The sequence below is a fragment of the Semicossyphus pulcher genome, unplaced genomic scaffold, assembly GCF_022749685.1.
Source record: "Semicossyphus pulcher isolate SPU_LCO1_2020_fin unplaced genomic scaffold, fSemPul1.0.p SCAF_16, whole genome shotgun sequence".
NCBI lineage: Eukaryota > Metazoa > Chordata > Actinopteri > Labriformes > Labridae > Semicossyphus > Semicossyphus pulcher.
This window is the reverse complement of record NW_027211670.1, coordinates 21,658,150-21,768,196: the sequence shown is the minus strand read 5'-3', so window position 1 is coordinate 21,768,196 and position 110,047 is coordinate 21,658,150. Positions and strand designations below refer to the sequence as shown.

Below are 110,047 nucleotides of genomic sequence, written 5' to 3'. Positions count from 1 at the left end.
ATTGTTCTCTGATGGTTTGACTCATTAGTTTTCGAACTCAGTAAATATTGAACCGTGATTCTTTGGTATCATGTGATCTTGGAGTGAGCTGTCGCTGCCAACCATTCAGGATTGTGACCCTTTAAGTGACGCAAAGTCTTCAAATGACCCTTTGACATCATGAATCACAGAGCAGAGCAAAAAAGGAAAGACAGCATTTTGAGCTAAGAAAGATTGTATCTCGAGAAAATATCCAGCAGAGTTCAATAATTTGAAAGGCTGAAGCCTCATATTAGCTTCAGTTAAACTTCTGAACACCTTTCTTTCGCACATAAACAAGGACCTTGTACCATCACTGACCTTGTAGCACATTAGAAAGTAGGGGTAGGAAATAATATCGATATGGCAATATATCATTGGCCTCTTAACAGATTTACTTGCACTTTTGACTCACTCTGTCCCTTCTTCATGACTGGGCACTTCAATGAGGGTAACAAGAAAATAAATTAATTGGTTGGTTGAAAAAGAAGTTGACAGCAGGATAAAAGAAGAAGACACTGGGATAATGTCAAACAGTGGTGAAAAGAAGTGAAAGGTATAATAAGTAGGATTATTTTCTTGCACTTTGTCAACCACACATTCAAACTGGGCCCCTCCTCCTGGGCTCTTCGTCACCAGAAGCTCACGCTCAAGCGAGAACACGCCCACCCCGCCGAGCTAACATCGACAGCATCGCGGTTAGCTTCGCGCTAGCATGCTAACCGCCGGTTAGCTTGTCCTATCGGGTTTGAGGCACCTACCTGTCCAACAGCAAGAAGGTCAACTCTGCATCGCCCTTTCGCCATGTTCGCCGGTCTGAACGGGTTTAGTTGCTAATCTGAACCATTCCCACACTCATCTATACGCTGTGATTGGCTCAGGGAACCACAACAGCGCCCCTCCTGATTAACGTCCCATGCAAAGCAAAACAACAGAATAGATGCAGAGGGAAGGTTCTCACTAACACACATGTATACATGCCCTAAAACGCATCAAATTTCGAATGTACATCAGGTCTGATGGAAAATATATATATTGATATTATAGTGTCCTTGTGCGTGAGTCTTCCAAAATGGCTCCGCCCCCTAGCAATTTTCCAAATACGCCTCCCCATAGAGCAGGGGTCTCAAACTCACTCAGAGAGGGGGCCGCAATAAAAAACGAGGGCCGAACGGAGTCAACATTATTTGGACAACAGACATAAATAAACAACGTGTTTATCAGAGGCATTATGACAAATTAGTCATACAGAAATATGAACTTTGCTGCTCCAAAGACATCTTATAGAATCCAGAAGAAACCAAGGGTATCAAATATGATGACAGGAAAAGGTGCAAAAAGTAAATATATTTTAGTGCACTCTGCTCTTATGACCGTTTGCCAGAGCCAGGTGCTTGGCATCTTTTCTCGGCTGCAGGTTCATTAATGTTTGTGGTTAGGTTCTGAGCTGTGGACACTCAGAGTGTAGTGAAGGTGTGCATACACACATATGTGCTTCCAAACATGCAGCGCATTCGAGCAGCTGTTGGCGGAGTTTGGGGCATCGTTTCGGAGTTATGTCAGCTCCATTTGGATGTTTACAGGTGCTCTTTCCACGCCAACTACAAACGGATTACTGAGCAGTTCAAATTTAAATGTATGAGCTCCAAAGTCGGCAAATAGCCGTGTGAACTCTGCCAGGTCCGCTCAGTTTATCAACAAATTGCGCAGTTGGGAACACAGTGGTGGAGACCCGGTTTGTCATTGTCTGGCAACAGGAAAAGTGACCCAAGCTTCCTTGCTGCACCAGAGTCTCCCACAGGCGCAGCTTGTCTTGGAAAGCTCTCACTGCATCATACATGTCTGTTCACACGGTCCCTACCCTGAAGCTCGAGGTTCCCACAGATGGTGCCCGCATGTCTTGATTAGCACGCCCGCTGTAGCAGTGCATTCTGGGATTTGTAGTATCAGCGGTGTGCGTGCTAGCCAGTTATGCTACACATGTGATATTATCTTGCGGGCCAGATATAATTGTATCGCGGGCCACATGAGTTTGAGACCCCTGCCATAGAGGTTACTTTCACCTAGGTGTATGAAATTTGGTATGCATATAAAACAGGCCAAGACCACAACAAGGGGGAATGTGGCTTTTGATGTTTTTTTATTAGCAATAAATGATGCTGAGAATCATAAACAGAAAATAACAATTTGACAAACTACACACTGATATTATTTAAGCATCACCTGAAGAGTCAAAAAATATATATACTTTCCCACTGCAAATTCAAAACCATAGACTGTGGTAGCAATCGACTTTCTGAATGACGTGTTATCCATCGTTGTCTCACTTCCTGCAAAAACAAACAGGGTGATTCTGTGTTTGTGCAATCATCAGTAAAATCCAATAAAAAGGCTAAATATAGAGCAGGATGAGTGGTCTGTTGTAGGTGGAGCGGGTTTACCTGGGCAGAGTGTCACTGTAAGGATCACTATGAAAACAGGAAAGTCTATTTTAATCATCGATTCAAGTTAATGCTGCTAATTTACGTACGATCTGAGAATAAATGTTGTGAATGAGCAGGGGAGGTGCTTACTGCTGGGCCATGATGAGAGGGATGCTGGGGCTGTCAGACTGCAGGGGTGGAGCTGACTCCCCGGTCCGTGAGTTGAACATGGGCAGTGTGGACAGAGGTAGAGAAGCACCGCGGTTTCCAGCCATGTTCCTCAGCTCGTCGGTGTTCCCGTGGATAGTGTGGTGGTGGTACAGCTGGATACTGAAGCAAAAATAACATCACTTACAGCATGTTGTGTTTCTGTACAGTCTGTCTTTTGTACAAGGTCTATTTAAGCTGCAAGATTTCCAGTCTCTCCCTCTGCTCTATCATTGCCCTGCACCAGTGCTGCGCTCATAATTCCAGCCACAGCATCCACCTGCAGGCTCCGGCTAGATGGGTTTAAGATATTATCTCATCACTCCTCAAATTTCTGCATGAAAAATAAATCTGTGAGGAGTGATGAGGTTGGAGCCGAGACGCCAAACACAAGCTATGCTCTGCTGCTGCAATAAACATTTCAACAAATGCGAGCTGTCAGGCTGAAATTACATTAGTAGATCATCAATGCTGAAGCATGACAGTGCTAGCAGCATGTGACTGTTGTCTCTGCTGGAGGCGGAGCTAGCTTGAACTACTTCATCTACAGTTCGATATACATGGACTTAACATGAATCTGAAGGGTCATGAGAGGATAAATAGAAGAAATAAGAAACAAATTTAAAGATTTTTGACTTTTTCTATAATATGTGATTATTGTTAAGTTATTATAACCATATTCAAAATTAACAAAATCCGTACAAATAGAAAAAGATTTTGCATTTCATTCTGTGGGGTGAGACTGTGGAACAGTGTAGGTGAGGAGATCAAGCAATGTCTAAACATGCAACAGTTTAAAACAAAATATAAAGAAAATGTTTTCACGGGATACAGGGATGAAGTGGGGGTGTGACAGTCACTAGGTGTGCACAGGATACTGTTATTGATTATTTATTTATAGTTTTTTATACTTATTTATGTCATTATTAGTTGGTTCTTTTCTTTTATGTTGTGTTTTGTTATTGTTAGGTCCTTTTGTCTTAGTCCTTTTCTATAAATGTAGATGATATATTGGTGTATATTTAGTATAAATTATGTTCATTATTACTATTATTATTATTATTATGATTGTTATTAATAGTAGTATTTCTAAGGAAGGATAGATTTATAGATTTATAAATCATCGTGCAGGGAGAAGGGGTGGGATTAGATAAGTTTCGACTTCTTCCCACTCCTTTTTGAACAAACTTTTCATCGTCTGTGGTGTTGTTGTTGTTTTCTTTTGTTTTGTTCAAAATAAACTTTCAAAATTCAAATTCAAATTCAAATATGTTTAGACGGAAATAGGATATTTGATCAAATTTGTGTAAAAGTTGAAGCAATTGGCCAAAATTGTAAAGTCGAAAATTGGTTGAATTTGCATGACTTCTCGGGAATGCAACTTCCTGGAGGGATTGTTTATTGTGTAAAATCTTAGTCTTTAAATAAACCAATTATAGCCGTAAAATATGTGTAGTGGAGTAGAAAATACAATAAATTGTACCTACTACCTCACAACTAATTAATGCTAAAATCTGTATAAAAATGCATTAAGTCTGGTTGCAGCATCAAGCAGAAAACAGTGAACAAATCGATTCACTTACTGGTTTGTTCTTGCATCCCTTTTCGCACTGCAAGAGAAAGAAATAATGTGTCGTCTTGTGTCACAGTTTATAAGGATCAATCAAAGCCTAGCAGAGGCTGACTTCTTATCATGTCTGCAGTAAAATTCCCAGAAGGGGTAAACAGGAAAATACTTTGACATTTGACATTGGAGATCGGATTATTATTCAGCAGATTCAAAACAGATTCATACACGCCCTCTCGTCTGCCAAACATGATGTAGGCCAGCAGGAGACACAGCACGATGGCGAGGATCAGGGGCACGATCACTGTCACCATGTAGTCGGGGAAGTAGTCTCTGCTCGGGGGCGACTCGGGAGGGTCGAAGTCGACCCCGATATCCATAATGCCAGAGCCCATGGTGGGAGCAGGTGGAGCCGGCTCCTGCTTTGACAGATCAAACTGCAGGGAGGAAAAGAGACATCAGAGCGACTCTTCCGAGAGACACAGACACAGGAGACAGGAGTCTTAAATGTTTATCACGACACAGACTCTGCATGGCTCATTCAGATATGTATTCTATTATATATTTTCATTCACATGGACATCTCTGTGTCTCCTCAGGCCTCACCAGCTCGATCTTGCACCAGCTGATACAGTTGCTGGGGATGCTGCAGAAGTTGCAGCCTCCGGGGACTTTGACTTTGGCTCCTGCTGTGCACTGCTTCCCGTGCTCGGCTGCGAGCGTCTTCATGAGACAGTCTGAGAAGTACTGCTCCGACCCCACCTTCACATACACACTGGCATGGATCACATTTTTAAATTAACACAACAGTTATTCACACTTTCACTTAAAGCAAGGCCACACTGACTTCTCTGTTTACCCTTCAAAGTGTCCTGCGAGAGGGAGGGGGACTCTGCCGCCGCGGTCGAGGGCGTTGGTAATATTGATCATTTCCAGGGCCTCCGTGTCCCACAGCTTCTGAAGATCCTGTTTTATCTCGCCCTGAACAGCAGAGGGCAGCACCTTCTCAATCTCCCTCAGCTTGATGAAGAACTCGGCTTGAAAGGGCAGCATCTTCTCTGTGAGGGACAGCAGTGATGTACGACATGTTTATTATTAATTAAAAGATCTGTTTTGTGTGATGTAATTCCAGTCAGACGTACCTGCGACGACTTTGATCACAAATATTTGCCTGGTTGTTTCATAGCTCCGCTTGTTGACTGCATAGACCTGTCAGAAAAACAATGACTAACATGTATCACTTTAAAGTAATTGAAATATTCCACGCTCATTTGGTAATTTGCTTTCATTTTTAATGCTAAGTGAATTCAACAAGGTATTTTGCATCTATTTATGTCTACTTTGAATCAACCTGCCTTAATTCTACATAAGTTTACAATTTCCTACATTTCCCACAATGCCTTAAAAACCTACTGAATCTGTCTATACATCTGTCAATACACTGAGCATGTTTTATTTACAGTAATACATTCATATTTATGTCATTTAGCAATCTATTGAGATAACTTGGTGATATTTTATTATTATAAAGTTTATAAATATCTGGCTGTATTATATCAAAGTTTACCTATTTGATTTCAGACATTTCTGTGCTGTTTTTTTGTGTATAAATAGTAAAAATAGATATTTTTATAAACCTAGATTTCATCTTAAGTAATATTGACTGATTATGAATGAAAAATTGTAAATTTTTATTGGTGTTTGAGTCATTTTTCTTTGTAGACTGTATAAAAAGATGGACGACATGACAGCTCCCTAAACGTGAAGCCAAACCCTCTCTATCGCCCCCTGCTGACTGGCTTCAGTATAGCTCATAAAGCCCGCCTCCTCCATGTTAACAGATGGGACCTGAGTCAAACTATAAAATCAAGTGTCCAAGTGTTCATTTTTCTGACAAGTTTACTTAATTAGTTATTTGATGTTATAAAAGGATGATTGACAGCTCTGTTGACAAATACGGCTCCGGCAGCCGATCTGTTCTGGATTAGCAGAGTGGAGGAGGAATGGCGAGAGGAGACGTAACTAAAACAATCACTACAGTCATTGAAGTTTCCACATCTGTGAACATCTGCTTCAGACCAACACAAGAAGCTGTTATGCTGTTAAACACGCCAACATGCAGGGTCTTATGGGTTTTTTGGTCATTTAAGTGTGTTTTGGTTGGCGGAAGTGGCTACGGCTGCTCCACTGGCCAATCTCTACAAGACAACTCTGGCTCCAAATGACGTCACCAACGCAAGATGACAGCGCCTATCACAGGGGCTATTTTGGCATCAATTTTGTACAATGAGAGCAGATGGAGACGCAATGTCAATCTACAGTCATTCTATTTCCTATTTTATTTGTGCAATTTATACTTGATAATTAATAAAATGAGAAGTATGGCTAATAGCTTAGTTTGTGCTCAAAGAAAATTCTGCCATGCACGTAGAAAATCAAAGAAAGTCCAAACAAAAATGATCCCAAACATAAAAAATCGGCTGATGTTTAATGTAAAGAGTGTTTTGAATCAGCTGAAGTCTCTGGTTACATCAAAAATCCAACACTTTTTCCAGCTTCAGTCAGTTTGATCGAGACTTTAAAGCCACTTCAAAACTCTTCTTCTTCAAAGACACGCGTCTCCCTGAATTTTTAATGCTGCTTCAAAATAGCAGCTTTAAAGCAAAACCCAAAGCTTTTGTCTCTGAGGGTTTGACAACAAAACCTGACATTTACCACCGATGTGTCAGACAGCTGATGTGTGTCGTGAATCTATGTGTGTCCTGTTTTCCGCAGGAACAGAAAAGGTAAGAATGTGCACAACTGAAGTGTTTTCAGCTTTGATTTAGTGTGTTTGCTGTCAGTGATGACTTCATACCTCAATTATACTTTTCCCTTGGGACATTGGCGTGCCATACAGGAAGCCATTATCGTAGGGGTGCCTTTGGGTGAAGCGCAGCCACTCTGGGAGGTCTGGGAAATTCTGCTGGTTGCACTTAAAAATCATGGGGTCATCGTACAAACGTCCAGCTTTAAAACAGGGGGATACAAATAAACACACAGAAGAAGAACATCTATATATTGTACCTTTGTTTAATGATGTGAAAAGAGGTGGGTTAATATGTCTCAGGCTCTCACCGTAGAGTTTAGACAAAGGTTCAAAGTCGTTCTGGAAAGTCTCTCTCAGCAGCTCATATGTAAATAACCTCCCCACAGGAATGGTCAATTTGATCTCTGCTTTGGCCCCGAGCAAACTGACAGCAAAAACTGTATCAAAGTTTAAAACACACCAAAAAAAACATCTCAATGGTCAAACACAGAAAACAAAAACTTAAACTTAACAATAAATATTTGACTACAACACCTGGGGTTGTGTGTCATAAAATATGACACACAACCCCTAGTGTTGTAGTCAAACAGTTAGGCCTATAATCCTCAACAGCTGCAACAAGGCCCAAATGTTCACACTTACTAATACAGACCAAAACAGGCTTCAGTGATGTCATACTACATGAAGATGAAGGAATATAAGGACAAAACTTGCCTGTTAAAGAGAAGAGCCAGCTCCCGCAGCCTGCCATCTTGTTTGGGCCTGTGATTGACAGAGCCAAGCGGAGAGGGGCTTGGTCACAGCGAGAGACATGTCAGAGCTATTTTTGCCTCGCTCCCATAAAAACATCCGGCAGGCTGTCTGGGAGAAAATCAAGAGATGTATTATTCCCTCTGGTGATATGAAACAAATACTAGTTAGCTCTAGGCACAAACTATGTACATTTGCTCAAGTACTTAAGTACAATATCATAAGTTCATATCCAGTCCTAAAGAAAATATGTTATAGATACAGGAGCATGATATCAAAAAATATGGAAGCCCATTTCTGCCAGTAAAAACAAAACAAAAAAAGATGACAACTTATCCTTGATAATAAAAATATTATCCCAATTATAAGTCATAATTATTGTTGACAATTAAGAATTAGTAAAAAGGAATGACCTTGTATCTCATCAATACAATTTTTTTATTTCCAATTTTGACTTTTTATCTCATAATTTTGGCTTTCATGTCATAAAATTACTTTAAATGTCAAAAACTTTTCTTTTTTCCTCATAATTTTGAATCGTTAAGTCATGATTTAAGTCCCATTTTTTCCTTGTAAAGTTTTTAAACTAATTCTGAGTTTTTAATCACGTAATTATGACTTTTTATCCCAAAATTTGACTTTCTTACTCATAATTTTGACTTAAAATCTCAATTTTGATGACTTTTAACCATACAATTGATTTTTACCTCATAATTATAACTTATTAGGTTTTGTTTTATTTTTATTAACAAGTCTAGATTTTTTAAAATTTTTTATTGGCAGAAGTGGGCTTCCATAATTAAGGTTTATTTTTAACTCTGTAAACTAGACACCACTACTAGATGGCACTACTACATCACTGAACAGTCCTCTTAATTATGTCCTTCAGACTCGACTTTCAACTAGTGTGAGATAAAGTAGCTATGATGATAAATCGAAAAGGAAGGACAGTTTGAAATGAAAGGCGTGTGTTCCGTCCACTGTGTGTGGACTGAAACAGCTGCATGACTGTGTCGGCCTAGTAGGTTAATCAGCCTCTGTTAAAACGTAGAAAATGAGACAGCGTAGGTTCAAAACCAGTCTTCAAACAAAAAAGAGAAATGCTTTGTCTACCTTCAGTGATCATATTTAATGTATCAGCACAGATGCAGAATGCAGGAAGCAACAATGTGGCCTTTGAATAACCAATGTGTTATTGGCCACAGAGGTTTGACGTGAGTGGAGTTTACTGGGTCCTAATGCTAGTCCTGTTCTCTGACAGCTACAACCATCCTAATTAATATTTCACAGGTTCACAGACTTTTCAGGGTTTTTTGGGGGTATTCTTTTGGTTTGGGAAAAATAATGCTCTATTAGATAAGGAGGGCTTGAAAATGGGGTCCATGGACTATTTTATTATGCTGATATACAGGGTTATTTTTTTATTTTCTTGGTTGGGTGTTGACATCACATTTAAATGTCTACTGTCCTTTAACTGATTTTACTTTTTTTACTGGCAAAAGTGGTCCCTAAACCTTTTTGTCTGTAGGCCTAGCTACTTCAGAACCCTATAATCTTTATTTTATTTAAAGCTAATATTTAGATTAAAGTGGATATTGTAACAATTTTCTCATTTGGTTCAACTGTAAGGTTTGGAGATGTTTGCACACATAGTGCTACCAACTGAAGTTGCAAAAGTGAGTCATGTTAGCCAGTTAACTTAGCTAGCTGACTATTTTAACCATTGCATCACTTCGAACTATTTTTTATCATGTATTCATTATTGTTTAGCCAACTTTATCCAAAAATATTTAGCCACTAGCTATTTTTATTGTCTGTTTGATGATTAAACGATTTCTATAGATAATCCAACATTTTAAGCTAGCCGTTTCCCCACCACTTTAAGCTAACTGTTGTCCATTTCAACTGTTTTATTCCTTTCTGTTAGCGGTCCGTTTTCCTAGTAGAGTTACTTTTAGCCAACAATTTCAGCCATTTATCGGCCACTTTATTCTGTCTCAATCGTATATCAACTAATTTTAGCATTTTTAATATTACCCACTAGTTAGCTGAAGTCTTTTACAACAGTTCCCCAGCTATTGTTTGTCGATTCAACCCTTTATACACAAAATTTAACGTTAGCATTTTCACCACTGATCCATCACTTTGAGGTTTTTCAATAATTTGTGCACTGTTTTTTTTTAGCTTTGGCTTGTTAAATGTAGCTTAAGTTTAACTTAAATGTCCCAACTGTCCACCTATTTAGCCTAGCTTTAGCTAACAAGCTAAAGTTATTTTCACCATTATCTATTAACATTAGCTTGATTGACTTGTGTATCTGCAGTTACTTCCTCCTACATGTTCCCCTTTTTGGAAATCACTGATTTATGTCACCTACACACTTTAGCTTAGAATGATTAATTAGGATTATAAATTGTAAATCACCCACACCACAGTTAGCTCGTAGACTGCACAGCGGAAGGGCACTAGGACCCAGCCGCCTCCTCCTCCATGCAGCAGCACTCTGCCGCTGCGAGAGGAGGACCAGAAATCTGCAGCTCACAGAATGAAGAGATCAAAATGATGCTGCCTGTAAAAAGGGATTAAACGTAAGCAATCTGTCGTCAGCTGCGGTAAATCTGCGGCCCATTACTGCTCTACTTCTCTGTGCAAATATTTTATTTAATGACTAATGAAATTATCTGCGTGTGTTAGGTGTGCATTGTTGGTACTGCAAGCGAGCTAATGACAGATGCATCGTGCTCACTTTCTCTGTTGCATTGGACGCGAATTGCAGCGGATGCAGGCAGGCCTTTAATGCGAGCTGTTGTTTTTGTTTCTCCCCATCTGCCGGTCTAGTCTGGGCGCCACCTCGCGAGGATCGGCTGCTGGTGGATATCACAGATTTGCCACCCGGGGGTTGAGACAGGAGACATGCCGTCGTTGAGCATCCGTTGCGACGCTTGACTGACCATGATGAAGACAGAATCCACATCCAAGAGCACCGGCTCTGGCTCCACGCTCAGAAGCCCATCCCCGCATAGAAACGCGTACGAGGCGGGGATGCAGGCCCTGAAGCCCGTCAAAGACAATGCTGCGAACGGGGACCTGCAGGAGGGCCCCCGAGGGCGCAGGTACGGCTCCAATGTGCACCGCATTAAAAACATGTTCCAGCAGATGCAGACCACATCCCCAGCCGATGCAGAGGGGGAGGACGTCGTCAAGAACGCGGACAAATCTGTGCGTCTCTCCCTCCCCAGAGCCGGGAGCCTGAACGAAAACGTGGATCATAGCGCGCTGCTCAAGCTGGGATCCACCGTGTCCGAGCGCGTGAACAAGTTCGACACCAAACCGGAAAACGGGCACCAGCGGGCCTCGTCACCCAGCTACTCCAAGCTGCAGGAGACACGACGCATCTTCGAGCAGCAGCAGGAGAGGCAGCAGCAGGAAAAGCTTGCCACCACCAGAGTTCTCCTGAAGACAGACAAGGCCTCAGGCTTCCAGGATGGCAGGCTGGACGTGGTGGCTCGTTTCAACGGCAGCACAGAGTCCCTGGACAGCCTGGACACCAGTGATGCGGTGTCCCCTACAGTCAGCCAGCTCAGTGCCGTGTTTGAACGGGCTGCAGAGCTCCGGAACAACCTCCACCGCCTCTCCTCCACCCCACCTCTCCCCTCCAGGGGGGTCAGCGCCAAGGTTGGTGTGTTGAACTCCAAAATAATCACAAAAAGGGCCTGTACCTTTGCAACAAGCTACCAGGATGATGAGATTAGCAATCAGAATGGGCAAGAGGGGCCTCCAAGGGGGCAAAGAGGGAGGATGACACCCCCATCTGAAGGCATTAATGGGGGCCAAAGTGATGAACATTTCAGTGCTGTAGGAGAGCAGAGAGAAAAGACTGTAGCAGATGCAGGTGTTGAGGCGAAAGGTGAGATCACACATGAGGAATACTCTGGTGCAAAGGAGCCTAAAAGCACATCATTGCAAGGTGACATCTCTGTGGAGAATGGGGAAACCGCATCCGAGAAGCAGAGCTCTCCGAAGGGGGGTGAGATGCTCAGGCAGGAGGGGGAGATGGGTAAGGACGCAGAGGATGAGGAAGACAGGATACTCAGAGAGGACCAGTCGGGGCGGGACTCTGTGGATATCAGTACCTACAGCGCGGTGGGGGAAGACTTCGGAGGGAGCCAGGTGGATGAGGATGAAGATGAAGTGGATGATCGCTACGAGCCTGAGTCCAGCTGTGTGGAGATTGTGGGGCTGCCTACGGAGGAGGACCCGCCCCCTTCTAGGAAGATCCGCTTCAGCACAGAGCCCATCAAGGTGAGAATAAACATGAAGAATGAATATTAATAAGGGTTATACGATCCATCAATATGTATGGATGTATCATTGAATGTTTAACAATTCAACACCATCAATACAAACAGAAGAAAATGATCTTTTTTGTCATCTTAAGGATGCTCAAACCGATGTGTATATATACAAATTAAGGATATAATTTCAATGTGTTTTAGTACCAAAATGATACGGCCAAAATAACTCTGTGCATGTGTCATGTTTTAGCAATCAAAACAGTCACAATCCCTACAAACATTATCATTAAGATTTTCATTTAAGTCTCTATCTATCGCTGAATGAGGTAACACAACGGTGATTGAGCCTATGGCCCACTGATGAAAGCATTTGAAGATTGATGGACTGGCTGTCTGTGGCGACATTCGTGTAAAAAAATAACAAGCAGCGCCCAGTTAGTGACGCGTTTTCCATCAGCCAGCAGTGGTTGGTCTTCCAGAGAGGGTAGGCGGAGCTAAGCAAGTGTTGCGAGTAAACAGTAATCTACTATGGCTGAACAAACAAAGAAATGATTGACTACAGATACAACTTCAAAAATAAGTGAAAATCCAAAGAAAAAGAAACAAACTCGACGCTCAGATGAAGCAAACAGTCTGAAAAGGAAAGCGACCGTCAGCGAGGAAAATCAAGAGTTACAACTGTTAGAAAGGGAGTGAAATGTAGACGTCTGGTTAAATTAGGAAGTGGGCTCCCGCAATTTCCGTTTATCGCCAAAGAGAACGAAACTGAAAACTTCGAGAGACATTTTTTTTTAATGAAAATCCATTAGATTGTCATGCCCGACTTTGTGATACCAGTATTACCAGTATTACCCTTAATAACACAACTGTGATAAACAACTGAGACCAAGAGATTTCCCGTCACATTTCTAATTAAAAAGCAGCAGCAGCAGCGCAGTGCAGATAAGTAATCCATCCTAATACATTTAACAAAGTTTGAAGCAACAAAATCACTGCAAATCGGCAAAATTGATTAAAAGTAACTTTATTTACAAGATATAATCTTTGGAGATCTCCTCAGAGCCTTTTTTTAATTTGTGGCATGTTAGTCCGTCAATAGTTTTACTTTCCCTCCCGTGTGTTCGCAGTCTTGTTGAACCTGACCTTAAAGCTTATCCAGCGTGACACAGCCATAGCCAGCACCACTGTCAGCTCTTTTAATGAACTCACTCAGCTTCTGCCCGTGTCAGAATGATGCTGACATTTTGATTTTCCCCTGTTTCAACACGCGGCTCTGCACACCGCTAACAAACCCTCCCTCCACAGTAGCCAGCTGCTAATGCATGGTCCTGCTGCATTCCTGCCGTGCAGCTGACATGGGCCCCCAAAAGAGCTGCGATGTAGATACTTATCTGAAATGCAGTGGAAAGCTGCTGCTGCTGTTGCTGCTTCTGTAAATAATTGCCGGGGGGAGGAGGAACAAAGAGGGCTGGGGTAATTAGTCCGGTTTTTAGAGGGAGAAGTGGATACTCTGCCGTGCAAAATGCAAGGTCAGTGGGCTGTGTATGGGAAGCAAAGCGAGGAACGGACTGTTTTTTTTGTGTGTGTGAGAAAACGAGGGAGGAAGTGAGAAAAGAGACTGCGATCTCCTCTCGGTCCAGTGAGATGAAAGGAGAGTAGAGACGAGGAGGAGGAGTTGATTTAAAGTGTCTCTGTGTGTCTGGGGGTGGTGTAATGATCTGGAGAAGAGCATCAGATCCTCTCCGGCTCAGTCTCGCTGCTCGGCTCTGCCTCGAGGTCTGAGGCGTACAGAGGCTCTGCCAGCTGAAGTGGGCCCTGACACTGCACATAAAACACACATTCCCTCACGCAGAAAGCCATTTCAGTGACTAAGGGCTCCTGTCCCTTATCACGACCAGTCATGTTGAAAGTTGCTCTTGCTCTCTTCTCGTGGCTGCACATTGGCCAGTAGTGCATGCTCACTGGAGCTTGATGTTTCACTACTTGAGAGAAACTAATCAGACTGATATTCTTTAACTTACAGAGCTGGGTGGTGATCTAAATAGGGGATAATGACGATGCTAAACATTTTTACTTGTTAACAAAAGATAAAACCGCCTATCAAGAATTGGAAATTGCAGCTGGAGTACACGCACAATTTCCACTGCTAAGCATTATTTGTGCTGTCATCGGAGATATCAGATGTCTTCTATAAAAGATCACATAAAAAGTGGAGCCAAGGTGTCGGAAAGTGACCTCCCATTTACCCGCAAAGATGAGGAACTTGTTGACCAAAAATGGCAACGTAAAGTCAATTATATTGACATTTTCGGCATCTCGGCTAGCATCCTTCTCATCGGCATCCTGTGTCTGCCAAAGAGCATTGGAAAACACAGATTTTTACCTGAAAGTAGTTTGTTTTTATTGGTTTTTATCATCAGGTCTGTTTGTTTTGAAGAGGAGGAACGTCTGCGGATAATTCGGCTCCTGTAAAACACTCTGATCAATTAAATCCTAACCTGAAACAAGCTAGGCTTCGAGACACAAGCTAAGCTAACGTTAAAGTCATCCCACGTTTCCACATGCTTGTGGAAGTGACATGAGAAATAAATAAGATTTTCCACACATACAGCAGATAAATGACAAATCAGACAGGATTGAAAGGCAGGGTGATCTCCGCGTATCCATGGCAACGATGTGGATACGGGGAGAGTGGGCGGTCCTTAATGTAGCCCAGGACATGGGCGTACACACTACCAGGCGTATGCATAAATGTGTCCCCACCTCCGTATGTGGCCTGAGGAAGGATCTGAATGCATCTTTTATCCGTCCTGGGTGTGTTCACACCTGTTGTTAAGGTTGTCCACTTGTGATCCGATCATGAAAACCACACGTTACTACCAAATGTGAACAGGGTAAGAGATAACAAAAAAAGTGGAACCTAGGTTTAAGACGGTGACGGTTTTTCTCCAAAGATGAGGAAATTATTGACCAAAAATTGCAACATAAAGTCAATTTCATTGACGTTTTTCGCAGCTCGTCTACCAGCCACCTCGCCAGACATCCTGTCTCTGCCAAAGAGCATTAGAAAAATTTCAAAATCATTTTTAATCTGAAACTAGTTTTGTTCCTGTTTTTAGTTGTTTTCATCATCAGGTCTGTTTGTTTTGAAGAGGAGGAGCGTCTGCGGATAATTCGGCTCCTGTAAAAACACTCAATAAACACTGGTTAGGAATCGTAACCTAGAATAAGCTGTGCTTCTAGACACAAGCTAAGCTAACGTTAGAGTCCACCAAGAGATGAAGAAAGTGTGGAAAGTGTAGCTCTGATGTAGCTCTGATTCTCTGCTAGCACTGTAGAGTTGTTGTTTGCTATCAGACCGTAATAAATGACCGAATAGAAGTTATTCTTTCGTTGCTCTAACAGAAGTTGCTTGTGGCAGACATATGAGGTCCCCGGTAGCAGCAACAATCTGAATCTTATCTGTTGTTTGCACGGTGCAACCTGCAGTGTAGGCTAGGCAGCAGAACTGATTTGCAGGGAAACAAGCTGAGTTTATTCAGGGCTGATATTTCAGGGTAATAAAGTCTATGCATGGGCTATTATAATCGCTGATTTTAAGCATTTTGTTATGCCGGTATTCCTTCCCCTGATCAACCCCAGTTGGAGGTGGCAATGCATCCAAAGAACGTAGCAATACACAAGCTGAAGGCAGAGAAAAGATTGTCATGTCTTTATTAATGCAAACATGGAAGTAAACAAAGCAGGAGGAAGATTCATTCAGTGTGTTTGTCTGGCCTCAAGGATACACACCAAGTGTTATTGTCATCGTACGTCCGCAGGATGCTATTAAAAAAATACATTGTGTACAATTCCAGCAAAAGAATACGATCAAATTACTTGTAAATATATTTATGCCTTAAAATCCACCCAGCCTGCACGGAAGCAAATATGTCCCGCACGCTAATAAAATCACATTAATCTCGTATGAATTAAGCCTGAGCTCCGTACGTCCATCATGTAATTGTAATGCAGGATAAAAAAGACAATAACAGACTTATTCTTCTTATTTTATCCTCATGAGATCAAAGACGGTTAGCAGCAGGAAGCATTATGTGCGCTTTGACAAAGAAGTCATAACTCGCAGGCTCTGATAAAAGGACAGATTTTGGTTGTGACCCCGCAGCCGTCGTCGCAGAATAACCTCCTATGGAGTCCTTTCACACTGTATGAGTGCAGGCCTTTGTTATGGAGATTGATGCTGGGGTGGATGAGAGTAAAAGGGTAGGGGGTGTCGAGGTCAAATGGGAGGGGCGTTATTATGCGGCCCAAATGTCATGCGAGTGTATAACCGCCTGCTCTGAAGTCACACAGTGTCGGCCGGGCTCTCTCCTAAACAGGAAGTGCTCGTTTTGAGTGCATATTTCCCCTCTGTGCAACAATTCTGCTTTCGGGTACAATTAGGGCTTGTTGTTGTGATGGCGGTTGGATGTCTGGGTGCATGTCTGGCTTCGTCCCCGTTTTATACACTAAAATCTGTCTGTCTGCCTGTCTGTCTGTCTCTGTCCTCCAAAAACTGTCAAAAATAGCAGCTCTGCTCCGGGTGGAGTTCACACTAGTGCCTTTGTTTGCTCCTCCTGACACTCCTTCCCTCGCTCCTTCTTCTCTCTCCCTTTCGCTCTTTGTCACCAGTCTCCTACTGTTAGTAAAAATAGCAGCATTGTTATCGTCACAGACTCGCCTCGCTTTCCAGGGCCGCCTTGCTCCTTGTCGAACACAGGAAGCTGCCTCTCATGTCTTATTTATTCGTTTAGCTTGTTTGTTTTGGCTCTTTGCTATATCGCTCGGCACCCACGCTGTAGTTTATTATGAAGCCTGCTGGCATGTTGTGATTTTTAATTATTCATCCTGTTGCTAGAGGGGACAATTTCCAAAATAAAATACGATCCTCTCCGTTGGATTTGCACCGTTTCCCTCCAAACTAGAAGTACTAATTATTTTTCACCTTGCACACTTATCACCTAGCTTACTCTTGCACTTTCAATCCCCCTGTCACCACACGCACACACACTTTCTCGTGGGTTTTCTGCTGCCTACGCAACACTGACGGAACAACAGTCCTGCCAGGCTGCTCGAAGAACACCTATGATTTTCTTTCACACTGTATCATTAACACAAACAGAGAATGTTCCTATATTATAATAACCTGAGGGTGTTTGATTTTGAAAAGCCAGATTTTTTAGTTAGCTGCTGCAAACTACAAAATAAGAGCGCGTCAAAAATGCAACCTTTGTTGGTTTGTGTTTACCGCTCAGGTCAGCCAGTGAGGGATTGCCGGAGGAGAGGTAATTCATCACCATATGTCGACGTATCCTCAAACTGTCTATTACTTAGACTCAGCAGGCCTGCAGTATTTCATACATTGCATTACTCACAGCCGGGAGAGGTGGGAGGACCAGACAGATTATCAGCAAGGTCACTCTGCCCCACTTCCCTCCCAGTCCTGCAGTGGTGGTGGGTTCCAAGCATTTAGCGTGGTGTGCCCACTCTCTCGGGTTACTGCGACAAAACCATGTTATGCAATGTCTCCTGTCATGATGTCTGAGTGCTGAGCAAGCTGCTTCACAAACCTACGGACTCTGTCTGTTTGCAGACACCTGTGAGGCTGCACCTGTGCTGTCGGTAGGATTTAGGTGCTTAATGTTACTTACAGCTACTTTAATTGATCCCGGGGCAACACATTAACGCTTACAGGTTTAATGTTTAATAACAAAAAGGTTTAATCCTTTTAAAGTGAGGAGACTAAAGACTTCTATACCTTCAGTTTAAAGTCTTTCTTACTGTAGAAGTAAATCTTACAAGTTTAGTAAACAAATCGTTGCATCATTTTGGGACTACTTTCAGTTGTGAACTAATATTTGGTGCTCAAAATACACTTCAGTATCGTGTTCATTGTAACAAACTCGTGTCAACCAGCGCGACCAACTTATTATTTTATTTTTATTTGTTTTGGGGGCAAAATTTGAGGTTTATGACTCAGAAAAATAAACTCTAAAAGGCTTTGGGTATCAGAAAATACGTCATCACACATCGCCATCCTTTGCTTTTAATATCACAGTCACACAATAAATATTCATAGAGAAAGACAACAAAATGTAATAAAATCTAGTCGGAAATTAAAGGGACAGTTTGGATTTTTTGAAGCTGGGTTGTATGAGGTCGCGTACAGACTGTGGGTAACAGTCAGCACGTCCGCTGTCAGGAGAAGTCGGATGGAGTTCCTACACAGAAGCTAAACTAAGCACCGCTGCAGACGGGGTCAGGAGTACCACGTACTTGAGCCACTTAAAAGAGTCCTACAAATAAACAAACATGTCAGTTTAAGTGTACGCTTTATGTTTTATTTCTGTCACCGCTTCACATTGACGTCGGACAGACCTTTCCCTCGCCCTTTTTACACTGCAGTTCCGCCTCACTGCTGTAATGAAGCTCCGCGGTCATGCAGCCATTGCCATTTTACATTGGACTGAGCAACGCCGGCGTAAAGCCGCCCCAGTGTGTTTTTATGTAGCGCTGTGTAGACAAAAAGCGTGTTCTTCAAATACACACACGGCGCTGTTTCGCTCTGCCGGCTCTACAGTTTACACGGACGCCGTTTCACCTCTGTTGCTACCTCTGATGCCGGGCCACCATTATGCCTCCGTGCGTTTTACGTAGAAGACGTAACGTAACGTAGGCGCAATAATCTCGCCTTGAACTGGCAGTGTGTAAGGGGCTTTTGTCTCACTCTGCACAACTGTACTGTATACCTACACATGCAGCGCACGGTATCACAGCTGTTCAGGTCAGCGGTTTGTAGAAGAGACAACAAATTAAAGAAAATACAATATTGTGGAAACAACAAAATGCCATAAGTTTACAGTTCAGTAGTACTATTACAATAAGGACCTCAACCCCACTTTTAAAAAACAAGAACTATATAACTTTATATGTATACTATTATAAATATGCATAGAGGAATACAAACAAACATCATACAGTTATACAGTTGCTGTATTCTGTATAGTGCTGATCCTGTCACTGACCTTATTCTCATGCTGCATGTCCGTCTGCAGGGTCAGCGCTAAGCCTAAACATGCCGACCAGAGACTGTCCTGCCAAAAACACAGACAAGCTCTTCTGCCATGTAACCGCGACTGTGACAAATCTACCATATTCACATTATTGGCTGCGGGACGCTGCGGCTAGAACCACATCCTCAAATTCTGTTTGCGTGTCGCACATCTGGGATCTGGATTAACCCCCAATTTTAGGAAGGATTTAGATGCAATTACCTGCCACTTGTGGAGGATGTTTGACCTGTGGTGGCTGGGAAAGAAATTAATGTTGGTGTTATTTAACTGTTAAGAGGAAAAGTGCTTCTTTTTTGGTCTGTTTATGCTCAACTTTGACAGCTTGTTTGAACGCATCACGCAACGATTCTGACCCTCAGAATAGTGGATAGTTTACAGGAGCAGATATGCACAGAGAAGTCAAAGAAGGACCAGATTTTGCTTAATTCACATCTTGATTCATGGTGGAAATGGAGAGTAGACGTGTAGCTCGCATTCCCAAAGCAGTCAAAGAACAGTGTGAGGAATCATGTTGGAAAAATAGGATGCTGCAGAGTTTGGAAAGTGGAATAGCGCTATTTCTGTTGTGAAAAACCAGGAGCACCACCTCCACACTTCCTATTGGCCCAATCCAAAATTAGATTGTTTTTGGAGAGTTAAGAGGGAAAGAAACACAGCGGTTGACGTGCTGCTGTGGGCAGTGGATGGAGGGGGAAGGGGGGGCTCTGACATGCTAGTTTTAACCACCACAGGGTAATACCCAATCACAGCGTAGCCTGAGGGCGATCAAGCTCCAACCGCACTGTAGGGCTGCTCCGTCATTTAACCATCTCCCTCTCACGACAACTGCCCTGTTGTCACTCAACTTGCTATTTTTAATACCTTCTACAGTCCCCGGCAGTGTGTGCCTCTTCAGAGACACAAAAACAATCTGTTAGCTGGTTAGCGGCTCTAGCTAGCTGCCCACAGAGCTTTTGTAGGACATCCCAGGCGGCTGGTAGCAGAGGGAGGGAGGGAGGGAGGGAGGAAGGGAGTTTCCTGGCCATCTGTTAGCTCCTCTGACCTACTATCTGCCACAACTGGAGCAGCGTCCGTCTCCAGCCCGGCCCTGCCCACAGCCCCCCCCCATCTCCACCCTGCCTTTAATCCCAATGTTTATCTTCCAAAGATAGCCACCTCACCGTTCGAGGAGTTCATCTTTTACTCTTAGGTTGGGGTTAAAGGTTGCACCGTGCGGGATCCCATTAGCCTGTCTGCTCCGTGCGGGATCATCGCTCATAAGAAGGGAGGAAAATCTCCTCCAGGAAGCGAAAGTGTCAAGTCTCAGTGAGGGTAACATTGCTCCTGAACTTGCCCAAGGCTCGAGGTCACAGCGCACTTCTAATCAAGGCTGTGTTTTTTTTCTCAGTGCGAACGCTTAACGAAGCCTCTGCAGCATGGTGGGCGTGAAATGAGGGCACTACAAGCCACCAGCTGTGGCCTCTTGATCTTTATAACTCAAGGAGGGGAGCGGTGCCACGTGAGAGCAGCGCAGTGGGCACGCAGGCTCGGAGTGCTCTGTTGTTGTTCTATTCTCCGTTACTTAGGATGCAAACAGTGTATTTTGTGTGTCTGTAATCCACGTTCTGCTAATCCCTCTAAATACGAAGGTAACCTAAATCAAAAGCCATTAGACTTCAGTGCTGCTCCCATTCCTGTCTGTCATCTGCAGCAGGGCTAGCTCCATATGAGTCACTCAAACCAGAACTGCAGATCAAATAATATCAGTATTGATGCAACTTTTTATTATTTTAATTAGTTTAAACTCTCTGTTTGATTAATATTTCAATTTATTACATGTCAACAAAGAGGATAAAAGGGTCATAATTTCCCAAATTCCATGCGAAAGCCTTCAGTCTGTTTTTAAAGCGTGTTTTAAAACTAAAACGCACCAGACGAGTGTTTGAGCTCACTTTCAGAACACATTTTTGCACATACTAACACACCTAAATATGCACACAGAATAACTATGCACATGCTGGTGAACACATGCACACAAACAGGCACAGATTCTCTCCATGGATGTGTTAAATAGATCTGCGTGCCATGCTTCTGCTTGCCTCCAATATTGCCTCTTGTGGCCACTTTTGGAATAGCAGCAACAAATACCCCTTCAGTCCAATCCTCCCCATTATAAAAAGGATGTCTATTAAACTGTTGACAGGAAATTTCAAACTGTAAGAAAGGTCAAAGGTGACTTTTTCTATTTTCTAACCTCAACTGAGATTTAACATCCATCCATCAATTTTCCTTCGCTTAATCGGGGGTCCGGTCGCGATGACAGCAGGCTAAGTAAGCTAGCCCAGGCGTCCCTCTCCCTAGCAACATTTTCCAGCTCCTCCTGGGGAAGGCGTTCCTAGGTCAGGTGGGATACATAAACCCCCCAGCCAGCTCTGGGTCTGCCCCGCGCTCTCCTCCCAGTTGGACGAGCGCGGAAAACATCCACAGGGAGGCGCCCAGGAGGCCCGAACCACTTCAACTGGCTCCTTTCGATGTGAAGGGGCAGCGGTTCTACTCCGAGCTCCTTACCCTCTCTCTGAGCCCAGACACCCTCCAGAGGTCGCTTGTATTCACGATCTCATTCTTACCCAAAGCTCATGACCATAGGTGACTGACATTTGTTAAACTTTCCACAAAAGCTCTAAACATCAGTGACCTCTTCATAATGTAAAATCTATAAACCTAATGGGAACTTGAGCCTGTGGACACGATTAACACCACTGCAATTACTCCGCAGACTTCAGACCACAGAAATAAACCCAGGGGCTACAAATGCTCGAGCTAGCATCGTCAACAAGGTCAGCGTCGCCAGAGTAGTGTGGACAAAATGAGTAAAAACACAGAAAAGCTAGCGTCTAAATTAAAAAGGGTATTTGTGTGGAAGTTTTTAACAGTTTTTCTACCGTTTACATGTAAGATACTTAGCTTTAGAGGTGCTGTTGGGCAGGTTATGTTACCTTTGGACAGAGCCAGGTTAGCTGTTTTCCCCCCTTTTCCATTCTTCATGGTAAGCTAAGCTAACTTGGTGCAGTCTATAGCTGTGTCTCAATCCAGGGGCTGCAGCCTTCGACGTATTTGTCCCAATTTGAAGGCTCCTTCGGATGCGGCTGACAAGTGTGTCCTCCTTTTCCCGGGCCACGAAGGATCCGTGGGGTCCATCCTTCACGGCCCAACGTTTCCTGAGATTCATTGCGCACCAATTCACACGAGGTGGTGGATTCTTAAACAGCCGAGCGATACACTTTAAATGTAAAAGTTTTCTTTCGCATAGCATGTTTACAAAAAATGACAGGGCCCTTGAAAAAAATTATCTTTAAAAAAAGTTAAGTGACTAAGTTAGTTATGCTAGCTAGTTAGCCTGCTAGCTGCCTGTTGCTAGGCGACAGGAGCGGCTCTTGGTGACCCAAACAGGAAATCCTCCGTAGATCAGGCTGTCTAGTTTCAGTTCGGCTTCAGCATCTACACAGGCTACGAATGACTCATCCTCCGTGGACCGTGTCCTTCAAAGGATGCAGCCCCTGGACGTCTTCATATGAAGCTTACAGACATGATGGAGGCATCAAACTTCTCATCTTAACAAAGCAAATAAGCTCCCTAAATGCAAACTAGTTCTTTCATATTGTGAAGTAATGAAATTAATTATTTGTTTCACTTGCATTTCAATAATACTTAAACCACAGCCAAGCTTTTAAGCAGCATGTACTTTTTATGCTCCCGCCTCTTGTGTGGACATACATTGAGATTTGGCACAAAGCGATAACATTTCCGACTCCGTTCTGTCCAGTGACGCATGAAGCATCAAAGATACTGAATACATCTGAGAGAGGAGGGGCTGCTTACATTTCAAAGGCGCTGTCAAAACCGACACAGTCTTTATACATGCCGAGGAGACGGGGCCCGCACGACTGACGCTACGTGATGCTACTCTGTCACACAGATGGACGAACTACACAGCAACATAAAAGTGTTAAAGTGTTGCAGCAGAGGGAACAAAAAGGAGTGTGGAGAGAAAAGTTGAGAAATTGAATCAAATAAGTGAAAGAATGTGTGAAAGGAGACGGTCGGGGCGCTTAATTAGTGCGGCTAGCAGAGCATGCAAAGGTGGTGCAGCATGCATAATCACCTCGGAAGACTGAAAGTGAGGCCTTTAAAGAATCAGCTTACTCTGTGTGTGTGTGTGTGTGTGTGTGTGTGTGTGTGAGCAGCTGCAGAGGGCCTCCATTAGCATGCAGGAGGTGCTTATGTAAACTGTCATGCTGCTAGAACAGAGTGAATGTAGGAAGTTGGGCGCTCAAACAGAGGCCTCTGTCTTCATGAGAGCAACTTCAGTGGTTGTGATTGATTCCCCCCCCTGAGTGTTTGATACACATTACTGCTGCGAAGTGATACAGCTCGCAGGACGAGGAAATGCTGCGGCTGTCTCAGCTGAAACGGTCGATCGTTTTGAATTGCATTATGTCTGCATTAACAGTGGCGGTCAGTTATTATAAAACCATGCATCCAGCTTATCTTTGACAGCTGCACGCACCTCCAAAATATCTCATGTGACGAGCCGCAATCGTTTTTGCAAGCTCAAATATTTTGGGCACTTTTAAGCAAACAGAACACCAGCATTCTTTTGTGGTGAGTCTTGAGCTTTTACCCAAACACAGAAATAAAAAGTTTGATTATGTTTAGAGACTTATGACAGCGTTTTAGGGTCCCTTTAGGGTCCCTTTAAGTACAGTTACAAGAAGAGAAACCAACGTTATACTAGATTAAAGTGGTAGACTTCAGAGACAAGTCCTCAACTTATAAAGTGATTCAGCATGCTCTTAACGGTGCACAGGAAGTCATGCGTTTCTGTTTTCAGTTGCTGTTACTATATTTGGAGTATATGCAAGAGGAAATGGTTAATAGCATGAGTAGAGTAAACAGCTAGCTTGGCTCTGTCATGACATAATGCAAAAGAAAAAGGCCTTTAGCGGCTCTGGTTTTGAGAGGCTAGATGTTCCCCCCACTGCCGAGCTAGCCCAGTGCTAGCTTCATATTCAGCAGACTGATATCAGATTGGTGCAAGGTTTCTCTGTCCCAAAATGTGTAAGCGTTACTTTTAAAACTAGCGTCTCACAAATTCCCCACTTCTCTTGGAGGTTTGGGTAGCCATCTTTGATTGGAAAACAGCACCAGGACTTTCAAAAGTAACTAAACAGAGAAATCACATTGTTAATGTCCAATCATTTGGTCCGAAAGAAATGAATGGATGGATTTGTTACAGCCACATACAACGGATTATTTTCCCTTTTTTCCCAGAGCATTTAATTGATTCACTGCTGCCAGGATGTTGCAACAAATCCAACCAAAAAAAAAATGCATCGAAACAAATCGTCAACCCCACCTTTGAGTGAAAAGTCTGATGTGGTGTCCCTGCCTCCTCCTGCAGGTGTTTGCCACCTACCCCAACGAGGACTACGACAGGCGTAATGAAGACGTGGATCCCATGGCGGCGTCCGCAGAGTACGAGCTGGAGAAGAGGGTGGAGAGGCTGGACCTGTTCCCCGTCGAGCTGGAGAAAGGTAATCTTTTCCCAGTGCTTGTCCAAATCCTGCTTGTGTAAAATATAATTTCTCTTATCCTAGTCTTTTTTTAAATCCTTTATTTATTGATTTATTTGCAGCACTTGTTTGGGTGTGAGAGAAACAACATTTGGATCCTCTGTATGTCCTGTAAATACGAAAGAATGGGCAATAAAGTGGGCTTGAACTTGGACTGCTCAAAGCTGCGTTCAAAAGGCCTAAATTTGATCATACAAACACTTCGGAGCTTTTTAAACCCGCCTTAGGAACCAGGAACGAGCACAAGAAAATTTAACATCCCTGCAAAGATGTTTGAAATTGAAGTTTGGTGTGTACGATTAACCTCCCGCTGGACAGTTTGATTCCCCGTTCTGTCTCACTTTGAAGTTAAATGAAAAAATAAACTCCACATTTCTCTTTATTATTATATTTATAAAAGGACTTCTGCTGCATTTCTCCAGCCGTCCTGCTTCCTACAAGGCAAAGAAAGTGCACTGGTGCTGGATTTACCTTCCATCTCTCCCCAGTGAGCCACACTTCCAACATCCCTTCAACATTATGCTGCATTAATATATTTATAGTGGACTATATTTAGAATTGTGTACAGGGCAGGTTATACGGGATACCATATGTGACCATCCTATATGTTCGACATACATGACGTGCTGCTGTGTTTACTGTCTACATTCATTATATCAGGATTAAATCGAGGCTCTGAGAGAGAAACAGTGCTGACGAATGAATGCAACAACTCGGCACATCTCACTTCAAGCAGGAAATCTGGGTGTTATCACAGATTCTCATCGAACTTTCGAGAAGTTCGCTCAAGGAGGGTTTTATTATCTCAAGATGACGTAAAGGTCTTTGTCTTCGAGGAACTAGAAAGCTTGTGCATGCTTGATAAGAGCTATAAATCTATGACGGCAACATGCAGGAGGCCGCTGTCAGTTTTATGCAGAGAGATGAGCTTCTTCTCATCACTTCTGATTTTGCACAGCCTCCAGTTAGTCTGAATATTTAAGATCCCATAACTTATATATAAATCCTTTCATGGACATCGCCCTGAGAAAAAGCATCAAATCACATCGATTTCGGCCTTCATGTAACTTGAACCTGTTGTGTTTAATCTGCTGTTATGAGTTTAAGTTCTTTCAAAATAATGTCTGCTTTCACTCTCCAGTCGTCGTAACAGTAACAACAAAAAGCAGCATTAATCATTGAATAAGTCACAAAATATTAATGTCTGAATACTGTTGGAACTATTCACATGTTTACATATTTAAGTATTTGTTAGTTGTTGTATTTATTTATTTTTGTTTGTTAAAGGAAGATGTGTCATTAGGTTTGATTACCTTAGTTTTGTTTTTTATAATTCAATTCAATAAGCTTCACTGGCATGAATGTAACAGTTACAGTATTGCCAAAGCATCACATAATACTACAAATAATAATTTAATTATAATCCCAGCTGTCATTGGGCGAGAGGCGGGGTTAATCCTGGACTGATCACCAGTCAATCACAGGGCTGACATGTAGAGACAGACAACCTGTCACGCTCACACCGACGGACAATTTAGAGTTAGAACCTAACGAGCATGTTGGACTGTGGGAGGAAGCCGGAGTACCCGGAGAGAACCCACGCATGCACGGGGAGAACATGCAGACTCCACACAGAATCTTCTAGCTTTGAGGTGACGGCGGCACAATGCAGCCCTATGAAAGAAAATAATACAAAAAATATGATACAAAACAACAACAGCAGTTTGGGCACTGGGCATCATACAGTATATGAGTAGATGGAGATAGGATAGTCAGGAATCAGGGAAAGTGTATGTTTAGTTTTTTTAAAGAACTAGGAAGACGTCACTGATCTTTATTTGTTTGCTGCAAGATGTTTGAATAAACGCTGTGTAAGATCCACTCCCTGTGTGCCTCCTCGGCAGGTTAGAGTCTGAGTTGGGGTTTTTATTGGTCGGTCAAAGTGTTCGTCTACACTACATCTTAACACCTTATTGTCAACCACTTTAACACCTCCCATGGCTTCCTGTACAGATGCCTACGATACATGACTTATAATCTAGAAGACAGCAGAGTGGCATTATCCTTGCAGCTTTTGAGCCTCCCTTCTTGAGCCAGTAGTGACACAATTTGCTCTTATGAGAAGGAAATGCAAAAAAGTAACTTGTGCATAAATTAAATTTGTTTTAGGGAACTGCTTTTTTACTTTGCCCCCCAAAATGAACCTGATTGTTCGCTACTTTTCTGTTATAAGTCAAAAAATTGACATGACATGGAATCAATACCCCTGTTTTCTACCCACAGAGAGTGGTGACGACGCCTCCATGACCCCCAAATCTTAACAAAGCAAAACCTTTCTAACCTGGATAACAGCCTCTGTAAAATAACACCTGGTTTGTTACCTCCCGCTCTCCTTCAGATGGCGACGGCCTGGGCATCAGCATCATCGGGATGGGCGCCGGGGCCGACATGGGCCTGGAGAAGCTGGGCATCTTTGTGAAGACAGTGACAGACGGAGGAGCCGCTCACAGGGACACCAGGTACGTTCTCTCAAACTGACGAGGCCTCCTCTTTGCGACCTGCACGTTAACCTGAGGTCAGCTCAGTAGTTGTAGTTTTATTTCCAAGAGTGGATTCTTCATGGTCCCACTTGTCTCTGATTCCTGGCAGCGGTGCATATCTGCGCTGCCAAGAATGAGTGATTTTATAAATGGAGTTTGGCCTGTGTGGGCTTCAGTGTAAAGATGACGAACAGAGGCTGCAGCTGAGCTATTACTGTAAACCCTGAACGTCTCTCCTCGCTGCCTCCTCCAGGATCCAGGTGAACGATCTGATTGTGGAGGTGGACGGGACCAGTTTGGTGGGAGTCACTCAGAGCTTCGCCGCCTCCGTACTCAGGAACACCTCAGGAACCGTCAAGTAAGATTTACTCCGTACAGACACGTTGTTCTCTGCAATTGCTCTGACACACTTTAATAATTCAGAAAGACAAATCATCCAGTGTAATGTTAAGCAGCCACAACAGCGGCGTAGCTCTTGGGGAAGGAAATACTCCACTGTGAGTGGATAAATGTTGATAATCATTGGATGGATTGTCATGAACATTTCTTCAAACATTCATTCCCTCCTCAGGGTGACTTTCTCATACTTAATATTTCAACTAAAGCCATCATGAGGTCAAAATTTAAATGTGTAAACACTATAATTTATTCCTGAATACCTGCAGAAGACCCTTTAGTGTCCATGTTGGGATTTAAAATGGTACAACAGGCAGGCTGAGACAGGCACGGATTCATCCGTTAACATATGTGAGGACCAATGCCGACATTTTGCAGGGTGGTGCAACAGCAAAACAAGCGGCATCAGAGGAGAAACCAGGCGTAGCTAGTTTAGTTTCACTTTCAGTTTTAGTTTTCTACGGAGCCCCTGAAGTCCCAAAAGCTGAAACATTTTATCTTTTGCGCACAAGATAATAACTTTTTTTTCTCCAACTTTTGGGACTTCAGGGGTTCTGTAAAAAGCAGTATCAGTATATGTTAATATGTCTCCGTAGTTTTCTGAGCTGGTGATTGGAAGTTTTATCTGCATTAGCAACAGATTATTAGCAGTTTCATAACTAAGTAAAGCCCAATAAATAAAATACATAACCATTCTAACGAGTCGACTTTACTCCAGCTGCCTGTGAGTGTTCGAGATTGAGAGTCAGGAACTACGGTATTTACATTATCATAGATCCACGCCTACAAAACGATGTAAAAGATGTGGAGTTACATTAAAGCCATTTTAAGGTATGAAGTTATTTATCCGCTTGTAAATATTTAATTTCTACATTTTAAGGTGTTTATTCAATGTGAGGAGAGGGAAGAGTTTCCCACAACCGTACATTACACCTGTGTTTAGCGCTAATTAGCAAATGCTAGCATGCTTACATGCCACACAAAGATGGTGGTAATATTGAACAACATTGAAACAAAAACGTTACCTGCTCTTTGGGCTTTTTTCATTTAACTATTTGGTGCCTCCCGGTCTCCTCTGACCTGGAAATAACTCTAAGTGCCGCCTTGTACGACGTCTCGATCCCTAAAATGCATTTCCAGGAAAGAGAGATGAGGAGAGAGCAGGCTTGCCGGAGGAGCTGTGAGCGAGGATGCACAGGTGTATCTTTTGCAGAAGTGAGGAATAAAAGAGGCACGATGCATGGCTTGAATACACAAGCAAACTATACGAAGATATAAGTTGTAATGCTCATCTGAAAGAGAAAATATAGACATAGGGCATAAAAACGATAATGGACAGGTGATTAAGCTATGCCACATGTTAGATTTAATTGATGGCTCTGAATCACAGATGCCTCTCTTTTTGCCTTCATTTGATAGGACAGAGAAGAGTGACAGGAAATATGGGGAAAGGAGAGAGGGGTGGAAGGGCTGCGAGTCGTAGTTTAACCCACAGCCGATGCATCAAGGACTGTGCCTCTGTCATGGGGCGCTTGCTCGACCTTACGCGCTAAACCAGCGCCCCATGGATGTGTCATTTTGTTAAATACTCGTTGCCGCGACTCCTCTCGTCTTGTGTCTCTACCTCGCCTCCTCCACTAGCATGTCACGTGGAAGGGAAATGAGAGGAGGCTAATGTAAGCATTGTCATTGTGAGCATGTTAGCATCCGTCTCAAACACTGCTGTGCCCCAAGTTAAATGTAGTTAAATGTATTTTAAGCCAATGTAATTTTGAAGCCATTTTGCCTTTAATAGAAAGGACAGCTGATGAGAGACAGGACATTTTGAGAGATTAAAGTGGGGGATGACGTGCAGCAAAGAGCTGAGGGCGGGAGTCGAGCATGCCGCCTCTGTGTCGTGGACTGTACCCTCTGTAGACTTGGTGCCTGCTCTACCGACAGAGCTAAACCGGCGTTCTACGGATGTCTCATTTTGTTCAATACTTGTTGCCGCGACTCCTAGCGCGCACTAGCATCTCAGGTGAAAGGGAAAATGAGAAGAGGCTAATGTTAGCATTGTCTTTGAGAGCATGTTAGCATCTATCTCAAAACACTGCTGCGCTCTCAGTTAAATGTATTTTATTTTTTTAAAGATTATTTTTGGGCCATTTTGCCTTTGTTGACAGGACCGCTGAAGAGAGACGGGAAAGTCTTGGCAAAGGGCTGAGAGCGGGAGTCGTCGATCGCAACCTGCTCTACCAACTGAGCTTATTTAGCGCCCCACATTTTTATTTCTAAAGTATTTGTTTGCACCTTTGTTGGGCTTCTTATTCTACGTACAGTACGTGTCTTAACACAGCTCTCTAAGACATCCAGCATTCTTACTTAAAGAGACGGTTTCCTCTTGATGGCACGTCTTACTCACAGGACCGACTTCTACCACATCCTGCCCATTCAACGCACCAGACTGTAGATTTATATCTCTGGTCTCTCAGGGTCGTGATTACAGCCTGCAGTATTGAAATGTCCTTTTTGAGACATCCTGAATACGGTTTAAAGATTCCACGCTGAAGCCACAGAAAACGGCGTTATCAGGGACAAATACATTCGGCATCAGAAGAAGAAGAAATACCAGAGGACTCTTTGCAGCCCGTGTCTTTGGCTTTTTGTTGCGCTCCTTTTGTCGTCTTAACTCATCAATAATTCAGGGTTTAGTGGTCGGCAGTGTAGGGTAATTGTGAGTGTTGTGTGACGTGTGAAGATCAAAACCTCCATAGATAGCTCATACATTATGGATTGAAGGGCGCTAAAGCTCACACGTATTCATAAAAAGACACCAGGCGGACAAATAGTCGTGGGCAGGAAGTGTGTTTGTGAACGTTTAATTACCAGTTAGTGCTGCAGAAACTGAAAGGCTGCAGGCGGAATAACTGTCTCAGGATTTACTGGATGTTTTCCTGTTTGCTGGTGGCTTTAATTGGACAGTAACATTGTGAGGCTCGATCAGGAAACATATATACGCTCTGTAATGAAGTGAACAATGAGCCGAGGGAGAGGCACAGCAGAGGGTTTGATTTTAATCATAGAAGAAGTCAACTCCATAGAGACTGCCTTTGTTCAGCTGGAAACAGGAAGTTTGTGTCATCAGAGAGGCAGCACATTCCTTACTACTTTAATACATTACAATATACAAACAAAACAAGGACTTAAGATGTGTATTATATATGAAAAAGCCTCTTATGGAGCCTGTGTTCATCCTCCTCCTCAGTGGTCGGGAGGAAAGCACACCATCATATATTATTTACCCTGCACATATCATATCAGTTCAGCTGCCCGCACTGAACATGTTTTTGGTTTTGGGTTGTCAGAGCTGTTCAGTCCTAACAAAGATGGACTCTCATTGTCCAAATACAGGTTCGTGATTGGCCGAGAGAAGCCGGGAGAGCAGAGCGAGGTGGCGCAGCTCATCCAGCAGACCCTGGAGCAGGAGCGCTGGCAGAGGGAGATGATGGAGCAGCGCTACAACCAGTACATGGACGAACAAGAGGTCAGACTTATGAATAATCAGGGATCATTATTTGAAAAGCATCTGAAACAAGAAGTCCAATGAGAGCTCGTGTACAAGCACAGGGCAGAAGTGAGTGTGAAATGCTTGTTAATCAGTAACTGGCCCTCCCCTTCCTCTCTTCGCTTGCATGCACACAAACATACAACCATGATCAGAGGACAGCTGAAAGAGAATTCATTTAAAGGGCCACTAACTGAGCTTTTTGCTTTTCTATACAAACCAATGAAGTTCAGCGTTTTAGCACAAAAACACCTGAGTGTCAGCTGTGTTTTGTTGCTGCGCTCTCAGTTGAAAATAGTTCAACTTTTGGAACACCGCCTTGCTCGTCAATGTCACTTCTCACCTCACCAACCAATCAAAAACAAGAAGGGGCGGGACTTCAGGTATCAACATGATTCCTTTCCATCATTTTTATGTTTTCTTTGTAAAAAATTAAGCAAACAGGGCGATTTAAAACAGAGAAGAAGACTTTGTAACCTAGCAACAGTAAGCGCCGGTGAGACGTGCTCTGAAACTGAGGTCTTGGGCGCTACCAGCACTAAAAACGGTGTTAGTCGACACATGCCCAAATGCTTCAAACAACTACTTTAAAGTTATAATCTTTAAGATCTCAGTTTCGTTCTCTTTGGCGGCACCTGTGGCGATCAACAGTAATTACGGGAGCACACTTCCCAGATATCCAGACAGTGCTGCATGTGTGACGTCCACGGTCGGCTCCGGTTGTAACTCTTGATTTTCCTGGCTGACGGTCGCTTTCCTTTTCAGACTGTTTGCTTCATCTGAGCGTCGAGTTTGTTTCTTTTTCTTTGGATTTTCACTTATTTTTGAAGTTGTATCTGTAGTCATCCATCTTTTCTTTGTTTGTGCAGCCATAGTAGATTACTGTTTACTCGCAACACTTGCAGAGAGCGGAAAAGCAGCCGCTTAGCTCCGCCTACCCTCTCTGGCAGACCAACCACTGCTGGCTGATGGAAAACGCGTCACTAACTGGGCGCCATAGGCTCCATCAGCATTGTGTTACCTCATTCAGCGACAGATAGCGACTTAACAGACATTTATCTACATGAAAATCTTCCAGATTATTACTTTCAATTCCAGTGTAGAAAAATGCATTTACAAAATCGAAGTAAGAAAACAATAAATGTTACATACGTGTTTAATTAAGAGTCTTAGTCCATCACAAAGCCACTCGACAACAGAGCAGCGGCATCACTGAATAGCTTCCAGGTTTCAACAGCGAGTAGAGTATTATTAGATTCAGCATTTTAAAGTGCTTCCTGTAAATTCTCGGGAACACAACAGTGGATATTAAGTGGCATTTTGAAACAACCAATAGAAAACAAGTGATTGTGCTCCTCTTGTGTCTCCTCTGCTCTTTTGTAAACACACGTAGAACTAATCTGTATCATCGTCTCTGTCTCTGTTTTTCTCTGTCTCGTCTCTCTGAGCATAATTTTGAATTTTCAATCATATTGAGGCAAAAATTAGGGGTTTTAAAAATCCAGGAGGAGGGGCAGGAAAAACATAAGGGAGCCTAACACGAGATGCTAACCTGCTAGCCTGCTTGTAGGCCCTGTTCTCAGGGGGAAAATGGCCGACTTCATAGCCAAGGCGGAGCGACAAAAACTGGAGAAAGTCTTTGGTCTTAAATACCATTAAGAAAACAATAATACCCTCCATGTTTGTCATTGTTGGGTCAGACACAGGCACATAAATGTAGCGAGCAAGTTCAAGCAGGCAACTCGAGCTGCACTGATTTCACACTTGTCATGCGTCATTCTCCACAATCACCTGACAAACACATCCTCACAATGTGCCGTCTATTTAAGCTGCGAGATTTCCCGTCTCTCGCTCTCCTCCGTCATTGCCACCTCTGCCCTGCACCAGTACTGCGCACATACCTTCAGCCCCACCACCACCCCAGCATCCACCTGCAGGCTCCGGCTAGGGGGGGGTCGAGATATTATCTCATCACTCCTCAAATTTCTAAATAAACGAGGAGTGATGAGATGAACACAAGCTACGTTCTGCTGCTGCAGTAAACGTCTGACTGAAGTGACAATACATGCAACACATATGTCATTAAAAAAGCTTGAACATCTGTTTCGTTGGAGCTTTCATGTTAAAAGTAACCTCTCCACCTGGTCAGGCACTAAATGCAGCTTTGAAATGAAAGTTAAATCTGTTGTTTGCACTCGTCCGTTGGCCCTGAATGACTTTAGTTCCCCTTTAGGATTATGAAATTCATTCTGGTGTCGTCATCAGCAGAAGTGACCCTCTGTGCTGAGCTCACGTTGGTCATGTGTCCTTCTGGCCAAAAGCCACACGGTCGTATCCAGCACACAGAATCAGTCTGATCAAACGATAAGCTCAGCTCCCAAATGGGGACAAATCAGGATGACTCGTATGCTCTGCCCTCAGATGCCTTTTGCTTTGTTAATCCATGTGTCTCATGTGTTTCACATAATGGGAGCACATGTTTAAATTCTCCGTAGTTTCATTAAAACAGCAGAGAGGAAGTTGACCCATGCATGTCAGGAGGATGGTTCTTAAAAAGCATTTGGCTTCATGATGGAGAGAAGAGGCTGCACTTTGGGGTTCAGCACCATCTAGTGTTCATGCGGTGTCACAGCACAGGAATGTGTGCTTTAAAAACAATTCACTTTTGTGCTTTTGTGCCACATTTAATTCAAACTTTTAGGGATAATGTAGACAAAGTTTCATTTTTCAAACTAAAAACTATTTAAACTATTCTTAATTGTACTTTGTGTAAAAACAATCTTCTTATTCGCAGCATGGTGGACGTTTTAACAATCCGTCCTCCTAAAAGTTTTACTTGTTCCTCAATACAAAACGCTGGTTTGCAATTCCAAAGACCCCCACAATACACAGTGTCCTGCTGCAAAATCGGGACTCAACTGGAAATGCATAAAAAAACAGGGAGCAATATGTGAGGGTCAACTCACCCACTTAGGCCTCGCGTCCACGTAGCGCCTTTTTCTGGCTGGAAAGTGCTGGGATGAAGCGCTCGTGCGGTGAGAGAAAAAATGCTGCATGTGGGTTTGGTTTCTATGACAACAATAAGTTTAACTTACTACACAGCTACCAACAAGCTTTCAATGCGTATCTGTGTGTGTCTGTGTCTGTCATATCGTACAGCTCAAAGTAGACAGAAACGGCCAAAACAAGTTGCTCCTCCATGTTTGGTGGTAACCAGGGTGATGAGTGGCGCCCCATCTGATTGGTTAACAATAATAATAATAATAATACATTTTAAAGTGCTATATAAATAAAAGGTACTCAAAGACACTTCACATGTTAAAGCAAAATAGCAAAGACAGTAAAGCAATATACAGTTACTTCAGTGAGATGATCGGTCACAGATTGAAAGCAGATTTGAAAAGGTGCATTTTGAATCCAGTTTTGAAAGAGGGGAGTGAGGGAGGGCGTCTGAGGTGATGGGGGAGGGAGTTCCAGAGGGACGGGGCAACAATAGAGAAGGCTCTGTCCCCCCTGAAAAAGAGCGGCGGTGACGACACCAGCGCCTCTCTGACAAGTTTCGAGATCTTCAACTCGGAGCGGCCGCACAAAAAAGATGCTGGGTGCAACTCTTTTTCTCTAGGCGGCTGCATACGCTCTGTCCTCGTTGGGAACACTTGAAAAAGGATTGTGGTGCTCAGAAAAAGGCGCTACATGGACACGGGGCCTTAAAAACAACCTCATTTGCCTCGAGAAAACACCGGTATTAAGCCATGCAGACAGTTTTAGCTTTGTATAATTAAGTAACAGAAAAACTGAGTTACTGAACTAAACACTTTGGTAATGGTGTAAAAAGTGGACTGTATTTGTTTCCTAACCTCGACGTTGTCCCTGCAGGGTGGTGAATATGGCACAGATGAAGAAGAGGATGACGATGAGGAGGTCAGCCCGCCGTATCCCAGCGCCATCGAGGTGTTCGACTTGGCGGAGAACGAGGACATGTCGCCTCTGGAGACGGACCCTGAGAAACTGGCCCACAAATACAAAGAGGTGAGGAGGAGTGAGCCGCTTTAATTGGATCATTTCCTGTTTAATCACAGCTGACTTCCTTTGATGAATATTAACACATGTATTTAAAACTGTCATCTGTGTTTGCTTTTAAGCTCCAAATAAAGCACGCTGTGACCCAGGCTGAGATCCAACAGCTGAAACGAAAGGTAAACTGTTTAATTCAGATCATACATAATTAAATTATAGTCTTTATAGCAGATAAAGAAGAGCGAATGGGCGTTAATTTGTGGATTAAATGGATGCGTCACCTGTTTTTGCAGCTGCACCACGCGGAGCAGGAGAAGCAGCGCTGGCGTATGGACAAAGCCCAGCTGGAAACGACCCTGCAGGAGAACAAAGAGCGCATGGAGAAGCTGGAGGGGTACTGGATGGAGGCTCAGAGTCTGTGCCAGGCCGTGGACGAGCACCTGAAGGAGACACAGTCCCAGTATCAGGCCCTGGAGCGCAAGTACAGCAAAGCCAAGCGCCTCATCAAGGAGTACCAGCAGAAGTAAGACGACACGCTCAAAAGCTACAGTCAAAAATTTGTGCGACGTTCGACGGTCTGACTCTTTAATCTGCTGCTTTCTTTAACAGGGAGATCGAGTACCTGAAGAAGGAGACCCAGCGTTGTGCACAAGTCGGAGAGGAGGCCTCTCAGCTGAAAGAGGAGTCGGGACAACTCCAAGAGCAGGTACAGGAGGAGATGTAGAAGGAAGCTTCTGATACTGCTTTACACTTAAATATGGTCAACAGCTTGATCTCTGAAAAAAAAATATGTTTCAACAAAATACAAATTCTTTAGTGTCTAAATTTAAGAGAACTACGTGTTCTGTGCAAATATACCACACTTCTATCAGCGGCCGTTAGTCCTCCAGCTTCTGTGATCAATCAATCAATCAAATTTTATTTGTATGGCGCCAAATCACAACCAAAGTTATCTCGAGACACTTTACAAAAAGAGCAGGTCCAGACCGTACTCTTTGTTATGTTATTTAAAGAGATAACAGCAGCATCCCTAGCAACGGTCTGTTCTTCATAGCAACGGTCTGTTATCGAGAAATAGCAGACCTTGAAATGCCATAATTAACCAATAAGAATCGAGTATTTAACACAGCTGTGTAATAATCAAACATACTCCAATATCTCAAATACCACAGATTGAGATTCGGTACATAACTTGTAATACTGCAGCTGAATGCATCTACTTTATAACACAACTTTGAACTACAAATATAATAATTGTTTTTTTTAATCATAATTTTTAAGCATTTTAAACTTTTGTGAGTCAACTGTTAAAAAAGATTTGTTTATATTGTTCACTGCTTGTTAAGATGCAGGTAGAAAATAAACAATACAAGCACAAAGTTTTTCCAAAGTTGCCAAAGACTTTCAGTCAGGTCAGAGATTGTTCGGTGTGAAGAGCGAGCTGTTAAAGTCGGCTCTCTTTCTCTGAATAACTTTGACTTTGTATGTCCAGAGGACAATGTTCTGTTTAAAAATCAATCACCTTCCTCGCAGCCAGAGGAGACGACACGCTGTGCAGAACGTATTTTTTGGTGTAGTTAATCCTGTGCAAGTCAGCAGCTCACACAGAAATCTCTTTGTCTAAGCTCTGCCTGCAGCGAGAAATTAAAATGTAACGTAGATTTATCTGAAAGCAAAACTTTCTACCAAACTTCAATCATCAAACTTGTAACTTTTTATCCCAACAGAAGAAGCTTTGAAACTGAAATTCCAATTATAACGCTTCAGTTTGAAGAGTTTCTGAATGTACTTTTGCAGCCGAGTCCTTTTTCTCTTCTTTTAGCTGTTTTTGATGATTTAGTCACTTATAGTCCATCCTGGTCCGGCTTTATTTAAATGTAACTTTTGTAGACACTTATAATTGGTTTGTTAGAATTTAGTTGCAGTTGCATTTTTCTCATGAGAACATCAAGGCTCAAAACTGCTTCAGAAAGTCTTGTGGCCTTCACACAGACCTCGGAGGACTTTATTTAGTCAGTATCTTCTATTGGTTATTAAAAGCCTAACCTGACACTGCAGCATGCAACTGTCAGTTTCAATTTGAGAAACCTTCATATATATTTAAAAATCAAAGGCGTCATTTCCTAGAGTTAAAAATACAGATTTCTTTATGATGTTTTCTCAGTTATGGACTTTTGGACCTTCTGCATACATATCCTTCACATGCAAAAACAACGTTGCACGACCATAACATCAATGATCATAACTCGTTTCCCCTGAGTTGTAAAGGCACAAAACATAGAAACAGGCTTAACTGACCTCATTAGTGTGAGCGATGGCAGCATGACAAGTCTGGCCTATCACGATCTCGGATCCCGTCGGCTATAGTCTGGTGGCGATATAGCCTCTGGGGACAACGGTGAACATGTCGGGCGTGTAGCCAGCGGTTAGCGATTAACGACTTCCAGTCAAGACTTCCATTTCCGAGTGCTGCATTGTTTACAGAAAAAGAAACTTGTGATTGACTTTAATTAACTTTTGCCAAAATTTCAAAATCATGATGCAGATTAATAAGAAGTCAAAATGAAGCTTTGTCACTTTTAAAATGCTGGTTTGTTGAACGGAGGTCGGATCGATCTGATGCATTCGAGGAAGTCTGGAAATCTGAGCGGCTTTCGTGACACTGCGTCAGGGAATTGTTAGCTGTTAGCATGCAAAGGTCTGATTATAGAGATTAATAAGACGCTAAATCTTTGTCAGATAGCTGCTGATGGGAGGTGTGATGTCATTACGGCGGATTACGTTCTGCCTGCTTTTGCTTTCCTCACGGACTGTTTTTCCTGCATGTGTCGCAGCCTGCTGACACATGATTGGCCAATATTTCTCGGACTACAAGCGTAGTTCAAATGGAAACCAGAACACTTGAGATTAGGAGCAAAATGGCCCAAAAGTCTGCCAAGTTAACCAACAACTGAGGCGGAGTTATGATGCCAATTTTAACATAATGGTTATCAATGCAGAAGAGTCATTAAACAACTGTAAAACAGCCAAGAAATACGGTGTCAGAGAGTGCAAAGTCCAAGGATGGCTAACAGTTTTAGCTAACTGATGCTAACAGAGAAAATCGTACCGTGGTCTGCCTGAGAGTGATCATCTACTAGAGCTGTCATCCTGCTGTTTCAAGACTGCTCTACAAATCACTTCGATGGTTAATAGTTTACTGAAAACTTAATGTAAAAGATATTGAAAACATTTATTTAAAAGGCTAAAAAATGGCTAAACATTGTCATAACTACATTCTCCTCTCTTCTTCCAGGTGGCTGACCTGGAGTGCAGGGTGGAGGAGCTCAAATCTGAACCTTTATAAAAGCCTTTCTCCACAACGTATCACGGAAAGCAGAACTTGACAAGAAGAAGCAGAAGATAGTGTTATCGTACTCGCAATGACCTGCAGGGTATTTCTCGGTTTGTGGTCACATACTCTCTATGTGCCCTCGGCCACTTAACCCCTTTTAACCATGTTTTTCTGTTAACATTTGAGGGAACGAGAAGAGCGGTTTCATCATCACAAATACAGACTCTGTGGAGCTCTAGATGTGTACTGTTCCTTTTTAATTTCAGTATTTAACCCCTTCATTTGTCGTTTTGTGACAGACCAGGCTGTTGCTTTTATTTGCCAAAAAAACAAATTCCTTTTCTTTCTTTTGCCTAGTTTTGTGACCTTTTTTTCTGAGTTTGTACAGACGTGATACTGTGTGGTTTAACAATCAGTTTGGTTTGTAAAAAATTTTAATATGTGTATAACATTTAACATAATATAAACTAATGAGATTGAGGGGTTGTTGTAAATTTTACGTGAAGATGTGTAAATTGGGACGGAGATTGCACTGAAGAAGACATCGACGAGATGCTTCACTGGAACGGAGGAAGAAAACGGGAAGAGTGTTTGACGTGTCTTCGGAAAAATTTGTACAAACAGTTACCCAACCTTCGTAGGGGTCTTGTCACTTAACCTTGAGAACCACCTGCTGCCTACCTTTCAGAAGTGTTTGTGTGTTTTTTACACATTAAGACTCGTTCATGAGCGTCCACCCCTCCAGTTTCAACCCCTCGCTCCTTGCTAAATAAAGGACCACACAGAAACAAGCCTCCAGAACTGCTGTGCCACAAATGAAAATGGATCTTTTCCCCCCTCAAAATGGATGTTGTTGTAACTGGTATTAGTTAGGACTACTGATATAAGAACCGTGACTGAGACTGGGATGTAAAAGAAGTCGTTACCAGCAGCAAAGTCATCGATTTTAAAAAGCTCGTGTCTCTAACCAGCAGCTGCACTTGACACCGCTGTGTGTAGCACATGGAAAACACTGCCAGGTTTATACCTGTATCAATTTCCGCACAGTTTGAAATGAAATTGAGTCTACTTGTGTCAACTGTAATACCAGTATGTTTGTATAGTTCAGGTAAGACTGAAATATTTTAATTTTACTTAATATTTATAATATAGTCAAGGTGGAAATATGAGCTAACAAGGACAAAAACTGACAAAAGCAATGCAAACAGTAATGTTCAATAGACAGTTATACTGTGTCATGTAAAAAAGACGTAGATCTGGATGACTACATAAACAAATTTAAGATTAATGATTGAAAAAAAACAGGCATGGTTATGAGTATTTTCATAATATTAAGGCTTGTACAGTGCACATGCTTTGCATTGTATGTTTTGTGGAATAAATGGTCAACAGTGAAGGTCAACGGGTCGTGTTTATTTCAAAGCTTGCAATTTGAAGTCGACATTGAAAGAGAACAAGCAGTTGTTTATGTGACTGTAAAAAGCTTACAAGGGAGTCGGATGAATCTGCGAGCATGTTTTATTTGCCCTAGCAGATTTTTCTGGCTCCGCCTCCTGTTCAGACAGATTTCAATCTGACCTGATTCAGGTCAGGCCAATCAGGGCTCCTCATGCGGCATGTTTGATTTGATGACTGTAGGAGCCCTTTTAAGGTATTGAGACCAAGCGCATTAAAGGTGGGTTGCTTTTACTTCAAAGTTTCCAACTTAAAGTCAACACTGGAAAAAAAACAAAGTGTTTTCTATGTAACTGTTGAAAGCTTAGAAGAGAATCAGACAAATGCGCAAGCTGTTTGATTTGCTCTTCTAGAATTTTTAGGCACCCTTCCTGTTAAGACGGATTTCCATCCGACCTGATTCAGCTGCCCAATCACGACATCTAATATGGGGCGCGTTTGATTTGATGACTGTAGGAGCCCTTTTAAGGTATAGAGATAAAGCGCATTAAAGTCCCAACCACACCACAGGGAAAACAACTTATGGGTCTCAATTAGATTTGTAGCGTGTAAAGGTGGCCTCATCAAGTTTGATGACAGACTGGGTGTCGGCGGTGACCGAAAAAAATCACAAGCGGCGCCCAGTTAGTGACGCGTTTTCCATCAGCCAGCAGTGGTTGGTCTGCCAGAGAGGGTAGGCGGAGCTAAGCGGCTGCTTTTCCAGTCTCTGCAAGTGTTGCGAGTAAACAGTAATCTACTATGGCTGAACAAACAAAGAAAAGATGGATGACTACAGATACAACTTCAAGTGAAAATCCAAAGGAGAAGAAACAAATTCGACGCTCAGATGAAGGCAAACAGTCTAAAAAGGAAAGCGACCGTCAGCCAGGAAAATCAAGAGTTAAAACCGGAGCCAACCGTGGACGTCACACATGCAGCACTGTCTGGATATTTGGAAGTGTGCCCCTGCAATTACCCTTTATTGCTTTAGGTGTTGCAAAAGAGAACTTCAAGATGAGAAGTCCCAAAGTCATGTTTGTCTGCTAGCAAATGACAGAAATACCAACAGGGTAAAGAACCAAGTTTTTATAGCATCCAAACAGAAGAATGATTCTTTAAGAACACAAAAGATGATACAGGCAATAAGAGCATCCAAAGGGAGAATGGGGAATTGGTGGGGTCCTGACAGTAAGTCGGCCAGACAAACTGAAGGTCAAAGCTTCTGCAAGGCCTGGTTTCACATTTGTTTGGTTAAATGGTGATTTGATTAAATAGTTGTAAATATCAACGTACGTTTCCTTCCTGGTGGACAGCGGGTAATCAGGAAGTCCTGTGTTTTTAGCTAGCTACAGGTATTTTAATTGCGGTCAACATATTTCTCCTCCTGATGAAGTATGAAGCATTTCACTCCGTCTCTGCAGCCTCAAAGCTTATCACTACTTCTGTTTTGTGCTCTGATTGGTTGCAATCAATGAACCTGGACGTTCACGACTAAATAACCAGGCTAGTGGCGAGCTCCTTCGCCTACTTTGGTTTGATTACAGCAGCATCTTAAATGAGCAAATGACATAGGTCTTCACATTTTTATTTGTACCTCTGTTTAAATTTGTAAACATAAATTAATTCCTTGTGTATGAAATGAGCTTCAAACAAGCTTATAATACTTAAAATAATGCTATGTACAGGACATTCAAAAATTCTCTGCAACAATCATAAAGTACTCGACTGTTTAGTGCAATTATTCACTTTATACTGTAAGCTGTTCTATAAGTGCATCTTCTGATGGTGTCTCCTGAGGTGATAGTTACGGGAAAAGCTCTTCCCGCACTGCGTGCATTTGAACATCCTCTGTCCCAGGTGGAGCATCTGGTGAGCTTTGAGGCTCTGCGGGCGGCTGAAGCTCTTAAAACACTCGGGGCAGCTGTAGGGCCTCACCCCCGTGTGCTTCCTCTCGTGTCGCTTCAGATCTCCGGACTGCCGGAAGCTCTCCCCGCAGTGCGTGCACAGGTACGGCTTCTCTCCCGTGTGAGTCCTGAGGTGCACGTTGAGCTGGCCGGTGTAGGAGAAGCTCTTGCTGCAGTGCGGGCAGCTGTACGGCTTCTCGCCCGTGTGTACGCGCTGATGCTGCTTGAGCCCGTAGTGATTGGTGAAGCCCTTTCCACAGTCGGTGCACAGGTAGAGGACTTTCACCTGCTGGAAACAGGAGTGAGATTTTAAAGCTTTGCCGCTCGTAAAGTTCTCCCCACAATGAGGGCATGCACACTCTTTTTCCTCCTCGTCTTCCTCCTCCAGCTGATCCACGAGGCTGTGTGAATCTGGGAGTGACAGATACTCGACAGGGTGGTGCCTCTTGATGTGTTTGATGAGGTAACTCTTCATCGTGAAGGAGAACTGACAGAAGGAGCACGGGAAAAGCTCAGACGTGCAGTGATACTTCTTGCACGTGTTGCTCTTCTGATGCTGTTTAAGGTTAGCAGATGTAGTGAAGACTTTACCGCAGCGCTCGCAGCTGTACGATTTAGCGTTCACGTGTACCGTCTGCTCGTGTCTTTTTAGGAAGCCGGACTTATTAAAGGTCGCCCCACACTGACCACACTTGTGCTTGCTCAAAGCACACTTGTGCGCTTTTAGATCGTCTTGGTTTGCGTATGTTCGTTTACAGCGATTACAGCTAAACCATTTGTACTTTTTTAACTTTCCATTCCTTGCAGGAGGTTCCTCTGGTTCAGGGGAACTCGTCTCAGTCTCAGCGGGTCTGTTTATTAGCTTATTGCGGGTGCCCACCCTTGGTTTGGGGGCAATGAGCTTGGTTATGGCGGACACTTTAGATCTAGCTCCAAGTCTCTGAGGTCTCAGAGAGGGACGTCGTGTGGTCGATTCAACTGTTTCAGCCACTGATTTTGGTGGACTGAAATCTGGATCGTGGCTCTGATCAGCTTCTTGATTCCCCACCGTTGTCTCCTCTGAGTGATGCTCACTTATGTGCTGCTGCAGGCTGTCATTTGAGGAAAATGTCAATGAACACTGAACACAATGAAGAAAGCCAAATGTGTTGGATTCCTCAGGAGCCTGATCTATTTTCTTGCACCTTCTTTTTTGTATTTGATGACTCCTCAGGTGTCTGTTCAGGTCGCTGTACTGGCCAAAACACTTCTGACACACAGTGCAGACGTACGGACGAACCCCTTTATGGACAGTCAGCTTGTGCTTCCTGAGGTACGCCTCACTTGTGAAGCTCTTACCGCAGTCTGAACAACTGGACTGGGATGTTTCTGCCTCTCCTGCTAAAGTCTTCTCAGGTTCATTCACCTGCATTTCTTCTTGTTGATTCTCACTCACATCCATTTCTTTTGCTTCCTCGGTTTGATCTGCTGTGTTAAAAAGTTCTGCCCTCAGAGTCAGGCTCTCTTCTTTCTCGTTCTGATCGGGAACGATGTCCGTCTCTCTTATTACTACATGCCTTCTGTGAACTAGCTGGTGCCTGATTAAGCCGGACGCCTGGCTGAAACTCCGCCTGCACTGTGGGCAGCAGTACGGACGATTGTTGGAGTGGACACAAAGCTTGTGCCTCCTCAGGTGAGGCATCTGCTTGAAAACCTTCCCGCAATCACCGCATGTATGTGACTCGACAGGATCAACAGATAACACCATCAGGGATGCTTCACAGTCAGCGTTTGAAGCCGGATTCTCTGGTTCGACTGCCTCAGCAGCTGGTGTTGTACAGTCCTCTTCAGGCTGTGTGTGGAAGTGTTGTGTGTGTCGCTGGAGGAAAGCCTCTGTGGTGAAGGACAGCTGACAGTGGGAGCACAGGAAGATCTGAGGAGTTGCTGCTGTGTTGCTCTCTACAATTTAAAAGAGAAGAGGGGAAATAGTTCATCGCAAATAGCTACAAATATCTATTTATTTTTGACCATAGTGAAACTAGAGAGTCAAAGGTACCTGTTGCATTCAGCTTCATCAACCACACCTGCGTCCAAGCGTCACTGAAATGGTCGAGGAGTTTGCTGCTGGGCCACACCATGAGCTCATCTCCAGGGTGGATGGTGCGGCAGCAATGAAACAGGATGCTGCCTTTGTACTGCACTGCCAGCAAGTTTGTCTCGTCTTTATTACGAGCGCAGTTTACGTACCTGTGCAAGAACAGAGATCGTAGGTGGAACATACCTTTACACCGCAAATAGACAGAGGCATACAGACACAATCACAGGAGGAGAATTTATTGCATTACCTCATCCAGTTGGAGTGTGAATCTCTTGCAGCATCAATATACTCATACTCTTCTTTTCCTTTGTAAATCTGCAGAAAATTAGAATATTTTTAATACAAAATACACACATATAACAATAACCTCATTAAAGGAGCAATTCGCCCCTGAAAAAAGCCACTGTCCGTCAAAGCTGGTGTTCTCTGTAATCGATAGAAGCAATAATATTTGAAATTGGCGCCATAGCTGTCGAGAAGGTTGTACAAAAGGCTTGTGATTTCGCCCATTCTACATTCCTACAACACCCAGCGTGCATTGCGCCCCTCCCTCTTGAAGGAACGGCCCAGCATAGCCGCTGGAGTGAAATACTACCATTATCACTGCAGGCAACGGCTCAGAGCGGTACAAAATCCGAAATACGACGGGAATATACCTGTGGATCGTCTAAAAAATCTTCAGGTCTGCAGTCTACATTTCAAACCTGACGATTTCGAACGAGACATGACATCGGAGGTGGGCGTCCTAGATTGAGGTAGTGTAGATCAGCAAGCTCCCTGGCCTCCGCCAGATGACGAATTTTATGTAGTCTGGCGGAGGGTTTCCAGGGCCCACTTGAGAAGCGGATAGCGTCCTCCAAAGGCACAGCGCCAACTTGCATTTTCTTTCTATCACAATGGCATTAGCTCCCCATAATAGCATGACAGGACTGAGGTTGAAAATCAGCAAACTGGCCCTTTAAGTCGTGATTTAAGAGGATACATCTCTACCACAAGTTGAGACTCAGTGTCCCTTTGTCACCTTACTGGTTTCAGTTAAACAAATACAAGCTCACCTCCCAGGAGAAGTCGCTCTCCATAGCATGTTCCCTTGTTGTCACTGCCCCCTCATAAGGTCCGAAGTGCATTCCCGGAGACACTGTAGGTCCGTGATTTATGACCCCAACGCCTGCACCGGGAATACTGGATCTGCCTATCATGAGGCCATAGGGAATAGTGAGGAGGGCTCTCTGTGGGACGCCCATGCTTGTAGGAAAGTCGAGAATAAAGGACGGGCCATTAATGTTAGTAGGGTCACTCTGGTCCTGGAAGAGAGGCAGGCACTCCTTGCAATCTAGTAACAAGGAAGAAAATAGTAGAAAAAATTAACTTGTTAGCATAAACCTCTTATTTTTTAACACTTGTACACATTACCATCATGCAGATTAATATTACACTATTTTTCAAGATAAAAAGGAGGCTTTGTGTGAAGCCCAAGGGTATTGTTATAGGTGGAAGAGGAAAGAAAGTGCTTACAGAAACCATCATCAGCCTCTGCATTATCCCCACTTCCCACAGTTTCCAGTAGCCTCTGGATTGGTGTTTCTGCTGGCTCTAAAACTGGTATCACTGGAAGAACAAAGACGCCATCTTTAACAAGTCATGTTACCAGTTAAAATGCCAAAATAAAGTATAATGTCAGTAAACTTAACATACCTGCAGGGGTGTTGTTTTCATGGGGAAGGCACTCCTCTGTTATTACAACCTCTTCTGCTGTCTCAACCCACTCCACACCGTTGCTCCTGGCCGACATGAGTGCAAACTACGTGGAGAGTTGACGTGAACTATGATGAATCAAACTTCATGACACAGCTGCTCAGACAAGTACATACCCAGAGCGCTCAACTAGCAGATACGCAGCTAACGTTAGCATGTTAAAGTAGCTCGCTAAACATCAGGCAGCTAACAATTTAGCTGGTTAAAAATGCATTTAACAAGAAGGTGAAGAACCCCTGTCCTGTTAAGATTCAGAGGGAGGGGGAAATTAGACAGCATTAACATAGCTTTCCTGGAGTTACTGCCGTTTACTGCAATGTGGCTTTCACAGCAACATGATGACAAAATACAGAGCAATGCATTTCAAGTAATACTTTCTGCATTTACTTACATGAACTTTTGCACCTACGGAAATCCAAACGGCTTTATTCCTCTGTCTGTGAAGCTAACTGTCGCTAATAATTGGTTTTAGCCTTCAGCATATGTTAAGACTAAAAAAAACAAAACTAGAGACCGGAAACGCACCCCGGAAGTGAATAGATCAAAGTTTCAGCATAAGAGTCCAAGTGAACGTATTGAATTCTTTTCGAAATATAAGTTTTTGTTTTTTGTTTTTAACGTGTACTATTGAAATCGCACACACGCAAATCCACACAGGCGTGTTTGATCTCCCTTTTCCTTCCATAGCATAGTCTTTTTTTCTTTTAATTTATTAATATTGTTATTGTCTGTTTTTATTTTAGGGACATCTTTGCTATCTTGCTATGTTTATTTTAACTATGTGTCTGTTTTTGGGACGGTTCGGGGTTAGAATCATGTACATGTGTATAGAATATGTTTCTTTCTTTAATTATAAACAAATAAATAAAACTTTTTTCTTTGTTTTACAGGATCTACCATTGAGTCTAGGCAGCAACGCTTATATGAAAATCTAATAGTGGTCTAATGCAAAAACTCATAATTTTAGCGCCTTTATATATATCCTGTCTTCATGAATCTCTCCAACGGCGCCGCTGGTGTAGTGGTATCATGCAAGATTCCCATTCTTGCGACCCGGGTTCGATTCCCGGGCGGCGCACGCTTTTTGGCTCCTAGCGACACCAGCATTCCGCAAAACCGACCTCCCTTGAAGTAAAGGCGCAACGTTGTTGAAGTAGGTGACCAAAAGTTCCCCAAAACACACCATCCTGATAGACAATAACACAGAATATATTATAATTATATTATTAATTTAGGCACATGGCAGTGGAAGGATGCTAAAGTTGTGTGCAAACAGAAGTGAGAAGGAAATTATTGCTGTATCTCATGTAACGTTACCTAGACAATCTTCACAAGGAAGTGTTAATATTTTTACAAGAAATAAATGCACCCCCATGTCAGATGTTAATACTCACCTAGCCAAATAGTACACCTCACTATATTTGAGTTTCTGGCTTTTTCTATGTTCTATTCATATTTTTCTTAACTAAATTACTTTTGTTTTTTTCAATAGCTTCCATGTCGTGTGGCCCAGTGTCCTCAAATTCATGTCAGATATTAATACTCACCTGGACAATAAGACATGAAGTATGCCTGGAGTTGGAAGCTAATTAGCTTGCTAGCAATAACTCATGAGCTCACCTACTTTGCCCTGAGAGCATCCGCTCCCTGCTGGTGTGTGTAACATGTTGCCTGGCAACTTACCTGCCGAAAGTTCTCTTGTCCTTTGTTGTTATTGTTCAGAGAAAAAAAACAACCACTGCTGTTGCCTAGTAACGACGCAGTCAACCAACAGTACCGCAATCTAAATGCTAATAGCGTCAAAATGAAGTCCGTTAAATTTGGTCCAAGTTTGTCAGCGTGCGAGCTGGATTGTAAATCTGAGGAAGGATGTGTCAACGTGTGCGGTATGTGTCCGTGGTGTGCATTTGCAGCCAAACCACCGGGCTCCATTCAGTGTTTGTGGAAGCTGTCGGATGAATTTAAGAGGAGATTCTTAGTGGAGCTGCTTTTACGGTGCAAAGACATCAAAGTGCTCGAGAGCATTCAGAGGGTGCTGAGTGTAACGTCATGGACGTTATACACTTACGCCAGGTCAAGGAGCCCAACTTCCCCAAAAGATTACCCCTGCTTTAGTGCTGACCGAGCCCCGGATGGGAAACCACTGGGCATGGACTTGAATGAGATCTGGGACTGGTTCAACAGCAGCACCGACTGGTTAAAATTACGCTATCTTTACCGTCTTTTTTCATTTTGTGACTCCGAACTATTACGCATGGTCGCTAATTTATCCAGCGTGCTTCTCGTCAGACACAAACGAGGATTTCTGCAATTCAATGGTAAGTCCAAAACAGAAAGATAATAATAAGGAGACTTTTATTTCATTATTTATTTAGTGTGTGTCTTTTAAACTTATTTGTAACACACTCATTGCTTCATCTTTACTGTTATGCTTCTAAATTGAAATTGTATAAGCTCGTCTCAAAGCTGTACATTTCTGTTGCACTGCAGTTCCTACTTTCTACCGCTAGATGTCAGCAAAGGACACGAACGCAGATGCAGAGTTTGCTATTCTAGAAATTGTTTTCTATTTGTTAAGTGATTTAATGCAAAATAATATTTGCTTACTTTTTTAGTGAACACTCTAAATCACCATGATGAAGATAGTGACGAAGACTCAGAGGACCCTGCTCTTATGGTGGTTCCTGGATCCTTAAGGTCTGTGTCTGGAGTCAGCCGATACAGAGACTTCATTGGCTGCCTACATGTTGATCTGTCGAAGAGGATATTAGGTAATAACACTTAATACATGCCTTCTAATTTCACTTGTTCCTTTCTGTTAGTTATACTGAACATACTTGGATCCTTTTGATTGTGCCCGTGTGTCTTTAACCAGGTCTCTTAGACAAGCACACTCTGAGACTCTGCCAGAAGGTGTGTCGATACTGGCAGCACCTCGCACAGGAAACAATGGAGGAAATTAAGTTAGCGAGAAGATTTCAGGATAAAATAACAGCCATGATGAAGGTGGAGCATTTGCATGTTGAAGTGATAAAATAATAAGATTTTTTAAGCATGCATTAACAGTTTGCATGTGCAAAAGTGTTAAAAATTGATGCAATTTATGAGGATTTGTCTATAAAAATGATATAAACTCACATTTAGTTGCTATTTTTTTCTGTTGTAGAGCAGCAAAGGTGTAAATATCATCAGTCCTACTTACGCCAAAATTGTTGAAGTCCCCGTACCTGTGAAGGATGATGAGGAAGTGGATCCTCAACCTAATGGTGGAAAGGTCAACAAATCATTATCTGCGCTTTATAAGCTGTAGTTTGTTTTTTTAAGACTATCAATTCATGGATTATGTTTTCCTTGACAGGTCAGGCCGTTTGAAGCTGCTTATGCCAAAATCAAAACCAAGACAGTTCAAATGAAAGAGCGAAATGTCTATTGTGGTGCATATTTTACCACAGTGCTGCTGGACAAGTGAGTGTGCTAAACTTCCTTCTTTGTGACGTAGCTTGAGACGTATTTTTGTTAAATTAAACTCAACACATTTGATAAAAGAAACATGTCCGATGTGTTTGACAGAGAAGACCCTCATCGTGTTATGGACTACAGAGGTGGCCGCTTGATGGCCACGGGCTCAAAGGAACGCGTCGTGCAGCTTCTTTATGTGGCGTCAGAAACTAAAACCGTGTCGGTGCTGAAGGGCCATGTTGGCAGCATCCGGGCCGTGCTGCTCTGTGAGGAACGACACCTGCTGATTACTGCGAGCTGCGATGCAAGTATCAGGTGAGATATTATAGGTATGATTATGTCTTTGTAAGATACATAATAATAATGAAGGTACAGATGATAGGTTTGATAGGGTGGGTGTTGATGTGCTGTTTCGTCTCACCTGCAGGTGTTGGAATGTGAAGACGGACGAGTGTGTGATGGCGCTGTACGGTCACACCAGAGCTGTCAACTGCCTGGATGTGCATGCTGATAGACTCGTCTCAGGAGCTAAAGACTGTCTGGTTAAAGGTAAGCAACATTACACAGTTGTTCAGACATGCGATTTCATCTTCAGAAATAAATATTTATATATATTTGCAGTTTTACAAAAGTTTTCCTTCTGTTCTGTCAACACACCGACTACTGAACACGTTACAATCAAAAATATTTATTAGAGACCCGTTCCAAGACGCAGGTTTAATGATTTTTCTGCATAATGTTGCTTGATAAACCCAGAGCCTGTAATTATTGCGTCATGCATATATATGTTATACATATACAAATAACACATTTGACAACAATATATAGGAAATATAAGTGTATTGATGTAAAAGGAGTAAAATGATCAGACTCACCTCTGTCGACGTCCCTCTCAAACTTAAGATTTACATTGTTTGTCCTTCTGTTGTGTTGATAAAGAAAACTAATAAACAATGTTTACCTAACACACAAATCAGCGCTTCCTTAAATCTGTAAGATGAACTGAGCCATCTAAGTTTTGTTCAGCAATATTACCCAGTAAACCTGCATCATACGGTCTAGCTGAATACCAACCGATGTTGTGCATTTACAGTTATCTTTTATTGCACGTTATCTCGCAGAAATAAAAGTATTCTTGTCATACAACTGTAGTGTAGATTGGATTTGAAAATATTGCATTCTTCTTGTCCTTATATGATCTTATGTTCACTATTAAACCCTTTTTTGATCCTCACTGACACATTTTTATGATCACCAAAGTAATCAAAAGTAAGTTTGTTTTCATGTTTCCAAACTTGGATGTTACAGCTACTTAAAGCTGTACCTCGTATCTCTTCGCTTTCCTGTACATGGTGGTTATTTAAGCTTCTTTATGTATCACTCACTTTTTTAGCCCCGAGAAATGTAAACAAAGGCAGCCTGCAGTTTATTACTTTGTCTGACACCTACCCACCACCAGCAGTTTCAGGCATTAAACTTAACTTTTTACCATGTACCATATGTGCATGTAAGCTAAATATATCTACCATCCTGTCAGTGTGGAGTCTACAAACTGGGAAGCATTTTGAGGAGTTTCATTTCAAGCACCAAAGCTCTGTCCAGAGTGTGAAGATCAACACAACAACAGTGTTCAGCAGCTGCCATCGAGGACTTGTGAAAATATGGGACATGGAGACGGCGTCACTTGTCAGGGTGAGAGTATCCGTCATTCAACAAACTCTCTATTATAGGACATTTATGTACATACAGTTTGGCACCCATCTTTAATTGTATTATTAATATTGTGTGTATTTCTTTTGTATAATCATCTTCTCCTTCTTCGTAGGTGATCAATGCCCACAAGAGCTCAGTGAAGTGCCTGTTCTTAGACGAATGGCACCTTTTGTCCGGAGACTACAGCGGTCAGGTGATGGCCTGGAGCACCAGCTGTGTTAAAGAGTGTCTCATGACCTTCAACCACCCAAAGTAAGCATCAGCTTCATCATTCCTATTCCAGTCTTGTTGCAGAAAGGTTTCATAATTGCCGCTGAGAAAATAATGTGACATATCTTCTTCCTGCTTCTTCAATTTCTGTATTCTCAAACTTAATTACAGGCTAAACATTGAATTTAATCCTGACTTTTCTGCAGGGAGGTGAAATCTCTGACTCTGGTCTACCTCCGTGTCATTACTGGCTGCGCGGACGGAAGGATTCGCATATTTAATTTCCTCACCGGAGATCGCCTGAGAGAAATCAAGGCAGAGGCTGAAACAGGCCGAATACTGTCGCTGCACTTCCATCACAACAGGTGAATGTTTATTTCTTTTGAGTGCAGTGTTCAGATGTTACGTAAATTAGTCTCACATCTTATTTCCTGACCCTCTTTTAGTATTTTAGTGAACGCGACATCCAGTGTGAAGCGCTACCAGTTTGCCAAAGTGTTCTGGGATAACACAGAGTCAGCAGAGAAAGGACAGGGTGATGTGGGGGCTCAGGATGGTCGGGGGCCTGTGAAATCTGCAACAAAGGTCGTCTCGCTCGGCCTGAAAATGCACGACTGCAACAACAAGAAACCAGAGAGATCTGAGCTGCTGTACGACACCTGCTTCCTGTCTAACTCAACTAAATGTCGAGCACAAGGTAAGCTCAAGATAATCCAAATAATAGAGGTATGTTGTCAGATAAGTTGTTGTAAATGAACTTTGCCTTCACAGCCAGAGAGAGAAGTAAGAGTGCTAAAGAGTCTGTGACTGATCTGAGCGAGAAGGCAACAAGTGAACGGATGAAGAAGAGGGGTCTTCATCATCCTCTGACACGTGACTCCATCCTCCTCAGAGTGAGCGCCATGCAGCGGGCGCAGAGCAAGGATGAAGTCAGCATCAACATGGAGAGCAACGCCAGACTCAGAGACTCCTGGGGTCCTCACACATCAGAGACGCTGATCAAGCCAACAAAGCACACATGCAACGCTTCCCTCCAGAGGCCAAAGACCTGCGTTCCCATTTTAAAGCGAGCTGTGAGTCAAAATATGCCAATCCAAGTCAGACAGTCTCACAGCACAGACACACGCAGGACAATCAGGAGAGAGAGTGGGTTCACTACAAGCACTACAGACGGAACACAGGCGCTGACAAGATCGCTTCCTAATCCAGAATTCTCCGTGAAAAGCAGCCCCAGCTTACCCAGGATCAGCCCCGTGAGTCCACTCAGAGAGCAGAGAAGATTCAGGCAGATCACAGTGATCCAGCTGGATGTGTCCGCAGCAAGAGGGAGCTCATGCAGAGTCGGAAGCAAAACACAACACTGAAGAAAATGAGCCAGTAGATGGTTATTAATTAATTTTTATGATACTATATGTGAGCAGAGCTTTATCACCACAGCACGTTTGGTGTTCTGGACATTTTCTGTCTAAAGCGGTTTTAAAATGTGATGTTTCATTGAAAGTCCACTAGGGGTCAGTATAGCATCATATGACTGTTGCTGGACCAGAATCACGTGAAGGAGTTTGTTTGCTTTTTTTTTCTTTAGTATTATCTAGATTCTGTTCTTTTGAAGTTAAATGTATCTTGACTTTCCACAAAGTAAATAAAGCCCTACATTAAGGGGGCTTATAGGATGCTATTAACACTGTAAGTGTCACTTTAAAACATCTTAAAAATCCCTATAAGAACCCCTGATGCTTCGACCTGGTAGGAGGTAAACCGGGCTTTTAATAAACTTGTTGAAACCTTGCTTGCATAAAAACTTGGGTATTTAAAAGTGATATTCTCATTTTTGCACACTCTCAACTTGTTTTTCTTTCCACAAAAGTCCCGAAAAAAAAATTCTAGCAAGTATTCTCAGTAATCAGTACCTTCCAGTGAACACCTGCTGTTTGTACCAGTGTTTCTCATCTACTAATTCTCCTTCAGTTAACGAATCAGCCTGAAAACACTCCATTAATCAATCAAAGAACAAGTCTTTGTGAAATGTTCAAGCTTCTTTGGTGCTTCAAACAAGCCGAGTGAAGTCATCAGAGTGAGCAGAGTTTGTCACGTCCAGAGAGACCTTTCACCCGGCCACCTGCCCTCTCGCCCCGCTGCCTCGGGGGCATCATTACGGGGCGAGGAGGTTGGAGATCAGGGAGAAGGTCCTCTGCTTTGACAGCGGCAGCACAACAGCTGGGCACATGTGAATAACAAAAGGTTTATGAGGAGAACTGACTGCTTCAGACGTCCCACTTTTGAGGATCTCCTCTTTCAGGAGAGCGCTGCTGCTGCTAATTAATTTGATCTGCAGAAAAGTGGGAATAATGGCGCCCCCCCTGCTTCTTTCTCCTGTGGCAGTGTGACGTAAGGAGACAATGAAATCCCCTCCTGCCACCCCGAGCTCGGCTTAGCTTCGTCATGCAGCACAGCTCCCCCTTTGTTGCGTCAGGTACAGGGTCTGTTGTCCGGAGCTGCAGGGGGGATAATGAGCGTAAAATCAAAGCAAAGTCAGAAAAGGGAAAGTCTTCATGGAGGAATGCTCTTAGACCTTCTGCTCCCTTGAGCCGGCCCTGGGGTTGGCTGGAGAGAGGAGGTGCAGGTTTATTTATGCATGAGGAGGAGCTTAAAGAAATGACAGTTAACCCTCTCGCAGAGAAAAGGTTTGAAGGCAACAAAAAGTGGAGTCAGTCGGACTCGGCTGACCTTTGCTCCACCTACAAAGGCAGATATTTGCATCATAGTTCATTTGTCAAATTAATTTCTCAGTTTTTGTCATGCTGTGTCACTACCAGGTTTGAACTCCTGACTCGCTTCAGACAGGACCCTCCTGTCATGGTAAAAAAAAATGTGATTAACCAAATCATGGCCTGGTGTATTTTTTGTATTTGCATGTCACTCAGACGAGAGCTTGACTTGCCCTGGAGCTGTGCAGATATCACACCGTTACAGGTCTAACGAGACGGGCGTCAGATGCAAAAGAGCTATGAAAATGCAAATCACACCGTCCTCATGGGGAACTGACTCATGATAAGAACTGAGACTAAATAAATCCCACTGTGGAAAAAACACTGGATGTTCTTCTAAAGGCAGCCCTATACGGTGCTGCCAAACTGATGCTAAGCTAACACAACTAGAGGTGCCCTGATACTGTTCCAAGCCTTACACCCTTAAAATGTGTGCTGTGAAATCACTCATTATTCACATTTTAATGGCTTTGATTAGCTTTTATTGTTTGTTATCCTCAAGTAATAACTTATCAGTTCCTTTTTGTCGTTCAAAAAGCTTCTCTTTTGGGTTAGAATAAGAACCAAGTCAATATTTTGGAGGGTTAAAAGATTGCATTGATTGAATTACTCTATAACAAAGATTGGACAACATGTCAGCCCCCTAAAAGTGAAGCCAAACCCTCTCTATCGCCCCCTGCTGACTGGCTGCAGTATAGGTCATAAAGCCCGCCTCCTCCATGTTAACAGATGGGACATGAGTCAAACTATAAAATCAAAATACAAGTCAAATACATTTTTCTCAAACATGGTTTCTGCAATTATAGTTAGGTCTTATCATGCTGATTTTTCAAGTGTTCATTTTTCTGACAAATTTGCTTTTAATTAGTTATTTGATGTTATAAAAGGGGGTGTGACCTCATGATTGACAGCTCTGTTGACTAATCCGGCTCCTGCAGCGTTCTGTTCCCAAGTAGCAGAGTAGAGGAGGAACGGCGAGAGGAGACGTAACTAAGACCAACTACAGTCATTGAACTTTCCATAACCGTGAATATCGGTTCAAAGCAACACAAGAAGCTGTTCTGCTGCAGACTGAGCCCACCTGAGGGGTCCTTGATATTTAGTTAAATGTGTGTTTTGGTTAGCGGGAGCCGATCTCTACTGTGCAGACTCTGGCTCCAAATGTGCAAGATGGCAGTGTCCGTTTCTAGGGGGTATTTTGGCTTCACTTTTGTACAACAAGAGGCGGTGGAGACACCATCTTTATATACAGTCATCGCTCCATAACCAGCAACTTCAAGGCGCGGCAGAGCACTGGGGCCTCAACAAGTGCCTTAATAAAAGGACAGCTTTAAACACCAGGCCACACAGACAGTGCCGCTTCCAAACATCCCGTTAGGATTCAAAGGAGCCAGGTTGAAACCAGATCCACATGCCTTTCTGACCTCATTTGCAGATAGAGATCATAAGAGAAAGAGGATACGGTCCAAACGCAGGGAGGCAATTAACAGGAACACCATTACCCTGATATGGGACTGATTAACATCCACGCCCAGCCGAGCCAAAGAGATAAGAGGGAATCTGATTGCTCATTGATTGGATCTCAGCGGTGCGTCTGCAGCGGGCGAGTTCCTGTTTGCTAAAGGTGGACCGTGTTGCGTTCAGGGACCGTTGATTGAGCCGAAGAGAGCGAGTGAAACCACTGTGACCACACATGAGGACGATGATCAAAGGGACGTCTGCTTGCTTCTGGCTCCTGGAATATCACGCTAACCCCCCAACAGTTGATCGTGCTAAGCTAACACTCAAATGTCTCAGGGTGCTGTTTCGGACTGCTGAGGACACACCTGAATTAGCTGAGGTTTATTTAAACACTTAATTTCCTACACAAAGAGCCATTGTGTGATGGGACTGTAAAGGCAGCAGGATTTTCCTCGGCTCTTGATTTTGTTTGTGTTTATTTCACAAAGTTTTTCTTTCCCATTAAAGAATTAACTGATTGTACAATGAGACCATCTGTGTTAACAGCGTGGCATCTGGATTGTATTTTGATAATTGCAAAGAGATTATTTTGTATCTGCGAGACATATTCCATACAGAAGACTGATACAAAAACAAAATTACGTAAGCTGATGATTTAACACCAGAGGCTATGGCACAAGTTGGATGTTCTTGTGCCTTTGATTTACAGTACTTGTCCTCTAGGGGGCCCACTATACCTGCACATAGACCCTGTCAGTGGCAAGTCCAAATATTACTCCTTCTGCAGTTCAAGTCTGTCCTATGTGTTTGTGGCAGATTGTGTTGAACATAATACAACAGTTAGTTCCAACCAAGCAATTTGATTGGACCAGAGTCCTTCCATGAGTGCTGATACAGAGTATAACAGCACTGTGACTGTCAGCTTTTGTATCACTCCACCTTAGCTGTTTTTTTAATATGGTTCATGAACATTACAACAGACTATTTTTGTCTAGATTGAAGCTGGTTCCTCCGAATCAGGCATGCCACAAACTAAACATTCAGCACTCTTATTTCATTGGTTGCATGATGAATGGGGACATATATGTAGACATACACAATGCAGGAACATGTTTGTCGTTTGCATCAGTCCAGTTCTAGTAAAGTTGTGAAATTTGTGTTGCTGGAGGCAAATAAATCAATCATTAAACCAAAAATAACAATCTGTTGTTGCTTACTACTGCTTGCCACAATATTGCACTTGTAGAGCTGTTGTATAAAAGCAATATTGCACTTGAGGTTGCGATATTGTGCTGAATATCAGCACGCTGTGATTATCTTTGGTACGATACGGTACGGCCGTGCTGATATTCAGTATAACAGCACTCCCTCTTGTGTGATATTGCTTCATTAACTGTACTAAGCTCAGTATTATGAATAAATATCCTTTCATTTAGTGTTTTCTGTGCATTACTATATCTAAATGCTCATAAAATTAATAACATTTTGATGCAGTCTGAAAATACTTTAAGCGTTGGTGTTTTTAATGGCATGTCAGCTTGAATGTGTTTCAATCAGTCACCATTAAACAAGACGGTGTCATGAATTGACATGTGGTCTCAATGGCCGCCTGTCTTCACAAAGCAGCTCCAGACACATGCAGGCGACAGCGTTAAGTGTCATAATTTCACTATTTTCTCAGACATAAATACGGAGACGTTAAAGTCAAAGGTCAACTGCATAAAACTTCCCCGTTTAGAGGTCAGTAGACGCATATCGTCTGAGGGTGAGGGACGAAGGGGGGGGGTGTGGGTGTTGGCACCTTGGAACAAGAAGGCAATTCACAGGCGAAAAGTTACGGCAAACGACTTCCTGCCGCAAGGCGAACAGAAAATTAATTGTAATACTGGACTACAAAGGTCTGCATGCACCACAGAAGAAGAACAAAACACTTAAGTGGGCCCAGAGCTCACGCGGAGGCTTGGAGGTCTTGTGTTGGATGCAGCTGTACATTTCATGATATCTCAGTGAAGAGGTATTTTTCTATTAACATCAATCTTTGTCACTTACGGCAAAAGTCGAGTGGCTGCAATTTAATCTTCAAAAGAGTTTCTATTTTAAAGCTACGAGTCTCAGTCAGTGTGAGAGAGAGTTCAAGGCGGCTAATGGATGTCTTTATCAGTGTTTCCTCATAGTTTGAGTCAAGCACTTAATCACAGTCTGACTAACAATTAGCCGCTCGCTCATGTCGAGGACAGATGTTTTCTCTCCTCTGGATCCTGATACCAGCAGAGCTCTCGTTGCTTGGAGAGGTCCCTGTGGCTGATAAGGAAGGACCCCTGTGGCTTATGGGCCAAGAAACTGCACATGAATGCCTACTTACTCAGACACAGCCTCTCTTTTAAAGGTGTAATCTGGTATTTTAATGATATCTCATGTATCGCAGTCTTTTCCTGAAACGTTTTCGTTACTAAAACTTACGTGTGACTATAATAGAAGCTGGAAGTCATACGGTATCCTCCAAGCTAGTGCAGGAGTGCTGTCATCATCTGCGTAATTTTTGGGTCTAGGTCAAAGTTCATGAACTTCATCAGAGTGTTTCTGAGAGCCAGGCCTCACCGAGGACAAAATGACAACCCTTTACTTACTGACTGTGGTGCAACTGAATCAAATTTTATGGAGAGTATCCAGTGATTTACGGAGCATCCTGATGGACATATTGTAAAGATGTTGCTATTAGCTAAGTTATGCTAAGTTGTTGCACCAACTGGAGGGTCAGAGCCACGGGGAGTTTTGGAGTTTAAAGCGCTAGCACAGGAGTAGTTGGCTGCCGGGTGGAGGAGGTCTTTAAGCCCGGGTTTTGGGGGAACCAGGTGGAAATTGTGGCAGGGAGCGGCAAATAATTTAGCCTCACTGGGAATCTACAGCACGTAAGCGTCATGTAAGCAGCTATTTTGCAATCTACACCGGCTGCGACTACAGCAAAGGTGAGTCACAAAGTTAGTCAATGGTAGTTGCGATTCCTGGCCATAAAAAGGGTGCAGTCTGCCGGAAACAGTAGAAGAAGACAACCGACTTGTAGACTCATTTCTTTATTGTGGGTAAATTCTACATATGTAGCATGTAGAAGTCAAATGAGAATGAGACTGGAGCATTGAATCACAGTGAAGCGGTTCTGTCCCGGTACATGCATGTCAAAAATACGCTTCAAATACGCCTGTGTAGATTCCCTGTTACTCAGTAGCCTCCCAGTGAACACGGCCGGACAGGGACTGATGGAGTACAGCAGCTCCGACCAGGACTCCAGGCACAACGAGGACAGCAAGGTTACATTGGCCCCGATGTGACAGGAGCCACAAGAAATCATTAACCAGAAAACTGTTGAAGACACCGGCTGTAGAACGACTTTAAGGAGGATTTTACTGCTGGAGTTTGCTTCTGAAGTCATTAAGTTTGCAATAATAAAGATACCGAAGAGGGGGATGAAATTCTGCTGCCCTTCCATGTTAATACTGATGGATGAGGCTCACTATACTTTCCCAGCACAGAAACTTTCTATGTCCCGTTATTACTGAAGACTAGAGATAAAACCAGGAAATTCAAACAATTTAGTGACTTCTGAAAATGTTCATTTGCCCTGCAGCTCTCTCTCTCTGTACCAGTCACAACAAATGCCACTTTCCAGACCTGATAACTCGACCACTGTTTGTACAACAAATACTCGGTGGGATTCTCCCTCTCTCCTCGCTTGACCCCGGCCCAGGAAGAGCCTTTTTTGGAGCTCAGGAGAGCCCACGGGTGTCCTAGCTTAGATGTTTCACAGCTCAGCAGGTTCACCAGCATGTTGACACAAGTGCTGGGAAATAACACACAAGCCGGGGTTGATTCATGCCATTTGTGTTTTTCATTTACTTGTCATGTGCAGGATTTTTCTTCAGGCGACCTGGGGATAAAACTGACCCATATTAGCAGCAGATGTTTTGGGTCAATGAGTGGAGCGTCTTCGGTGCTTTTCCCAGGGGCTCGTGTGGTGAGAGGAGTGTCAAACATGGACAGCAGAGGGGAAGCTATGTGAGGAAGACAGCTTTGCAACCGGAAGGTTTGTTACTGGAAAGGAGGTAACTCAAGTCGATCTAAAGTTGGAAAGGTGAAAAAGGACAACAACCTTTTTCAGCAGCTGTTGCCCTACATGCAGACATTTCTAACAAATTAGCTTTGCAGACGCAGAGCCAAACCGTCAACCTGAAATTACACAAAACGATAGGTTTTTTTTACACTTACACTGGTTTACCCTTAAGCAAGAAACTTGTTAACCTTAATGGCTTCAGTGCCCTTGCCGTAGTCAGTTAGAAAATGTTAGACTTATTGTTCTGCTTAAGGGCTGAAGTTGTAGCTAGCTTTGGGGCTAACTCCCGTCACTTTAACACGCAAGCAGCAAGCAAGACATGGGAACACGGCTTGATCTTGAGGAGTCATAGGCTTATTTATTTACAACTCATGCACACACACTTCTTTTTTCTCTCACTCACTTGCTCCACCACTCACACTCACACTCTGAGCTATTCCCAAAACAGAGCTACACTACTGTAACACACTGAACCCCTAACTACTCTTGACAAGCTCTTCAGGACCAAAAGACGACGCTGTTCTCGTCCTCTGGTGTAAAAAATGATGTTCTTAGTGTTGACTAGTCTGCTTAAAAGGTATACTTTGATATTTATGGAAATGTGCTTAACTGAAACACAGACACCAAGCTTATGGCACGCTAAATATGAAGCTATGGCTAAATGGTGATCAATAAGATGTAGCTGAAACACTGAAAACTGCCAGCTAGACTCTGTCTAAGGGTAGAAAAATAACCCACCATCTCTAATGTTACCAATTAACATTAAAGACACAAGCTAATCTGCTAGCGTATGAAAACAAAGTGGAAATGTGGCTGCTTTCCTGCCCCTTTTTTCCTGTAGAGTTGTAAACTTATTGATGGAAAGTTGTGTGAAGTGCTTCTCAACTGTTAAATAGACGTCTCTAATAATGGGGTTTGACGGGAAGAATGCTTTTTGGACCAGAAGGGGGATTTTTCACTTCAACACTGTGCATAACAGGAACCAAGACTGTTGGCTAGGGCCACGCAAAGCTAAGGTAAGCTAGCAGCTGGCTGTAGCTTCACATTAAGTGGATTGAGAGGCGTGTGGTAGTGATCTTCTCGTGTAACTTTCCTCAACAAACATTCACATTATAGTAAGTTTGTGATTTTAACGTTACAGGACGGACTTTATAAAGCTTGAGATTCACATAAATACAACCTACTGATGCAAAATGTGTCAGTGTCAGGATGCAGAGTGCTCAACATGCACGCAAAATCAGCGGCTTTCAAAGACATTTTATTTCCAACTTGTTCGATGTAGAAATGTACCTGTTTTGTCGTTGGTAAGTGCGAGATATTGCTGTTGTGATAGGTCTCTCTTCTCTTGGCGTTCCACGATTCACTGAAATCCCGCAGCCTCTCTCACCCTGCCCTCCCCCGGTCTACAGCTGTTAAAACAGCCCATATTATTGTCATAATTGTTTCAGTGTGTAGGCTGTTAGTTTAATGTGCCAAGCTGGATGAGTCAGGAATCAAACACCGGTGCCGCACACAAGGCAAGTATTTTCTGACTACTGACGTTCTTGTGTTCACTCTGACATTTCCACTATTTCTCCACAAATTCGCTGCCTTATCATCATCAGGTGATTACTGTTTAATTTGGCCGTATAAAACAAATAAAGCCAAGCGCAGGTGTAAAGTGAAATGTATTATAACTGACCCAGAGTTGTTCCCACCAGGCTTCTTGGATCACGTCTCCTCGTCACATTTCGGTCTGCTTCACTTACACTTTTAGGCTACATGATTTTAATTTTCTTGTATATGACTGACGTGGAAAATTGCCAGTTTAAACCTGAAGTCTTTGTCTCTTTCTCTGCTGATTATGTGTTTTTACGCACCTTTCAAAAAGGTGTTTATGATACTTAATGACTAAATGAAATTAACAAGAAAAGTGTTGGCAATTTCTTACACTTCATCCGCCAGTTATTTTCCTCCTTTCTCTGCAAAGAGCAGCACCACTGTATGTTTTTGGCTGCTTACTCACTTAAAGTGTTTTATGTAACCTTCCCCTGTAGACTTTTAATAATTACAACCCACTTTTTTCTTCCAGCGTCTGTTCACAGCTGTGAGGAAATTAATTTGAGTCCAATGTGAGGGGGGAAAAGGAGATAAAAAAAGCACTTCAGATACGCAGACGGGTCGCTCTATAGTGAAAATTTATGGTTCTCATTGGGAAAAGCTCTACAAGGTGAGATAAAGAATGTAACTGATCTCCGTGCAGCTGCAGCTTTTAACAGTTACGAGTGTTTAAAAGGTGCTCTGCAGAGGCGTTTGGGTTAGTGCGCTGTTTTCTTTCAACAGTAAAAGCACAGAGTAAGAATGACATAGCTGGGGTTGTCTTTCTGCACACACTCTGCACACGTTTGCTCACATTTTGCAGGGTATCATGAGAGTGCGTTGGAAAGGAATGTCATAGTTACTTCTCTGTGAACAGGGCTGTTAAAAAGCTGAATATCATGTTTAGTGGTTGCAGGAGAGCGAGTGGTCCCTTATTTAGTGCAGTTGCACATAAGAACACATATGCTATGTGTACTGTAAACGAGGGAGAGACAGAGAGAGCAGACAGTTAAGTAACGGCAGAATGAAGGATATCGTTTGCGATCTCTTGGCTGATGAAGTAAGAAGTCCACGACAACTTCACTAAGCCTTCTCCAAACACAAAGCCGCTGCAAACGTACACAAAGGAAACCTGATACCATGTGATAAGCTGGAAAACATCAGGCCACACTTTTCTTTCTGCGAGTGTCTTCGTTTGTGTACTGAGTGCACTGATGTGGGAACATCAAACGGCATCTACGCTGCGAGTTAGAAGCTGCGGCTTCGCCTCGCCAATGCAGCTCATGTGTTTTGAATAAAGTAGATTCACTTAAAGCGTTCAGCTGAGCAGGCAGGGGAAATGAACTGCCGGTGTCACGGGCAGAAATGTTATCCACGCGATATTTTTGTATAAAAAGTTTCTGTGAAATGTTCAGCAAAAATTACCTCAAGTTACTAGTTTTCAGAAAACACAGGCCTTTAAAAATCACAAAAGTAGGTACTCCCATTCTTAGATCCCTTCACTTGCATTTCGTATCCAGTTCACAATTCTCATTCTCACTTACAGATCCCTTCACGGTCAGGCCCCAGAGTACGTGGCTGAACCTATTCACCCCTACCTGTCAACTCGCCCCCTCAGGTCAAACATGCTAAATTTGCTTTCTGTTCCACGCACCAACCTTAAGACCAGCGGTGATGGAGCTTTTCAGGCCATAGCACCCACACTTTGAGACGCTCTGCCCACATCCTTGCGGCTTGCTGAATCTGTTGATAGCTTCAAACATCAGTTACAAACATACCTGTTTAGAGGCATTTGGTTAATCAACCCAAGTATTGTTATTGTACTTATTATTTCTTGTATTTGGGGTTGCTGTTTTAAATGCTGCATGCTTTTATTTGTGTAGCTTATATGGCCATCGTATCTGACATGTCTTATGTTGCTGTATTGTGTTGCCAATGTAAAACACTTTGTGACCAATGTCTGTGAAAAGCACTATATAAATAAACTTTACTTATTTAATGAAACATAAGAAAAAACAGCACTCAAAGCTTCGCTTTTCAAAAGTTGTGATGTCCTTTGTCCTGGTTTTAAGATCTGAGGCAGCAAAATGGAAGCATGAATAATTTTCTAATAATATACTGTATAACTTTGCAGACTCTGATGGTGCATTGATGGTTGTCAGGCTTTCCAGCCTTTTTTATACATGGAGGCAACAATCAATCAGGAAATAGTGACCTTGATATCTCAATAAATGAAGGAATAATAAGCTTAAAATAATATAAAGGCAAACATCTGAAGAAAGCCTGTATCTTGCTTAAGAGATTGAAAACATGTCGACAGTTTTTTCTTTGAATGACACAATTGAAATATAAATACAATATTGAAAAAAGCATTATTATTTATGTATTATTTATTAAAAATGAAGTTGTGATTTAATCATTTTATGGTTGAAAATTTGCCGTGGAGAACAGACAACTTCCTTATTGCTTGGTTAAAAAGGAAAACAAATTCTCAGGGCTCCTCTAACAATGCAGCGTCCTGTCAGCTGCTACATTCAATACAGGATCTGCTGAAGACGACAGAGACGACAGAGCTGTAAAGCTGACGCATTGCATGAACAATAAAGTAAAGCACTTTCTTTATTGAAATCGGACATAAATTTCTGTGTATTGAACTTTTACCACTTCTAAGAGTTCTACCTGAGAGCCACGACCTGTCTGTAACCAGTGTTTTCCTTTAGTTCTCAGCAAACTGTAATATTGTCTGGGTTTGGGCTTTGAGCAGTGGATAAGTTGGACTGCGACCTCGAATGCAGTAAATTGAATGTAAAATTTAGTTTATTTGAATCAAATTTACAATTAAAGATGCACTATAAAAAACAGATGTCGTTCGAGTACAGCCTTTTCTTTCAACTTACAGACACCGTCCAAAAATAACCATCGGAGTGCTTTTTAAACCCCAGAATATAAGATTATACTGTAAGTTCAGTGTAGAGTACGCTGTAAGAGAAGAAGTGCCTGGTCCCGTTAATTAAATTTTCATCACGAGCTTAGAAGGAGTAACACTTTCCTTCACTCTCGCACACAAGCATGATCGCACACAGCTACACATACAGTATACACGACCCTGCTTTTTACGAATCTGAAATGAAACCCAACCTCAAAGGGCAACAGTGGGACTTGGAGGAGACTAATGTTTTGAAAAAGTGGTGAGTCACACGCAAAATCCATCGGAACTGCTCACCATGGCTAATTAGAATAAACCAGTGGCCTGCAATCACGGATCCAGTTGGCGTAGTCAGTATAAACAACCCAATGCCTTAAAACAAGCACACATGATTCTTAGGACCAAACAGTGGCGTGTGTCCCAGGCCGGTTAACAGAAAGTGCCGGGCTGGACGACGGCACAAAGGCCACATCTGGGATCACTGTGTCGTGAAAATCACTTTTGAGATGTCGAGATATCCACGCAAACATTCACCCCAAATATTCCTCCAAACATCCATGGGAATATTCCGTATTTGACCGGCTCCCGCTCCGTCGAGTGTTTACCTCTGGAAATGTCTCTCAAGAAGCGTGAAGACGTGACAGCGGATTTTGGCACGCCGCTTGATCCGTCCCAAATGGGTATAGCCGTCAACGTGACAGTAGGTGAAAACAAATACCCCTGGAATCTCATGTGAGGTTAAGTTTTCCCACATGGAAGGAGAGACGTTCCGGGAACTGCTGGCATGAGCTGAACCATCAAACCTGAGATTTGGGAGGTGATACTGTAAACTGGCAGAGGATTGACTCCTCCTGTCTCCGGTGGTGGCAGACGTTCACACATTCTTAACCCAAATAGAAGGACAGATACTTGAGTAAAACAGACAGGTAGAAGAAGTATTGATGAGCTTCTTACAGAAAAAACAGATATGTACTCGCAGTATAGGAGTAACAAGACCCGCCGAAGGACATTTCTAACAGCTGTTGAAGTGGAAAGCTAACTAAACCTGACACCATGCTTGGGAGGAACTTGAATTATCCTGACTTAAAACAAAATAAAGTAATATACAAAAAGTAATCAACTTAAACTTTGCTCTAATGTTTCTATCAGCTGGATGGGAAATGTCTTGCTCGGAATCTTCTCTGAGGTTGTTGGCAATGTTGGCGGGTTCACTTGTTGCTACGAGTTCTCTCTGTCCGTCACAGATATCACATTCACGAGACACATGTTCTTTGCAGTCGATTTTCCCTCTGTAGGTTTTGTCTTGATAAGCCTTTTTCTTTGCCTTCGTCATGTGTCTATCGTGTGTGATATGCACTGATACGCCAAGGAATCATCTCTTCTATTTGTTATCGTCCCATCCATCCATTATCTATCCAGCTTATCCTGTCCAGGGTCGCGGGGGGCTGGAGCCTATCCCAGCTGTCATTGGACGAGAGGCGGGGTTACACCCTGGACTGGTCGCCAGTCAATCACAGAGACAGACAACCTTTCATGCTGACTTTCTCAGCTATGGACAATTTAGATTCACCAATGAACCTAACGAGCATGTCTTTGGACTGTGGGAGGAAGCTGGAGTACCCGAAGGGAAGCCCGGACATGCAAACCCGGAAAGGCCCAATTTGTCCAAACGAACTAGGAACCTTCTAGCTAACCACTGCACCAGCGTGTAGCCGCTTGTCCCATTCCCTCACAAATGCATTGAAGCTAAAGGAACGAGTCTGATTGGAAAACGTAAGGAGCAGAGTACAGATATTCAGGGGTGTAGCAGAAATGCTGGCCCTGTGAAAAGCAATTCCCCTCCTTGCATCCACCGCTATTAATTCCTGTATCTCTGTGGTCCTTCCTCACATCAGGGCCCCGCGTCTCCTTTTCCCCCAGAACAATGCCGAGGCAGATATGTGTGATAAGGTGTACGTTTTCAGAAACTCTGCTTAAGTCCAGGAACAAACTTCCTCTCTCCTCCTCCTTCCACATTTGGTTCGAGTATGTTTTGAGTACAAGAACTCACTTGTTCATAGTCTGGCTTTTATGGAAATGCAGATGAAAAACAGCTGACCTTTTTGTCTTTCAACAGTTTATTCATTAGCTGCTCTTCTGTATGCATACCTGCAAATATTAAAACAAGCACAGAATATACACTGGAAGAAAAGATTCAAGGGCACTCCCAGACACAGCCTTGGCTCCTTCTCAATCCTTCCCGCTCAATTTGCTGTTTTTGGTTGAAGCTTTATTGAAATAACTCTGTGTACCTGGCTCACACCCTCTTCTTTCTCTGCAACAATAACACAACTGTGCCAGGAAGTTCCTGTTCGCAGCGTTCAGGCTCTGCCAATGTTGAGCGGAACAAGGCAAGGACTCAAACTCTTTTCCGGTACGTCGATGTGATGTTTGCGGTTTTCATTTATTTTGAAAGGGAAGAGTGCCACATCCACTTCATGCTCCGCTGTCGACGGCAGGATGGGATATTAGCTTTGAAGAAGCCTGTTTAGCGGCCACACATGCCATTCACTTCCATATGAGTCCACAAATAATGTAACCTTGCTGGGAGCCAACTACAATTCAAGGATTTAATTATTTTTTATGTTCTTATCATTCTTAATTTATTTACCATTGCCCGCTGGCGTTTTATAGTCCGTGTGGTTCAAACAAGCAGGCAAAGAATAACACATATGAAACCACACTGCGTGAAGGATAAGAATCACTTATCAGGCCTTTTCTGATACGTAAACAATCCGCTGTAGGTCAGTGGCTACAGCGCTCGTGCTCTCACAGCACATATAAACACGCTTCGGATGATGTAGAAGGCGCTAACAGGGCCCCGGGCATGAAAAGAGAGCACATAAAGTCAATGACAGATTTCTTTTTTCATCGTCGCAGGTCGTGGGCTTGTATGTAATTTAAGATAAAGAATTAGATGGTGTGTGAAGCTTTAAAGTGCACATAAATACACGAAAATGAAAAGTCAAAAGCAAGTGGAGGGAATATGAAAATGGTAGCTCAACACGTTTGGTAATAATTCAGGGTTAAATGCAAAGATATATAATGATTGTATTTCTGAAAACATCAAACTGATTCTACTAAGTGCTCAGAAAAATGGAAATTTCAGCATCTACATCTCCATGAAACTCCATCCAACAATTAGTGATATAGTTGAAAGCTCTGCATATATGCTGACTGTAAGTACAAGATGTTATAAACCTCAACAACCAAAGTCTCTAACATGTTAGTGGAAGAGAGCGGGATGGTAAAACTATGTATGGCCAGCAGAGAATATCAAGCGATGCTAACGGTAGACAACTCAAAGGTGCTCCTCTGTTTGATCATCATATTAAACTTATTAAAATAAATCACCATCAGTATAAGATAAATGGTTCTGATTGGAGGATGCATGGTGGTGCAGTGGTTAGCGTTGTCGTCTCACAGCATGTTTGCATGTTCTCCCTGTGCATGCGTGGGTTCTCTCAAGGTACTCCGGCTTCCTTCCTCAGTCCAGCGCTGTGATTGACTGGCGATCAGTCCAGGGTGTACCCCGCCTCTCGCCCACTGACAGCTGGGATAGGCTCCAGCCCCCTGCGACCCTGAATAGGATATAGATATAGATATAGATATAGATATATAGATATTGGATGGATGCTTCTGACTGGCCTGACCTGAATCAGGGCAGGTGTAAATCTGTCTCAATGGGATATGAATAAAAATTTACTTTGCAGATTAATTTGGTTCCCTGGCTGCCGAACTGCGCATATGAAAGCATCCTGACCCACCGTAAGCCCCATTTCCACGTGCACTGCACTCCTGAATATGTCAGGACATTACCTCGAGGGGGTGCATGTCGGAATGCAAATGTTCGAATCCATTGAACCGGACAACAGTTCAACCTGCCAGCCCACTAGTACAAAGTCTGTGTGAGGCCTGATTAAGCTGAAGTTTGAATAGAGGAGGTAACTGCCCGGATCAAGTTGACGTGTTGATGATGTCAATTATGTTGCATGAAGTGTAGCTGCTTCAAAAGCTTTTCTGCTGTCCTGTATATTTACTTTCCACTCTTATTGATGTTGCAGACACTATAGGTCCTCACTAAAACCAAATGGAGTTATTCCAATAGTTAAGAACTTGTTTGACAGACGCTGAACTCTGTACAACGTCTGGACCTGGTTGTCAGGACATTGTCCATAGCTCATATGGGAAAATGGGTAAAGTTAGGTACAGGGATTTGGAGTGGAAGTTTAAAAGCCATGAATGCTCATTTTTAACCAGATGTTTTCCCAACTATGGTGCTGGGCCAGATGGGGGGAAGGTAAGATACGATTCTCCTGCTTGTGGGATGAGTAAATGTCTTTAACATACCTTTCTTCTGCAGGTCTAATATGACACTTGTGCAGTTTAAGCGTTCCAACTGCCCACTTCCCAGCCTACTCAGGTCCTTCAGATATATCCCGCTTACAAACACACAACCACAATCACTTTCTGAGGAAACAACCCCTCAGGGTGAAGCAAAGAGCAAAGCCAACCATGAAATCAACTGTATAAAAGGGAATTATATCTGCAGAGGCACAAAGTGGGGAATGGCCACATGATAAAGCGGCAAATGAAAAATGCAGATAGGTGCCTTGGCGACACGGGCCTTTGAGCTGCACAAACAAACAGCAGGAGTGGATGTGGAGAGGGTGAGAGTGAATGCCCGTTAAATGATTTTCTAATGCACTTCCTTATAATGACAAGAGACAGACACGCTACTTAATGGCTTTTGTTCGCATCGCTGCAAGTAGCTGATAGATAACACGAACGTCTCACCACTTGGGAACGGGAAAGGTGATGTGGAGGAGGAAAAGCCGGAGCTGATGTTTGTGATCCTGTTTCCAGCTGTATGAGTGATGAGGAGACAGAGCTGGCACGTTCAGAAGATCAGGTTCAGTAAGTAAAAGCCTGGTCTAGTCAAAAGATACGTCTAAGCAATCCCTACTCGTGCATGATTTTAATTTTTGTGCGTCAGGATGGGCAGATTCAGGTTTTGGCCTTATACTTAAGAGTCCTGGAGTGAAGCAGATTTTGTGTGTAAATATGGCGCTGGGCCTTTGATGTGCAAACAGAACTCCCATGAAGGAGCTAAAACACTTTAATGTTTCTCACTGTGAGATATCGCTTGCTTATCGGCAGCCACAGGCTGACTAATACATTTCAAATCTTGTTTTGGTCAAGAATGTTTGGAAAAAATAGTTTTGCCGGCTCTTTTGTTAAGAAATCCACTTCCTAACATACTTAGATTTCTTAATTATCTGAATTAAATGAAAATAAAATGAGTGTTTATACATTATTGAAAGAGGTTTTGTTTTTACTTCCGTGCCTTTTTTTGCATGTCATCTTAAAAAAAGAGTTGAATAAAATGCAATGGGCAGAGAACCCCTGCCTTAACGAATCACTTGATTAGAGCACTTAATGATCCACATCATCTATTTAAGCCATGAAGCAGCTGTTTTAGCTTTAATTATATGGCTGCATTTAACAAACAAACATTAACCTTGGCATGGGTTTTTCATTAAAGACTAAGCATGGCTTAATCCTTAAAACAATTCTCTACAATGCTAAATAAAAGGGACATTAGCGGTCTCAATATGGTTTATATTAAAATGACAGGTTAGCATAAATTTAGATTTTGCTGTCAATAATTTTTGCTCAAGGGAAGCTCTTTTGTTCACTTTTGGATTGATGATTCTGCCTTTCAAAGAATGCCAGGACATGAGAGATGAGAAAATGGATACCTATATTACGTCTGTACCAGCCAGCAGCTGGTAAGCTTAGCTTAGCAAAACGTCTGGAAACAGGGGGAAGCAGTTAGCCTGGCTTTGTCAAGCATCTCTTAAGCTAACGTCAATGTCTTGTGTTGAAGCTCTAGGTTCCTAGAGTTTAGTCCATAGCCAAGAAATAACACCATAACTAGCTTAAACAAACAAAAAATTAACATTCAGTTTTAGAGATTTTCATAAACCAGACAAGCTGTTTCCTCCTATTTCTTGTCTCTGTGCTACGCTATGCTAGGCTAAATGGCTGCTGTCTCTAGCTTAATGTTTATTGTACATGACAGTGGTGTCAATTTGCCAACTCAAACCTCGAGTCATTTCTTTAACATTAACAATTACTATAGTTGCTGTTGGTTCTCGTATGCTAGCGTTAGCGTGTAAGAAACATCCCGGTCTCGAGCCACCTGTGCATGCGAAGAACAAACCTGATCATATTTACTCCACATTGAGATCCTGCACCATAAAGATCCTTTGAATGGGATTCTGTGTGCCTCTGAAGTCCTGAAACTGGATGCTCAGCAGTGGTCGAGGGTCTGTTTGCGGCCGTGTACCCCCACAAAGGTTTATCCCTCCACTTATCATTCCTTAGCCATCAGCAGCTCCACAGCGGAGCGACACCAGAGCCCTTTGCTAATACAGTACACACATGGTGATGACAACGACCGCTGATGAATAGAGCTGCAGGCCATGGAGATTAATGGATAACCCATTTAGACTGTAAGTCATGTTGGGTATGTTTGTTTTTTTACTGGTTTCTGAGCTGTCCTGCAAATTACACAGTCTGATTAATTCCATCAGAATATGAATGATGCATTTTCATACAGTGGGAATGTGGCCTTAAAGGGTAAACTGCCAATGTTCCCAGCAGTTCAGGCTCAATCCAGTATTTCCCGTAGTTCCCTGACACTGTTGATAGTCCGGACTTTTCTCTAAATATCATAATTTTGTCATCAAAGGTAGAAGATTTAAGCAGTTAATTATGATGTAGGTATTATAATAGAAGCTGCAAGTCATTTGCGTCTTCTGAACTTGAGCAGGCACATTGTTATCATCGGACGTTGCTATTGGGTTTTGGTCAAAGTTCTGGGGACAAAGGCCTCACTGATTACTGTACAACAACTCAGCTTTATAACTTTACTGATGGAGGATGTATTTTACTTTAAGCATACATATTTTCCTGCAGGTGGTGCGGTGGTTAGCGCTGTCGCCTCTTAGCTAGCAGGTTCCTAGTTCGAATCTCAGTTCGGACAAAGTGGGCCTTTCTGTGTGGAGTTTGCATGTCCTCCCTGTGCATGTGTGGGTTAGCGCCTGGACTGGAAGCTAAGAGCACCATGGGAATGGTTGTGTAGATACAGTTACCACAGGAGCTTTGGACCACCAGGAGATGGAGGTTTTTTAAGCCCAAGGTGGGGGTAACCTAGTGGGGATTGTTAGCAAAATGAGCATGGAAGACGAGGCTAGCAGAAAATACGACGACAATCAGCAGCCTCCCAGTGAGCAGGGCTGGACCAGGACCAACAAAGGACAGTTTGCCAACATGGAATGCAGTACCCCGGTGAGTTACAGCTGCTCCAACCAGGAGACAGAACTGGAGTGCCGGCAAGAAATCCGACTTACGCTACCTTGACTGTATGCTCGAATGGCAATCTTATGGTCATGCTACTATAAACCAATCCTTCATTTCCTGTTCCACAAAGAACGTTAACAGGAAAACAATTAGAAACCATGAATAAAGCGGGATTTCAAACAATTGAAGACACTTCGGCCGCCCCCAAAAAAACAAGATGTCAGCATACACCTCTCTGCTTCAGTCTCAGAGAGTGTGGAGTCTTTCAGACTTCTCACACTGTGGCAGAGATCCAGAGGGACTGCTGCGACCATAAACGACTCTGGCTCAACTAAAAGAGTAGATAACCCTGTCTTTTTATAGCATGCAGAAAGTCTGCTGAAGAATCAGAGCCAAGTCAATGCATAGAGAGACAAAGAGGGAGCAGTTTGTCTCAGTCACCTCATACAGAGACAAAGTGAGAATGAGGAGAGACAGAAAGTTTGAAACAGAGGAAAGAGCATAAATAGTAGGATGTTTAGGACTTGGATGTCAGGCACAAATTGAGGTGAATTGTTTAGTATTCAACAGGACTGTTGTTTGGCAGGGCTGATAGGTGCTGAGCGGATTTGTAACGCTCGTAATATTTCAATTTGTGACCTTTATGGGGCAATTTCCAGGTGTGCCTATAAAAGTGCCCGTTAAAGTAGAAATATGCTTTTGTGAAAGTTGGCATTCCCTGCAGGAATGGATCAAAGAATCCTTTATGAATAATGCTGAACATAAACGTCACCGGCAAAAGGGTTAGCAAGGGAGAAAAGGAGAGTTTGATTTTGTTTAATGAGGATTGCATGACTTTATATCTGGGACGCATGAGACCACGTCTTCCCATAAGGTTGCACCAGCCAGTGCCACATGCTGATGGATCTCGTGCTGCAGCTTCACAGGGCGTCAGGCCGTTTCCAGCGACGTGAAGTAAAACAATTTCATCTGCTGTGTCAGAACAAAAGAGCGGAAAGGGACGTGCCGAGGTTTCTCTTTAATCATTTCTCTCCATGTTCCAAAGGTCATCATTATGAAAACATTATTTATTATGAAAACTTAATGAGCACCAGAAGATTTGCTTGGCAACTTGTTGTTTTTTCTCCCAGCTTTCTTTTTGCCTCCGAGCTCGGTCCACTGGCGAGCGTTTCAGTATCACTCTGGATCATGCATATGTTTTGTTTGACTTATTTATAATAGAAAATGCTGAAGGGCAAACTGTCTGCACTGTGTGACAAAGAGAGGGGCGATGGGGTCACGGGGTCAAAGCTTTGACACCACACAATACCTAATGTGACTTCTTACTAATGCTTTGTGTACACTGAACCACACAAGCACACACATTTGTACTTTTGAAAACCACTTTGCCATGATGTATCTCTGTAGCCTTACCACGTGCTCAACCCTCTTTACTACACGCTCGAAGCTGAACTTTACCCAGCATGCCACTCGGTACATTTCTCCAAGTCCTCCAAAGTAAACGACCAAATGGGTCTTTTGCTGCTACCTACAAATAAGACACACAAGAGTGACTCCTGAATAAGGACTCATACTGATTGCAGGGGGTGCTTCCTCATATGGTTTAGTACCATAGGTGCTACTAAGTTTGGATCAAAGATAATTCTTTGGTAGTATGTCACGTGAAGTCTCCGGCTTTTACCTCAGACGAATTTGACTTTATTTAAATTTTTTTTACAGATGAGATTCTCTCCACCTACACCAGCTGCATGGCTTACAAAGCTCATAATGGTCAGGCACCATCATATCTTAAAGAGCTCATATGCCCTATTACGCCCTGTGCTCCCAGGATGCAGACCTGCTTATGGCACCTAAAGTCTCTAAGAGTAGTATGACAGGTAGAGCCTTCGATTATCAGGCCCTCCTGCTTTGGAATAATCTACCAGTCAAGGTCTAGGTCTTTAAGAGTAGGCCTAAAACTTGCCTTTTTGATAAAGCTTATAGTTAGGGCTGGCTCTGGCTCTGGCTTGGTACAGCCCATAGTTATGCTGTTATAGGCTTAGACTGCCGGGGGATCTGACACACCGAGCTCGTGTCTCTCAAGGCTTCTGCCACTGTTGCCAAATGTTGCTCGTGGTGATTCATGTTGGGTCTCTCTTTAAAGAGTATAAAAAGGTACTTTTGTAAAGTGTCTTGAGATAACTTTGGTTAGGATTTGGCGCTATACAAATAAAAATTGATTGATTGAAATCGATTGAATGCATCAATATTACTTCATCATAATGTGACACTCACTGAGACCATTTCCCTACAAAACTTTAAACACAAACAAGTACTTTTACGTTTAATATGAAAGATACAGTTTGATTATAATTTGATAATATTTACTTGCTTATAGATTTCAGACCTTTCAGTTGTAATGGAGTATTCTTATATTGTGTAGTTCTACATGTGCACAACTTAATCACGTTATTATACAACCATTCTTCCACCTCCACCTCACCCTGCCCTTGACCTACATCTAATTTAAACCTTAAGCCTAAAACAGCCCTTTGACGAAGTAAAGACTAGCCCAGTAATAAAAGTACAGATTTCTATACAACCCTTTGTCACCTATGACTTTTAAATTTTGATATATGGGGAGAAGACGCCTCATTAAATCTCAGGCTTGTCACACGGATGACTGACTGGTCCGCACCTCGCTCTGCGTGCACTGTGAAAATACCTCATGACTCAAAAACGTCAGCAATTGTTGACGTTTGACAACTTCTCATCATATTCATATTAATCAAAATCAAGTAGATATCACTCTAAGACTATTCAACAGACATCTGCGATGCTGAATCCACAATTTAGCCAAGCCTTAAACAGTGTAACAGCTGGACCTGGAAAAATCTGTCAATCATATTTTTTATTTGGCAGACTTGTGAGGTCCTGACAAAGGGGGTCTCTGAGACAAAGAGCGTACCTGGCTCTGATGGTGGTTTGTAAGGCAGACCAGACTTCTCCTTTCACAGCTTGACTCCCCTGGTCTGCCACTGACATGGGAGATGAATGGCACTACTGACCGGCCAGCGCTGAGTGTCAAAGACAAATGAGAGCGAAGCCCACCAATCAGAGACAAGACGCCCCTGTCTTCAGCGGGGCGTTGGGGGAGTGAGTAATTTGTTACAGGTTTGAATATATCACCAGGATTGACGTGAATGTAAGTGGAGTCAGAGATGGAGGTCTGTAAGCACTGCAGTGAGCTCATTGTGTATTTTTTAAGGAATGGGAACCGGTTTTTAAATGACTATTTAAAGGAAATTGAAGTATTCATCACATCTACCTTTTTAACATAAATAATAGCCGAGTTAAAACTGTTAAAAAACAGGTAGCGGTACTTTGTGTTCCCAAGATTTCCCTGTCAAAAGAACCTGATACCCAAAGATTAAGAATCTCATAACAGCCCAGGCTTTACTTTCACAAACTTATACAAAGTCCTCATAAAAGCCGAGCTTATGGCCACATAAATGAGGATGAGTCTGTGCGAGAGTACAGTCACATCCCACTCTGCGATGATGTGTATATTCCCTGGGACATTTACGACCCTCCGTAATGGATTGTGGCCCGTTAAAGATTCCCTAACTGCTCCTCTTTACTGCCGGGCAGATTTGCGTTTGGCACCGGGAGTTTCTCTTGAGAGCGGTACGGTTTCAATTAAGTGCTACGACCACTTTTGAAGTGCCTCCTAACCTCGAAATATTTTTATATATTCTTCATTTGTGACTTTATTTTTTTCACATTTGATGAGTAACAGAAACCCTCTGCTTTTAATAACTGTCTCAATATGTACTAATATTTATTCCGCATTGATTTGGAAACAGAAATGCTCCACACAAATCACATCACTCAAAATGTCTCTCACTAAAACAAATACGTTCTTTTCCCTCATTTGCTCCCTCACTCAAGGGCAAACACCCCCTTTGCACTAACAAAAACGCACCTTCTTACATGCAAGCAAGCAAATACTTTACACTCCTGCACATGTACATCTCAAAAAAACCCATATACACACCCTGAGTGCAAAGGCCATTCATCAATTTGTTTATATCAATAATTTCACATAATTACGACTCTGTTTTGTCAGGGTCGGTGGAGTTGGAGAGTAAATGCTTGCTCTTGGCTCAGAGTTATATTTCTCATTCCAGGAGGGGGGAAGTGAGAAATGGACGGTCTGTGAATAATGCCTCCCGCCGCCGGCGTAACAAGGACAAGATTAATCCCCCCGCACAAACACCAAGCGCCTTTTTCTGATTAATTCCACATTTATAATTTAGTAATTGCACAACGAGGACAGTTGGATATACAGCTAATGAGATTTACACATGCTCTTTGGACCCAGGTCTCGCTCGGCCGTAGATCTCTTTGCATTGTGCAGCAGGGAGGGATTTTTCTTCCTATAAATTTACAGCATTACTAAAGGGGTCCAATTTCAGCAGCTAAATGTTGAAATGATAAAAATGTAGAATATGTTCAGGAAATCATGAAATATAATATTTAAACTACTGCCTGAGAGAAAAAGGCTGATATTGTCAGGGTTCAATGTTCTCAAAAAGGTGAGGACCCAGATGCAGATTTAAATGATTCAATAAAACAAAAATCCAACTGAAGAGCCAACAAAAACAGAGCACAAAGACTAAATGAACTTAGGAGGTGAGGCTAATCAGACACAGGTGAGACAATCAAGGGGCAGGTGAAAACAATCAGGGCAGGGCACACAATCAAACCAGCGGGAAACACAAAGGCAGGAAGTGGACCAACACAAGAGACAAGGTGACAAAGCAAAACAGGAAATGAGACACAAGTGAAATACTTAACTGAACAAGACTAAATACTGACAAGAACACAGAATAAACTAAATACAAAACTAAACGATGAAAACTCATGACAAGGGACAAAGTGACAAGGTAAAACAAGAAACAATAACTGAACACTGAAATACAAGACAAAACCAGAACTAAACTAGAAACTCATGACAGATATTAGTTACTTACAGGACATGTTTGTCTACCTAAAGTCTATTTTAGGATATTTCTTTATTAGAGTCGATAAAAAATGCATCAATAAGCAAAAATGTTACCCTCAAGAAAGTGTTCATTTGTTACGGTGGAGTTAAGAAGCACCGTCCTGCTGCTGTCATATCTCGCTATAGTACCAAAAGTGGATTCATCCACAGCTGAAAATAGTCCCTGACAAAAACTCTCTTTACTCCCTTTTAAGTAACATTTGGTAAAATGTACTTACTGAGCCTTTAAAAAAAATCTATTCGGTTTTTATGATTGTTTTTAAGGATTAAGGTCTTTAGTGGAAGCAGTTTGCTCGGGGCTGGGAGGCACAGACGGAGTACAGAAGTCAGAAAGTATTGAGAGACTGATTTGCCTCATAAGTGTTTTTGTTCTTTCCATGTGTATTAGTAAAACACCAGCTTTCTCCTCTCTGACACTCGGCCATATTTACAGACAAAGTATAAGATTACAGCGATAACAAGGAAAGTACGTATCTACTTAGTTTCACTTTAACAAAGACCAAATGAAAAATCAAACAAACAAATAAAAATCCGATTTGGTGTCGAATTTTTGCCAATTTCCAGTTTAGCGTGACGAATGTTTCCAGGCTCAGCAACGACTCAAAGTCCCTTCAACATAACGAGCACGAGTTGGTTCTTATTTTGTGAGATCAACAGGAACTGGAACAAGAAGTGTTGTTTGCGGTGTCCTCATACAGTCTTTGTAACTAATGCCACATTCACGTCATCTATAATTGTATAGATGGGAAAGATAATCGTGTTTATGACTTGTGCGCGTTCACATAATTAGAGAATTTAAAACAGTTCTAACAGGCAGAATGGGTCATGTGAGGCTAAAAAGCAGCTGTGCACTGACTTTATCTCTCAGTGGATTTAGGGTTTCAACACCTTGAAAGATGGATTTTTTATATGCGGCGTCCATCTTTGTTTTTTTTGTCCACTTTGGCATTTTTTAGCTTTGAGTCTGAACATTTTAACTGAAGGAAAAGGTTCTAATTCCTCTTCTCTTTAAGATTGCCCATTTTAGATTTATTCCATTCAGTTCAACATCTATTTGACATTTACAGTCAAACACTGGAAAAACGAAACATGAATCATGTAAGAAAAATTAGATGGTAAAAAAAACAGACTTGCATACCAGTTATACATCTAAGTGAAGGCAGCGAGCAGCCTTCTTGGCTCTGATTAGTCCCACATTCTTGTCAAAGTAGACGTGTTGTTTTTATTTTCACGCTCCAGCAGAAGACAGGGAAGCGAGGGGAGAGGCGGTTAAAACGACCGTGACCAGAACCTCGCGCCGTAGCTGTGACTTTCACTGCCTCGCATATCATTTCAAACCTGTCCAAAAAAGCACCTCTCTCTGGACACAAGCGAGCGGCCTTTCATCTCCGGATCTGCCTAACAACCCTCGTTGGTTCTGTCCAATCTGGATTTCATTCCCGCTCTCTGTCTCTCTCAGTGAATAATGCCTTTGTAGTCGCTCCCTTCCCACCACGCACACCCTTCATGTCCAATATTTAATACGTACCAAGTGACAAGCCGAGGAAGTAACCGAGAATGTAACACGCTCGTTATTGGCCCAGAGAACCAATATACAGGTCAAAGGATCGACACTTTTCCGAGCTGTGGCCAAACATACGAGAGGTAATCATGTCTTTAACAGAGCACAATAATGTGAAGAATGTCATCGTCAGATTCACGAGACTGTAACAAGAAACTCACTTTCAACTATTACCCCAAAGGGACCACGGTGGTGCCAAAGTGCGTTTTTACCAGCATGAAGTCAGACAGGCAAACGCACTGACTCGCTAAATAGAGTGTGAAACACAAATGTGAAATACCTCATAGCTGAAGCCTCTGCACAGGCCTACGGGTGAGCGGCAATAATGGTGGCGTGTTCCCGTCTCACACATCTGGTTTACATGATCAAACAGGCTATTAATTCTACTGTTTCCAAAAGAGAGCGCTAAATGGTCCGATAACTAACCTCCAAACATAGGCAGGTTAAAGGTACAATCTGTGATATAAATGCAAGTGTCTCGCAAGATTATAATCGTCAATAGAAATCTGCATATGGAAGCAGAATCTACATACAAATTAAAGTAAGTGTTCTGCCTTTTGTTGTGTAGTCTGACTACTTTAATCGATCATGTGTGGACTTTGGTTGGTTGCAGGAAAACAAAAGAGATGAAATGCATGAATTGAAAGTCTTATGAGCTTTAAATCTTTTTGCACACATGCTGATAAATGTTTATAGAGATAAGCTCGATATGTCGCCTCTAAACTCAAACTCCATTCGCACTTTTCAAGCTGCTTGTTGGACTGTAAACAATGACAAGTGCACGGAAAGATAAGTATTGGTCTAGGTATCTGTTTAATTGCTTTCCACTTGCTGAACAGGTAGCGCCAAAATATTCGCCACTGACCCCAGATTCTATAATACAAACACAATCACTTTCAATTAATGACGGCGATCAATAAAAGGTCAAAGAAGTTATCAAACCAGGCTGCAGGGAGGTGCAGTGGTTAGTGCTGTTGCCTCACAGCTAGAAGGTTCAGTTCGGCTTTAACGGTCTACACAGGCTATGAATGGAGCGACCCCCGTGGACCGCCTCCTTCGAAGGCTGCAGCCCCCGGATTGGGACACAGCCCATGTGTCAGCCTTGCAATTGACTGGCGATCAGTCCAGGTTGTAACGCCGCCCGTCTCCCAATAACAGCTGGAAAAGGCTCCAGCCCCCCCGCGACCCTGAACAGGATAAGCGGTATAGATAAGGGATGGATGGAAGTTATCAAAACACTAATATTTGTCAATTCAGGATAAACACAGACCTTGATCATATGGTTGTACATTAAGGAATAGTTTCCAAAAAAATTTACTTCCTGGGAATAACTATAATTGTGATGTAAAAAATTGTCTTAAATTAGTACGCTTTAAGTCATTAAGTCCAAATAATAGTATGGAGATTTTGGGGGTCAACTAAACATGCAAAAAAATAAAGTTTCCAATCAGAAATGGTGAAGTTATTTTTCCCTATCTGAGTCCAAATTGCATATTTCATCCCAGCAAATATCCAAGGATCCTTATTTATTTTTTATCAGCACAAACTCCATGAGTAAGCTTAAAGTCAACCACCTTTGGCTTAACAACATGTCTGACTGACTGCTTGTGTTTGTTGCCCTCTTTGGCTTCTTTTTAGCGATGCATTCCCACAACTCTGCCAGGAACTTAGTGAATGTTATCAGAATTAAAAGCCAAAACAATAAAATAAAACTCAATAAACTCCAATAAACTCGTCTTGTAAACTTAACGTGTCGAGTTTACGATGTTGAACTTAATGACCCAGCTTGAGAAATGAGCCTGGACACGCAGCGAAAAGTTGAGTCAAAGGCTGAAAGACAATCGGAGTGAAAGTCACGGCCATACACATGGTTGGGAGATCTTCTTTTTGCAATCCAAGTGCCAGCAAATATTTAAGCCAAATTCAAATGTTGGAGGGAAGCAGCAGAGAACAAGACGGAATGAAAAAGACAGCAAAGGAGAAAGAGAGAGTTTGAATGTTCCAGGAAACTTAATCATCAGTAACTCGCTTACATCCGTAAACACATCTGTGAACATCGCTTTCCTGCTCTGGACCGGTCTGCGAGAGCCAAAATACCACATTTGATGGTGATGCAGAATATGGTAAGAGGGGCGGGAGTGGTTATGAGGAAATTGCTTATGATAGCTTGTCCTCATTGACTCCTTTTGTGACTCAGCCCCCTGCTGCACGTTTCTAGGAGTAGACACATCATTAGTCTAACGTGGCGATGGCTACGCGCCACCGCATAGGACGAGAATACGTCAAGGCATGATGGACCACACATGTAGCTCCTGACCTACAGTGCTCAGCATGTAGAGCAGCAGCAGCCCTTTTGTCTCCACGTTTTTACTTCCAAATGCCCTTCCCCAACGCCCTTTTAGCAGACAAAAACAAATGGGATTCAGAGGACAACTGCAGCAGCCGTGATAGACAGAGATTTATATAGACGGGATGAGAGTGATGGAGTTGTCTGCAGCAGATCCAGTCCCCACATCTGTCCGGTTCTACTTGGCAGCACTTCTGAGCAATTCAGCTGGGAGAGAGATATGCAGGTGTTTTATTTTTTTTCTCCACAAACAGATGCATCAAGCTAAGCCGAGCCAGGCACCAGACGGACGGCAGTGTCAGATGCATGAAAAGAAAAATGTTTTGTTCGGGCCCAAGCTGTGCATTTGGGAGAGATGTGCTTTCAGCAAAGTGTTCAAACAAAGTGGCTGTTTTGCTTTTTTTTGGCAAAGCAGCCGTTGCTCTTTGTTTTGCCTTCACAGAGGAGCAGAATCACCTGAAGCCCTTGGGGATGGAGAAAAAAACTTGGAAAAAAAATTTTGAATGTTAAAGTTTCAGCAAGTATGTTTGAGTATTGCAATTATACAAAATGACAAAAGGTCAAAGTTTTACTGTCCGGTGCCGATTTGGTGCACATCCATTTTTTTCCACACCAAAAGTACAAATATATTAACTGCACACTTAAGTTGCTTTCCCACTGGTCAAAAACCCTGCTAACACCGACTAACACCCGGCTTTTTTGCTTAGTGGGAAAGGTTACAATCAGCATTCAGACCTGGGTCAAATGACTCTGCAGTAGTCCCGGGTAATTAGCGCCTTGGCTCTGATCGGCATTGATGGGAACACAAAACCCGTGTCGACATGCTAAACCCCGCCCCCTTTCTGGCACGATGCTATGCTCCATCGATAACTTCTGCGACTCCTTGTCCTCTCAGCTACAAATTCCACCCATCTCCATCCGAGCAGCACTCGAACATCATTCCAAATTTGTCTTCGCCGAGTTTGATACACAGACTGAATGAGTAATAGATATAATAAAGACCTAACCACCGTAACGTCTTCACTGTTTACTAACCCTGTTTAGGGCGAGTTTGTGACGTCAGACGGTGCTGCAGCAGAAAAGAGACCGATAGGAGTATACTTCACTGGCAATGGGAACGGAGACAATCTAGCATCTATAAGTGGGTCTTCCTGGGTCTGAAAAACCAGCATCAGCGCGCTAGTTGTGGCTTTAGCTGGCTAGCTATGCAGGAGTGTGTGTGTGTGTGTGTGTCCAAAAAAAGTGTTTGCCCTGGAACTGTTCTCGCCACTAGAAGTAGAAACGTTCACAATTTGGGCAAAATTAAACAGAAATGTGTTTGTGGGTTTAAAAATACTACAGCTCTCATGAAAATGTTCCTCCACTGCATGCAGAGCAGGCAAAAATGATCGAGCTAACCGAGCCTGGATTTTTATTGTTTTGTGTTATTATAAATGTAAAGGTACATTTTATGACCCAAAGGTGCACTTTCCCTTTGGTTTGCTATTTTTCATCTTTCTTGTACTTGTTAAAAATTGCTGTTACAGAGATTACACAGAAGATTTTTTTGTTCAAATTGAAAGTTGAGTTTATGTCACATTCACATCTATTTATCTATTCATTGACCATATGTGCAGTTGCGCTCAACCCAAAATAGTCTTTATTTGCTTGTGCAGAAAACGTAAGATCAGTATCTTGACAAAAAGAAATATTTAGAAATCATATCTATACGTGATTTTCAGTCTTAACTAATAATGTGTTTCACTTCATGCAGGTAGCCAATTTGGAATTAGTGTTGTTTTTGTTTAATGGCACATTTTTTTCCTTTAACTGAAACACTTCATTTGCAAGTGCAAAAACTGAAATTGACCCAAAAGGAAAATTTCTACAAAAACACTTTCCTTTGTGCAGATACCGAAACCAGCTGATCTACAAAGACATTGTTAGACAGAATAGTTCAAATACTTTCCAGCACTTCACACCCTCACTGCTCCTTGAAACACTGTATCTCCAAACACAGACTAGCTTTGTTCTTTAACAATGCTTCCTGCCTACTTAATCAGGAGGCCTCGGCCCAGTGAGATGCTCTCTTCCACCCTCTGTTCTCCAGCTGCGTTACAGTGGGAAGTCACGTGACTGACTCATGCATGTACCTGGGTCTCCTGCGGGAGAGGAAGCAGGAAATGCTCGCCATAGCAGGGTTGCTTTGTACCCTACAGGAGATAATGGGCGCCGTGCAGAGAGGCAGGGATGTGCTTCAGGCCATGTTCCACATCAGCACATCACCCCATCCACGCTGTCTGGACAGGAAATAGCTTTTCCTGTCATCGCCCTCGTCCCAGCCCTAATAAATGTACAAAAGCAGTGCTCTGATTCTGGTCTATTTCGAATTCACAGCAAATAGGTCATTTAGAGTTCTGACAAAGTAATTTCTCCTGAGGGAAACTGGTGTGTGATATGAAAAAGAATTGAATAATGTTATGCTAATCAGCGGGAGGCGGACAGGACTGTAATAAACCAATAAAAGAGGTCAGAGTTTCATTATCTTCTGTATGTGTCACCTGGCTGTGTAATGAATCACAAATTCTGTTTGTATTCCACAGATTACTCCTTGACTCGATCCAGCTCATGCAGAAAGAGTCTCAACAGATTTGTCACACAGAGCTGTCAAACGGTTGTAATCCATGCACTGATCTCATCAGTGTTACAGCAACAATAAACAAATCCAATGAAGAAAACAGCTGCATCCCAGACTGTGCGTGTTGTGTATTTGTGGCGGGCTCGGGGAGATGTTGTATTTTGTGAAATTAGTGCTGAGTATAAACACACACAGGTGTTATCCATTCAAATTTTCATCAGACCACAAAATCTGGATCCGTTCAAAGATAAATAATAGTGTCTGGTCTCTGTTGTGTTTGGTGTACACATGATTATCTGTCATAATCTAAACTGGGTATTATTTTGTCATTGGGAGTAATCACATTATTAAACTGTTGACAGTTTAATTCTTGAACAGCGTCATAAATTAAATGTCAGCCACACGCAGGTCTTGTCGAAACAAGGCTGTTGGGTAATTGCTCATTTACTGCTTTTATACTGGTTTGGGTTTTTCATGACCTAGAGGTTAGAAATAAAGCAGATCAGTAGCACATCCTTTTATCTCAAACGGTAGTAAAGATTCAGCCTGGAGGCTTTTAACTGCATAACCACTGTGGATTTTAAAACATTGATGCTGTGACAACCATTGTTAATATAAATAGGTTATGACACATAGTTTTGTTGGTCTTTTTCTGCCTGAGTACCTGAAAGTACTTAAGAATACCAAGAGACCTCAAAGTTATTCGAGTGTCTATTATATTTTCTTAAAAATGTATGGTGCTCTATCTGAGAAACTATCAAGTTAAAACTCAGTGTTATAAGTATATATTTTCAATGTTTTCTCTCCTTTTAATAGTGAAATATTTGACTCTTTCATAGTTAAATGGTTCAATCGAATCCCCAGGAACTGTGCTGGTTTTAAAACTTTGACATAGCTGTAACTTTCAGGTCGGTTAGGTGGCCAAGGTTTTCTACAGAAAACTTATATTGTAAAATTAGCAGGTACTTTTTACTCTAGGTTAATCCAAGTACGAAGAGTTATTTCTGCATGCAAAATGTATCAGAGTTAAAGGTTAAAGGGTTAAAGGAAACACAATGCCTAATTGGCTGCACAACGTGGTAATGATCCAGTAATTTATGGTAGTTTGACTTTTCTGGCTTCATATCCCACTGAGAGGTTTCATAGGAATGAGTAAGCCTGCCTACAGCTGTATCCAGTTTCTGTCTATGCTAGTGTACACTAGCTTGTTGGTAATGCTCATCAAAATGGGTAAAAATAGAATAAAATGAATAAAGTTATAAACATTTCAACTATTGACCTACGTTTAAAATAAATGCTTTTATTCCCGTTTTTAGGCACTACAGTAGTGAAAACATATCATGTCTTTTGTTTCACCCAGTCCTGCAATCACAAAATTTAACAGGTAGTTTTACAGTGTAAAAAAAGTCCGTGATTCTGAACGTGAGTACCTTCGAGTCCCCGTGTTGATCGAAAAGTAGTGTTTCCGTGTTGCAACGTTGAGCTTCACGACAGTTGAGAAACAGTCGCAGCTAAATTAACACGGTTTTTAAGCCGAGCCGTTATCACTTAGTTTAACGGTGTCCTGTCAGAAGTCACGAGACCACCGGAAGTGCCGCTTTCATTTGGAACGCACCACTAGCTTCACTCCACCTGCCTCGGTAAGCTAGCTTCTCAGTGCTATTTTGCTAGTTTTGCTGTATTGTAGCAACACGTTTTTCAATGTCAGACCTTTACAAGCACTTGACTGCGGCCTGTGGATATCAAGTGTCTAGAGGGAAATGTATTTAATGCTCAAAATGTAAGTTTAATTGCAATATTCACCATGTTAGAGGAGGAGAAGAGGAAAAAACGAATAAATGTCAAATGTTTAGTTATTAATTGCTCAATGCAACTCCACATGTTGCTAGAGATGATACACTTTTATTTGCCCAGTTATAATTTTGGTGAAGCAGCTACTGTAGGCCACAGAAAAAGTCAATGTTGATTCAACTGAAAAGTAAGGGTTTTTGGTTTAATGTTTAAGATGTAGTCATTTGTTTTTGTGCTCATACACAAAACAATTTAACAGCCATTTAATGTCTGTTTAGTATATGGACAAAAAGTAGCAAATAATACATGGTCAATATGTTGAGTTTTTGCTTCAGTCAGTGCACTCTTTGATGTTGTTATACTCTTGATATGACCTTAAGATAAAATATAAAGGAAAACAAAGCAAAAACTATGAAACCTGTTTCTCACTGTAGATCAAGTCCGTTATTGAATGAGAAGATCCAGTGAAGGAGATCCTCCAAGATCCTCTGAAACAGCTGGATGAACTACTGTATCTGCATTGAGGTAGGATCATGCCAGTCACCTCGGTGGGTGACAGCTTGAACACACTTAAACTTAGTGAGTGCTCTCTGAATACATTCATTATAGGAACTCTTTGTATCACTCAAGAGCCTGTATTTGCACTCTCACAGCGTGGCAATACAAACATCTCCATGGGCAATCTATCACATCCTGCTAACAAGGAATTGAAAGCTATTGACAGCGTTATGTTGACAAATGGAGAAAACGTAGTCTCTGTGGAAGTATACAAAGAGGGCAGAGATTCTGGTATATTATAGAAATGAATAGGGAGTTGAAGGGATTGTAATTAGCGCCCAGGAGTCTCCAAGCTGTAATAAAAACTCCAAGGACGGTGGAAATGTTATTGTGTCGTTTACAGAGATAAGTACTTTTTCAGACTAAATGGGTTGTGTGTCGGACCTCCAGTTAATGTTTACCTGGCTCAGCGCCACAGCTTTACTACTCTGTGTTGTCTAGACTTCTGCATTGCAGCACAGATGTTTACAGTCTCTAACCTGCGCTTGCTCTGTTTTAGGGTTAACCCATAGAACATAATGGACACCTTCATAAGGAAGTGTTCTTGTTCAGACCTCTTTTTGTGCCCAGTTTTTGTTGACATCTTTAGCATGACATTAGCGAGGGCAGTGTTGTTGCATCCTGATACACTGAGGGTCCTCACAATGCGAGGCGGATGTCTTGAACGTGCCTCGACACGCCATGAAAGAAACGTCCACCGTGATGTATCGCCCGAGTGTCACATTGAAATTCTTCTGCCGGCGTTCTTCTGCCACAGTCTGAGGAAGAATGTGATGAATGCCCCTTCATGTCACAGACATAAGTGCTCCCATAGATTACTGCAACACATCGGACACCGCCTGACACAAATGTGTTCTGATGACGGCTCATCTTTCTTCCCACTCATCTCTCTCTTTTTTCTTTCCTCAATATGCCAAGGACCTTTGGACAAACAGGTTAAAAATATCATCCAATCAGAGTCTTGTTTTGAAAGAGACAAGATTGAGTGGTTGAAGCAGGAGAAGGGGGATGAGTTCTACAGCTGTAGGTTTTGTAATTTTGAGCTCCCTGAAGGACAGCCAGAAAGTAAAGATGTACTGAGGTAGATGAAACACACCCACCTCGTATTTACCAAGATGTCCCTTTGGGTATGTCTGGCCCATGCTGCACCCGGCGCCATCAAACACACCGGCCCAAGTCTCCCTGTCATCGTCTTCTCATGGTTAGGCAATCACACTGTCCCTCATCACATCAGGACTGAATTTGCATACAGAGAACATCTAACGGCAGCCATCTATGTCTCAACTTGTCAGTGCAGAATCGCAGAGCAACATTTGCTCACACTCATCAGATGAAAATAAATAGATACAACCCTTCTGATGATTTGGAAGGCATCTGTGAGAGTGGTATGATCAGCATCTTGCAGCTCATGCACTTTCGATGCTCTTGTCTTGGCTACTCAAGTATGTTACCACCCTTCTTTCCGCTGCCAGCTGCTTCACTACTACATGACCCCGAGCTGAGTCTTCGTCTGTGCAGCTGGGAGCTATTTAGCCAACATGAGACCTCTGATAGAGTAACAAGGGTAGCACAGGATCTTGCTCTGACCTACAATGACTTGCATGACCTTTTAACATTAAGAAACTTTCCCTTTTCTGCAAATATTAAGGGAAAACAGTTCTTGTGAGTCAATAAAATAATAAAACTTTCTCAAAATATTGACTTTTTGACACAAAAAAATTACTTTCTTTCTCAAATAATGAGAAACTTTTTCAAAATTATGACTTAAAATCTCCCTACGAATCTCTTTCTTTCATTAAATGGGCTTTCAAATGGATAAGAGGGTTCAAATCTATGTTAATGTCCTAATAACTACACTGTAACCTTGTGGGCTGTAACATTACCAAATGCTTAAAAGACTATATTACCTGCCTAAATTCTCAGATGTGATTATATAACTGCGTTTTTTACTGAACAAAGTAATAAATAATTGTTACATACTTTACGGTGCGGTAGCATGAGCTATGGCCCACCCATCCTCAGCCACGGCCCAGAAAACATATCAGCATGACAAAGCAGGAGGCTGAATTACAGCACACATCCTCTTTCTGTTAATTACAGAGGGAGGAGGAGGAGGAGGTCTGTTGTAATTACAAAGAAGGGCTGACAAAGCCGAAGCAGCCCATTGAGAGCAGGGGGGGGGGCGAGGTCTCCCTCCTCCTCACTCTGCGGTTTGGCTTTAATGAAGACCCGCTGACTTCTCCCCAACCTGCCTGCGTGTGCGGCGGCTGCTGGTGCTACTGTGTTCCAGTAAGCCATGAACACACTGCCCAATTTAAAAACCTGATTATGACCTCAGATGGTAGCTGCTTTTTGAGGACTGTGGTCTGAGCTGTTGTGGGCAGAGGACACGCAGGTCATGGTGGAATATCAGGAGTTGTAGGAGATAAGTATGCACAGGTTTAGAGGTTGTTTTATTACTCAGAGCTGTGTTATTTCAAATATGTGTTTCTTATATGAATAAGGGGAATCTTAATGTGGATACTGAGCTGTTTAATGACACACACCTTAGTTTGTCTCTCTATAACTAAAACTTAATGTTAAATCTGTGAATACGAGTTCTTCTTTCTTGGAATTTACCTTCACTTCAGATGGATTTTACTGCTGAGTAAAGTTGGGCATTGACGTAGTTTTTGCTATCAGAGAACAACATTTAGATGAATTGCTTGGTTAAAAGTAGTGCAATCAATTAATATTCCTTAGCTAATATTCCTTTCTTAATTTCTCCTTTTTTCCAGTCGGATTGTCGGCTGTCTTACAGGGAGTTTCATACCAGTTTGGTGTCTGTGTTTAGTTGATATGTTAGCTTACAGCAGTGGATTTCCTTGTAACACCCCTGCTTGTATCTAAGAAAGGCTGAGCCCCTAGCACACATGTTACCCCAGCACAAATGAACACCAATCAGCCTATAGGTTGCAGAGGTGTGGCCTACAAAGTAGCTACTTTATTTGAATGAGGATCAAAAAAATTTTTTTTCAATAGTTGAACAGACTTTTGATTATCAAGTAAGTGCGTTTTTAATGATTTTATTTGACATGCAAATCTAATCTTGACCATCTCAGTGCTTTCAAAGCCTCGAGCGCCCCTAGCGATCTTTGGTGCCCCCCAGGTTGGGAACCACTGGCTTATAGGACAGGGATTTGACATGGGGGGAGGCGGTAAGCCACTCCCAAAACAGGAGAAATACGACAACATGCCACCCGCCTACTCCAAAGTTGTCTTAATTAAATTCTGTGTCCTCTCCGCTGGCATGCTAATGCTAGCCACATTGAGGAGTCACCTGTTTTTGTTCTGACTTGGAGAGCCTTTGAACCCTGCCACTGAGGACTGGACCACAGTGGAGCTGAGAGCAGTCACTGGGGCTAACGTTAAGCTAGCTGTTACGAGTAAATTCCTCCAAACTGACAGCTGGCTGCTTGTTAAACCTCGATGTCTTGTTTTACACGTCTAAATGTGTTATACAGACGATGTTATGTGTGTGTGCGTGGAGCTGACTTCTGCAGCAGTTTCCTTTTCTGCAGCTAAGCTTTCAATTTCATTATGCGACTGCATGAAACAAGCTGATAATGTATGCAAATCCTTGGCAGTTAATTCTAGATGATGTTCCTCAGCAAAAGGAGCTCGCTTATGTGAGTTCACATAGATCCCATGTCACCTGACCAACAGGTGATCATGTGTTTGTGCACCTTTATAAGCTTTTGCTGCTTTGTCTTGAGGGTGGATTTGATGCTAATGCTTTAGTTTTGATGTTGATTAATGCTAGCGGGGGTGTAGTCGGAGGATTAGACGAGTGATGCAGCAGAGCATTATTTTTGCCATTATGGCAGCTTCATTCTTTACCCGCGTCTCTCCTCTCCTCTCTCATTTTCTCTCTCTGCATGCCTCCTTATCTCTTTATTTCCTCGCAAAGTCCCAGCTTCCACCTCTTCTTCCACAGCAGCTATTTCCTCAACCCTACCCTCTCTCTGTCTTTCTGTCTATCAGTGGGACATCAGCGTCTTCCATCTTCAGTGTGGGTGCTTTGTGATAGGGGTTAATGGATTGGGCAGGATGAGGCATTGTGTCCCGCTGTCGGAGATTGCCATTTGTTTTGTATGGGATCAATGAGGAGATCGAGGGTTGGTGCCTGCTGGAGATGATGGACTAATGTCTCACCGCAAAGCCATAAGAAACTGTCAGTGGGAAAACACATCACATCACAGCAGCCTCTCTGCCTTAATTTTACATTTTCTTGAGCAAAAAACTTGCGTCTCTCGTGCTCAAAGCGGGCCCTTCTGAATTTATGACGCTTTTCTGTCAGTGGCAAATTGATGTAAAACAACAACAGATGTTAATTTGATTCTTAGTGGATTTGATGATGGCATGTGTGGGATGATATCCATATTTCTTAATGGCGTTTGCACCCTCGGGGACCTAATGAAGAATATTTCTCACGAAACAGCGGACAACGTTCCTTGCGGTGAAACTGATGCATGTGACGGCTGCAGTCATTCAGAGTTTAATACCTGGGCCTAGAGGTTGGACAGCTGTATGACGGAAAACACACTAATTAATCGCTTTTGTTTCATGTGATATGCAGTTTTAACATTTCCCTCAGGGGTTGATTGTTTAGATTAACAGAGATATAGCTAAGAGGATATTTTGCAATTTGTCTACCTGATATTATTATCCCCAATTTTTGTCCATTATGACTATTTGTTTAGATTATATTTTACCCATTTACTCTCCCAGCACACGTGTTGCAACATTAGCTTTCATTTGAAGTTGGCGTTCTGGTTATTATATGAACCTACCGTCAAATCTGGAATATGAGTCGCACCTGAATATAAGACACAGACTGTTTTTGGGGGTATCCCATGTGGTGGCAATTTCTGATGGCCAGACCAATAAAGTTCTTTGAGAAACAAAGATGTCTTTTGATGTCTTTTATTGAAGAATAATAGAAGATGAGCAAAAACAATTCACAACTCGAGCTGGGTCAGACCAGTACTACACAGAACGCAGCTGTCTAGCTGACTGACACAGAATCAAGGTTCACAGTGTATGTTATACAATACAGAAAGAACTCCCTCTCACAGAGACAAAGTAAGGTGTTATTGTTATGAATTTATTAAATTGGATTTAATTTATTTTCATTTGAACACATTCAAAACACACAGATTACAGTCTACCATCTGTTTTCGCCATGTGGAGTTTGCAATCCTGCTAGCTACTGGTGCTGTAGCTAGCGGTAGCTAGCAGCCTACGGTACCGTTGATTGTTGTGAGGGTGGCGGCTGCAATGGCGATCATGACGGTGCATGTCCGTGACAAAGCGTTAGCAGCCATCAAGTTACTTTTCCTCAAACAGCACTGCGGCATATTGTAAATTGGAGACGTTGTAGCGGCTTGGACCCGGAAACAGTTTAATGTGGAGATGTGACGTCACTACTGAACAATTGGAAAGTGCCATCGTCTGGGTAAAATACCGTAACACAATAACATAACTCTCTGCATTTTATACCGGTATATTGGTCGCACCAGTTTATAGGACGCTGCCCACTTTTTAGATGAAAAAAAAAAAGTATTAAAAGTGCGTCTTATACACCGATTTTTATGGTAAGTCCAATATAGAGTCTCCTATTAGCTTTATTTTAGTTGCACCAATGTAGAGAAATATGTCTGTATAGTTGCTCAATGCTCTACTTAGTAAAAGGTTTTCTATAGTTGATGTTTCACAGCTATTTTGCAGAAAATAGCTTAATGCTGCTGCTGCTGCTGATTGGAAACCGAAACAATGAGCTAAAAGAGTCCTGCAGAATTGGGTGATAATTGTCTGTGGGTGCCTACTGTTAGCACGGCTTTAAAGACTACAGCTTGAAAGGATTCTGTTAAATTCATTTTTTGCAATGTTATCTCTGAAATCTCTTCAACAGTTGTGGTGAGTGAAATATTCTCATATTTCTTTTCCATTAAGACCCAAGTTAATCAAATATCATTCTTTGAAGCTTACAAATGGCAAGGTTTTTTCCCCCCATCCTTACAGATTTTGCACTAATTAAAGTATAAATAAATGCATAGGTGCCTCTGCTGTAGAGACAGTCTCTTAGGTTTGTTCTGTAAACATCTCTTCTCACTTCCTCCAAAGCGGTGGCCTCCTCACACCTGTTCCCCTCGTCTGGATGGCCCTAGCTCGGCCCAGCTGTCTGACAGAGGCTGCAGAGTTATCAGGTCATGCGAGAACCGTGCCATATGAGGCTGAAATCAAAGAAACTGTGCCTGTGCTCTTCACTCCTCCAGGGTGCTCCTCTGTGTGGGATTTGACACACCCCGGGACAGCCGGATTTCCTAAAGCTGCCGTGCAGAATCAGGATCCGCGTGGGGCATTCGGATTGGGGATCTGAGCCCCTCCACTTTGTTTATTTTATTTTGTCTTGCATCATTATCTCATGGATGGAAGAGGCTTGAGTTTATTTTGATGTGCCGGATGAGTGGCTGCTTGTCTTCTCTCGCACGCAATCAGCTGCCCATACTGTACAACATAAACACCATATTTAAACGCCTTCGTGCCTTTTTCCTACAAAAGCTCAACCTCTGCTGTGCTCTCATTTCACCCTCTAGAGAGTATAAATTAGTCACATTTATTAAATTAGAACCCCTCAAACTAGTTATGAAATTGGGCATCCAGCCATCACCTTGTAGAGCTCTGATTGAGTGTAACAGTTCTCTCACCTCAGCCTGCCCCTTGTTAGGTAAAGTGAATTTTACTAATGCCTGGCGTGGGCTAATGCCTTCTTTTACAAGCCTAATAAGAATAATGGCTCGTGATAAATTCTGAGTCATCCTGATCTTATGAGACAGGCTATAAATGAGTTATGAATTATATCTCGGCTGCCGGTGCACTTACTCTATGATGGTGAAGCACATTTAAAAAGAAGGCTGTGGGGTTCACAGGACTGTCCATACATGAACGTATCTACAAATTCACAGAAGAGCTCGTCTGACTCACAGGGTGTGGACTGTGCTTATAAGGGCCTTGTATGCTCAGCCACTTGGGGCATTAGTGAGTGCATTCTGCCCTAGTTTTTGCTGTTTGTCCTGCACCACTGGCGCTACTTGGACCAGGTCCACAGCCTTTTAGCCAGTTGAGGACGTTGAATTTGCAACCTTTTAGAAGAAGATTCCCAATAAGAAGTAGTTATAGAATTGGGAGACAATGGTTTTGTAACAACTCTTTTTGTATCTGCGGTCGTAGAGTTTATGATTTCCCATTTTGAATGACAAACAGATAAATTGAGGCGATGCAGCAACCGGAATTCATTGTTCCTGGTTCAGTGACATTGGTTTGGTGTGTCCAGGGATGAAGCCCATTTCAGAAGGAATTATCTCTGTGTTATTGTTTTCAAATTCCCTGTCGCCGATGAAACAACAAAGACCTCTAAGCTAGCACCCTTAGGCTGAAGAGGGCATGTTTTTGACGGTTATGGTTGTGCGAGGCCTCCTCAGTTGTTTTGGTGATTTTAGGTAATTAGCTATTTTAATGCCAGGCCTCGGCTCCAAGGTGCAAATGTTGCACACCCAACACCCAAGACAGTTGGGATTAATTTGGAGAAAGAAAACAACCCAGAGTTTATTTTCCTTAGTGCAGAATTTTGATGAGAAGCAAGCGCTAAAACTTGGTGTGGACATATATACGTATATCTGGCTATATACGACAACCAAAGTACCATCAGGTTTACGCACTTAACTCCCTCCTTTAACACTATCATCCATATGTTCACAAATGACATTGGGTTTGAGTAAAACACACTCCTTCTCACACTCTGTGGTGAGTCAGTTCTGCCAAACCAGAGCGTGAAGCCGAATGAGGAGCCAGTTTCATCACAGAAACGCTACAATAACATGAGTTGCATCTAACTGTGGCTTGGTCAGCAGACCAAAGCTGAGCGGATAAAGCGCTCAGGGGGAACAGAAGAATTATTTGATTGTAGAGGAGTGATTGAACACAACTTGAGGAGAACATCAACGTCTTTTCAGTTAGCTGCTTGTCCTGATTTATGTGATGTGACTGAAGCAGGTGGTTTGTTTATTTTTATTATAGAAGCAGCTCATTGGGTTTGAGTCAGTTAATGATCACTTATCAAGAAGTTATCTGATTTTGGAACCAAAACCTTGGAATCATTTGTAACTTGGCGGGAGAGAAGGCCATTTTTGACGCTTTCAGGAGTGGCTATTACAGTGTGGCTAATGCTGAGTGTAGTTCTTGTGTTTCACTTGGCTGTCATTGTCTCCTTATAATAGCTATAGTCCTAGACATGGGATATTAGGGCTCAACACCTACTCTTTCATTCATTGCCTGGCCAGAGGTAGGATTTGTCAGCGTTGCTTAAAGGTCTTGGTCTCACGAGGGGCAGAACAGTCCAACTCAAATACTGTAACCAGCCGCGCTTCGCCATTTTATTTATGTCTGTCACCCATAATTTAACACTGGCCTGCGCTTTTAAATGACAGGCGTGAAGATTGCAGTGTGAGTTCAACATCCCAGAATAATTCCAGGGGTTATTATTCATCTCATCTCCCATTCTGCTGGGAAAACAGGTACGTGAGTGATATTCGGAAAGAAAAGCTCTCCCAACAATGCGGAGCTGTAGGCCTGAGACTAATGGAGAATGTTGTGTTTGGTGGCCAACAAGACTTATTGGCAGAGCGGAGTGCTAATGATCGACCATGGCACCACACTCTGGGCAACAGGAGGTGATAATGATTTCCTTGACATTCTCCCCAATCTGAGCTCATTTGAGCAAAGCCTGCATTACACAGTCTAATCAGGGCCAACGTGCTCTGAACAGTTAAGCCTCCTTAGTGCAGCATGTAAAAGGTTGGGTTATCCATATTACAAAAGCTAATATTTTTTCACTTACTGCAAGTGGTTTCTAGCCATTAAATCCTGGTTTTTACTTAATTTGGAAAGTTTTGAGACATCTGCCTGTGAGATCTACCACCCTGACAGACTGCAAATGGATGTTTGTCAGTTGTGCTCCCAGCAATGCAGAATTACATTAAAAGAAATCCAACGGCAGAGGCTCAACAGAAATCACTTTAATAATCCACAGACGAACGTATCAGCAGTTTCCACTGGAACTACTTTGATCCACAGAAATATTCTCTTTAAAAGCTGCTGACAGCATGTTTTCTATGGATAATTAAGTATGACAGAGACGCAGGCTGTGGAAAAAACCTGTTGATTCTTTATGAGGAACATTTTTTCTTGCACCTTTTCTTCACTAAAAACCAAACGCACTTATTTTTTAATATTTCTTTAATGTATCTTGACCACAAAATGCGCAATTCATTGAGTAAGTGTATATTTGCAATATATGTATGTTATACCTTGAACTCAGATTCCCCATACTTAAATGACATTGGGGCTACTGTTGTCACACACTTGAATTTGCTACTGAGGTTTGCAAAAATATTTATAATTAAAGTTTTGTCATTCTACAAATGTAAAACTTGCGGAAAGATCAAGAAGACAAAAAAAATGGAGCTGCTATTTTAAGGGTAGTTTTCCAATTAAAATTCCAATCAAATTCCGCTCACATCATTTGTATTGGGGTGGCGACAGATATCTCAAATCCTCTGAGAATAAACCACAACTATTTGTATGATTACGTTACAAATTCAGAAAGAGAATTTTCTTTAATATGGTGGAGTTGGACCCTTACCATCTAATATTTCAGACGAGAGTCTCCTCAACACTCCGCTCACACTCTGTCTCATAAAAGTAATATATAGGCCTAAAACAAAGTTCCCTTTTCTGTTTGAGGGGATTTCCCACACAGAAAGCAACAGACGATGAGACAACAGAGGCCATACCAAACAGGCATGTAATGAAATGAAGGGTCTCCTGGGTCCATCCTGCTCCGGTGCTACCCGTCCCTGGAGGTCTCGATAAGAGGTTAAGCTGCCCTTCCATCCGTCCGCACAGTTCAGAGGGTAAACTAGCAGAGAAACCGGACACTGGCAGGCTGCGAGTTTCCAGTCTGTCAGAGGCTCTAGAGAGAAGGACAGGCGAGGGTTAAATTCAGGCCAATCTCCCCTAATGTTAAAGAGTGGCCTTTGATTGCCCCCCATCATGTGTACTGTGCTGCTGAAGGGGAACCTGACACTGGCGTTGTTATTGAAGTGCTGCAGGAGGGGTTGATAACTGGTCTCATCGGCACAGATCCAGTGTGCGAGCTGCCTCCCAGCCCCTATAAAAGACAGTGGCAGGTGTGTGACGGATCTCAGCGTTAAAGGACGTTTGGGACCCCCCAGAGATGACAGCCTCTTGGCTTGTCTCAAGAACTGATTAGGGGCCTGGCTGCTGGGGATGCCAGACAATGTCTAAGCCTCTGTCTTCCACCACAGCTTTTCCATATGGCACTGGTGCTTTTGTCAACTTTTTCAATACTTTGGTTTCCCCTCCTTCGGGAAAGACAATATAGGATGGGGAATGTGGCTAACAAAGAGAGACTGTGTATGGTTTGAGATCCCGAGAGGTTTTTTCAAGGTGTTCCATAGTTTATTATCTTTTGAATCTGATCTTGAAACAGTCTTTATCCAAGCCAAAACTTGTCTATTACATCCTAAGTATCATAACCAATCAGAAGCCAATGGGTGAAACAACACCCAGGAGATCATCGGTAAAGGCCTGTGTGAAACTGAAAGCCGTTGTCGAATTATTACGTTCCTTAAAGTAAACCAAGTCATGAACCTAAACGGACTGTTGAACCTAAACTACGTTTTAGAAAGAAAGAAGATGCTATCTTCCAAATCCATCCTGTTAAAACGTAACAGTGTTGGATGACCTGGAATGAGAATGTGTTGGAGAGTATTGCTGCCAATACAATGTGTTGACGTTGGAGTTATTTGAAAGCATGGTGCATCTCACTGAGACACCAAACGGTTCCTTGTTAATTTGTATAAGACACCAACAAAGTGTCTGTATTTGACAAGTTGTGAATGGGAAAGCATTGGTAGCTGACCCTTCGATTCCACAGGATCCGTCTCCGGCGCGTTCCGTGTGCGCCGCGACCTCCGGAGTCGATCATGCCCATTCAAGTCAATGATAGTGATTCCACAGCACGCACCGCGGTCCGTCTCCGGCGTGTCCCAGAAGCGTGTCTCCGCTCTGCTCCGCTAAAGATACGCCTTGGGTCTATTTTTGATGGAGGCCGATTCAAGCACGCGTCAAGCTCAACAGAGCAGATCGTTCCAAACAGGAAGTCACACACGAAAGCAGCATACAGCATCCGGTCATTTCAAAATAAAACACCATGTACAGACCGGTACAGACTCAGTTTTTTTCCCCGTTTATTTTAAGATCAACACACTGAAATCTGAAAATATTTTTAATTAAGTAGTGTACTCCTCCATGGTTGAAGCACAAAAATCAGAGAATGATTTCCAAATGAGCAGATAATCAACCTCGGATGTGCAAACTGAACTGTGAATCCTGTGGGATCGAGGGGTTACTTGGTCGAGCATATACCTCGATAAGAACATAGGGCATATGCTCTACCAGGTGAGCTACCAGTTTTTTCCGCAACGGCATGGGTTTCCTTTAACTCCAGCCCTGGGCATGTCATTCACAGTTTCTCTGATGCCCTTCCCTCAGTTCTCTCAAAAACAGAGGAAAAATATGCCCCAAATTGTACTTTAAAGATAGAAGCGTTTACTATTAGAGCTTCAATCAACTTTGACTGGAAGGTCACGGTTTGTTCAGCTACAGCTGCAACGGCATGTTAAAATGTCTGCAAAATCCATCAAACATCATGTTTACACAACTGTTGCACATACTCAGTGCTGTTGTCGTTTATTATTGTCCTTGTGATTGCATGATTGCCTTATGTGAAGCTCTTAGCAACTTTGTTTTTGATTATTATTGTTACCAGCAATATAACATGAAGGAGTGCCCAGAGGAGGCTAAAGAGGGACGGTGGAGATTGGAGGAGGGGGTTATATATGAGGGGAACGGACCCTTAAGTCTCCAACTCGACCACAAGTGGCATCATTGTCATCACCTTGTTCTGATTTCATTTCATCTCTCGGCGCCGCCACTGCAGGCAATATCTGCGTATTGAGTTACAAGAGGCCCACCTCTTTATTATTTTCATGGGAACTCAAGGGCAGGCGGTCCTGAGCCGAGACGAGAGGATATTTATATGAACACATATAATGTTGTGTTCTCAGTACTCGGGGACATTTAGCGCCTATCTCCGAATAGCATCAGAGGCTCTCAGCTCGACAGAGTCATTAATATCAGAAGGGTTTATGTGTTTCATATTGCCTCCATGCCAGCTGGGACCGCATGCCTGATGAGCTGGCCAGTCTTGTGGAGGATGCACCATTTCTTTTTCATAGCCTCATTCACAGTGTGAGCTCAGCACATACTGCTGTCCGGAGATTATCACTTTGTCTCCATAAAGGTCAAGCTAGTCTCCAGCAGCAGCCTTAAACTGATAATTTGATCTTCTGGCTCAAATATTGAGCATTGTCGGATGGATATACTTCGTTTTTTAGGGGCAAAAACAAAGATACTGTGAGGAGTTTTTAGCTGGTTAGGAAACAGACTGAAAATGTTACTGTTGACTCTGTATGATCTAATAAAGCAAACGAGACAGTCGGGAACTTTATTTTTAATGCCTGTAACCGCTGCCACCAGGTCAGTGTCTGCAGAGGAATTTACTCCAAGCAGACAGGAGGTGCCTTTGTTTAAAATTTCCGTGGAAAAGACTCACAACAAGTGATACGTCAGGATGAGCTTCTTCCTCAGAAAACAACACTTAAGCATTTGCAGGGCAAGAGCAACAAAGAGGTAAGATAGTGCTCCGTCCACAGGGATGGCCAAGTCGATATAACCTGAGTTGCTTGCAGGAGCTTGAATTTAGTTGCCATTTGGTTTCATTTCTCCTAAATCTGCATTTCTGTCTGGCCGGTCAAAGTACCCAAGATGTGTCTGATCAATACATTAGGGCCGTGTTTGGGATTGCCACGTCTAGTCATGAAGGATTAGGACAGAAAGGGAACGTTGTTGGAGCAAATAGTGAAATGTTGGCAGGTTAGCAGCATTTGTAAGCCAGAGACATGGCTAATTACACCAAGGGAAGCAGGAAAAGCTTGTAAAACCAGAAAGGTAAAGGAAACAAGAAAGTGGCAGCCATGACAATTAGATATATACTAATCAATCAGTTAAATGTAAACCAACAAATCTGTTTTGACACGCTCCCTCAAACAGACTTCTTTCCGTGTGTAATGCAACACCTTTCCCGTCGTTCCTGATCCATTCCCACCAGTCATTTCGCTGGTTCCTGGGAAAGCCGAGCAGGAACGAGACATGAGATTGTGTTGTGATCCAAGTGTTTCTTCATCCTGGAGGGTGAGTGATGTGACAAGCTCAGCATCTGTAATCCTCTGCAGTTTGTGTTTGGAAATCCACACATAGCACGTCAATCATAGAGAGAGAAATCCACAAGTTTCAGTCACACTGAATTTAAATGCTCACTCTTTGTACAAGGAAATACAGACTATAATGATTCTGAGGCTATTTTTGTTTATAGACATATTTTTGGAGACAGCGTCTGAAGCTGGACCTTCTGCGCAGGTGTTTCTCATTACATCGCCAACTGAGAGCTGGCATTGCTGCGAGACGCACATGGTGTGCAACTGGCTGGAAAATGTACTGTATAAAGTACAAACTGTTTTTTCCCTCGTTACAACAGCTTCAAATAATTTAAGCTAATAACCGTTAGCCTTATAAGCTATCTGTCTCTTAACATACAAAGCAGTTAGTTTGTGTTCCTGTTTGTGTGACTGTAAGCATCGACTTCCAGTACTTATTTTACTTATATAACACTGACAATACTATAGTGTAGAAATACTGTGTTACATGTAGAGATAGACCGATATGGTTTTTTCAGGGCCGATGCCGACTATTAGTAGTCAAGGAGGCCGATAACCGATATTTGAAGCCGATATTTGAAACCGATATTCATTTGCAGTAAAAGTGAAAATATTGGCGTCAAAATTTTGAATAATACAAATTCCAACACTTAACTTTGTTTAAATGCCTTTAAGCATATGCATCAGAGCCAAAATAAAGCAGTTTTAAATTGATCTCTTATCGGCCATCGGATTTAAAAAAAAAAAAAAAAAAAAAAAAAAAGGCCAATGCCGATATGCGTCAAAATGCCGAATATCGGCCCGGCCGATAATCGGTCTATCCCTAGTTACATGTGATTGACCTGTATTGAAAATTCTACCTAATAATGAAAAGTATTAACATCAAGATACCAAAAGAACACAGAGTAAAAATGCTTATAACATAGGGTGGCTTATTATAGAGTGATGTGTATAATACTATGGAATTATAAATATTAATCTAAATCTGCAAAGTAAATAACACGGTATATTAGAATGAATAACTGAAATGAATAGAAAGAATAACTAATGGAAATACTCAAGTGAACAAGAAGTACTTTCAGATTGTAGTTAAGTAAGAATTTGAGTGCTTAGTTACTGTTCACAACTAGTAGTCACTTACCGTAAAACCTGGAGTATAAGACGCACTTTAAGTTTTTTGTCTTCTAAAAAGTGGGCTGCGTCCTTTATACTGGTGCGACCAATATACCAGTAAAAAATGCAGAGAGAGGTTTGTTATTGTGTTACGGTATTTTACACAGATGATGGCGCTATTTGGTGGTGACGTCACATCCATGTTTCTGGGTCCAAGCTGCTACAACTTCTCCTATTTACAATGTGTCACAATATCTCGCTGTTTTAAGCGAGGAAAACTAACTTGAGTGTTGCTAACACTTCGTCGCGGACATGCACCGTCACGTTCTCCATTGCAGCCGCCACCCTCACAACAATCTGCCACGCTGAGTTTGCAATCCTGCTAGCTACCGGTAGATAAAACAGATGGTAGGCTGTAATTTGTGTGTTTTGAATGAACATTAATTGAAATAGTGTTGACATAACTTGGATACGCGTTTTTATTAATACATAGCTATAGAAAACCTTTTCCATCTGGGATCTGGGTTAAACATGAAACACGCACAGCATTTTCAATTTTAACCAAATAGACGGACGGAAGGACGGATGTACTTTATTGTTCACAAACTGGGAAATTGGACACAGCACCGGAGAAAATAAATACACAGTAAAAATAACCTTAACACTAGAAGAAAGCATATATACATCTAGGACATCTGCTATACTAACATATAACTAAAAATAAACACATCTGAAAAGTAAACCCACTCAAGTAAATTTAAAGTATAAAACTATAATGTAAGCAAACATTACAGGGATCATCTCAAAACACACACCCAGGAGATACATTGATTTTCTTGCAAATGTTGGTTTTAGTCTCCATAAAGGTGACGGTCTGTTTGACTTTTAAAGTCAGTCAAAGATAAATGATAAAGAGACATGTAAGCGTTCTGTCCTGCTTCATTTGAATACAGATGAAGAATTTAAATGCAGGTGCTGAATAACATCCTACAGGGGTCTGACCAGAACTAATGCCTCATAGGTTGGTTACCACGCAGCGCCGAAGCAGCTGCCAGCGTACCCGAGCAACAAGTACCGCCGACCCTTACAGGCTGCGAGCGCCGGCGGGAGAGTGACTCACAGTCCATGTATCCCAGCATGCCTTGCCACTGTGGTGCCCTTCACCCCCTGACCCGCCATAATGGCGGCATGGAGAGATGAAAAGAGCCATGTGACATGAGCGGACACAGGCGCTGCGGCCTCATGCTGCTCGCTGCCTTTTCAAACACGGCTCACATGGAGAGAGCGAAGACACGGGGCAGCTGGGCAACAAGAGTCAACAGAACAGAAGTCGTGTTCTTTTCTCATCACTACAAAGCGTCTGTGCATGTTGACGACGTACCTGCGTCTTTATAAACGCTCTGTAATGAATTATTTTAACGCCTGTTTTCATTTTCCGCTTCAGTGATGCAGGATATTGCAGCTTCTTTCCGGATTTCAAAAATAACTCATCAGAACAGATTCCTGAAGAAGTTTACTGACCAGAAGGAGCCAAATGAGAAAAACAAGACTCTGTCGCGGCGAGCACTTTCACCTTCATTGTTCAACAGTCTCGGCACAGTTTACGCAGCAACAGTTACTGTGTGAAAAAGCACCATCTGTGCTCGGAGCCAGCAAACCGCCGTACCTCCGCCATCATTCCTACAGTCCCTCTGTATGCTGACGGTAATGGGACTTTAAATCAGTGCCTCGCACCCTCAGGGTTCATTACAAGGTGACAGCCCATTGTGGCGGCTCTGTGATGACAACAAGTGGCAGAGGGAGGGGGGGGCCGGAGAAAGTGAGGCAGATGGTTCGGAGAGATGACAATGGTGCCATTTCACAGCGTATCCTCCACCTGTGGCGTGACGGAGGCTGCTGTCGGGGGCTTTTGATGCCTGCTGAGATGGATGAAATGGATGAACATATCTCTTACTGACAGCCTCCGTATCATCGCTGATTGAGATGTCTAGACGCACAACAACAGAAGGCTTTGAAGACAAACTTTGTGAAGCCTGGCTCAACTTTTCTTTTCAAGGAAATTTAATGAATGGCTGGCATTAAAAATTAAAGTTAGGGAAGAAGTTGGCTTTCTTTAAGCAGGTTTAATTTGAAGAAAGCTGTGCAATGTGGGCGGAGAGATGTATGGATAATTCCTGCATCTTTTTTTCAGCTGTTTTTCTCATGCTATATTAATTTAAATACGAATAATTCCTCCCCTACTTAAGTGTACCTGACAAGCACAGAAAGACCATTTGTATAAGCAGTTCTCCTCTGAGAATAAATGCAGTCATTGCAATATTCCCCACGTCTTGCCTCCCAAAATGCTGATCAAATTAAATGCAAATTCCCGAGAATATCTCATAGGAACAGACTTTATGATGGGACATTTCACATTCCATAACATCACCAAAATAAAAGCCCTTTAATGTTCAGCTTCAACATGCAGAATACGACCACCTGAAAAAGACATTCCTCAGAGCAACCCATGAAACATCTCTGCATGTGAGCATATGTTATAGTGGTGAGCAGCGCAATAATAAAAAGCCAGACAAGTTGTTTTAAGAGCGAGCAGGTGGTTCCCAGTTCAAAGGGTGCAGGGATGAGGTTGTGTTTTCTTTTCTCCGGCGGTGCTCTTTTTTCCCCTCCTCTTCCCTTTCTTCCCAAACGGTCTCGTCCTGCGAGTCCTCCTCCCCTGTCTGCCAAACTTCAGAGTTGCATTATTATCAGCAAAGTGCTTTTAAATCCGCTCCTGCTCAACACCAGGATGTCTTCTGCATGCTAATCCTCAGGGATACGGATCCGTCACTCCTCCGTCGTTCTCTCATGCCTGGCGTGCCTGAGACAGCTGGGAAAACAGTCTCTGCTCGACGGTCTGCACATACAATGGGATTCTCAGGCCACCATAGCACTGCCGCAGAATGAGGACTTTACAGTAGTGTGCTTTATTGCAAAAGAACAACATGGGCCTTTCAGTAAAATCAAGGCGTTGCACGCTTTAGCAAATGGTACATGTTGTTTTGACCACACTGTCTGCCTTTGGAGGTTAGAAAAGGGGTATCTATAACTTAAGAAGAATATTGTCCAGGCTGCTTAGCAAGACTTAAGAGAGTAAATGCTCTTGGCTGATTGCTAGAAACATCTATTAAAGTAATAATCTCAAATGTTTTAATTTAAATAAATGTCTGTTAAGTCACTATCTATCACCAAATGAGGTAACACAATGGTGACTGAGCCTATGGCCCGCTGATGAAAGCCTTTGCATTTGCAGAATTACAGACTGGGTGTCTGTGGCGACTTTTGTGGAAAAAAACGCAAGCGGCGCCCAGTTAGTGACGTGTTTTCAGCCAGCAGTGGTTGGTCTGCCAGAGAGGGTAGGCGGAGCTAAGCGGCTGCTTTTCCATTCTCTGCAAGTGTTGCGAGTAAACATTAATCTACGATGGCTGAACAACCAAGAAAAGATGGATGACTACAGATACAACAAGAAAAAGAAACAAACTCGACGCTCAGATGAAGCAAACAGTCTGAAAAGGAAAGCGACCGTCAGCCAGGAAAATCAAGAGTTACAACCGGAGCCAACCGTGGACGTCACACATGCGACACTGTCTGGATATCTGGGAAGTGTGCTCCAACAATTACCGTTTATCGCCACAGGTGGCGCCAAAGAGAACGAAAGTGAGATCTTCGAGATTACAACTTTAACTACACAATTACATTACAATGTTTTTGTTTCCTTTTTGCCAGAAAAGTTGGTTCAGCTTAGGCAAAACCTGTGTTAGGTTATAACATTGCTATGCCTAAAATAGCTCTGATACCAGAGTACGTGTACTCCCAAGTTGTATCATCTCAGAGAGATATACACTCCTCTTTGTAAACTTGTGATAACACTGGTGTTACCAATAACCCCAAACGTTTCACAAGAAAAGACATTTAGTAATGACGCTTAATATCATGGTCTGACTGTTAACCCTCCTTACTCTCCTAACTTGTGGTACTTTTACTGGTATGCTCATAAAAGCTAAAGAGAGTCAAGAAACATGGTGATGAGAGAGTGGGGATGACATGCACCAAAGGGCCAAGGGTCAAGACGAACCGTGGGCTGGTGTGATGCGGACTTTGCCTCTGCACATGGGCTGTCGGCTCTACTGACTGAGCTAAACCTGCAAGACTAGTTAGACTAACTTTATGATTACTTTCACCAGGTTTAGAATATTTAGCAGCAGTCAGCCACACGTCGTGCTAATTAGGGTGGCATTTAGCAATACAATCCAAATAAGAATTTAAGTTACTTACTTGTACCGAGCAAAGGAAGTCGCATTCAAACATCTGTTGTGAGGAAACGTTTCGGTGCATTCAGAGTTGCCTTTTTGTTTTTCTAGGTAACATTAGCTAGCTATTAAAAATAATAAACGCTTTGGTGATTACTTGATCTTTAAGCATTTAGTAGGCATATAAATTTGTACCAAACCAAGAATGTTTTCTCCTTACTTGGAGAAAAAGTGATGGACTGTATGTTGGGAGGCAACTTGTTTTTGAAGAAGGTTCTTGTATGTCAAAATGAACCTGTTTTTTTAATTTCAATCATCAATCAATCATCTCAATATATCAAAAAAGCTTAATAGCAGTGGGGGAGGTGGGCGAGTAATGCAGTGCAAGCCTATTGTAGCTTATTAAAAATGCACTACCTCTGTCTAGACAAATGGAGTGAACCTCACACCGTGCTGTTAAGCAGGGTGACGCTCCGGGGCAGGAGTTGAGTAACTTGAATAATAATTCCTCAAATGTCAATGAGGTTTTGAATGACGTTCTGTCTCCCTTTAGTAGCTTAGCCACAAGTTTTCTTCCTCATTGAAGCAAACTTTTTTTTTTTTTGTCATCTGATGTACTTTACCTTTTAAAAAAAAAAAAAAAGTTAAGTTTAAATGAAGCCACACAAGTTCAAAGTACTAATCTCCTCGGGACTTTTGAGAAGTGAACAGCATCACTGAGACTGAGGCTTATTTTCCAGAGAGGATGAGAAGAGAGGAGCTACAAGCTGCAGAGAGGAAGAGAGCGGGGGGGAGGGGGATAAATATAGAGAACAGTGATAAAGAGGTAATCATCTCCACTCAAAGCATATTTTATCCAGTGGGGTTATTAGGAGGATGGAGATGAGTGAAATCCTCACAGACGTCTCTCTCCCTCTCTTCCTCTCTGTCTGTATTTACCCGCTCTTGATCCTCTCTCCTCCTCATCCTCTTGTCCGACCTGCTTTGGCACGCTGCCCGGCTCGCTCATTCTCCACTCACGGCTATTTCAACGTTTCACTGAGTCACGCTAATGGCTGATGAATGGGCGAGTGCAGTATGCAATACATACAAAATGAAGCAATGGTTTTTAATTAAAAGTTTCACTTCTCCTCTGTCATCAGTCATGTTTGTTCTTGCTCTTGCTCTGAGGCTTATTTACCAGAGTGGGTAGGGTGTAATATAGTTTTCAAAGATAGGGGGCAGTGTTCTCAAAGGTAAAGTGGCTTCAGAAACAGCTGAAATACATTAGACTCGATGCCTTGAACTTAAGGCAATGAGACTGAGAGTTCTTCATACAATATATACACTCACCGGCCACTTCTTTAGGTACACCTGAAACATCTAATGCCATGGATTCTGCTTTTATGAAGTTTAGTTTTTGTTGGCTTTTGTTTAATTGAGTCGGAAGTGTGTAAATTAAATTATGTTCATCACTGAGGCCATAATTAAAGCTGGTGTTGTACTCAACTCAATTATACCGAGATGTGTCTCTAATTTTCTGTCCTCCCTATCTACATACATGAGGGGGCCAGAGTATTAGAAACACCTCTGAATATGATGCAGCTCAGAACAGCAGCCACCAAAATTATGACCTTGACGCTGAAATATTATTGACCTCTGTGACTTTACATTACATTACATTACAGGCAACATGAAAACAAATCTTATGGTTGAGCTGGTGTGTTGGATTAGATCTTTCAGGTGTACCTAATGAAGTGGCCGGTGAGTGTATAAGAATATGACGTTTTTAGTGCATACATCAGTCTGATCAAATTGAGATATTTTTACAAACACTATTACAAATACGTTTTTTGTGTCGTTCATATCGTCCTGTCAGTCAGCAGATTTGCATTTTTTATGACACTTTTTTTATCCCCACATTATTTCTTTTTTCTACTTCACTTTGTCAGTACACATTGTTGATACATATTTCAAGATCTTGACACACTTTTTGACCTTTTTACCTTTTGTCATCCTTCACACACACACAAACACATCACACAATAAATAAATAAAGAAGGACCAACATGAATCTTTCCTATCAAAGTGTATGTATACATAAATATTCACGCATGCATACATCTACACAATCATGTACCGACATATACAGCTCTGGAAAAAAACACAAGAGACCACTGCAAAAGTGTTTTTCCCTCTTCTACTATTTATAGGTTTGTGTTTGTGTAAAATGAACTTTTGTTTTATTGTAAACAACATTTCTCCTTTCCTCCAAAAAAACATAACCAGAAGATGCAAAAAAAGATGTTTGAATAATGTAAAGAAAACAAGTTCATGTTTAAACAACACAATACTGATGTTTTAACTCTGGAAGAGTTCACAAATCATTGTTTGGTGGAATAACCTGTTTTTTAATTACAGCGTTCAGGCATCTCTGCATGCTCTCCACCAGTCTGTCACAGTGCTGTTGGGTGACGTTAGGCCGCTCTTGGAGCAGCTCGGCTCTGTTCGAAGGATCTTGCTCACATTCAGGAGGTTTTCAGCGGGGTTCAGATCTTGATTTGGCTGCCCATGACATGAAGAGAGAGATGCTGATTTAAGGAACAGTTGGACAGCTGTACATTAATAAAAGGCAGAGAATGAATATAGTCTAGTTTAGGTTTGCTTTTTCATTATAAGAGTAAGGCTACTGCTGCTACTATTGTCTTCTATCTAAATCATCTTCTAAATGTGCTATCAGTTTAATATTTTATTTAAACTTGTATAACGTATAGTGGATAAATTATATATAATTTCAACACTGATTAAAGCACCGCATAAAGTTGATTACATTTCCACTGACAGATGTAAACTTCCTCAGCAAATCCTCACTTCAATGTAGCCACAACGCTTTCCATTAATCCACTTTTGTTTATTTCCCGTTCAGTTTGCGACAGACCAGCGTCCTCCTCCTAATTCAGCACCATCCTGAAGATGAATCTGTTTGCCTTCTGCATCGAGACCGAAATAGCTCTTAATAATGAAAGATTGATGTGAAGTAAGCTTGTCATTACATGCTGCAGTAGACAATTAGGAGCCTCCCAACATACAGCCCTCTCTGATTTTCTCCTCCTCTCGTCTACATTTCCGCTCCCTCCTCTCATTCCCCTGTTTGTCTCTTTTTCTTCCACACTGACAAACTTTCTGAAGTCATTTGCTTAAATATGTTTTGTTTGGGTCTAAAGGGACAATGCAACAAGCCTGTGATTCATTCACTGAGCTTGTGACAAATAGCCAATGGCCCCCAGCAGCAGGTTTCCAACTTTCTTTTCTCCTGGGACCAAAACTCATTAAAAAAAGATTACATTTTGGGTCATATAGGGACTCAGTAGACGCAAACCCAGCCCATATTTAAGAAACTTTAATCAAGTAAAACTTTGACAGTATGGACCATTAGACACGCTGTTAGAAGAAATACTTCAAGAAGTAAGGAAATGCGCTCAAACTTGTTAGCCTAGCTTAGCTTGAAGACTAGAAGAAGGGAGCAAACCGCTAGCCTGGCTCTTCTCAAGGTAGAAAATGCAGCTATCAGCACTTCATTAAGCTTGCATGTTTTATATATTGTTTTAATCCGAAGTATAAAATCGACAAGTTGTTGTTTTATGAGTGGATATACAAAGGGCTAATTATTGGCTGAATGCAGGGCTTAATGCTAAGCTAACCGACTGTATTAAGCATAAAGACACGTGTGTGGTATCAATCTGCTCATCTGACTCTCACTAAGAATGCGAAGAAGTGCATTTCCTTAAAATCTCAAGGCATAAAACAATAAATGAATACCTGTATCTGGTTAAAACACACCTCAAATTCTGTTTTGCTGCCTGAGAAATACAGAAATTTACGAAAAATGTCTGAACAGAAACCAGCTGTAACATTGTCTTCCTTGAACACACTCAAATACACTGTCAAGCCTTCCACTGTTTAACCTGGTGGACCATTAGACACGCTATTAAGGAAATGCTTCAAAGATAAGGAAATGCGCTTACACTTGTTAGCCTAGCCTAGCTTAGCTAAAAGAAGAGAAGAAGGTGGGAAACGGTTAGCCTGGCTCAGCCCAAAGGTTGAAAATCCAGCACTTCATAAAGCTCACAACTTAACATGTTTTATATATTTTTTCTAAGTATAAAATCCAAAGTGCAAAATCAACAAGTTTTAGTTTTAAGTGGATAAACAAATGGCTAATTATTGGCTAAATGCAGTAATTCCTTCCTGCTTCAGGGCTTAATGCTAAGCTAACTGACTGTTGTTGCATATTTAGCATACAGGCATGTGTGGTATCAATCTGCTCATCTGACTCTAACTAAGAATGCGAAGAAGTCCATTTCCTTAAAATCTCAAACTATTTCTTTTAATGTGACGCATTATACAATAAATGAAAACCGATATCTGGTTAAAACACACCTCAAATTCTGTTTTGCTGCCTGAGAAATACAGAAATTTACGAAAAATATCTGGTAACAGACACCAGCTGTAACATTGTCCCTCTATAACACACTTACACACACTGACAAACCTTCCACTGTTTAACCCGGTCCACTTCTCCAGGTGTTCCTATTGAAATCCCAGCTACCTCCCCTCACTCTCTCGGCCCCGGTGCTGTTCAGGCTGTACCCGTGACAGTGCCTGAATGCATTCATAAACACTGGGGAGGACTGACATCTCAATGGGCCGCCTATTCCCCCCACTATCAGCTTACAGCCTATAATTACAGCCAATCATCTTGGATCAAGCATGTCTGCGTGAACGGGCCAACGTAACATCTGCTGCCTGGGCCAGCAGGCCAAGAAGGACTTTTATACTGAAAGGTGAGCTAATTGCGGCTGGGGACGGGAGAAGGGAGTTAACAGGTACGAAAGGCTATTCATGAACCTAAACACAGGGGAGGTTTTTTCTCTGGAAGCAGGTGCCTTTAGGTTTTTTTTATCTTTCTTATGACAGTGCAGAATTCTTATCTGCATTAGGAAATACTCAAGGGCATTACGGTGAATCTCATAGGAGTTGTATTTGGAGTGCAATAAAGGAAGTAATGGGACCAGGCTGTTTTAAAAGCTCGCAGAGATGCAAGTTCGCTATGAAGGGCTCTATAAATAGCATTGCAAGTAGTTTTGAAGCTGTTTGGAAGTTGTTAAAATGACTTGTGGTCTATAATTTTAAATGATTCTGTCATACAAAAGAAGGGGTACTTAGTGGATGTCGTCTGTGATGGGAGACTATAGTCTTATAGAAAGAGAAAGGGTTTCAAGTTTACTTTGGAAATGGTGATAAACATTTTATGATTAGTTCCTCACTTTGGCTGTTGATCCAAGAAAAAGAGGAGCTACGTCACACTGGCTGGAAAAATGTGATTGGCAGCTGTAAAGCCTATTTTGTGGGCTTTGGTTTATCTCGTATGCAGACCCCAAACCACAAGACAACGCTCCGTGTAGACGGCAGAGGTCCCAGCCAAAGATATCACACAAACACCTAACAACTAAAGCTAAATGTCATCGTTACAGCTTCGTGTTTCAACCACAGCGCAGGATAAGTTTCACTTTTATTGATCACTTTGCTTTGCAGATTTGACATGGGAGTAGTAGTTGCGTTGATGCTCCCTTTGTTGATCAAAACAACAGCCAATTTTCCTGCTTTTCTTTCCAAAACGGCTCATGTTACCGTCTCCAAAAGGGAGGAGTGATGACGGGAATCCACTCTAATAAAGACACTTTCTGTCCATCTTCTTCACTGTCCAAATTCCATGTCTCTACATCCGCCTCCACCCATTCCCGCTCTCCGTCTGCGTAAACAAGTTAATCAGCCTCAGAAGCCTGTGGGCTGTGAAACGAACC

General features: G+C 42.4%; 4 protein-coding genes and 1 non-coding gene across 5 annotated transcripts; 3 read left to right on the top strand and 2 right to left on the bottom strand.

Moving 5' to 3' along the window:
- Positions 1 to 2,149: 2,149 nt before the first annotated feature.
- Positions 2,150 to 10,557, bottom strand: sgca (sarcoglycan, alpha). The gene is made up of 12 exons (XM_069664249.1): positions 10,521 to 10,557; positions 7,739 to 7,885; positions 7,333 to 7,461; positions 7,073 to 7,224; positions 5,358 to 5,424; positions 5,075 to 5,273; positions 4,822 to 4,990; positions 4,444 to 4,652; positions 4,232 to 4,258; positions 2,592 to 2,771; positions 2,460 to 2,486; positions 2,150 to 2,348 (listed from the first exon to the last, which is right to left on the bottom strand). Exons 2-12 carry the CDS (start codon positions 7,773 to 7,775, stop codon positions 2,342 to 2,344), a joined length of 1,203 nt encoding a protein of 400 aa, XP_069520350.1. The 5' UTR covers positions 7,776 to 7,885; positions 10,521 to 10,557; the 3' UTR covers positions 2,150 to 2,341.
- On the top strand, positions 10,276 to 40,023 carry LOC138593304 (neurabin-2-like). The gene is made up of 11 exons (XM_069664248.1): positions 10,276 to 10,362; positions 10,613 to 12,076; positions 24,622 to 24,754; positions 27,192 to 27,312; positions 27,587 to 27,691; positions 31,123 to 31,255; positions 35,153 to 35,305; positions 35,419 to 35,472; positions 35,587 to 35,816; positions 35,903 to 35,999; positions 38,589 to 40,023. Exons 2-11 carry the CDS (start codon positions 10,727 to 10,729, stop codon positions 38,637 to 38,639), a joined length of 2,427 nt encoding a protein of 808 aa, XP_069520349.1. The 5' UTR covers positions 10,276 to 10,362; positions 10,613 to 10,726; the 3' UTR covers positions 38,640 to 40,023.
- A 967-nt stretch (positions 40,024 to 40,990) lies between these two features.
- Positions 40,991 to 46,276, bottom strand: prdm9 (PR domain containing 9). The gene is made up of 7 exons (XM_069664652.1): positions 46,189 to 46,276; positions 45,738 to 45,843; positions 45,558 to 45,650; positions 45,098 to 45,375; positions 44,290 to 44,357; positions 44,001 to 44,191; positions 40,991 to 43,903 (listed from the first exon to the last, which is right to left on the bottom strand). Exons 2-7 carry the CDS (start codon positions 45,832 to 45,834, stop codon positions 41,826 to 41,828), a joined length of 2,805 nt encoding a protein of 934 aa, XP_069520753.1. The 5' UTR covers positions 45,835 to 45,843; positions 46,189 to 46,276; the 3' UTR covers positions 40,991 to 41,825.
- A 528-nt stretch (positions 46,277 to 46,804) lies between these two features.
- On the top strand, positions 46,805 to 46,875 carry trnag-ccc (transfer RNA glycine (anticodon CCC)). Its single transcript has one exon. It is a non-coding gene; the product is annotated as a tRNA-Gly (tRNA).
- A 726-nt stretch (positions 46,876 to 47,601) lies between these two features.
- On the top strand, positions 47,602 to 52,560 carry fbxw10 (F-box and WD repeat domain containing 10). Its single transcript, XM_069663915.1, has 13 exons — positions 47,602 to 48,115; positions 48,413 to 48,568; positions 48,673 to 48,803; positions 48,964 to 49,071; positions 49,156 to 49,262; positions 49,368 to 49,571; positions 49,684 to 49,805; positions 50,794 to 50,948; positions 51,082 to 51,221; positions 51,386 to 51,544; positions 51,626 to 51,876; positions 51,951 to 52,252; positions 52,408 to 52,560. Exons 1-13 carry the CDS (start codon positions 47,602 to 47,604, stop codon positions 52,558 to 52,560), a joined length of 2,502 nt encoding a protein of 833 aa, XP_069520016.1.
- The last annotated feature ends 57,487 nt before the right edge of the window (positions 52,561 to 110,047 follow it).

Coding starts and splice junctions, on each gene's coding strand:
- sgca (XM_069664249.1), bottom strand. CDS start 7,775: ATGGCAGGCTGCGGGAGCTGGCTCTTCTCTTTAACAG. Junction 7,462..7,738: donor CTGGCTCTTCTCTTTAACAG/GCAAGTTTTGTC, acceptor ACTTTGATACAG/TTTTTGCTGTCAGTTTGCTC. Junction 5,425..7,072: donor AAGGGAAAAGTATAATTGAG/GTATGAAGTCAT, acceptor TTTTTCTGACAG/GTCTATGCAGTCAACAAGCG.
- LOC138593304 (XM_069664248.1), top strand. CDS start 10,727: ATGATGAAGACAGAATCCACATCCAAGAGCACCGGCTCTGGCTCCACG. Junction 27,313..27,586: donor GCCGCTCACAGGGACACCAG/GTACGTTCTCTC, acceptor TGCCTCCTCCAG/GATCCAGGTGAACGATCTGA. Junction 27,692..31,122: donor AACACCTCAGGAACCGTCAA/GTAAGATTTACT, acceptor GTCCAAATACAG/GTTCGTGATTGGCCGAGAGA.
- prdm9 (XM_069664652.1), bottom strand. CDS start 45,834: ATGTCGGCCAGGAGCAACGGTGTGGAGTGGGTTGAGACAGCAGAAGAG. Junction 45,651..45,737: donor TGAAAACAACACCCCTGCAG/GTATGTTAAGTT, acceptor TTGTTCTTCCAG/TGATACCAGTTTTAGAGCCA. Junction 43,904..44,000: donor GATGAAGCTGAATGCAACAG/GTACCTTTGACT, acceptor TTTAAATTGTAG/AGAGCAACACAGCAGCAACT.
- fbxw10 (XM_069663915.1), top strand. CDS start 47,602: ATGAAGTCCGTTAAATTTGGTCCAAGTTTGTCAGCGTGCGAGCTGGAT. Junction 48,569..48,672: donor TCTGTCGAAGAGGATATTAG/GTAATAACACTT, acceptor GTCTTTAACCAG/GTCTCTTAGACAAGCACACT. Junction 48,804..48,963: donor AAATAACAGCCATGATGAAG/GTGGAGCATTTG, acceptor TTTCTGTTGTAG/AGCAGCAAAGGTGTAAATAT.